This window comes from Limanda limanda, chromosome 2 (genome assembly GCF_963576545.1).
Source record: "Limanda limanda chromosome 2, fLimLim1.1, whole genome shotgun sequence".
Taxonomy (NCBI): domain Eukaryota; kingdom Metazoa; phylum Chordata; class Actinopteri; order Pleuronectiformes; family Pleuronectidae; genus Limanda; species Limanda limanda.
Window position 1 is genome coordinate 17,990,873 of NC_083637.1, and position 143,270 is coordinate 18,134,142.

Sequence of the window (143,270 nt, forward strand, 5' to 3'; positions counted from 1 at the left end):
TTCAGTATCATGATTGAGAGAAGGACACTACCTGCTGTAATTCCCATTTGAAAGTTTTTTTGTTTTCTTTCAATTATAACATTGATGTTCCTCAATATAAAATCTGGATAAGTTCAGAATGTTATGAGCCTATGTTCTGGCCATCAGTTTTAATTGTTTCATCTTCTTTACTGAGAAATCCCTACACTTGACCACAATACCCAGTGTTTAAACTTTCTTTCAAGCTGCTTCTATATCAAACCGTCTGTCTGTACATTACAGGTGACGCGATGCCTCAGATTGATGTGAACGTCGAGGGTAGAAGAGGAAGAACGCGTCACAACACCTGGAAAGCAAACGGTCTGGTCAATGGTTATGCCCCAGGCACAAGTATTGTTAATGGAACCGCTTCTCGTAATGGCTGCCCAGCTTCTGCCTCTAAGAACAGTGAGAGCACACCAGCTGGCATCCTGAATGGTACCAAACCACAACACATGGTTAATGGTTATATGAACCACTGGCACAGAGGCAAGTGTACTAAAGCAGCGCCCCCGGGGACGCTCAGGAAACCAGGAGGTGCTACTTCAGCTGTGACTGATGCCTCCGCCGGGGTCGGCAGCAGAGACATTTCAAATGGTGTCTCGGTCAATGGAGCCAGCAGTCTAGACATCGTAGCTTTGCTTGTTAAATGTGAGCAAACGGCACCAGGGCCCAGCCTGTTGGCCTCAGGCGCAGCAGTGAAGGACCAGAGGAGAAGGAAGAAGTTCAGACGTAAGAAAAGGTGAGTCCCCGACCTGATGGTTGGTTTTTGATACAGCCAAAATGCTTGTTAAGCCATTATTATTCATTGTTTCTCCCCAATATAAGTTCAACCTGAGACTTTATGACGACATATTGACTGGGTGTGGCATAGATTTAAAAAATACATGATTGTCTCCTCCCCTTTGATGGACCTGCTAACTTGGGTGCAGTTTTAATTTGGGCCTTACAACTCTCATAAGAGTCAGAGATGTTCCGATGTCATTTTTCTCGCCCGCTAAATCTCTGTTACCTGGACTTTGCAAATTGGCCCATATCGAGTTCTCGTCAGATATTAGTGCATACAAAAAATATATATATTAAATGGTATTTTTCCTGCAGGCTTCGAACCCTGTATGGAAGTGATGATTGCTATCATATTTGAATGGTGTGGCTCAGGTTAAACAAATACATCCAAATTGCCTACAAACTACCACGTCTCCACCTTCAATAATGATATGGGTTAAGACTTGCCAATTGTATAAAACATGCCAATTGCAAAGATGAAGTTTGTCTCATGGTAACTTTAATAAACCGATAAGTCAACTTTTACAGAGCCCCTGAAGTCGCCTCTGTGCCGCCACAAGAGGAGGAAGACTGGGAGAGCGAGATCCGAGACGTCACAGCCACTGGATGGGAGGAGATGTGCTTCGGGTGCATCCCCTATGGTAAAATGTCTCCCTTCACAACTTATGTCACAATATATTATTGTGATTGTGACAATTTATTTTATTTTTTTCTATAAGAGAAGTATTAGGTAGTACAGATGTTTGACTGGCGTTTCGTGCCTCCTCCAGGTCCAGAGGATGTGCTTCATTTTGGTTTGCGGGATCTGACACTAAAGCAAGAAGACCAAGTCGACCTGCATCCGAAGGCCAGGTACAGCCCGGCCGAACACCACCTACTTCCTCTCAAGAGGTCCTTGTGCTCCACTCTCCCTGAGCCAGGCCAGTTTGAAGACGCTGACGAGTAAGCCAGATATTTTCTGTCAAGTTAGCGGAGTGCGTAAGTGCTCACTTGAAAAATTTACTGTTGGCCTATTTAGTTAGCTCCTAATGGCACTCGGAGCGCCCATCCCAAGAATGTTTGTTCAGTCGTTATCTTTCTTGTTTCCTCTAATCTTAAACGTTTGTGGAAGATATTCAATTTAAAACTTTAGGTTAGCATCTATGCAAAATCCAATTGTTAAATGCTATTGGAGGATGGAGTCTGGGTTGAAATCAAGTTGTTTTTTATCGTTATTTCTATTTTATATTCAGATTTTATATTTCTTTTAAATCACTAGATTAATGTCTGTTAGGCTTCTGTGATCTTAAGGAATGATTTTAGTTAATGTCACACTTCGGTGACTGTTGTCAGGAATGCATTTGCTGTTGAATTTCATAGCTCCATCATTTTGCTCGACTTTTAAAGAACTAAAATATTAGTTTCAATCTTTTAAGTTTTTGTGTTTGAACGCACCTGAATCGGAAACACTGTTTTCGTCATTAGTTAAGCGGTTATGCATTCAATTGTATTGTTTATTTATTTGTTCACGACAAACGCATGAAGAAGAAGAATCTTAATTTGGGACAGTCGACCTTACAAAGAAATTATGGATTGATTGTGTAACAGCGACAAATCATTATCTGTATGTTTAGATCTTCATTTTCATTACAAGAATAAATCAATTGTGATTTCTAACTTGTGCTCAACCCTTTGCATGTATATTTCCACACCTGCAGCAGGGCGAATTGGCCCACCTCTGATTTTCATCTATTCATCCCATTTAGCTACATAAATAATAATGATAAAACATTTAGTTTTAACGGTGGTCAAAGGCACTTTACAGTATTACAAAAAAAACTGAACGCAATAATAGATTAAGATAGATTTATTAACTATTAATATATAATACACATCATAATCACACATTGAAATACAACCTACTCGTCTAAATCATTAAAAGCAACACATAGATTTGCGTATCTGGTTTGAATAGAACTGACTTGTTTTGAAAGGAAGCTTTTTAGACGTAATGACATTACTTGGCCACTAGATGGAGGAATCGGTGTAAGCTTGGGTTGTCTCTGCCTTCAGTCCACACACCTTGGGGAGTTCATTGGGTTCATTCCCAAGGACTTGGGAGACACAAGCACTTACTTGCATGCTGCTCAGTCCTCATTTCTCTCCGGGGTTTCATTCAGACCGCCAACAAAAAAGCTGAAGGAGTTGCAGGCAACTGTTACCAAACTGATTAGAGTCATCTAATAATGCTGAATCATTCATGTTCAAAGACACCGTTTCAATAATAGATCGAGGTCATAATCTCCGGTGAAATCCACAGCCTGATGGGACTCTGTAGTTGAATTTCAAGCAAAGCTCGGAGGGCCTTTTTCTTTTCTCTCTCAAGCAAAAGTATGCAACAGATCCGTAGCTATCAAAGAGATGAAGTCACTTTTGATGTTCCCCAGCCCTTTGCGAGGATTTCATTGTTGATGTTGAGTGCAAATGTGACTGCAGGAGCAATGGGGGAAAGATGAAGACATTGTGCTTTTTCCTGCTGTTTGAAGTGATTGAACGGTCACTGAAATGTCAAAAGTAAGTTTACCATAACACCGTAAAGGTAATCCTGTCGGGGGGGGGGGGGGGCAATGTTTATGTGCCTTTTGTGTCTGTGTAGGTTTGCTGTTGGTCGTCCCACCACCACCACCACCAGACAAAAGACATACAGGTTAGAGCTGAGTGAACTTTAATGCTTTTCTTTGCCTGTACTCGATGGTCTTGTGTTAGAGTGACGACCTGTCAAGAGTATACCCTGCCTCCCCCCCCCCCCCCCCGTGCATGCTGGGATAGTTTCCAGGATGTTCAGCCCTGAACAGAATACGCCAAAAATGTATGGATTAACTTTCATCTGTGTTTGTCTTCATGTGTTTGAAGCATTTTTTTCCAGGAAGCTGACCCATACCGAGTGTCATTGTTCATTTACTGCACCGATGATCATTCTTTGCAAACTTGGCTTCGCCCTACAGCGAAAATCCGCTCCAAAGCAGAATACCCATATGCTATTTATTTGATATTTTAGACAGTTTAATAAATATTTGTGAGCACGAACAACTCTTCCAAGTCCAGAAACTAGAAAAGTCTTGTCGTGAGATGGACGCCTTTTAGCTGCTTCTTCGACAGGAAGTGATGCATCATCACAATCTCCACGGCAATGTGACCCGTTTTGTTTGAAAGTATTAAGAAAAGTATTTGTTATTTTCACAAATATGCCTGTTTTAAAAGTCCTGTTCAACACCCTCGGCCTCCTCTCGAAGCCCATCTGTTATTCATTGTCACTGGAGCGGCTCACATACTGGTGCACTCTCACTTTTCCCTCTGTAAGCCTCGGCTGCTCCACATTGTCAAATCCTGACTAAACCAGCATTCAGGATCATAAAATGGAGCATTGGCGTTTGCATTCAAGGGATTTCCCTTTATTGCTGCAGTAGCTGTTATAGTCTAGCATTAAAGCATTTTGTGTGGTTGGAATAATAGAAATAGCAATAATACATCTCATACATGTTGTAACCTTGGTGATTTATTAATGGTCTTATATGACCCAGTGAATCCTCTCGCCACATCCTGTGCTGTGGATAAATAAGCAGATATAACGCAGGTCTGAGCTGATCAGTCAAACTGCTGCTATGGACTTTATTGCCCAAAATGTAGAAAAGTCTTCAGCTCTAGAGAAAAACAAGGACATAGATTACAAATAAAACCAATAATAAAAAAGCTGTAATTCTGGAGAGCCAGTACAGCAGACCCATTACAAGAATTGCATGAATACTGTAACCTATATTTCATATTTTAACAATTTAATTGCACTTGGGAGAAAATATGTCTTGTGTCCAGGTAATATAAGTCTATTAACGGCCAGACCTTGATCGTTACAACGGTTTCTCATGCTGAGATGACTTTGGGATATCCGCTCCAGGCCTGTAGCGCCACATTTCTCACATGTGAATCACCACCAGTTCATCTGGTTCCAGTGTGACTAGTCATTTAGCATTCAGCCTCGTTATTGATCTGACAACATAATGGTTTGTTAGCCTGGCACAAGAAGAGACCCAGGAGGAGACAGGAAGAAGGACTGTGGTCAGCTCAACCTCCTGCAGCTAAACCGAGGCAAACACGCTGCGGTAGTGGATAGACATTTGTCATGAAAATCACCATCACCCTGACTGTGCGGTCCTATACTGATGTTTCTGCTTGTTGAACACGTAAATGCTGCAGCCAGATGTCCATACATACAAGTGATACTCTCCCGTATATTCATCTTAATGTAAACAAATCCAATGTAAAGACTTAAACCAAAGATAATTCAATATATAAAAAAAGTAATGTCTGAATTGATTTCTTGATAGTGAGAGTAGGTGGAGATGCATCATCCACCTTTATATACAGGCTACAGGCTAATATAGAATATTATTAGTAGTAGTATTAATGGCTTCCTGTGGTGTTCTGGGATATATGTTAATGTACTGTATCACTTGTTGGCATATTTTGTGCTGTTACGTCAATGATGCAAAAGTATTCGTTGCATATATCTCAGATTTCATTTCAGCTAACATAAGCTTAACCCTTCATGAAATTCAGTTATTTTAAAGACACTAATATGTAAGTAACTGCAGAATACAGTCAACAAAGGTGCAGTTATTATAACCCCATACTAAAGAACCTCACCCTGATCATAAAAGTTTTCCTGTAATATTAGTCGAAGTAATTCAAGCTAAGCTATGATGCTGAACCATCATGTAACAAAGTACTGTAGTTAAAGTATTAGGTTATTAGTAGTAGTTCACCATGAGGATGAATAAGTTCCCTCACATCCTTCCACACAAACAGCATGTAATACAGTATGTGCTGTATCAATAGGATCCTGTAAATGACCTCCCACAGCGTGTGATAAATCCTCCAACCGGTTCAGACAGGCAGCCCTCTTCATTCTCTTCTGTGACTCACCTCCAGTCGAGGCTTTTTCATCTCTCCTCAGCGTGTCCGGTCATTTCCTGCGCCTTCTCTTGATTGATCTTATAATGGCATGTTGGCAAGTACAGGAGGATGCCTGTGGGCAGCTAACCACAGCCAGAGCTAACCAGTACAAAAACATAAATAAATTGGCTGTTTTGGGGAGCTGAGATTCCAGTAAATTAGAACAATTATCTGCAGTCCACTCGTGAAAATTGGTAAAAGATGGAAACTACAAGGCCCTTTGGAAAATCTGCCTCAGTCGGGCTAGATCCATGCCAGTGTTATTTCATTGGAGATTTTATTTTTTTCCCCTTCTTTTGGCAACATTAAATTTAATGGCTCCTTGGCATTTTAGATTCTCTCCACTTCCTGGAAATGGTGAATAGTGTTTAATGGCTTGTTTTAGGCTGTGAGGTTGTGAGCACGTTGATTTCTCTAAGATTCTGTATTGCTCCCAAAGAAGAAGGTTCATGGTTTCCTGTCATTGTGACTTGACCCAGTAGGAAGACAGCCAGAGTATAAAAGATGTGGGTGATGGACCACTGAGGGGAAAAAAAACATTTTGCCTGTGGAAAGAGTTGGCAGTCGGCCACTGTAAAGGTTACAATAGCCTGATGACCGCGTTCACTGTTTCCAAACTTTGTGATGAGAGGAAAAGGTCTTGCAATGCTTCAACAGTCTCATCTATCTTAGCTTGTCGCATACTAAATCAACTCACTGCCTTAACATCCAACAACATTAATGCTTTTTATATTTTTCAAATCCTGTGGCGCTGTAATCAAGATTTAACATATTATATATATGTTTTGTTGTAAGCTGTTCTGAGAGAAGCCATTGCCACATCTGGTGAACAGAAGAAGGGCAACGCATTTCGCTGAGTCAGAGTGATTGGAATTGGAGGCGTTTGCCTGGAGTCAAATCTTCACCATATGGTGAAACTGGAGCGCTGCAACCCTGGCTCTGGTAAACCTGCTTCCTGTGTGTCACTCTTCTGCTATTCTAGGACATCCTTGTTGTAGCACAATGTTTTTTATTAGGGTACAGTAGAGGAAATACATGCAGTATGTTTTAACACAAATTCCCTCCTGAATTGAATTATAGCAACATATCTCTGCTTTGCTGCAGCCACAGTCAGGCTGGTATAGAGAAACTGTCTCAACTGTGTCTAATTTTAGGAATTGAATCATGATATTAAAAAGCACAGTATGTCTGGATAATTCCTCAGGGTTATGGGTCCATTGAAAGCTGAAGAGAATAATATTTAAGAGTTTGTGTGGATGTTTTTTTCTCCCTTTGCAAACAAAGTGGGCTTGGTTTGAACAGCCTGAGGTTAGTTTTGCTCTGGTTTAGACTTGCATGTGCTCTTGTCGTGCCCTCCTCTGCAGCATACAAGTAACAATCTCTTTTCCAACTGTAAAATGCAGCTCTTCTTCAACATCTTACGAGGCCAGTTGATAAATTCTTAAAAAATGTTGAAAAACTGGACAGTTTTTGAGATTAAAGGAACATTTTAAATGCTTTCTTTTTTGTGCAATTACCCCTTTAAGCAAATCTATCAAGTAGGAGATGACTAATAATTAATCACAAACATTATATCACACATTAATTCTGCTATTGTAGAAGAACAAGCTGCAACATGGAGACCTTTGGCATTTTTAGTTGAAGACCAAAAAAAATGTCATTATCCAAATTAGTGAAGTTGAAATTGTTTGAAAATTTCAGCTGAGAGCTAAAACTGTCTCAGCCTTATTGAATTCTTTCAGTGTTCTTATTATCTTAAGCCAGGTTTTCAGTTGAGACTTCTTCTGGACGGAGCACCCAGTAATTTAAGGGTTATTAGTTGCCATGCAGGCATCATTTACAGCCTGCAGTACAGTGCCAGGCACAGACAGAGGCAGTGTTTATCAGCCATGCAATTACTGACCCTCTGGCCTGTTGGGATGCTGGGCTCGTAGCTCGGCTGGCTGCTGTGCACCGGCCTGTGACGACCTGCATGTCTGGCTGCTCTGCCTACCTGTCTGGCTCCTACTTGCCTGCCCTCATCTGTCTTCCTAGCCTCTGACTGAGTGCCTCTTTCTCTGCTACTCAGACCACTTGCCTGGCTGCGTCTCTGGACGCCTGCCATCCAGTTGCATTTCTCCTGCCTGTCAGTCATGCAGCAGTAGCTGGCGGCTGTCACTCTCAGCTCAATCTCTGGGCGTCTTCTGTCTGCACCCCTATCCGCTCGCCTGTCTGACTTCCTAGTCGAGGGGCGGCTGGATGGGTGCTGGATAACACGCACCCCGCAGACCCACCGCTCACATACAAGAACGGAGACGTGGAGGGTGAGAGAGAAGAAGGAGGAGGGCGCTGTGACAGATGAAAGGAGAGATAAATGGAGAAAAGAGACAGACAGAGGAGAGGTATAGGGAGGGAGCACACACAGCCAGAGAAGGTGTGGAGAGATGGTGAGAGGAGGGGATGGAAGGAAGATGTGGAGATAGAGGAACAGAGAGAGACGATGAAGGGAGGATGAAGCAGAAGGTGGAAAAGCAGATGGGGAGACAGAGGGGTGTACTGCTTATTAAGAGGCTTACTCTCCAATGCTTTATCTTTATTGAATTAATACACATACATACAGTCAGTCTGAGGAGCAGCACTGGGACTAAGGGACATTACATGCACAAAAACCATCAGACAACAAAATCCACTCACACCTTGTACACATGCAGACTCACACAGGCAGTGGTCTATAGTGCCAGGCCCCCGGGTCTCTCTGTGCACAATCACTGTGATGAGACCTGGATCTGAATTACAGATGAGACTGTCTAGTGTAAAGTGCTGTAGTCAGGAGTCACACATCTTATTTACAACTTACTTGTATAATACATGACTTTGTTTGGAGTTAATCTCATCAAGGCAACCATGGCCTGGAGTATCTCCTTCTCTGCTTTGACCTCATTTAGAATGATTATCCTACAATAAGTGGGTATGGAATTAAGCTATTTTTTTAGCTTATCAATAAAATAATGCATCCTGGGATAGGTTGATAAAGGCAATCAATACTCATTTTGTTCATCAGAAGAAAAAACAGCTATTTTTATTTGGGATTTGCGATATTAAATTCTTGTCAATATCCAATATACAGATTCTTTCCAACCCGTTTTGACTGTTTGTCGATAACATATGTGCACATATGCAGTTACAGAGCGCATTCAGTCTCCTATAGCGAAATTCACAAAATTTGTATTCCTTCTACTGTTGTGTTGACCCACTGACAGACATGCAATTCCTTTCAAAATACAAAGGGACTGGGCAAAGTAATAAAATGATTTTGTCGGGGATTCTATATTAACTCATTTGCCTGACAAAAAGGCAGAATTATTCATATCTGGCCGATATTTCATTTTAAAGCCTTTATCTGCCAATACTGATGATTTGCTGATATTATTTTTTCTAATTTTTACATTTCTTAAATCCATACATTTTTTTTCATTTTCATTTCATATCATTGAAATTGTCAGGCAAAAATATATAATTTTCCACATTTCTAGATCTAAACAAGTACTTGATAAAAATGTATCTTGAGGACAAAAATAATAGTGCAGCTAACCCTAACCGTTAAATTATTCTAAATTAGTCAATTTTTTAAATTTATTTGGCTAAAAGTTTTATTCAGAAATTTATAAAATTATATAGTTTAATTTCATGATTTGCTAGTTTCTGCGTTGTGATGATTTGAAAATATGTCAGTTTGGCTCAAAAACAAGTTGAAATTGTCAACTTTGAATTCAGAGTCAAGGGCTTTTTCGGTCTTCTGAGTAGAGCTGGAATTGTTGAGATTGCATTCCTATTGTTTTGTGAGTAATTTATTTGATGCTTTTTTATTTTAATATCATTGTAAACTAAATATATTTGTGTTTTTCAATGCTAATTGACCAAAAAAAACACCAATTTGAAAAATAACTTTGGGCTCAAAGAATAGTAATGGACTTTTTCCACATTTCTAGATCTAAGTTATTGATTAAAACAGATCTATAGATTAATTGATGGTCAAAATAGGTGTGAGTTTATTTTCATGTCTAGTTCAATGTGTGAGATGCAGCAAAGAGAGTATTTTATATACGTCCATCAGTTCAATCATCATACTGTTTTTTTCAGTGTGGAGTGATTGCTAGTGGCATTAGCCTCCATGCTGTTTGCTGAGCTTGTAATTATGTCTTTGTGTGTGTGTGTGTGTGTGCGTGTGCGTGTGCGCGTGTGCGTGTGTGTGTGTGTGTGTGACATAGTTGAAAAGGAAGACGGGAGGGGGGGGTTGTTCTATCAGCCTCTGTGTATGTCTTTGATCAGCAGGGCTGAACCCAGAATCCTCATTCTCCACATTACTCTGTGGAGCGATAAGAGGAGTAGTAGTTCGCCAATGTACACCTCCCACACCTATTTCTACAATTCACAAAAACACACGCACACACACACACTCAGTCCTGAACACCATACATCACTGAGGAATCTGCCCTTTTAAAGATGAATTACATTCACTTCCCCTGTCTCCGTCTGCCTCTCCCTATTTTCTCCTGCCCTCCTTCCTCCCTCTTCTCTCCCGGCGCATGTGTTGTCTTTCCATGCCTTTTGTAGCTGTGGTCAGCGGAGCCATCTTTGCAGCTGTATCCACAGTCATAACTAACTTTCCGAAAGGGGAAAGCCCGTCCAACAGCACATAACAAAGGAATGTGACCTGACTGTCACAGCTGATAGAGATATCGGCAGGCTTGCGTCTTAATTTGCTCTCGAGCAATAGCTGCTGGTGGAGCTCAGCTGTTTCCTCCTTTATTACATGATCTGATAATTGCCTTGTTAGACAAGCCTGTAATTAAACAATGTTTAGTTTTTATCTGCCATGGAAAACACGTCTTGACTCGTGCTCCTCGGGCTTCCAATCGGCTAACTTGGTCAGACCAAATGACATAATTTCTGCCTTTAGCCCTTAGAAAGCGTTTCAAGCACTTATCACAATTTTCATTTTATAAAGCAAACGATTAAGATGATAAATTAAAAATATTCTCCTGTATTAATGAATAGTAAAAATGGTCAATGGAGTTTTTAAGGTTCCAAAATAATAATCAATTAGACAATTAGGACAATAATTGAAAGACTGATCAGAAGTGAAAAGAAATTGCTAATTGAATTATTTCTGATTAATATTTTCTCCTCCTTTTTAGTCGAGACAGGATTTCCTTGGTGGTGGCCCTTAGCTGATGCTCAACATTCATGTCTCTTTATTCACATAAAAACTGGGTCTCATACATTCTCAGCATTTGGTGAATGAATCACTTTGCTATACATCACCAGATAAAGAGAAAAGCGGTCTCCCTGATTACTAATTAACCCGGCCATGTTTTGTCGTGATCCCTGTCTAAGACCTCTCTTAGCGCGAGGAATTGACATAGAACAGAGCTGTCTGCCATTGATTTCCTTTTTTTTTGGCACAGCATGGGCAGAAAAGTGGGCATCTGGTGGAATGGCACCTCTGTGCTCGTGGTGGTGTAACCTGGCACCGGCTGCAGAGAGATGGCAGCATCGCAGGCAGACAAACAGAGGGAGCGGGCAATGTATCCAGGACAAGCAAGGTCGGCGGCAGGTTGATTGAGTGCTCGTAGGTGTGGGTGACCTCCTTCGCTTCCCGTCAGTGGCAGAACGGAGAGGAGAGGTTGTATCGCTGCTGTCTGTCCCACTTTCTCTCTCCTGTCTCTCTGTGTCCATCTCTGTTCCTGTGGTTACACTCACAGACACCTTCTCTGCTCCCGTACACTCATGTATTTACACAGTGCTGTACAACATGTACACTATATATGACTATATAACTTCCATACAAACTTATCAGGGCACGGTTCAATTCTCTCTCCTTCTGACTACATTCCTGCATGCAGTGTACATATTAAGTATACATTGGTGGGACCACACACCACATATAAACACCTTGGACTTTGACCGTCACCACTATATAGCATCGAAGCAACGCCCTTTAATGTCAAGCCTGTGTTAATTGAGCTGTTTGTCTGTCACCTAATTCATCTCAGCCAGCTCCATCTTTTTGTACAGGCCAAAAATATTATTGTATATTAGCACAGCCATGATTGTCGCAGAGCATTGATCACACTTAATCCCTGTGCCAGAAGAGCAGGTTGTTGAGTCAGCTGGCGTATGTGTCCTTGTGTGTCGAACGGCTCCGCCACTGAAATGTAACAGACAGGTTTAAAACCTGGCCGTCATGTGCAAATGTGAAAAGCATAGCACGGAAGATCTGCGAAGGACAGAGAACGAATGCAAGGTGATAATTTAACAGAATAGTGCGGGAGAAGACTTATTTGCCTTCGTGCCGAGAGTAAGACGAGAAGGTTGCGATAACTCTTATGTCTGTATATTAGATATCAAGGTCCAGCAGGCAGTAAACTTAGCTTAGCGTAATGGTTCTCTACCTGGGGGGGGTTCTCCCTCGAGGGGGGATTGATGACACGGGGGTCATGGATGACCAGGGGAAAAATATTCAAGTCAAATTTAAGTTGACTGAATTTGATTCATGTCGGGAACATAAATAAACAGCAGTTTGCTGATTCTATTGTGCTGCATTTACCTCTCTAAAAGTAAACTTGGATGCAATTTTATTATTTTTTAATGACAATGATAAATGTCTACATGATAAGAATGATTCAAAAAATGCAGGGTTGGGGGGAGTAACTCCGCACCTCAGCCATAGGCCAGAGGCTTTATGTCATAGGTTTGTCCACTGGCATAAAAAAAAACTTGGACTTAAACTGGTTTGATTTTGGTGGTTGAAGGTCAAAGGTTAACTGTGACCTTATAAGACTGTTTTGTTGTCTTGTGTAAGTTTGGAAGCCAGGGGCAACTATTAATAATCAACATATTCCATCTTGTTACTTTGAAAAAGACACAACAAGGTTTTACCGGGAAGGTGGGGGGGTAGATGGACCAACTTTTTTTGCTAGACACTGTTACTTCAGGAGTCGCTTCTTATGAATATTCTCCACCTGTTGCCACTCTTTATGCTACGCTAAGCTAATTGGCTACTGGCCATATCTTCATATTTCGCCTACAGACATGAAAGCCATGTGATCTTATCATCAAACCCTTTGCAACTAAGTTTTCTCAATGCTGCCACTAATTAAGTTGTTGTTTTTTTACCATGTTTTTAGACCGGTACCTCATTAGGCCTTTCATTTCTTCATCCTCTGTTTTTGTTCTTCAACCTTTCAGTTCTGTTTCTGTCGTGTCTCCCAGATCTTGCTCATCCTTCCTCCAGCCTTCAGGCCCTTGAACGAGCCTTTAAAACTCCCACGCATACACCTTCCTTCTCTTTTGCTGTACACGTTTGTTTTGCTTGTTTCATCTCCTCAAGTTGAACCTCACAATGAAATTTAGTGACCAAAACGGTGTGTGTGTTCATCATCGTCAGCTGGATGTGCGGTACATTTCTTGCTCCTTCTCCGCTGTCACACACCTAGTGCCTACCTTCAGGCTGGGGTTTTGAGTGCTACGATAGAGGTCCATGCTTTGGAATCTAGTGGTCCGGATGTTTCTAACAGGTGACCTTAAACACCATGTATCTATGTCTGCTGAGACATGTGCCTGGGATGATGTGTGTCCATGTGGGTGTGTGTTTGTGTGCGTGTTGGCAGTGTGTGCTGCATCCTCTGGGGGGTCGTTTGGGGCTCACTGTAAACAGATCTTCGTGGGCATCAGCAAATCCCCCTGGCTGGACCATGTGCTCTTTACCATTCTATCATTTTCTCCTTCTCACACACACAAACGCACACTCAGGCAGGCACATAAACACTCCCACTCATGCATTCACACATATTCCTTATCTGTTGACCAGAGCTTTCAGTCTCTCCCTCTCTCTCTCCTTCTCTGCACACTCTTGCACGGTCTCTCTCTACCCTTCTCCCTGACAGTGGGGCCTCCCGCTTGCTTTACCGTTTCCAGGAAGCGGGTAAAACCAGTCTTGAGTTTCCCTCCCCTCCGCTGCGAGCTTCCAGGTGGAGAAAATAGACTCCACTGTCACCCTTGTCCAAATCGGTCCCCACATTGGAGTGGAAAACAAACAGTGGAGCTGCCTGACGGGTCCAGGGGGACATGAGAACCTGCAGGAGTGTTTGAACTAATCTCATGATGAGAAAATAATAGTTGTTCCTCAACGCTGCCCTGCTGCGTTTTACCTGCTTCCCTCTATCCTGTCCTTTTTATTAATTTGTCATTTCTTCCACCTTCTACCTTTTGCCCAATTAATTATGCCACCAGAAGTGTGTTAAAAGGTTATAGATATGAGATTTTGAAAAATAATATGGCAGCCAACTCCTGTTTTCCTTGTAAAGATATAGCGGCTGGCGCCTCTCAAAAAAATGAAAGTCACACATCCTCCGCGTGTGCTGTGAACAGAGCTTCTTCTTCTGTTAGGGTATGTGTGTCCGTCCCAGTAAAGCAGTTGCTCCTCCCTATGTTTGCAAAAAATTCATTAAAAAAGATTGATAGCCAGCTCCACTCTGCAGTGATGTAAACATGACATGACACATGGGTGGCACAAATGCAGTAAACAAACCTGTCACCTGCCCGACATGCTGCTCCTAAACCAGACACACTGCGGCTGCACCTTATTTTTACACAGCGATGCTAACGATGCTTTCCATGCCAACTAGGTGTCAACTGCAAGAGTGACAAAAAGACATGCATTTATATCACAAATAGTGACGCACACGCTTTGGATGGTTTGGTCCAAGTGTTCTTTTTGACTTAATAGTGTCTGCTAAAACAATATAAACTCTTATGTTGAAAACTATATTAAGATTCAATGATTCCCAGAAGGAAGGCGATGGTCCTGCTTTGCTTCTTAGAAACAACAATTAATCATGGTCCATAGAGCCACAACCTGTGCTCCCACTACAGAGGGAAGCTGGGTGGCTGCCAGCAATTACAAGCAGGACTTACATTAGCACTGTTATAAAGTGGTCTGAAGAGGCAAAGGACATAATATTACCACAAGTCCTTTAAATGAGCCATGTGTTTACATACAAGTATATATTTTTTTGCATTGATAATTGTAGGTGATCAGACACACACACACACACACACACACATAGTCAACTCCATAAATGCTACACTTAGGCTACACAATGATTACCTGTAAGTAGAAAAGGACAGATCTTATTCCTATACTTCAATGAAATTGCAAAGCAAGGCAGGTTTATTTATTTGCACAATTCAGTCTCAGGGTAGTCTAATAATAATCTGACATTAGAGACATCCAAAATAATAAAGACAAACATTATGACTAAGACAAAATGTTAAACTTATATTTAAAATAAAATAAAAACAATCCAATCAAACTTCTTAACACCGACAGAATAATTGAAAAAATTGAAATTTAATCAATAAGAAGTGACAAAAATAATAGCACATAAAATTAAATCATATAGTTGTTTTTAAAGACAGTGAAATCACAAGATAAACTAAACAAGTGTCATTCTTTATGACTTAAAGTGGTTGTTTTGATATTTTATTATTTAAATGAACTGACAGTTCACCTGGCTCCACAGGCTGATATCGTCGAAGGTAAAAGCTGCTTCACCGTTTTTATTCTGGGAACATTGAGTAAACCTGACCCAGATGACCTGAGGGGTCTGATGCTTCATATCGTACAAGTTAATCAGAGATACATTTAGGACAGAGACCATTTAATCCTTTATAGACTCGTAATATCATTTAGAAATCAGTCCTTTTAACCGGTGGTGATCTGAGGAACGCTATTACTCAAGAGGGCTTTGGCTGTCTGGATGACTTTTTTTTTCTTACACCATAAAGACACTTAAAATACTTAAACATGCCAAAGATAAACACATAAGCTAGTTTTTTTGGTGTCTTGTTAAGACAGAAATCATTTCATTCTTGCTGTGGTTTTAAGGAGCTAATAGGCTGATTCTGTAATGGCCTTTATGTTGCTGTGTAGGTTTGAGTCTGTTTAAAAACTTTCTTCCACTTTTTTTATTTGTTCAATGCACTTAATCAGTTAATGTAAGAACTGTAGTCACCATATAGAGGTGGGTGTCATCTGCATAATTATCTGCGATACCCATTTATCGACTATTAATCATTGACCAACAATATTAAATTTTCTATAAAGGATGGACACTTGTCTGTGAGACATTCAAAAAAGCCAATACAACATGTTTTATAAGAGGTTTATTTTTAGATGTGCAGAAAGCAGAATCATCAATAGAATATAAGGATTCACAGAACATCACTCACCTGCAGCTGCTGTAAAACAAAAGAAAACAGCACCACAGTGTGGTTTTCACACTCATAATTACAAATAGACAAAGAATATATATCTTGTAAACATGACTTGAACGGATGGAGCACAAAAAGCCCCCCCCCCCACACACACACACACACAGACGCACACTTTGTCAGTATCAAATGGACAACTGTATGCATAAAAAAGGTTGGATACAAGCCTAAAGTTGTTTCTTGCTGAAGTAGAGTAGATTTGAAAAAAAAGAAGAAGAATCTGTAGTAGATTTGCGTTCTTGCACCTTTTAAAGGAGCTTTTAGGCAGAGTAGCACGGGAGAAGGTAAGAGGCCTGAGGTGTCAAACAATTTCTGTCAAGGATGCATCACCTATTCTAGGGGTTGAAAATGTGTCAAATTATTGTGTGGAGGCACTGACAACGTGGACAAGCCCTTGTCTTAATCTACAAATCTGTAAGAAAGACTGGATAACAGTTCAGAAGGGATGGAGGAGTGAGGTGTGCAGTAATGATCAGAAGGTGGCAACATCACTGCAGCCTCAGAAATGTGTTGTCTTTTGGAAATAGGTCTAACATATGTTGAATATGAGCTACAAAGAATTGTAGACCACTTGTTCTCATTGATTTTTTTTTTTTTTTTTAGACTTTATTGAAAGTGTTCTTGTCAGGCTGCCAGGCAAAGAAAACAACAGATTATATGAAAGTCCCTCTAAACTTTTCACACAACAGCTTTCTGCCGTTTTGGCAGGTCTCTCAGTGAGCAGCGCTCTGGCACGTCTCCCTCATTTGTGTGTGATAGTTGTTTGCTGAGTTTCAGGAAGGCTCACATTGCCAGCAGGCCTGAAACAATAGAGCATGGTTTTCTCAGCCTGTTACTGCTCGGTGTAGCGAGAGGGAAACTCTGGACTTGCCACCTCCTGCTCCTCCTCCTCCTCCTCCTCCTCCCCTCCCTTCCTCTTCTCCACCTCCTTCTCTTTCTACTCCTCCTCCTCCTCCTCCTCCCTCTCGCTCCCCTCTCTGATGACTCAGAGAAATGTGCTTGGCTTGACTCCCGATGCCAAAGCGCAAACCAAAAGTCTGATGAAAACGGGGTGAAATTAACAGAAGAGTCCTTTATGAGAATTTGGCTGGATTAAGGCCGTAAACTTTCTCAGATGCACCGGGTTAATAGATGCAATAAAAGAGAAAGATTTGTTGAAGATGGACCAAATGGGTTCATGATCGGTAACTTATTCATGCATGTTTATGTGCTGGTTGTTGGAGCCGGTTGAAGACAGCCAGTTGCTGCCAAGCTCAGTTGCAAACATCGATGCCCTGCTGTTGAGTTCTTGACACAGAAATCTGCTGATAAGACATAAGTGTTTAGCGCTTAGTCATTACGACTGTTTTCAATAAGACGGATATAAATTTAGTGCCTTGCTGATACTGCGATGTTTGTATTTTCAAGGATCTATTTTCCTCAACCTTAGCTTTAAAAAGATACCAAAGAAAGATGTTTTATATATTTTATCTCAAAGTTCCTCTTGTTTTTTTTTCTCCTTATTTGTTGTATATCTGTATTCCATTTTGTAAGTTAATTTAATCAGTTATCAAAGAGTTGACTGGAGTTTGAACTAATGTAACTTAATTTCTCTCATATTACAAATTTTATTATGTGTCAATAAAGACTGGTGCAGCAACTAAATAACATAATACGTTACAAACAAGTTAGTAATGTCAATAAAGACACAAATGGCCCAACAATAGAAATTAGAAGTTAAAACTGTTTCAGCAGAATAATTTTAAACCTAGAAACTTATAAATCATGCAATCCAGTCTGTGGAGCAGATTTTTTTAATTCATTTTCTCCAGTTAAATATTTTACTTATATGTAAATCTCCCTCAGGATCAATAAGGTACCTATTAATTAAAAAGAGTATTAAATGTATGAAATTAATTATGTTGGATAAAACATTTAAATCGAATTAGTCCAAAAGTTGTGCATAACAGTCATGTAAATCAAATTGAGCCCAACAGTACATTTTCTGTGTCTAGAAATTTTAGATTTTTCACTGGTAAAATTGTTGAGTTTAATTAATAATTTCTTCCCAACGTTGAATAAGATATATGCTGTATCGTATTACTGTTTGGACAATATTAGTAATTTCTTTTCATAGATCTTAATCTGCTTTGATTGTCACCACCAGTTCAACATGTACAGACATCCAAACCAAAGCTGGGATAGAAACTTGACTCGTCACTGTTCTCTCATGTCTCCATGAGAAGGATGCCACCTACTGAAAATAATCCATCACTAAGTTGAGGAAATATTATTTCTTTTTATTCTTCATAATGTTTTATGGCAGCAAGATGATTAAAACAGGTACATATGTATTCCATATTTTTGGATCCAATAATATTAGAATTTAAAATTACCCAAAGTAATCAAACAATTTTATTTTTAGTTTAAATTATTGTTGTAAGCTAAACAAAATTGAATAAGTTTAATATTGAAGGATGAGTAAATCAGGATTTTAAGTGTAGAAACGTATTAAAAAAACATTTACACATGCATTATACATTGTCCTTAATTAAATAACATAATAAATAATATATGTATGGCAATTCTAGTGCAACGTTGGCAAATATTTAAGAAAACTAAAGAGCCTGGAGATCTTTCACTGGGACCTGGAGTGGTCTTGCAGAATCACTTACAAAGCGTTTTCTCGATGACTTGTCATTCGTGTTGTTTCTTGTCTGACCACTTGGCTTTTTCATTCAGGTTTTATGTGTCACCGTGGCTAATCTGCAGCTCGGGCACACTGAAATTATAGCCGTGGTATGTCTGTCCAGTTGTCCTCGCAGACTTTCCCCGGCCAAGTCGCTCCGGGACAGTGTGCCGTCGCTGTGTGTGGTGGTAAACTGTATGTAGCACATCTCCATGGTATAATATACTTTTAGCTGTCAATGAAAGGTATTGTGTCAACTTAACAGACTTCCACTTTTCTCTTCTTCACGTCTCTTCTTTCCTGCTCCTCCTCACTTTTCAAATCATCTTTCTCTCTCCGTGTCCTCCAAACGTTGTTCCTCTAAAAATTCAGCACACACGTTTTTTTTTTCTTCGTCTCTGGGAAGAACAAATAGTACTTAACGACTGATCTTGTATGATCTTGCATTTGTCATCTCTGTTTATCTTTCCATTCTTGGTCTACTTTTTCTTTCCTTTTATTCATCATCGCCCACCTCCGTAAGCAGGAGAGTTCACACAGCCCAACGAAATGGCCCCGATAGTTTCTGTCAGAAATATGAACTCCTTGTCACGCCCCCCTCTCCTTCAGCAGGTCATCAATTCATCATCTCTGTAAATAAGATATTTGACAAAACCTCCAAAAATATAAAATTAGAACACACTGACACAGATGGTTAAATGTGTCGATAATAGCACAGCAGATTTTCTTGGCAGCTCTTTACAGTGTATTAAGTTTAACTGTTGCCTGTAATATGTTTGGCCAACTACAATAACTGCTCTAAAGCGAGCATTTATCGATGGGCCCCCCAGGGCTTGAATGCCAGCCTTGCACAGTTCCTACCATGTGAAAACGTCTGCTTTGTTCTCTGCTCTGAAGTATCATCCTTCAGATCACACATCTACCCTCTGTAGTGATCTTAATAGCGAGAGCCTGTGGCCGTCTGATTTACACAGATAAACGGCCAAAGAGACATTATCACAAGTCCTCTTTACACAGAGATACCGCTATATTCCTGTTAAGAATACCCCTCTTTATAATCCATTTGGTTTTGCACACTAAATCAAATGAGGCAGCATATTGTCGCCCCAGTGTTTGATTTTTAGATAGCGTGCCGACTTTCCAGAGTCTGGAACGTCACTGTCTTGTCCTGCTGTGCGTCTGTCTCTTTCACACTCCGTGACGATCCCCGCTGCCGGCACAAAGACGGTAAAACCATCCCCCCCCTATTTAATTATCATACATTACATACAGACCGGAAAGACAAAATGTGGTGCATCTTTCCTGCCTTAAACAGGCAATGTAAAAGGGGATACTGTTAGTCTCTTCTACAAAGGGAAAGCACCCAAACACACACACACACACACACACACACACACACACACACAGTCTTGCTGACCAAATGGCTTGTGCAACACTGATGATGAATCTGTTAAAGGAAAGAGCATGATTGCCAAGCTACTTTGGGCGCTGTTTAAATGTGTGGATGTGAGAAAGAGACTATACTTGCCTCTGTATCTGTTTACTTAGCACCACTGTGTGTGTGTGTGTGTGTGTGTGTGTGTGTGTGTGTGTGTGTGTGTGTGTGTGTGTGTGTGTGTGTGTGTGTGTGTGTGTGTGTGTGTGTGTGTGTGTGTGTGTGTGTGTGTGTGTGTGTGTGTGTGTGTGTGTGTGTGTGTGTGTGTGTGTGTGTGTGTGTGTGTGTGTGTGTGTGTGTGACAGAAGTAATTTTTTGTATGTGTGCGCCTTAATGGACATGATTTATATCTAATGCAGCTGCTGGACATGCAGATAAATTTGTGTGTTTGTGTGTGCGGGTTTGTTAGGTGATGTTTAAAATGGTTGGCTCTGCTGCTGGTAAAACTCCCCTGGTAAGGGGGGGAGGTGTGTGTGTCCAACACACACTATAATTCTTATTTCCTCCTCATTTGGAATTGTAAATGGAATAATCTCTCTCTTTCCATTTTCTCTACATCCACTGATCAACTTCAAACTTAGTGGGGGGGGGGGGTGTTGCTGAGAACCCAAGGTAGTACGGGAATCGACTGCAATGTTTTTTGAATGAGTGGTTTTCGATAAAGCTTCAAACATTGCCTCTCTAAATGTCACTTAACGTGAGGGGAAAAGACCCAGACAATTTACAACACGTACATGCCAGGGTTTTAAGAAAGGTGTAATTTAGCTACAGCATCACTTTCTAGACCGTTACCCAAACACAATCCGAGTGGAGCGGAGCAGCCAGCTCCAGCAGAAACAAACATGCAGTGGGAAGTTGTTTGGATAATGCTCTCAAGAAAGCGGCAAGCTGGATGGACTCCAGCCAAGCATTCAGCCCTGGTTGTATTGCTCTGCCAATCAGGGTGCTGTTTACATTCATGTCTGTTAAGACTTGTATAACATAGGTATCACACTGCTCATTGGCTTGTTGTTGGCTCCATATGGAATCCTCTGAGGTCAGATTATATCATGTCCACAAAAGAAAAGAAAACAGTCAGTGGATTAAGACCAAATAACTACTATTACGGAATAATTGTAGACATAAATATTTTGTGTTGTTAGTTGTTCTTTGACAAAGAAACTCCATAATCAAAGAGAATCAAGTGAAGACGGATTTATACATATTTAGATGATTGCTCATGTCAGTTATGGCTTGTCTTTAACGGAGCTGGAATTTGTAGGGCTCGGTGCACATGACCTAGATCACTTGATGCCGCTCATCTCCACAAAGAAGCTGAGAGTGAAAAAGACTTTCTGTGGTTAAAATGTGTCAGGGAAATTCCTTTGTGACTCACACTAATCTGGTGTCGGCTTGTTCTGAATCAGGGTTTTGTTGAGTCCACCAGCTTCTGGCCTCCTGCTTCCACCTCACCCTGTCTGTGTGAGTGTCTGGAGATGGTCGGGCGTAAGACCAGATAGTGGGCGTACCAAGACGCAGTCTGTGTCATGACACTGACTCATCCCTTACTTTCTAAAATCTCTTGATTTTTCTTAAATATTCTCCATCATGACTCCTGTTCTCACCACACCCCATCCTGCCAGTGTTACACACACTGTACAGACTACTGTAGCTCTACGCTTGCCCCCACAGGCGTTTTTCTTTCTTTTTCTTTTTTTTTGTTGTAAATCTGGGTCAAGACCCAGTTGAGAGTTAAGGGAATATTAAAAATGTGCCTCTCAAATATTCTGAGAAAATTGGCATTTAAAACAATTGCATTTGCTTTATCTAACAGATACTTCCTGTATCCATGGAGGGATGTAATCTGCTGTGGCCTGTATATGTGTCATTTTTCAATCCAAGCTTGACATTGGGAAAGAGGCCTGGTGCACCCTGGACAGGTCCCCAGCGTATCACAGGGCCAACATAAAGAGATGAACAAGCATTCTGGAGTACTGGGAGAGAACCCACGCAAACACTGGTAGAACATGCAAACTCCACACAGAAGGACCCCTGGCTGAACCGGAAACCTTCTTGCCAACCACCACGCCGCCCTGAATGCAGCACTGTGCTTCCATTATACTGTGCATAGATGTGTATACTTCTGTTGTACTAACTTGTACAACAGAAGTATAACCTCTACTGCAACTTACTGTTTGTTCATTCACGTCACAGAGACAAAGAACTGTGTTGTCCTGGTGAGGATGTTTGCCGGCTAAAGTTAGCATTTAGCTTAAAGCTCCACTGCATTTAAGCACAGTTTCACAGAGAGACTGCTTGCAGGGCTGTAGATGTTCAGTCTCCTTAGACACAGAAACTTGTTGTCTGTGTTACATAAGAATATACGCTCGCGGCACATACATGTCAATTCCTGGAACACATTCAATGTGATGACGAACATCCCATGCACAACATTCACTTTTAAGAAATACCTGCGAAGAGCCGCCCCAGGGAAAAAAACCTCATGAGATAGATCTACAGATATGCCATTTATATCAATAAGAGTATAACCTAAATCATGATTGTAAGGCTGTGCATACACAGGGAATTAATATAAATGTCCATCTGCCTTTGCTGCCTCAGTTTCTGTACGTGAGAGAAATATCTCTAGGGAAATAGTATATCACTAATGGATGTAATGGGACTTTGATCTGCAAACTTTTTATGACTATACTTTAATAGGGAATATGCAAATCCTGAGATTCTTGACTTAGTTGAAATGCTCTTTCCTGATTTTTATAAAAGAGTAGATGTTTACAGATGCATTTATTGGGTTTGTAGTGACTATAAACAGCATGGTGCAAGTTAACGGTAGAAGCTTTCTGTGTAATTGTGTAATATGTCACAGGTAGACAGTTTCCCCTGGGGATCACTCCTGCACCCCGACCCTCATCTTTGCGCTGTCAAAGCAAACATGCTGAATAATCTACTTCTGACTGGGAACTTGGCAACAATGCCTAGAGAGAACAATGAGAGGACAACCATGCACAGAAAACAAGCGTTTTCCTGGCAAATGAGCTCAACTGTCAGGACAGAAGGTTTTTCTTTACGATTCCTCGTGTAATTTTTATGGGGGCTGTCACTCGAGGGGATGGATGTTTTTATCATCTCCCATTTGTCAGGCTTCCTGCCTGAAGACAAAAGTTTTGTCAAAATCTTTGCCCCATAAAATAAGTCAAGAACTAAACAGTCATGTGACCAAAAGGCCATGAAGCACACTGTGAACTTATTATTACAGTCTATACATGGCACACACACGCACCAGTGTGTGACTCAAACCCTGTGACCCACACAGAGATTCCTCCCACATAGACTGCTGGTGTGAATACTGGCACAGTGCCTAGAGGGAAAACATGTTTTACAATGGCATGAAAAAGTTTGGGCACCCCTGGTCAACATTTGTGTTCCATCCAACACTAAGCAAACTGGCTCTTTTACAGTTTAATCATAACAAAACAGGAACTTAACTAAAGTTTAGGCACCCTGCATGGTGACACCCCCTTAGCAAGTGTCAGCTTGTAAACAGATACTAGTTCAGTGAGAGTTTTGGGGCCGACCTGCTTGCACTGGCTTTTTGAGCTCTACCCACAGATGTAGGTTGAGGTTAAGGTTTGGGAAATCTGCGGGTCAGCTTGCACCTTTTGAGGTCGTCCATTGTTGATCTTGAGGCATGTTTAAGATGATTCTCCCACTGTACAAGCAATTCCCCCTTTATCTTCACCATATACAGTACAGTTTATAGTGTTTTCTCCCAGAATTTGAAACCATTCTTCTCTTAACCAGTTGAATTGTTCCTTGTACTTCAACACTTGATGAAATCCTTTTTGGCTGCCCTGGCCCCAGTCCAGGTTTACATCCCGGAGTCTCCATGAGTGAGTGACTTAGAGAGTGATCAAGTTACACCATTGGTCGGCCGAGCCCATGTAACATACCCACCTAGCTGCTAATTTGGCTTGAATTGGTTTGGCAGAACCGATAGTTACCGTAGCTACAATGATGTTTACAATTAATCATGAAGCAGGATTGTTTCAACACCAAGCAGGTGACCAGCTGCAAAAAATTGGACCAGTTTACCAATCAGAGCTCTAAACTGGGATTCTGGGGAGGCGTGCCAAGTTCTAAAACATATTCATGTTTTATGTATATGTACGTTATGAGACATAAATGCATAAGACCATAAGACCTTTTCTAGTAAACCCCTAAATTTAATTTATTAACCTTGAAATGGCTCTAAATTCTAATAAACCACACCGTTAGTTTTATTTTGAATTCTGCTTTTAAGATAAAAGTTGATGATTCAATAGTAGATTCAATATCATTGATGGGGAAAATGTCCACCCTCAATATTTTGTGCAAACATTTATTCAGACATTTATCAGAAATGAATATGGGGCTTGAGCTATCCAACATACACAAATGATGTTGAATATCCTCCAAAGTCTTTTTAGAACAAATTTCACTTCTCACTGTCAAACAAAAAGAGGGAAGTTTATACTAAAAGGAACTTTGGAAGATATTCCCTTGTTTTGTCTACTTCAGTCTGCTGCAGCCTAATAGTTAGTGGCCAGTATGAACAGGAGGAAGGATTAAAGCAAAAAAAAAACTAGTGTTCCCATGGACTCTTGATGTTTATTTTAAGAAAGAAAAAACTTAAACTTATCGCTTCATATAATAATATAATAAGTTAAACATCTATCTAGCCGTATGTGGCTCGCCTAGCTCGAGCACAATTCAGGCCACAATTCAGGCCAAAGCAACAGCCCATTCCAAACAGGCATCTTTAGAAAGGGCACTTCACTAATATTATCAAATGGACCATTTTGCATAATTAATACTTTGACTTTTAAGTAACTGTAACTCTTATGTAACTGATATTACTAATAATATGTTTATCTTGGTGAAGATTCTGACTTTTAATGAAACAAAGAGGTTAGTTTAGAATTACACACTATGGGTTTCTAAAGTAATATTGTCAACGGCAGAAAATTAAGAAGTTAATAAAAACTCATGACTGTTAAGCCCTTTTCTAGGTAAGTTCAATGTATTGCAGTTACTTGATTAATTATGTCTCAACCTTGTGAGAAGAAGCCCAGAAACTGAACAAATCACCCTTGACCAGAGCACAGGCCTGTGAAAAGGCCAGCGAGTGATCATGTTGGTGTGTCATGTGGGACGACAAAAAAGGCAGCTGAGGCCTTGTTTGAGGAAGGAAGTCAGAACTTCAAAATAGATTTGGTTTGCTCTTATGGTTTTTATCTTTTAATCCTGGTGTCTTTTTTTTTGCTTCTGTCACACACACACACACACACACACACACACACACACACACACACACACATACGAACACTCAGGCTGTGTGATGTGGTGGGACGACCTCTGAAGGTTTGGCTCTTTCTGGTTTCTGGGAGCTGCACCAGCGTGCATGGTTACTTGATCCTTGATCCACGCTCAACAACTGGATTGGCTTGATCTGGTCTCTCTGCAGCCATGGGGATCTGGTTCTGCCTAGAGATTGAGAGGGCGTCAGTGGTGGTGGTGTGTGTGTGTGGGGGGGAGGGGGGGTTATTACTGAAGAAGAGAGGGACTTTCTATTAGGAGGCGTTCTGGCTAGAGTTGATCAGGAGTTTGTGCATGTGTGAGTGTGTGTGTTTATGTGTGCGTTTTGAATGGAGCTTTTTGTTCCAACGTGACTCACCGTGTTCTATCCACGGTTAGTGCCTGAAGGGACAGATGGAGGGAGGGTGAATGGTGCAGAAGAGAAGGAGTTGATGTGGTTAAGTCATTAGGAGGCTGGATGTTCAGTTGCCATGTCGAGCTTGGGACCACTTCTCTGACGAATCAATACGTCAAACGCCTGCCTGTGGAAGAGACACAAAGTGTAAGGGATCCATCCTCTGGTTTGCCGATAGCTCTGGAGCCTTTTATCTTGTTGCAAACTCCTCTCCAGATTGCGAATGTGCAGCATGGCTAAAAGTAATTTCAGCACAACATCAGTCAAACCAGATGGTGCATGTGATTGCTCACCACTGCCTATAAATTGATCAGCAAGTTTTCTCGAGTTGACACTGATAAACACTTTTGTCATGGTTTTGATTAGTCTGTGAAAACACAAATGAATGCAACAAGAAATATGTCTTGGTTATGTTTCTTAGAAACCACTGTTGGCCTGTTTGTTTGGATGTGTTGGCGCATAACAGTTTTGTACGTCGCAGGATACTGTTAGCCCACATTCTTCCTTAAAATGTTTGTGGCAATATCCATTTGTTAGCTTTTCATTCCAAGTTGTTGTACAACAAGAAGTAGTCCCTAGCTCCAATTGTGTATCAACTTAAAAGTCCTGCACAACTAAGGATCATTTACACATAGTTGTGATAAAATCATAGAGCTTTAGTGAAGCCATAACTCTGGGTTGGGTTCAAGAAATTGAAAAAAATTCAAAATTCCATTGACATTTGTAATTCAACTAATAACTTTAAATACTTTGGAACAGAGCCTTAATCAACATCGTACTCAATGGTGGCTCTTTTCATGTTTTAAAGGATAGTAATTAAATAAAGTCCATGATCTAATATCATTGATTGTCAAATATTTGCCTTTAGCAGCGAACACCTTTTCACATCAGCCCCACACAGCTCCACAAAAGGGGGGGTTTTGATTAGCTCAGACAAGTCGGCAAACAGCAGCAGGACTGAGGAGTGAACTTTGTAGCACTTTCCAGAAGGAGGAGGACCCAAGAAAAAAAAAGAAAAAAAAACTTCAGTTGAGAAACTACAGATGGAAGACGTGACAGCTTCCCAAAAGTGAAGCCCTGGCATCTTGATTACCCCCTGATGGTTGGCAGCAGTATAGGTCATAAACCTCATCTCCTCCATGTTAGCAGTCAGATGGGACATGGACCAAACTCAAAAGTCAAGAGGTGAAACCTCGATACTGCTCCTCATCAAATCAGCTACTGTGAGTCAGCGTGGCTATCCAGGATATCTTTGCTTCATTTCTGGATAGTGGAATGAAATAGAGACGTGTTGTCCATCTTTACAGTCTGTGGCAGGTGCCCAGGCTGCCGTGCTGCTAAATACAAGTCGGAGCTTAAGTTTGGGTTTTTAGTTTGCTCACATATTAACTGTTGAGGCTAGAAGGGTTGATGAAATATGTTTGATAAGAGTAACAAAAGTTACATGACCTCATCTCTCTCAACTCAACTGTTACAATGACAATCAAATGACCACCACCTGCTTCTTTCAAACACTCACACGCCACAGATTTTTCTAGAGCTGTTTTCAAACATGATCTCTGGATGAACTCCTGAGAATTGGGTCCGGACATCCTCCAGAGGTCTCCTTGGATTTTATACTAGGGGGCCAGATGCAGAAATTTCTGCAGAAGCAACCGATGCTCTCATGTGGACATTTGCGTTTACACATAAGTCCCCTGCAGAGTCAGAGTCAGCAGGATCTCTGGAGTTCAGTGAGTGTCTGAAAGCAGCTTTAGATACCCCTACTCTGTTCCCCAGCACTCATTGACACCCTAGTGTGAAAGAATACTCCCCTTGAGGCCCACCCATGACAACCTCTTCGAAGCTCTCCAGGAGGTGGTCACGCGCTCGTTGACCCCATCAGCCCTCCACTCCAGCACCGTTTGCCATGGATGTTTCAAAACCATCTGACCTGGCTGTGCTAACGGGTTGCTATTTTAGGAGAGGGATGGCAAAACCGTCTGCTACTCGCAATGGCCATCGGAAAAAAAGGGATTGCTAGGAGGGAGTGCTCACCGGGTGAGTTGGGGAAAAGTGAGTGGGAGGTCCTCCTGTGTATGTGTCCATGGGTTTGAGTATGTGTGTTCACAGCCAACCATACCAGCAACCAAGTGCAGTGTCGGGGTCCTGTGTCGCTGTAGGCCATAGGGATTGCTGTTGAAATTGGAGATTTCATACTCTTGCAAAAGTCAGGCAGTTGCTGAAGTTCATTCTCTGGCAACTGCTTGTCGTCAGTTTAGCCTTTCACCCACATCATTATCAACATCTTGATTTTATAAAGGGGAAAAAATGGCATGTTTTGCTCGGGGAAGATCAACCCTTCTCACTTTAAAGTGATATCAGTGTGCGTGCATGATTTGCACAGACCTGCTCATGAGGTTGGTGCATGTTTGATGGTACAAATATGCCCGGCTTACAGAATTAACATTTTTAATTCATTCATTCAGCTTGGGGCAGTCGGCAGACATCACCACCTGCGCTTGTTGCGCTTTTGACAGAAACAGCCCTGAGTGAAATATGCATTCAGGTCCTTTGGGGAAAAGCCTGATCAACAGGTTGAGCAGTGGAACACGCCAGCAAGTGAGGTTGGCCTCTCTCTCTCTCTCTCTCTCTCTCTCTCTCTCTCTCTCTCTCTCTCTCTCTCTCTCTCTCTCTCTCTCTCTCTCTCTCTCTCTCTCTCTCTCTCTCTCTCTCTCTCTCTCTCTCGCTCTCTCTCGCTCTCTCTCTCTCGCTGCATCTGAAACATCATCTACCTCCTTGGGACTTGAATAAATCGAGTAAGAAAACTTGCGATGGTCAATGGCGCAAGTCATCATCCTTGACGCTTTAAAGTTGATGCAGCAAGTTGAAACATAAGTGGCCTGATTCTGAGAGATTGCACATGAACTGACCAGTAAGACATTTCCTGCAGAGCTTTCAAGCTCTTGATTAATGTTCTTGAAAAGTCTTAATCTACTTCTAAATATCATATATCAAACAATGAGGACATTTAACATTGAACACACACACACACATACACACACACATAGGGACTGCTCTGTAGTGTGAGTGGGCCAGTTCCTCCTACTATTTCTCTTAATGTGTCCCTTGTGCTGGAGGTGTGGAGCTGCCAGCATTGTTCGCTTGCTACACTGGACCCTAACAGCTGTGTGTATTTACCAATGATAAACACACAAGTGGCTGTGTACATTCTCGCCTTGAAACTGTGTTTAGTTGCTGTTAACAGGGGGGCTTTTTGAATATAGGATCTGAGGAGCTGTGTGTGAAGTTCGGAGGTGTGAGGGTTCACGTGGTTTTGTGCCTTCGCTGTTTTATCAGCAAACGCCTGGGTCTGTTCAGTATCTGGCAGAAATGCGGCGCAGATAAGGCGTGTCTGCATGTTTGCAAATCCTCGACTGGTCCCACTGGACCATGAAAGCAGTTCCTCCGATGCAGCTCCAGGGTGTGGATCGCAGGCTGTAGGAGCGGGGCTCCTGATGCAGCTCCTGGCTCTGGCTCGTAGACATAGGCTTTTCCAGTCTTTGGCAGAAACACTTTACAAAAGAATTTGGATAAGTAGGATAGTTGGCTGCTAAATATCATTTTCCCACTTTTTTTCTGAATCCATTGGATAGGTTCTTTGCCACAGTTCAGATCGGACATGAGGTTTCATTCGAGCGAGTGAGAAGTTCTTCTCAAAATAACTAGCCATGGTCCTTACCATTTTAAATAGGAAACATGATTAATCAAAAGTCAGATTCTGTCAAGATTCTGCTTGTGTCCATCCTTTTTTTATTTCATTCAAACCAGACGTCATGTGACATTTCTAAGCAGTTTTGAAAATTCTCTTTGTTCCGAGCAGTGAAGGAATTTTTGTGGTTTGTCAAGCTGTGCCTTGAGCAAAAAAAACTCACACAAACACTCGCCACAGAATCTTCAGACATGAATAAAAGTGATATCAATAAAACAGATAAGGTTCTGAAAACAACGGTAAAATCATTAGCACATCTTTTAAAGTTACTCCGAAACCAGTAAATCAGTTTGTTTTGTGACTGAAAGTGTTTCACTGGAATACGGCATCATGTAACATTGTAACATTTAGAATCTCTACGATGGTGACCTGCGTATTTTCAATTAATGTATTATCTTACTCATTATCGTGTGTGTGTGTTCAGCGAGGCTTAGCTTAACAAGGTTGGTTAGATCATTCACACGTCTCCTCTCCCCACGGACTTCAGTGCGCTGTCTCCTGTCTCTCAGCTGTCACTTTGCATAGTGAATAGAGGCCTAACTTCTCCACTTTACATGGCAGTTGAAGACTGATAACGTGCTTCTTCCTTTTCAAGAACTGAATAAGCCTTCCGCCTCTTCCTCATATGTACTTGCGCAAGGTTGTGTGCACGTTTGTGTGTGTGTGTGTGTGTGTGTGTGTGTGTGTGTGTGTGTGTGTGTGTGTGTGTGTGTGTGTGTGTGTGTGTGTGTGTGTGTGTGTGTGTGTGTGTGTGTGTGTGTGTGTGTGTGTGTGTGTGTGTGAGATATGCTGGAAATGAATGATTTGTTCCATCAGTGTTTTTAACCCCATTCTGTGACTATTTATTACAAATGGAATATGTGAAGCTTCATGTGACCTGCATTTAAGCAAATGAATCATACTGGTTATTGTACTTTATCAACTAGGAACGTGGTACACACATTTTGCCTGTGGTAGCTCTTCATCAGTCCCCCGGCTCACCAACTTACCAACCTACCTAAATCTGGTAATATTCTACAAGTTTCTGAATCCTATTAAAAGAACATAACAGTCCCTTAAAATGCAATCAAGCTGCACCGAATTACACAAACTCATATCACTTCCATAAATATGAGTGATTTGTTTTCATCAAGATCCATGAATTATTCCTTGAGACATCTGTGAAATGTCAAATACACGATCTTGCAATGTTAAAGAAAGTGGGGGAAAAAAATCCTGGATCTCCACCAAATTTTAATGGGACCCATCCCACACCCTTCCCATTTTCCATTTTCCAAAATTAACAAACAAATGGACAAGGGTGAAAACATAACCTCCATGGCAGAGTGAAGTAAAGTGTGTTTGGCTAACATCTGACTGATGTGTCTCCCTGTGCCAGAGACGTCCATTATTGTGCAAAAACTATTATGAACACACCACATGTTGGGACAGTGTGACACATTCCTTCATCACGCGGAACTTAGGCACTATAGTTGCTCACACATTCAACATCTCCTATAAATGCACTGAATGTTATTACAGTTTGATAATTATTCCTCAAGAAATGCACCATAGTGTCTGTTAAAAACTACAATGCCCAGCTGGGTAAGGAAACCAATAACAAAAAGAAAGCAACAACTTATGCACTGAAACCCACAAACTCCAGCCTAAGTCGACGGACTAACATATAATTAATTTGTGGTATTTGTTGATAATTAGAAAAATATAACACCAACCTTAATTATTAACCATCCACACATGGGTATTAAATATAATGTATAAAAGGAGCTAATCCTGTTAAGTAAAAATACAAATGTATAACATGACACAGAGACAACTCGGCTAGTATTTGAACCAACTCTTTATTTAACATATTCCACAGAATGAATACATACAATCCAAACCTGACATTTTTTCAGCCATCACTCTAGGGGACAGTCGTCTTTGCAGCCATCTATCTTTGCATCTGCCTTTGCGTCCCTCGATCCGTCCTTTCGTTCTTTGATTCGTTCCACAATTCGCCATGGTTACATACAGGCCTGTGATTCAAAGCATCTTCGCTTGTTTTTCATGCAGCCATCAGCACTGCTGCAGACAATTGGCTCTTTTCATACAGTATCTGCACAGTGGGCGAACCCGCTAACCTTGTGTTAGTGAACACTACTTTAATTTAAAGTGCCCTGGGTAGGCTGCGGCCAGCTGCCTGGGGGCTCTGCCTCTCAATGAAGATACCTTGTGATGGGACGAGTGGCTTTTTCACTGACACACACACACACACACACCCACACACACACATTTCTTTATTTATGCTCAATTTGATTTCGCCCTTTCAGTTACACTTTGCAAGACGTTATCAGTTATCGACCATATCAAAGAGGGGATGTTCAGTAATAAATAAATAAATAAAAGTCACATCCTTTTCTTCTCCCCTGGCCTCCATCTTCACTCATTTCTACACAGCACCTTCTCACTGCCGGTGGAATAGTTTGCTTTAAAAGGGTTTGTAACACTTGCAGAAGCATTTTAACTGCCTGCCTATGAAACCTAGCATGCACCATAAAAATATAGTGAGTATTTATTAGGGTGAAAAAGTGTTGCAGAGGTAAGGATGCATCATTAATCCTGGCTAGGTAGTCCTGTCACTGAGACTGAGATAAGGTGAGGCATGACTTGTTTGGTTTACAGAAGATCTCAGTAAACCAGATGTCACGATGACTTCTTGCACTAACTCCTTTAGATATTATCATTATTGTGACAATAAATGATTTGAATGATCAGCGAGGCAATAAAAAAAAGGATCAAACAAAATATAACTTCTGTCATTAAAATATTTGCCTTTAACTTTCCATGACTGCAGAGTGTGCAGAGGATTCAGGGTTAAAGCAGGAAATACAAACCAACTATTGTCACTGAGAGACATCAGGCCCCTCTATATGAGATATTTATAGGACTCAACCAAAGGAATTCAAAGGCAATATGCTTTAAAAAGAGGTATTTTGCATTGCCTCTCCTCCGGTTAATGCCACTCTCCTCAGGCTAAAGTAGCTGATTTATTGACCCCTCGCTGCCGTGCCTGGATGTTTTAAACAGCGAGGGGATTTTTTTCAGCTCAAACATTTTATGGGCTTTGAACCACGAGACACGGCATGGCGAACGGGATGGAGACCTCATGACTGCCGACAGACGGGACAGGCGGGGAGGCACAGCCTCCCCCCGTCAGTTCTCTCTGTGGGACGCTTTTGTCTGATAACAGGTCATGCACCACACCCGATTTAAGTCATGTGCTCCTCGTTGCATGACGAACAACACAAGACAACAAGGATGTGTTTCAGTTGTGTGTGCGTTTTGTTTTAGGCGAGGAGCGGTCGCGTTGACATTTGTGGCTCGGGTACATTTTGTGCTCATCCTCGTATATAAGCGAGACATATGTTTGTTATTTAAGTCCATATCCTTTTCTTGTCCTGCTGGTGTCTGTGTTTGTGGGTGTGTCTGCGTGCATGTTTCCTTGCAGCATAGCCAAAGTATGAAAGCATGTGCTGGGCAGGAGGAGAGGTGCTCTGTCCCTGCGAGTGGGTGTGCAGGGTCTGGGTCAAGGCTTTTTATTACTTTAAGACCTTAACCCTGCTCCGGGGGGATTCTTACCCCACTCCTTGTTCTCTTACATCACTATTACATCACATTAACATTCCTGGGATTAATGTAGACCCAAGTCTTATAGCTACTCATGTGCACACAGTATATCATGTCTGTGAGATGCATTTGTGGAGCCTGCGCTAAAATCCGTTTGCGAGTGCTAAATATGGTGATGTCCATATGTAGCTCAGTTAAGAGATTGACAACTATGTTCTATAATCAGACATTACATGAAATAATTCACATAGCTGCAACCGCGTCCCAAATTAAAAAAACTAATTCCAATTGATTTGTGAGGTGTATATATAAGAACCATGCTGGCTTTGTCATCAGCTTTGAATGTTCCTAAAAGCTTCAGAGTGATTGTCATAAAAGGTTGTCGTAAAACTGACGTCTCAGTGAAACATCTTTCCCAAAGGCCCCGATGAACTCCAGAACGGACACACACATGTGAACTGTGTCATACTTTTGTTTTTTTATATATAATATTTTTATTGACTTTCGATATTACACACATGGAAATAGACAATAACAATCCAATGAAACCACAAAACATGCAGCCATAACTTTCACAATCAAAGAAAGAGAAACATGTTTAACACACTTCACACATCCAACAAAGAGACATAATAATGAATCAAACAGGAAAGGAGAAAAAACACATGCACAATCAAAAACATTCAAATAGCAACTAAATTGATTCTTAAATCGCAGAAACTCCTAAGAAGGTTTCAGTTCTGATTCAACAATCAATGATATGAAACAGAGAACCTCTACTAATGCAAGTCCAGCACTATAATGTAATGTAATATAAATTCTTCTTAACCATTTGTATTGGTAAATTAAAGTTTTGGGCTTTAAATATCTCTTTTCCAAATCAGCTTCTACTCCAGCACAGGCCACTCTTTTCAGGAGCTGACCTGACCACTACTTCTGTAGGCAAACCTTATTGGTTGATGAACAGGTTCCAGACTTATAAATTTGGCCACTATGTTCATCTATGAGTAAAATGACATTGCAAAATACGACCATAGGGACCCTCAAAAAAACTGACTCAAGAATAAACCATAATAGTACATGCAATAAAAGGCTGGACACCTGACAATTAGGATACACTTTTTAAAAAGACAACGAATCAGCTCAAATGTTCAAACGATTAACTTCATATTCAGAAAAATCAAAAAACTTCACACACACACACACATTCCCTGAAACTCAACAAGTCTCAGTCAACACATTTGCCTGACCTTTTCATTTAATAGGGGCCTTTCTCTTTTTTATTCTCTCCATCTCCGGTCCACCTACTTTCCTTCTGATCACTGTGTCTAAAAATGTTATTGGCAGAAAAACAGATGGCTGCTGTATGCGTCACAGAGAAACACGGTCATCTTTGTCACGGCAGTAAGAGAAATTCATTCCTGATGACTACATTATCACATTGACTTCTCAGAGCGGATCCTCAGGCCTCTGGGAAATGTCCCGACCCTCCGCCACTGACATCACATCAAAGATATATTGAATACAGACATCTGACTCCCCCCCTTAACATTGAGAAGTGTGAGTTTGTACATGCTTATGTTTGATAGTATGAAATATTTCATTCCCGAATATACATACAACAAAAATATTTATATAATGGCTTCAACTTTAGCTTAAAAGTGATTAACCAATTTACCATTGCATTCCTAAAACATTGCCAGACTGAAAATAGTCAGATTGACAACAGAACCTGAGGTATGCATATATAAGCACTGGCTAGCGTAGCCTTTAGCTTATCACAGAGGTAATAATCACAAGTCTGAACCTTCTGTAGTTTTCACACGCAACAAAATGACATCACTTGGGGCTGTTTATCCGATTTCAGGCTGCTATAACTATTTATTTTATTTATTTTGAATACAATCTCCCCTTTCAACCAAAAGTTGGCAGTGCAAGTAAAATAAAATAAAACACTGAGGTCTGATCAATAATTTCGGTCAGGTTGATAGTGATGTTCTCAAACTCAGCCGTGCCTTTCCAGAGAATTGTTGGCATACGCTTCAGTGCTGTTTGTCTGTGTACAACAGTGTGTTCTCCTTAGTAGTCAGGACCAAACACTGGCTCTGTTGCTGCAGCCACACAGGCCTTTTACCTCATACTTTGTGTGAGCTGAGAAAAAAACAGCCCATGATGCCCAGACAGAAATTCATGTTTAAATAAAATAAATGTGTACGGTGTTGGCATAATGGCTCTTGTTTGAAGATTTGAGTTTACAGGGTAGAGACACATACGTTGCATCTTCAAACAATTTATTTGCTCAATGCATTGTTTTCAGTAAAGAAACATGGACACTGAACAAGGAGCTTGTGGGATCGATTCTCTTCAGCAAACACAGACTCCATGATTCACCTCAGGACGTGAGAGATTCTCCCCGAGCCACTATTGAGGAGATTTATTCTAGAAGCTCGTACTGACACACCTATGTGCAGCTGATACACATTTACTCCCTTCTACACAATATACTCTGTATACAGCCATGTATTGATGCTTCTACTCTCACGCGCTCTCACACATACACGCACACACACGTCCGTCCTCTGCTGAGCCCTAAATCACAGGCATGCTCGTTTTCACGTATGTTTACCCAGACCGATCAATCCAGCTGAATCAGCAGCTGCCGGACCTTGACCTCACACCCACCCTGAAAGATAGAGCTCCTGCAGGAGGACACACTCACTTTATTGCATCTGTGCAACATGGCACTCACATTTATTTGGTTTACATATGCAGCGTTGGTCTATGTGGGGGTATGTGCGAGTTCCGGAGGTCACTGTGAGGCGCTAACTTGAATAAAAGGGTTAGGGACTTAAGAAGCTGCACTCAGGGGTCTGGCTCACGTGTGAACTGATCCCATGAGGCTACGTTTTGTGTCATCACAGCATCATCATGTACAAGTACAAATTCATACACTTAACTATGAGTTCCGTCTATGCATGTGCTTACATGCATATATAATGTACAAGTTAAAGCTATCTGTATGAGTAATTCCGTATTAACATGTGTGTGTTTTAGAAACACGGGTTGTAACTCACTCTGACTGCGAGCCGAAGCCCCTGGCAGGAAAGCTCAGTGGGTCTGGCAGGTCTCGGCAGGGCTCTAAAGCAGCTCTGGAGCTCAGCTCGGCTCCGCTGGTGGCTGCGGGCCCTTCTCCATGTCACACTGAAGAGTTATACAAGAGAACTCCTCACCGGGAGGCCTTGGGCATGAAAACAGGACAATGTCACCGTGTCTTATTGTTGGCAGCCATGTTAGGAGGAGATGTGCGGAGCCATCGAGCTCAAAAGATGCACCGACATTTATACCAGTTGATTTGTACAGTGTTTGCCATTTGCTCATGATGAATAGTTCCAGGAGCACTGTCAGTCGCTGTAGACCTGCCAGGTCTGCCTCAGAGAGTAGGATAAAACCTTATTTAATCTGTGTTTAAATTTAGCCTTTCTTACCACAATATCCGCAAGCACCAGGAAGCAGCTAGCCTAGCTCCATCAAAGACACGCAGCAACTCCAAAAATGCAAGGATAATGTTTTGTGACAAACAATGGCTGCATGTAATATCAGAGTCATCTGCAAAGAATTGGAACGGAATTTTTGGACATACTGGTTTCGGAGTTGCTATAACAAGAGGCAAACTCTTCCCCTCAACATGTCCTGGACCAGTCTCTACTTTTCAGTCCTATCAAGCATATTACCAAAATCACAATACAGAATATGGCCCACTAACCAACTCTGGATTTTTTTTTGTCTTGACAATCATATAATTGAAGTATGTGACTTTTAAGTTTGCTGTAAGAATTACAGGAACAGCTGCGCCTGCTTTTCTTAAATATTGTACAGCAGTACTGAATAGGCTTATTGTACGACTCATAACTCTCAGTCATCTGGCTGCCACTGGACCTGAATATGAATCATATGGCTGTTCCTTAAACCCGCCTCGAATGCTTTTAATTCCTCATGGGAGAAGAGTTAAAAAAAAAAAAAAATCAACCATTGTTTTCTCAATTACTCCAAAATCTCAATATGATATTTTTAGATTCTTACTATGTCTTTAAATGCAATGTTGATCTTCATCTCATTAATTTACAGTGAGGCTAATAAGATATTTATCCCCGAGATGCTGCATGTGAAACTCTACCCAGGCAGACGGCAAAAGCTGCTGCGTCTGTGGCCCGGCAAATGACCAGGACGACACATGGAGCGACAGAAAGAGTGGATGAAATAAGGGCATGTAGACATATAAAGTGGGTGAGGAGGTAAAGTTGGGAGGAGAGAGTGAAAAGACAGAGTGGGAATGGATGAAGGAGAAAAGGGGTTGAGGAAAAGGGCGAGTGGAGCACTGGTGAGTGAGTGAGAGAGACAGAGGTTACGGCCTGGACTCTGACCCAGATTTTAAATATGGTCTCTGTCAACCTGATCTGACCATGCTGCTGTGTGGTCTTCCTTTCTTTCCATTCGCCACGGATGCAAGACGACCACACGCCTCCTCTCTGCACTCTGAGCAGTCACTTGACGAGCTCAGACCATCACTAGATTCTCTTTAATAAAAAAACACATTGTTCCTTTCACAGCGAGTGTGTGCACTCATCAAGCAGGTATGACATCTCAGGCCTGTATGGACGCTGCCAGCCTAATGTAATGTAGTAATTACATTCTGCAGCATGTAGCTGCTTTTACAACAGACTTTTCTCATTCTGAAGTGTTATGAATAAAAGCAGATTTAACACAGCCAGGAAAATTGCGTAAGAAATAGAAAGAAATGGGCAGAAAAAATGTACCAGGCAGAGAACACTGGGTGCGAGCTGAAGTCCTTGGCAGAGGTTGTTGGCATTTGTGTTTTGCTTTTTTGGGTTAGCTGGCAATGCCTGGGCCTGTTCGGTTATTTTATGGCAAAGCAGGAGCTACAACTAAGCCACTTCCTTCAGAAGAAAAAATCAAGATTTTCAGTGTTCAGTGATTTTCATAGCCAGTATTAATAATTCATAATAAAATCATATCAAATAAAGACTATCACTGAAGTTTGTAGTAAAGCTGCAATTCTAATTATTATTTTTTATTTGCCAAGTAAAAATGAAGCACGTATCAGCCTTTCTAGGCTCACTAGGATGGCAAAGTGTCGGTGTGCATTTCTTGAATTTATAGCCTGCCTGCGTGGATAAACATGAGCGCAAGCACACACACTCACACTCACACAGACACACACACACACACACACAAATGCCTCCAGTGCTGTGTGTTGAGATCATTGGGAGTTAGGTGACAGATACTGAGAATGCTTCGACCTAAATTAAGCCCACTCCTTCATCAAAAACATCCTTCCTGCGTGGTCTAAGAGTGTGGTGGCTTTCCATGAGGAAGAAGGATTTGGGATTCAGCATGGGACCATCGGAGTTGTCTTCAAATCTATTGCCAATGAAAATCTACCTGACACGACGCAAATCATGTTCACGTTACGCAGCAAACAACGAGGAATAATCATGTACCAATATGAGTGACTAATACAAACTGTGGATGGAAAAAACAGCTGACTGTCTAACATTGTCCTTCATTATACATCGTTGGCCCCAGAAGTTCTAGCAAAGAGGATATGATGCGATTAATAGGCGACATAATGAAATATCTTATTACCTAGAATAAAGTTGAGGATTTCTGGGTTTGAACAATTTTGGAAACATTTTGGATAACGTAAGAAAACAAGTCAACAAAATATACAACATAGGTCGAGTAATTTTAAGTCATTTTAATGAGGAATTGTGACATATTAAATCTCTAAGTTACAATATCTCTCTAACTGGTGCTATATTTCATTTTATTGAAGGAAGGAACTGCACCACACGAGTTCCTCAAACAAAGTGCTCTGTATAGATTCTGTACTGTAAACGATTACACAAGGTTCAGGCTATTCATGCATCAACACATACATGCACACAGATAACATACATGAAAAGAGCAGAAGTGGAGTATAACAGAAGAGTTCTATTTTCTCAATTGCCTACAATGCAGACATTGTATGAACTTTCCAATGCTATCACAAGTCTGTAATGTACAGAAAGGGGTTTTAAAACATACCAGTTCATAAAAAACATGGTGCAGCTTATGAATCCAGTCACACATGAACACTGTATGTAGCTGAAGGACATATGACAACAGAAGAACTTCTTATGGGATTAGGAATACATATGTTTTAGCTCAGAACAGGCACTTTTTTTCTTTTTACAAACAAGTACATTTAGTTGTGGACTTTCAATGGAGCGTTGTTCCACTCTGTCGCTAATTTTCCTTTAAAGTAAAGGATTTGAGTCCTGCTTTCCATATGCTCATTGGAAAAATGAACTTATTCACCTGCATGTATACACAAACGAAGTACGGCCCATATACAGTAACTGGAAGTCTAAAGAAATGGGCGGGCGTAGGGAGCAGGGGAGGTGAAGGAAGCCGTGAGGGAGGAGGAGAGCTCTGCACCACTCTGCTCCAGCTCCACTTCCACTGGTGACCCCGTGGTTGTAAATCTGAGCGTAGAAGACCATTCCTGACTACTTCTCCTTGTTTTTTTTCCTCCCTTTTTACTTTCCGTACACTGTATATATCTCTGACAAGGAGTGACTGTCAGTATTTAATGTGGACTCATTATATCCTTTTGGCAGGTTACAGTCAGATGTTAATCTGTTTGACAAGCAAGTTCAGAAGGTGAAATCTCAGGGTTTGGCTGCAGATGTTTTGGACTTTTTTCACGGAAAGTATGATATTAAACAGATACGGCCTGGCGGACACAACAGCAAATGCCACTTCTCATTTCTCCGTCAAACTTAATTAAGCCTTCATATTCACTTCAGTGAGCAGAGCTGAATGGCCAAAATAGTATTTTTACTCATTAAGCATGCACATCCTCTTATTTAAACCCACTCCAAAGCGTTCTGTGAGACAGTTGTCAGTAAGGGGGAAATAAACGAAAGAGAAGAGGTGAAAATAGAGAAGATTTTCGCTAATCCAGGAAACCGAGCCTGTGACCAGTTAATTATCTTGATGCCTGCAACACACCACATCCCCCTGATCCTGAGTCAGCCAGAACACACCAAGAATAAGACGCTTTACCAGCTAAGGAGACCACCAGTGAAATTTTTTTGTCGAGGCCAGCCAGAGTCCCCTCTTGGCTTAGTGGATGGCTTCCAATGTGAACCTAAACATATGTGTATGTATAAGGCCTCATAATGTAAAATACTGAATAGTGAAGTTGTGTGTAACAACACTCAACTTCAATTGAGCCATAGATCACCGTGCAACAATCAAAGAGTAGACCACAAGTTGTCAGTATTCAAAGTTTTTAAATGTTCAATTTACTGACAAAGACCATGCCTATAGCTAAGTATAAAAACCGTGCTATATGCGTCACTGCTAACAGACACCAGTTGGACTCAGTCATGCTCACAGAAACACCTTAACTGAAAGCATCACATGGAAGGTTTCCCCAGCTCCAAAATAAAATATTGAAAAGATTATTCTCTTCAGCTTTTTCTTTTTTCTGTCCCACAAAGATCACATGTAATATATGCAGCCAAAAGGGATTTAATACGTGACTGCTCTCCTCAGAAACACTGATGCATTTTATGACCTTTTTAAATTGTTACCATAAATAAAGAGAATGTTTGAAAATGGCTTAAAGGTTTTAGAAAAGACAAAAAAGGAATGTTATTGGTAAAACCTGCCACGATCTTCAGAGGTTTCACATGGATAGATTCCTATAAGTATTCCTAAAAAGATAGACATCAAATATATGTTACAATCACAAACAGAGACATGTTTAAAGTGTTAAAATTGCACTTGTAAACTATAATCATTGCAGCATTGTGTTGGGACAAGTAGTCAATTGGAGAGTGGGCTGAGGCCAGTGTCCGTACTTGGCAGTGATTTTGCAAGTATTCAGGAATCAAACACTATCAGCCCATTAAGAACCAAACCGAGCAAAGGTGAGGACCAAAAATTAGCTTCAGGCGCGACGGTTACTAGTATTATCACTCTTATTTTGCAATAGTGGTAATCAACCGACACAGTATCTGGGAACCACTCGCAACATCCCTGCAAATAGACTGGTGCGTCAGAATTTTCTGGCCTCCTCTCACCTACTTTGACAACATGACACATGTGACATATGTTCTGCAATGTTAAATATATAAAATAAAGTGCACAATCAGATATAATTGTGGAAGAACATCCTGCGTGCCAAGTGCAACTTGCAATCAGCTCCATAAATCAAATGGCCACTATGAGGTTTTTAAGAAGTTGGTGGTTAAGTGTAGGTTTCAGGTTACAAATAGTTTGCTTATATTTCAACCGGTCGAGCTTATTGAGATTGATGCACAGCCTGGACGCTAAGCAGTGCTTAAGACGCCAACTTCATTGGGTTAGAATCCCATGGGACATTAATGTCTTTCCATTTACGTTTGTTGAGTCCTGGGTTGGGTTTAATTTGAACGATGCGTGTAGTGGTGTTGGATCATTTTATCTTATGTGAGAACATAAGAAGCTGGTAAAATCTGCAAGCATTCTTCAGACTAAAATAATACGAGGTTTAATATGATGGTTAAATTTGTATGGTAAAAAAAGGTGTGTATTCAAGCTTTTGAATAATAAAACGAATCCACCCAGGTTCTTGAATAGCTTGAATACTGTGTTGGCTCTGCAGACAGCATTACAGCAGGTTCATATGGATGGGTGGAGGTGGGGTCGGCTGAGGAGAATGCACCTCCTCATACAGCCATGGAAACACGGGTAATATTTATTCTACTATGTACATGTGCGTTTAAAACACAGTTTATTTATGAAACTCTAGCTGTTGCTAAGGCTGCACTGGCGGAATAAGGACTCGATGCCTGTTGCATTAATTTTAGCCTCTATGTCCTCAGCTGATGTTGCCTTGAGATGTCTTGTTTACTTTCCACTTTGCTTAAAACAGCCCGAGGCTGTTTGACAATTAAGCGCAGAGAGAGTTTGAAATGTCCCCAGACATGAGTAAACACAGAGAGAATGAGAGATCTGATGGAGGTATTCATCACCATATCAATTTTTCTGAATCTGAACAGTCTCACTGTGTTGTTGTTCCACCCAAAGACATCAGTATGCCTCAAGGGAAGATCCACAGTGTATGAAACCATCAACACGCATTTCAGACTTAATATTCAGGACCGGGGTTGCATCTGACAACCTTACAGAACTGACAATCCAGCAACCTGCAGTGAATGGCCAGGTGTGCAGAGGTAAGACTAAGGTTCTTAAGTTGTCACTGAAGCTGTTTTCAGACATGACTGATACATTTTGTTGTAGACAGAGCAGTGTTTTGTTACCTCTTTTACACCCTGAGATATATCAAGTGTCTGTTATGTGTTAGAAACGCCGTCAACACAACCAATTGCCCAGCTGCCTAATGTTGTATTCTCACATCGACTCACGCTGACATTTTACTAGTGGACTGGCTGGAAAGGTTCTGGAAAATGTCCGGAGTAATTGACCCGTACATTTGCATTCTTGCTTAAAGCCCCTCTGGAAAATTTCAAGAAGATGCCTCTACTGCATGTCTGACAGTCTCTTTTTATGTGTACAGCCTGGTGCAACAGCATAAATGCCTTTGACTGTGTGCAACGTATCCCCATTGGATGATTCATTGTGTCTCGACCTTCTCTATGACTGCAGGCTTTTCACCCTGAATTCAAGTGCAGCCGTCCACAACAGGCATAAACACTTTTCAGATGTGTCCAGACCAACTCGTTTGTCAGAAGCATAATGAACCCTTTTGGCAATGGTGCCTTTTTCAAGATGTATGTTTATTCAATCTTTTGCAAAGAGTGGATGAGAATATTGGTGCCACTCTCGGCGTCCATACAGTAAATGTAGCAGTAGCATGTGAGCACTAGCTGGAGCCAGCCACCTGTTAGCTTCGTTTTGCAATAAGACTGGAAACAGGGAAACGTCTAGCATGGCTCGGTCCAAAGATCACAAATTATATCTTGATTCTGTAGTTGGTACCAAAATCCAAGCGTAATAAAGTGACATGTTGTGGTTTTCCAGGGATTAAGTGTGTGACTATGTCCTGGCTGGGTTCTGATTGCCTGACAACCTCACCGTGACAACCAGGAAATGAATGTGCTCAACCAAGACATGGAACATAAGCCACTTTGAAACCATAAAATTTAGTTTTTACACTTCTGTGTTAGTACAGATTACACATCTGAAATATAACATATTAATCTGCCTGCCTTGACATTGGTTTAGAGGTGTTCACATCTGATGGCGTTGGCTGGATGCGCAGTAGCTCGTTGTTTAACTGACAAATATGGGCACCATTTTGAGCTTCTCATCGAAAACTCGGAAGACAGCAATCAAGCATATTTTCCAAAAATGTCCAACTAATGATTTTCGCGGAGTTAGTCACAAGTAATGACAAGGAGAGCTAGTCACCAACAATCTGGTATAAGACTTTGCATATACTGCTCTTGCATGTAGTCATACTGTATGTGGTGCAGTTTTTTTCTGTTCCCACATCCTTACCACCCAAAATAACTCGTGCAGTATGCAGAGGAGATGAGTCAATACAAAAACAGCCAAGTATGACAAGAAAAACACAAGAGGCATGAAGGAAGAAAAATAAAACACTGTCAACCCAAATAAGAGCGTCAAAAAGGCACATCTGAATATTTGGGATGCAGATGTAACAGATATTTCCCAAACTGTTGGTTTTGGATTGAGACCACCGCTCCCATGCCCAAGGAATTAGAATGAAGTTCCAAGAAGTCACATTGCTCTGGGTTTAAAGTCGCCTTAGGCCTGACTTGTCAAATTGTGGCTCCCCTCACTCTTCTGGCAACACAAAGCATCTCTTCATTCAACACTTAAAAAATATATATACTCCTTACGCACTTAAGCAGTGTTCTCACGTCCCAGAGCTTACATTGACAAAACCGACGTAGATGCTGATATAACACAGACCTGTCAGCTGCACATGCGCTCTGCAGATCAACAGCTCTCGCATAGAACACCACAGAGTGTCAAGGATAGAAAAACACATGCACTCGCACACAATTTCCCTTTCTTTTGCAAACCAACTGTGGAAGGATCCTGCCGCCCTTGTGACTGAGGATTTTGCCAACATAAAGACAGAAAAAAGCTGATATTTCGATAAAGCAGAAAACCTCCTCTCTGTAATGGAAGAAGGTTTTTTTGGGGGGGAGATGGCTTTTCCCTTTTTGTAATGTCCTCGGACCCGTCTTTGGCACTGAGGTCCTCTGGACTGGAGGATGTTGGCTCTGGCCAGACAATGGGCCTTCAAATGAGCTACGGCCAGTATAAGAAACCATCAGAGTGACCATGAGGCTCTTTCATGCCACTGATTAGCTGACATATGTTAACTTCGTCCCCTCGTTCACTTCAAACGTTGCAGAGGGGGAAACAGCGTCTTACCTCCACTGCTGTCTGTTTTTTATTTTAAACAACACCACAGCCGACCATTAGCCCCCTTAGCTCACTGAAGGGCTGTGAAGCGCTGGGAGCAGGAAGCAAAATGTCCACCTTCCCATTGTGCCGACTGAAGAGGTTGGTGAGATAAAACGCAGCGCAGGTGTGTTTGGTAAGATTTGGCTGAGGAGCGGCTTCTTTGGCAATTGCTCTCTGTGCCAAAACAAACACCCTTTTTTTATTCCTCAGCCCTTATACACATATACACGTCAACACACACATTCACTCGCTGACTCCACATGACTGTTTCTTCAATTTCAAACAGACATCTGCCAATCGCCCTGCGGAGCTCCTTGTTTCTCAACACGGGGCAAACAAACGCTGAGCCGAGTTCAGCTTCCAACAGATTTTGTCATGCAAAGAGAAAAGTACCAAGGAGGTGTGCCAATGTGTACGCCGTAGATCCACCGACAGCCAAGAAACAATAGGGAACCAGAATGCCCCGGGTGGTGGTGGGCAAGAGCGAGGGGGGGAAATATTTTGCCTGTACCTGTAGCACCACTCAACTATATGTTCTCCTGAGACTATAAGGGATTCACAAAATACAATCATCAGCCGGCTAATATATGGAAAGGCCCTCTGCTTATGTGTTTGCAAACATAATCACAAAGACAAACAGCGGCTACCAGCCTAGTGCGGAAAAGTTCAAATCCTTTGAAACAGTTTGACATTCCATATGAAGAGTAAACTGTGAATAAAGCCGGGGTCAGAGTTTGAGGGTTAATGTGTCTGGTTGTGTGCACTTGTGTGTGAACGTTTCACTGGGTACACATCTGTGTGTACAGAGATCTTAGTCCTGAGTCCGAGAACTCGTTTCCATATGTGTGTGTGACAGAAAGAGACACGCTCTGCTGAAACCTGGCAGTTATGTGCAGTCCTTATTTTAACCTTTCACCTTTCTATCACCTAAACGTCCTGCAGTGCACTGCACAGCCCACTTATTCTATTTGTTTACAATTCCAGCATACATCTGCCAGATCTTTTGAAAGGGTGCAACTGGAATTTATTTACTCCATAGTCTATCTGCTGATGCTGGAATCCATAATTGGATCTCTCCTATCAAGCAGTTGGTGAAAGGCCTGGAACTCCATCACAGCAACGTTCTTCCCAACTTTTTATTAACTGGAAGTCTCTAACAAAATAGAGACCTACCAAATTGGATTACACCATTAAAACTTGAAAGATATCTTCGCTATTAGAGACTTCAGATCAAAGTCACTGTAGCATCACAGGCTCTAGCATTACAACCAAAATATAACCGTTTTAGGGGGAGTCAAAGGACATATTAAACTTAACTGCCAATACTTTGGAAATATTGGTATCATTTAGTTTTATGTGCATGCATATATGGAGAGTTCATGGTGTCCATGTAGTTTAAATAAAAGGGAAATAGATCATGTTATCCTGGCTCAAGTTATTTGATCATTTACATTATTTATACTCAGGAGGCATTTCAACCACATCTGTCTTGCACCTTTAGTAGAACAGATGTGCTCCTAATTTAATCAAACCAGCTTTCCACACAGGCCGCTTAACAATGTGTTCAATCTATTTTCTTCAGTTTTACACACATTCACTTTTTGTGTTGGGATTAGTTTACCTGTTACACATGGCAGCTACTGGCAGCTTGAATATGTGATGCAACCTATTTTACATTAGCAATGCCAATGCTCTAACTTAATAAACTGATTATTACAACTAGGCCTCCAGTTTGAAGGATCCACAAAGGCAGCAGACAGCAACAACTGCATCCCATTAATATGGGTGATTAGGAAGAGGGGGGAATAACCATTGCAGATATGTGATAGCAGATTACACTCCTCTCTGTTTACTCTACTCATACCAGAGCCAGGTTTCACAGGCTGATTGGCTCAGAGCAGGTCAGGGGGGTTCGTTTTCATTTTTTTTAAAGAGCGGTGCTGGAGGGATTCACGCAGGGAAGGTCTGCTCCGGTTTTTCTTGCCCTCGCCCTTTTGTCTGTGGTGTTTGTTCTGGATTTAAGTATTTCTCGCGTTGTGCAGTTAGGGCGCCGTCAGTCCACACCTTAATGGCAGCCTCTTTGAGCGAGAGAGATCTGGGACTGTGCCGCCACTGGTGAGGATGGGGTGGGGTGGGGGCTAAACTAGTCTTAAGGGTGTGCCGCTTTCACCTGTTGAGTCATGCCACCACGATTTAATAATCATCGTTTTTGGCTGCATGTGCATTTAAAAGTTCAAAATAGGTTGGAGCACATCAGAAGTCAATGTGACAGGTGCACAGGATATAAGTAGCATAGATACATGCATTCATCCAGCATGAAGCTGACCTGGGTACATTTGTTCAAAGTCACAAAAAACGTTCTGCTGACTCCTAGGCTCTGTGTCATGGATTTACCTGTTAATGCTTAATTCCCCGATACCACCACACCTTCAGCTGAGGTTTGTACAGATGAACAGAGGCTGTGACGCCCTTTCACCCATTTCCATTCTATGACTTGTCATCACTCGGTGTGACATTGTCAATTCATCACGGTGAAGTTGCTTTGTAAGTCGATCTACGGAGAGAGAAGAATAAGCTGCTGGGCTGAAAATGTCAACCTCTGTTGACTGTGGATTCATAAAGTACGGTGGCCCTGAGAGCTCAAAACACAGCAACTTAAGAAAACACATGCAAATAGACACAACACAACCAAATAGCACAGCACAACTGAAAACTCACAACACATTGAAAGTGTTTCCAGAAGACACTTAAAAGCGATGGACATGGCTGGGACCCACTTTTTGCCATGACTTGTGAATCATGCATAGTAGTCGAAGTGGCTATCCCTCAGTGTTGTTGAAAAATAAAGTCATGCTCATAACTTTTTAGTGTCCCCTGGAAACACTTGTTGTGATTATCTGGTTGTGCTGTGAGTATGTGGTTGTGTTTTCTATTTGCCATGTATGTGTGGTCAAATTGAGGTTTTCTCCATTTGCATGTGTATCAATTGTGTTTTCTTAAATTGTAGTGTGTTGAGCTCTCAGGGCCACAAATAAATAAAGCCATTTTCTCTTCTCTCTTTGAAAAGTGTATTGCCTTATTTGGAGCATTAACAGAGTTGCCTTCACTGATAACCAAATGGACTGAAGCGACTGTTTCTGCTCGGAATGACTCAATATTTACATCAATAATACTTCTCATTTCTGATCATACCCAAGACTCCGGAACTCAAGTGTTTCTCGAAACAGCTGCTACTCAAAGCAAAACTCAAGCTTGGTTTCCTTGAGGCTGAATTAAAGCTGGTCGGGGGGGGGGGGGTCAGATGATGGCACAGAGTTTTCAACATGCACTCATCAGTCACACAGAGGCTGCACAGAGCCAGCTGACCAAGAATGGAGACATTTAGTTGGAGGTTGAGGGGAATGTTGTGTGACTCGCATCTGCTGGTATGGAGTCCACTTTGCTCAGAGAGTTAAAAACTCATTCATTGTCATTTGTCCCTCATGACGCCCTGAGGTGGCCAGTCTACAGGAGGCGCATTAAGAAAAAGGGGGACGGGGGCATAGAAAAAAGAAAACCTTCTGGTGTCAATCTGACCTGCGGTTCACCCTCTCTCTCCCCTCTGTTCTCGGCTGGTGAGGACGAGGCTGGTTGGCGTTCAGCTGGCGCTTGGGGGAGAGATGGTGGCTGAGTAGCAGCCATGGGGGAAGCACACTGTCAGTCCTGTGATAGCCGTATGAGATTCCACATGCTCTGATGAGTAATTCCCCCCCCCCTCTCCATCACCATGTGCTTCATGGCCCTGAGTCATCGTCCACACTTTCCCTTACTCCCTCTCCCCTTTTCAGTCCGCCTCTCTCTCTCTCTCTCTCTTTCCCCTCGATGCAGAGAGGAATCTTACTTCCTTCCTTCAGCAGCAGCCGTCCCACAGGGAAGCTCAACAGAAGAAGCCTCCCTCCGATGACTCATTCACCAACATCCAGAGCTCCGCTCCACACCATTCGTTCTCTCCAACCACGACAGCCCACCACACCCCACCCGGGCCTTGGATCCCAGTCCTCTACGGCCCGCTTCTCTGGATGTCTCTATTTCTATTTATCTGTTTTCCTGTATCCCTCGGTGTCCTCTTGCCTGTCTGCCTGGTTGCCATTTTCTGTCTGTCCGTACGGCCGCTGTCTGGTCAAGATTTATCATTGTTTACGTCTCTTCACACTCCTTTCTGCTTGCCCGTATTTCCACCAGCCCATACTGTATATCTTCATACCCTCTGAATTTGTTTTGTTCTGACAGCGTGACTTATTTGTCAGTCTACCTGTCTGCCTGTCTGTCTTTGTCTTTAAGTCAGTCTGTCCCCTGGCACACAGTTGCAAAGTCAAACTAGTGAAGAACGCAAAGCCCTGTCTGCATTTTAAACTACAACTAGGCACGTGCAGAGAAATAAAAACCGTGCAAGTCATACACATTCAGCAAAAGTAAACATTGGTATTGTTAGTAAAGACAAACTTTTCATTCGACCTGTGCAGTTTGCAGATAAAGTTGTTAACATTTCCATATTGTTGATAATCTGGAACCGTAAACACGTTAGGAAACTTTCAACAAAGGTTACTCTTTGCTTTCAGCAGCTCCCTTGATGCTGTCTGCTTCCAACCATGTGTTATGCAATTCACCCAGTTCTGTGACTTCTACCATTGGTTTAAAAACCTCTGAATATATATACATATATATAACTCATGCATATTTGCTGACTCGCACTCTGGCCCTGCAGTGCAACAGGTTGTTGATAGTGAATCCCTACACACCGCTCAGAGATCCTCATGTTGCAATCGGGGATTTGTTGACCATTGCAAGAGCAATAAGGATTTTTAGGGGCATTATGACTGGGTTAATGAAACACAGCTGCCCCTAAAAGTCCCTCACTTTTCTTGCTGCCTTTTTTTTCTCCCTCCCTCCCTCCATGGCTTAATCTTTGGATGTCTCATTACAAACTTTTGAGATCAAACTACAACGTTTGCAGGCTCCATGAGTGCTTAGCTTTGGTGTCCGTTCAAGTCATGGCTGGAGAATTGTAACAACCTGGAGTGACTACAGCGTCTGAAGTTTGACCTTTTCCACGGAGCTGGGTCACGCAGGATATTTCGTTAAAAAAAAGCAAGCAAGCGTTCCAGTATTTATGAATTGTATATTTATAAAGGCAGAGTTTTATTGGGATTTGCTGTGACGTTTTTAAAGCGGGTTGAATGAGTTCAGGGCACAATTTCCAAGAAGGGGAGCTCCGTGTGTTCATTACAAGTTCAGCTTTCACAGGAAACGTAAACACAATCTGAAGCTTTTACTATAGCGGAATGGTCTATATGATGCTCACAATAATGTACACATGCGCGCGCTTGTGACTGTCAATTTGAGAACTAAGCGAACCCCGTGACCCAGAGCGCAGGAGCCACCTGGAGAAATGCGAGGAAAAATCTATTTAAAGCGAGTCTACAACTCTGCTAACAAATGGTGTGAGGAGAGAATATGAGACAGGCATGGTGGGGGGGAAAAAAACCAAGATGTAAGCAACACTGTGCAGCAAGTGGTGAGATGAGTCCAATTGGGCCTTTTAAAAACAATGGTACTAAATGCCACTGCGAGAGGCTTGGCAGGCAGCTGCAGCCAGCACTGTTTAATATCACAACTTTAATCAGCACACTTGGTGACTATCCCAGAGCTCCCCGTGGCCACGCTGCTTATTCAAACCAGGCTCATTCCACCAAGCCTCCCTTACTAGGCCCTCCGCTCTCTCTCTCTCTCGCACGGCCTCGCACGCTCCTGCAGCATATATGGACTTTCTGCCTGGAGTGGGTTTATCTGCTCTCTGCGATGTGCCATTGCGTTTTAGTGGGCTTCTCCCGAGGCACTCAGCGACGCTAGCTGACTGCATCCCGACCCATCTGAGGTGGGCTAGAGACGCATCCGCTACATTTGATTTTATATGTATTGTAGGATAACCATGTGACCACAAGGATGTTAAGGGTGATTGAAATATGTCCTACATGTAAATTTCTCAATTAGCGTGAGGATGTTTTCTATAGCCAAAAAGAAAGAAAGTCTAACCTTCTCTTGTCCGAAGGGAACGTATTCCTGACAGAACAAGAAATTGGCAGGCGTTTAAAAATGAATGACCTGCAACTAATGTGTAATACACAACCTGCAAATAGCTCAGGTACTAATTTTACAGTAAATAATGCTGACAGAGAGATGGATTTTAACGTCTCCCCACCTGCTGGCACGTGCTGCGCTGGCAGGGCTGTTTTGAGTGTGTTTGAAACATGGCGGAGGTCTCGTGTGTTTTTAAAATAAAATATCCCATGCTTCAGCGAATGTCTCACCTACGTGTCACTTGCGGCACAGAGATGGCACCACGGGCCCTCCACTCTATTAATTACATAGAGAATCTAGTGTCAGGATGCTAAATTCATTAGTGAGGTATGTACGGCACGCTGGGGTCAGGACAGATATAGACACGGGCCTCCAACACAACTTCTTCCCCATTTGACACAATCGTTCAACGTAATAGACTTTGGCACTTTGTGATTTTTTTTAAATTATTTTTGAAAACTCTGCCTCTTAGCTGGTTTTTTTTATTCAGGAATGTTTTTGTAGAGCTTATGCCCAAAAAATTAAACATTTCTTTTAATTAAATTTCTATCTAAATTCAAGGAGGGAGGGAGGAATTTGCTTGTGACTGTACTAATTCAAGATTTGATCATGTGCGGTCTTTGAAGGGAGATTAATGAAATAACATTAACTGATTCTCATGGGAAGTTTAACTTTATTCTTTTTTTTTTTTTTCATTTGCCCTATTTTTGCTGGAGCGATGGAAAAAAAGCTTGGAATATATTTGATTTTTATTGAAAAAGTATTAATCCAAAACTGCTCAGCAGAATGGGGCCGGCTAAGGAAATGCAGAGCCACTTTTTTTGACTTGGCATGTGAGAGTTGTTCCTCACTGTAGTGAGAGGACAGCCGCTGCTCTGGGTTTTCTGTGACACTGATGAGAAACACGCTTCTCTTTTAGCTTTGGCAAAGGATTTTCAGCAAAATTACTTTGAAGTGACATTCAGGGTTTGAGCCTTTGAGCTATGAATTATTGAATTTGACATACCCTCACATGCATGGTTCTCTTTTGACTGAGCAGTGTTTCTAATATATTGTAATGTTTTACATTACTTGTGGTTTACATAAGTCTATATGGTGTTTCATAGTGACTTAATAATGACCCTATCGTCCATAGAAGTGTCTTTGTACTTAGGCTTGAAAGTTCCCTTGTAAAGTTTTATAATATATATATATATATATATATATATATTATTGATAAGGCTATAATGGTCGTAAATTACGTTTTTACATGGGTGCTTAACAGTGAGACTTTCTCCTCTAACATATAACTGTATTTGAGTGATTTCCCGTTTGTCCTTTCCATCAAAACCTTATGTCCTGTCGCTTAAAGGATTCGTGTGCAGCTCAAGTCTATAGTCTGATCTGGGGGGTCACATGAGCCAGAAACTGGGACTTTGTAGGCCAGTTGAATTAACTGAGGACTCACCTTGCCCGCAAAGACCCAGCCTCTGACGCACAACATCACCATGCACGCTGAGGACCACCTCCCGGGGTTTACCTGTGGCTTCTACACACGACTTGTTTCTACCACAGTATTTCAACTTCCACACCAGGTACAGGAGGGAACGTGAAGGGTTTACGCGCCGATACATACCCACAAATCTGCTGCCTGGAGAAGGTAGGTGATGCCCGGTCGGTGTGTCCTGCGCGCCGGGCAGGTGTCAGCATCCCGTAGCCATATGGTGTGAGTGTTGGAGGGGGGGGGGGGGGGACAAGCTTGTCTGGCTGCATGGAGGAGATCGTCTGCAGGCGAAGTTGAAGTTCACCCAGCACTGGCACCACTGGCGCCCCAGTCCCATCTGATCACTGGGTGCTCCACGCATCCCGGACTGAGCAGGACTGTCCCTCTGTGGGTGGGAGGACCAATTGTCTTTGGGAATAAGTCGGACAGTCCCTGGCCTATCTCTCCTCTGCCCAGGGAGGAAAAAACTGTCGAGCCTTGTACCAGTCTCCCCCCTATCTCTCTCTCTCTCTCTCTCTCTCTCTCTCTCTCTCTCTCTCTCTCTCTCTCTCTCTCTCTCTCTCTCGCTCTCCCTCCCTTTAAAGAAACGCTTCCCCACCGAGAGATCCCCGCGGCGCCCCCAGCACCCAGCCAGCCCCCCCAGTATCCATTCTGGGAAGAGACAGCCGGGACGACAGGGAGAGGAATGGAGAGAGCAGTCTGCTGCTGCCATGCTGCTGCTGCTCCTCGGCACAGTGAGCAGGATCTTCCCAAACAGCTGGAAGGAGCTGATATATGCTGCTGCGCCCTCGTGCTGGGCCCTCCCCAAAATGGACCGGTGCTAAGTGGGAACCCGGTTATTTTCAGCGCGTCATTGGCTCGTCTCCAATTATAGGTTTCCGAGGAGGGGGGGGGGGGGCGGCGCAGCAGCAGCGTGGCACCGTATTTCCAATTATGATGGACTTTGAGAAGCACGGCGGAGGGCACTCACGTGGAGTCACGTCCGAGCGTGTGTGAGTGTGTGTGTGTGTGTTGCCTGGAGCTGCTCCTCGCTCCTCTCTCGTCTCTCCTCTCTCCTCTCTCCTCTCTCCTCTCTCCTCGATCCTGCGGTGCGTCGGGCTCCCTCCGGCCCCGGGTCCGGCTGCTCCTCTGCCGTGCAGCTCAAGGTGTCCCCCTCTTTTATTGGCTGCTGCTCAGGGGACTGTACGCATCCCAGGTTCATCACACACCTCCCCCCCCACCCCCACCCCCCACCCTCGTTACCTCCCAGACCAGCAACATGTGAGCGTGCTGCGCCTCCTGGTGGCGAGGGCGAGCCGTGGCACACACCACTGCGCGCGGGTATGTGTGGCGAACACGAGCTGTGTTGTCCTGTGCAAATGAGTGAGGGGGGGGAGCTGGAGCCCGCTGGAAGGATTAAATCAGTGGCTTTATATCTGATTTGTATGAAGTAAGCTTAGTTTACGTATATGTATTATATGGCAATGTTGGCACCCCAGGCGAGATTTCAAATTGACGCCCCCCAACATACACACGCAAACTGTCATGCATCCGCAATAACTTTTGGATTGTATACAGATGCACACACAGGCAGACAAAATTGTAAGCCATAAAAAACAATAAAAATATATAACAAAAAATATAAAGAGTCTGAAATCAGCTGTACTGATAGCATATCATGTCATGTCGACAAAAATAAACAATGATGTCCACAATCGGGGTGATTCTTACTTCTATATTGTTCTTTCTTCTCCTCCTCTACTTTGCGGTGCTTTCTGAATTGTGAACCTGATAATTTAATCTTTTTTTTATTAATCTTTGACTCTAACCTCAGTCTGTCACCACAGCGTGTCTGTTCACACAGGGAGCCCATCAGGAGGGTGTTTGAGATGCAGGCTTGCCTGTCCACGGAGCCATGGATGGTGACATCAGCAAATGTCCCTACTATGCTGCCAAAATGAGTAGGTTTTTATACTTCTCTTTGTATGCATCATGCTGCATAGAATGACACGGACACACACACACACACGATCATTTGTCCATCTTCTTAGGGTGCTTAGTTCCTCACTGGAGTCAACAGGCGGTTTGGCCTAGTGGGTAGAGAATCTTTCTTATCTTCGTGCCGGCAATATACTGAACTCTTAAAATTGGCAGGATTTCAACCACCTATTAATTGCAAAATATATTACACTATGTAAATTTAAATTAATTAAATATAGAAAAAGAAACATTTAATTAAATTAAATTAAAAAAATTTAAAACCTGCACGCAATTCCTGCACAATGGACTTCTGCGCAGGATGTGCCGCGCAGTTGTTTTTTTTAATTTTTTTAATTTAATTTAATTTTTTAATTTAATTTAATTTAATTTTTTTGTATATATTTCATTTGAAATGGTTATGGTTCATTATTGTTTTTAAATTAACATATTATTAGATATTGGGCAATGAACAGGTGGTTGAAGTCCTGCCAACACGACAGCCTGCCAAACTTACCCATGAGTTCGGACCCAGCTCCTGTGTCCACTGGTGTCCTGGTTCCACTCATGGCAGCGTAGTGGCGTGGGGCTGGCTCATCCCTGCGGCCCAGGGAGCGCATTTCTCCGCGTGATAATTCAGTCTCTTGTGCCGCCCTCTCGGGCATTTTTCACCCTAGGCAACCGCCTATGTCGCCTGTACCAGGAGCCGCCCTTGCTATATTCTATAATCTGTTTGTTCTCTGTGTCCTTTTGCATTTATCCTAATCTTTTATTTAACCTTAGGTACAGATATTCTGTTGTTCTAGCCTGATTTTTTTCTTATTTCCTAGTAGTCTTTTTTAAATGATGTTCTAATCTGTATTTGTTTGCATGCTCCTGTTTTATTCAGATATTTTGCATTCTGTTGTAACCCACTGTTATACTTGCTTAATATTCTGTTCAGTTGGGTTCAGTGTGCTTTGTTGGCATTGGTGTCAGGTGAGTGATACTTGAACACCAAGGATTCAGTCCAGTTCCATAGTGAAATATGAGATGAGAATGATGGCAAACATGTGTTGTGTGTGTGTGTGTGTGTGTGTGTGTGTGTGTGTGTCTTACAGTCACATACTTTGCAGCTTAGTTTAAGAGTTTAAAAGTCTTTATTGTCATAAGTACCATACAATGACATTTACTTTAGTTACCCTCTTCTAATGGATTCTGTTGATATTAATCAAGCTCTGTAAACTTATTCCATTCCATTAAGTATTCCACTTGAAAAATATTATATGTTTCACATTTTAAAAGATAGTTCATCTCCCTCTCACCCCAGGCTCTTCTCTCCATTGGTTGCTGTTGATTTTCATTTTCATTAATTTCTATTCTACTCTATCATACAACAACTGCATCTACTACATCCTGTGGATGTACATTACAAAACTTCCCATGAAGTATTTTTGCACTCTTAATCCATTTTTGCATTATTCCAAACTTATCTTATCCATTGCATGCCTTAGGACTGCATACCATGTTGTACTGTGTATATGTTTTGAGTACTTAATATGTTATGTACTTATATGTTCTGTTTTTGTGTACTTATATGTTCTGTCTACTTATATCTTTACACCAGGAATCAGAGAGAAACACCATTTCACTCCCTTCTATGGCCTGTACATATGGCAGAATTTACAATAAAGTTGCCTTTGACTTGACTCAATTTTATTCTATTCTATTATAATATTTATACCCCATTCTATTGATATGTTTCTTTCTATCCTATTGTCGTTATTAACACTCCATTGATGATCAATTCTCTTACAACTATTGTGAATATTAATATATTTTATTATAATTTAATCCGATTGTATTGATAGTTGAATTTTCTATTATTAAAGTTGCACTCTTTTAGCTATTGTAAAAAATGATCTTCTATTCTGTAGCCTAAGTTATGCTCTACTTCAGTGCCTGCAGTGATGCTCTCTCTCATTTGGCAGTCAGCTGCTTCAGTGTGGAAAAGATGTCCAAAGTAATCCGGGAAGTTGTTTTATTTTTATCAAAATAAAATCAAAATTTGAAAAAAACTATTGTATTCTTTATTTGAATTTAAATTCCGTATTTTTTTGGTGTTGAAAAAATATTAAAGTCACACCATATCATCTGTACACAGTTGGAACATATCTGTCACCCTAAACTGGTGCCATAAGAGGCGGTTTTATTTTGTAGGACGTGACCGGAAATGACTTGTGTGATTTTCACTGACTTGGCAGCCAATAGCAATGTCCGACCAGCAGGTCTGTGACAGGAACAACAAGACTCCTTCGAAACAAGATCATCGACCAAACCATCTACAGCAGGACGGATGTTCTTCATCATCCTCACCCTCCTCTTCCACTCAGTAAAATCTGACAGAGGGAGGTGAGTTCTGATTATGTCACTCTTCGTCTTAGTGCGTGTGTGTGTGTGTGTGTGTGAGAGAGAGAGTGAGGGAGAGAAACAAACAAACACTCTTTCACTGTTGCTCTGCAGAGTTTTGAGTTTTCATTCCGAGCAGCTCAAACGTCAAATCACGTGAATCCACTGAGTTCATGTATTTATACTGCAATGACGTCAGCAGTAGAGAAAGGGGGGCAGGAATGAGGAATGTGAAGACCCAGTGTGTGTGTGTGTGTGTGTGTGCGTGCGTGTGAAACTGACCACTGTACCCTAACACCGGCACCTCTCACACAACCCTAACCCTTCTCACCCATAATCTCCTGTTCCAATGAGTAACAGTTCACCTGTCACCTTCAAACTATATCTCTCTCACCAGTGTATTCAGTAGGTGACGTGCATGCTGACTGCTTCAGGTCACATGAGCTTCAATGATGAGTGTCTTAATTCTAAAGGCCTGGTGGAGCTGAAAGGCCTCCTCAGGGAAATATGGTTTTGTTGGCGACTAAGAATGAGAGAACCCCAGAGAACAACTGTAGGTGGAATGAAGGGTAATGGTTTGAGCATCACTAAGTCACCGCTCAGACCAGTTGTCAACATCCATCCTGAGTGATCCAATCACAAGTGGTCGATGCTACGATTCAGATCTGAATGCATCATGAGATCTGTCACTGAAACAACATTTGGAGGTGGTCTAGGATGCATTAGGCTTCTTTTTTTTTAAACGAAAATGTATCCACATAATGATTTCTATTTTTCGATTGGAAAAATCTCAAAGATCTCTCTCTCTCTCTCTCTCTCTCTCTCTCTCTCTCTCTCTCTCTCTCTCTCTCTCTCTCTCTCTCTCTCTCTCTCTCTCTCCTCTCCCTCTCTCCCTCTCCCTCTCCCTCTCCCTTCTCCCTCTCTGGGATTCTGTCACTTTCAAACTAGAGGAGCCAGGGATCAAACCCCCAACCCTCCCAGTCTACCTCCTGAACCACAACAGAACACAGAACAACTGTTGTGCAGTCAAACTCTGTATTTTACAACGATACAACTATTGCTAATTAGTGAAACATGTATTAAAGTAGAAAAGCACCAATACAGAAATTAATACTAGTTCAGTCCACTTTCGTTCGGAAGAAGCTAGTGAAGCTGTGGCTGCAGCGGGGACGTCTACAGCCTCGTCAGGACACCAGGAGACGCTGTCCATGGAGCCAGTGTAACCACCGTGTGGGGCAGCACAGTGGAGCCAGTCCTCAGCTGGGCAGACCCTCATTGCAGTTTGGGAGTTGGTCAGACTAAATCAGTCAGTGTGAATTAATTAAAACCATCAGTCCATCCAACTTAAGGTGTTTGAGTTTCAGTATGGGACAACATGTGGTCACTCACTAGTCTCTGCTGTGGACGTCCCCTCTCAGGTGGCTCATGGAAATGAAGGGGTGCTGCAGAGCTTGACGAGGAGAGATCCTCACACGCCCGTCTAGATGCAGCATACCTTCTAAGAGGGACACAAAGGCCAGGCGGTCTTCAAACTCAGCGGCCCCCAATTTTGGATGGATCTGGATTTGAAAACAGGTTTCAGGTCAGATGGTCCAGCTCCCAAATGACAGATAACTGGTACAGATCCAGTCTTTACTTCTACAACACATCCGAGAGTACTCACATGGACCAGGTCGTTCAAAGAGCTCGGATGCTTGATAAACCTGTTGGATGTGTTTGTTCTCATCTTATTTGCAACAATACATTCTTCTGCAGTCTGAAGGAATAAAAGGGAAAAAAAGATGAGAAGACGGCAGTATGATTTAAAAATTCCCCAACAAAATTCTCAAAGAAAGAAGAAAGTGGTTACTCTACCTTCAGTCTCCATGATGAGCCACCTTCGGCCTCCTCTTCAATGAAGAAGGACTGGGTGCACCTGCCAGCACGGAGCAGGTGGTCCTCCGGCTGGCCCAGCACTGCAACCATGCTCTTCATCTGCAGATAGAATACACATTATGAGAATCCCATCAGCTTGCATTCTCTTTGAATATGAAAGATAAATAAAAATCCATTTGGCTAGATCAGGGGTGTCCAAACTTTTTGTCCCGAGGGCCACCTACAGAAAAAAATACCAAGGACTGGGCCACTCGCGCCGCCACGGCCCCCTGCCCTGGAGTGGACTGTTGACAGTCGCGTCGCTCAGGGCGGGGGGGGCGTGGCGTTCTGAGGGACAGCTAGCAAATCAGCAAAGCAATTCACCGCCAGACCACTAGGTGGAGTAACGTTTTTTGTCGAAGACAACCTAAGAGACACCTTCTTTGTGTGTGGCAGTCTTTGTCGATCTGATCTTTCTACACAGCTTTGTACACTCGTCGACCTGCAAACCGGCGTTAGCCGAGATCTCCTTCCAGGAATTGCAAGTCATCTGCGTGTCCTTGTATTTAGTCAGTGATGGGTTATACAAGTGCTCATACTTTCAGATCTCTTCTGCCAAGTGCTCTTCTATTTGGTCCATAACCGTTCTTCTAAATCTTCCTTGGTTTCTGCCGGTATTATGGGGCATGAAACCGGAAATATGACTCTGGAAAGGATGTAGTTAGTGGACCAATCACAGCCTTGCGGGCTGCGTGAGGCTTGCGTAGCTTTGTCGTATAGTTACAAAAATTGGTGAATGCACGCAAGCACGAAAGAAGGGGCACGCAAGCACGCAAGGGCTCTTGCGTGCTTGCGTGCCCCTTCTTGCGTGTCTCTGAAAACACAGAAGCATGCACCGGCCTCTACCCTGTCGAAGAAGCCTGGCCCCATAAAGCAAAACAAAGTGCTTTAAGTAAGTGCTATTTGAGCGCTACTAAATTTTGAGTTTCATAAAAAAATTTTTAAAAATTATTATTATTATTTTTTATTATAAATTATATTTTTAGACATTGATGCGGGCCAATTAAAAATGGATGGCGGGCCGCAGTTGGCCCGCGGGCCATAGTTTGGACACCCCTGGGCTAGATGATATATACCATTTGATACTCGCAGCCTACATGGAACAGGTTTTGAGCCAGGTACAGGAAGGCCAGTATGCACCCGACCCCCCACACATCTATAGCCTCGGTGAATGGAAGGCCAAGTGAAATTTCTGGAGCCCTGCGAAGGAAAGACATCAACCAAAGATGAAAAATCTTTTGGAACATTTTCAGGGCAGAGAAAATAATGTTGCCAACCAGAGACTCTTCAGGATGAACTCACCTAAACCCATACGGCTGGAGATCCATCCCCAGCTCGAGTTGGGATCCCATCAGAGCGCAACCAAAGTCAATTAGCTTCACCCTGACCGGCCTGACTTTAATGTTAACTATCATAACGTTTTCCGGTTTGATGTCCGTATGCAGGACGCCAAGATCTTTCAGGGCATCCAAGGCCACCAAGAGCTGCAGAAGGAATAAATGACATGTAGCATTTCTTTATCCATGTGGTTTTGTTGGGTGTTCGGTTTAGGTTTTGTTTCATGCTTCATTGATCGCGGCTACATACCTGCTTTGCAACTGAGCGGATCTTACATAGTGGAAGGGGCTTCCACTTTTGCTGCTCTAGCAGGTCAAAGAGACTCATGTCCAGCCTCTCAAACACCAAGCAGGTCTGTTCCATGTGTTCAAATTGTTCATAGAACTTGACAATGTTTGTGCGATCTGAACCCAGCTCACTGATGACTTTCAACATGGCTACCTGGAGAGAAGAAAGGAGGAACGATAAGACAAGACAATCAACTGTTTGTGATCAGCTACATTTTCTGATGGAGCAGACAACACCTGAGCACAGGAATTTGTATTCACAGACTTCAGTCATCTACCTCAGCCTCAGCGTTCTTGTTCGACTCTGCGTTCTTCCACAGGATTTTCACAGCCACCTTCTCTTTGGTCCTGAGGTTCATGGACTCGACGATTGTGGCAAAGCCGCCTTGCCCTATAAAGTCCAGGACCAAATATGAGGAAGAGCTGCTGTGAAGCGTTTCTCCGACCTTAACTTTACATTCTGTAACAGTGGAGAGAGATGGTGGAGAAAAATATGTCATTGTGAGAGATTCGTTCAGTCAACACAATATGAAAAAACGCACAACCTGAACTAAGAGTCTTTGTATTTCTGCTGATGTCATTTTAAGACCAAGTGAAGACTAGAAACATTGTTTTGATTTCCTGATGACTGAAATTATTTATGTTTTCAGTGAACAGATCAGACAAGATAATGTTCATGTGTGATAAAACAGCAAAAACATCATAGGCCTCAAGTAACATACAGTGAGTTATTCTTTCTTTGACATGAAGCTAGTGCAAAAGGTGACACACACTCTGTTGTGTGTTACTGTCCATTTAAAGGGATAGTTCAGTCAAAAATGAAAATTAACTCATTATCTACTCACCACTCTGCAGAAGTGTTCGAATTCACAAAACAATTTAGGATTTTCAGGCGTAAACAGCGTTGCAGCCAAATCCAGAACAATTAAAGTAACTGGTGATCAATTCTTAAAACTAGAAAAAAACAAGAGAAAAAACACACACACACACTGGAACAGTATGGAGGCCCTCTATGCTTCTGTTGTTCTTTAACGTTGGAAGAATTGATCACCATTGACTTTGATTGTATTGGATTCTGCTCTAACACTGTTTACCCCTGAGACTCCAGAAGTGTTTTCTGGACTCAAACACTTCACCCACCCCTCCATTGGCATAGTGGTGAGTATTTTCCCTTTAAAGATCTGTTTTACACACATTTGTGTGTGTTTTCACAGTAGATACATTCAGCTTCATCTGATTTTCTCAGGGTTTTACTTGAGGCAGCAGAGGAATCCGACAATGACATCCTGTTAAGTCAACTATTTTCAGTTCAATAATGAGGCTGAGAATCAATCTGAAATCCTGAATCTTCCTGATCTTGCTCGTGAGATTCTCTCCGACTGCATATGGTGGAATTGACACTGTCCATGAAAGCTCTACCTTTATACCCCAGAACAAAGGACACCATGATGTATCCTTTGAAGTGAAGTGACGTGAAGAGAAGTGTTACAATCAAAAACTAACAAAGAATCATCAATCAAAATAATAGAACAGCAAAAAACTTTAAATGTATCATATTGTCTACAATAGTAACATTGTAACAACAGTTTGTGTGTGTGTGTGTGTGTGTGTGTGTGTGTGTGTGTGTGTGTGTGTGTGTGTGTGTCTTTCTATAGTTATGAGGGCCAATATTGGTTCAATACCATCGTTGGTATATAAGTACATTATGGAATTGAAATGCAGTTTAAAAGATAAATAAATAACTAGATCCACATATTAAATGAAGAATTGAGATTGAGTTATCTCAATACTAAACTGCTATCCAATGCTATCAGCAAAATGCACTTAAAAAATCAAAAGGTAAAAGCAGCCAGAATAACAGTTTCAGACAGATTATCAATGATTATTAATGAAGCAATGATATGACTACTAATGGTGTAGTTTCATCGAAAGGTGGTTGTTACATTTATTAAATTTATTAGACAAATAAAAGAATGATCACCACTTCCAAAGTAAAGGTGTAAAACAAAAAAGCATACAATATCAAATCATGTCATGGTTCCAGAGTAAATGTGGGAGTTTGAGGTTTTTCCTTGTTGTAGTATGGTATGTTTATAAATCCCCCAAGTTTGATATCTAGAATAACAAAACAACACTTTGATAACATTCAATCAGGTAAAAGGAGATTATAATGCTCATTATAACTGAGCAATGTCATTTCAGTTTTCTGGTGTTTTATCAACCAAGCACTAAATCAATTAATTGTCAAAATAATTTGAAGATTAATCAATGATGATTATTGTGATTTGAGGGAAAATCAGTCAAAAGCAATAATGTAGTAGTTACTATATTCAAAATCCAATCACATGAGTTTTATGCAAAACAATAATTGACTTCTGTGCCATCAGAAGTTTCTAACAGACAGTTTTAGCTTTATTCACAATCAATCGTGGTTCTTGGTCGTACACACTTCTCTGTGGTTGACGTGTTTTAGAGGCCGACACATTGCCCACACATGACTCTCCCTCCTCACTGCTCTGTGTGTCACCCTCTTCTGTCAGCAGCGGGTGCGTCCTGCGCCCGGCTGCAGGCGGCCCTCTCGATGGTCTCTCCTACCATAAAAGCGGTGGTGGATGCTGTGTGGGCGGTGTGGAGCATCGGGGCCTCCATCTATGACTACATCCACACCAACGCCATGGAGGAGCGCATCCACGCCCTGGAAAACGTCATTACCATCCACCAGTGTGTGATCGGGCTGCTGTCTGCCGGCGTATTGACGCTCTTCACTTACATCCTCTTAAAGAAGCTCTGAGGAGGTGTGAAGGGGCCTGCTGGGGCTGACGTGTGAGAGGTGGAATGACCAGAATCAGACACTGACATTGAATGTGGTAAAACAAACACTGATCAGACAGATAAAGGGGAAAGTTACACTTTGAGTACTTAAGACTCGCTCATAACAACTGGAAGGTACGTGCAGTTTTCAAGGGAGCGGACACATAATATTAAGTTGAATTTATTTTTAAAAGCTACTTTTTTAAAACCTCATTGCAGTGTTTGCATCTGTTTTGGGGGAAACACTGATGTTGATGTTGTCTGTGTAGCAGCTTGTGGAGGAGGTGAGCATGTAGGGCTACAGGGTCCACCTACTTTTTAAATGCCAGTTTAAACCGTTTTTGTCGTAAAAACGACAGATTTTATGCCCCAGTATTAAGGATCTTTACAGTTTCATTTTAAATTTTAATTTAATACGTCATTTGAATGGCTTAAGCTCAAAAAAATGATTCATTGTTCACCCTGATTAAGTTATAACCTATTTTACCATAAACTAAACCATTTTCATAATCACAGGATATTGTGACTCAGCAGTTCAGTGCAGGTTTAACAGACTGGATTAAATGAAAATGATTAAAGGACTTGAATATGTAAATATATAAAAACGTACCTAGTGCCAGTAATTAGAGAAAATAAGTGAACACTCCAGATTTGTCTTAAATAAGCATCTCTATATCTATGACAGATGTTTCACTCCAAAGTGTCACTAGTTTAAGAAATAGGGAGAAAAACGAATTTGACACAGAACTGCAACATATTGAATAGTTGAAGTGGCTCAAAACAGTAAACCAGTAAATATACCAACCTTATTAGTTACCCCTACTCAAAATATCATAACTGTGTTTCTAAATAATATTAAAAAAAAATGTCTTTACAGAAGCCTTCAGCTGTGTTCGGTGTGTGTGCGTGTGCATGTGTGTGTGTCCGTGTGTGTGTGCGTGTCCAGTGTTCCATCAACTTAGTTCGCTAACTTGCTAAAGGAATCCTAGATAATTTTTTTATTTGCCAAGTCAACCGCCTTAAATCACATTCTTTTCTCTCTTCTTGTTTTCATGTTGGCAATAATTTCTCTTGAAGACTCAATAAAAAATTACAGACCATAATTCCATTGAAACTAGAGTCTGGAGAGCGCAGCTGTGTCTCATATTCCCTAAAAAGGCGATTGATGAATCAATTTAAACACCTTGTCTGTTACTATAAGTACATTCTGTTTAGTCTTGGGAGTGTTTGATAAAACACCTCATATAATCCCTTATTATACAATATGATTGGTTTACTTGTGCATCATCTTCATTTTCAGTGCAACATTAGGATTAATCTATACAGTCAATTTCTGTTAATCCCCATTGCTGTTGGTGCGAGTGCAGTATAAAATAAAACATTAAGTGCCCTTAAAAATTGTAAATATATTTAAATGTTCACAAGCAGTTTTTTTTCAGCTTTCCTACATGTGCAATTACCCTGTAGTATTACTGCTGCTTAATATTTTATAAGGGAACATTTTGTACCATGTATCGCCATGTTTAAATGAGATAATAGGTATCGACTGGATCAATGTGTCATGTGAAATGAGAAGTTTCTTTTGCAGGATAAGAGGTTTTTGTAAGTTTAACTTTAATCTGCTTCTCTCACCTGCTGAGTGATCAGTCATTGGAGACTGCAGCTAATAAGAGCCCTGATTGATTATAGAGAAATTATTGTGTGTATTTTTGTCTAAATGTGTTACTGTCCAAAAAGGTACACAAGACAACGTGCAAGGATGAAACTGTTTTATTTTCATTTTAACAGTCTTCTCAAAATGTCAAATAAACATGGAATTCAATGCAATTAAACTGCACCTCTCTTACACAATGCAAGTTTCCAACATCAGGCCAACGCAGTGTTGTGTACAAAAATGAAAAGCTAAAGTGTATAACACTTCTGATTGATGTTGTGACCACAAAAAGCTTTTCTATCACATCTTTGAACATTTCTTCAAACAATCTACTAAAACCACTGAGGAAGCATTGACTACAAACTTCAGAAACTGCGCCACTGGGTTGGAAATCACAAGCAGACATGACACCAGTTGTCCACAGATAAGAAAAGAGGAGCAACCCCTGTCTGGAAATACGTGCTGCTTCTTCAGCTGACAAAGTTCTACACATGAGTTGTTGGAATCTGAACTCAAAGGCCCTGATCTCGACTAATGGACCTTAACATATGTGGCTACAAGTGTCCAGTCTGCAGGAGAGTGTGTTTGGAAGTGAATCTCTCCACACTTTCGCCCTCCAGGAACTTCATGGCTCTCCAGTGGATCTTGCCGCAGTTCTCTGGCTGCCCGCCGGGTCCCAGCTCCACCTGGATGTACTGCAGCCACAGGTCTTGAATGAAGAAAACAGAAAAAGATTTGAGCTGAAGATGCACAAGGAAGTTCTGATTCAATATTAATGCTTGACAAAAGGGTCTTCAACTTGCCATTTTCCAACTTCTCCCTGGCCTACATACCAGACTAAAACCTTTGTGTTTGTCGCTGTTAAAGAACAACTTGAGTATTTGTCATTGAGATGTATTTATATCTTGAAATCAGATATTTAAATTTTTTTGGGTGCAGTTTTGTTATAAATGGAAAGATTTGTCCTTCATACTTGAATAACAAGATATTGTGAATAAATTGTTTTGACTAACACTACTTCTCCTCTTCGTCTCGTGTTCTTTTAAGACATTGAAACTTCGCTCACCGTCATCTGTTGTGCCGAACTCCTGCAGGGCCCTCTCGTAGCAGTCCCTCAGGCTGTTCATTTTAGGATTCTCCTGCAAGAACAAACAATATTATTGGCTCATCAATCCTAATCATTCAGTCACTGTGTCCTTATAATCAATCATACTTTCGGTGAAATTAATAGAAACCATAAGTCAGTGGCAGGTAAAAGTAAAATAACGAATATTGTTCCAACTCATCATTGTGAATCCGTTAAATTTCTAGAACCTAAAGTTTTTAGAATGAGGGGGAATTTGCATGTTTTCACATGTGGCAACGTTTGATGTACGTACTTGTTCCATCTCGATCTCAATCATCCTCGTGAAAAAAGTCTTGGACAAGGGACGGATTTCCTGTAAGCTACAGAAGAAGAAAAAGGTTTTTAAAATGTGTGTTTCTTTTGTGATAGATATCACTTAAATTAAGGGCAGTAAGAGCAGCAGATGTGGTTCGTGTTTACCTTGTAAAGGTCTTCCTCGCTTTCTTGTAGCCACCAGTGGAGAAGGACCAATCAAGGTAGGAATCCTTCATCTCCATGGCAACAGCTGCCACTACAGACACAAGACCTCTCTGGGAAAAGTCAAGAAAACAAACACTCTCAGTTCGGAAGCCTGAACACTGAGCAGCTAGACCCTGGTCAGGTCTGGCATTAACATCCATCCTGAGAGGTCAGTGATTACAAATACATTACACTGAAGACGCTGTCAAAACATACGAGTTGTAAGGAGAGAGTTCTGAGAGTCAGTGTCAACTTGACAGGGAAGGACTTGGGTGGGCTACCTTAAAGACGGCCTCGGTTTCCTCAGGACTCTTGTTGGCTGTGCTCCACTGAACCAACAGCTGCCACAGTGGTAAACTCTCCTGTCAGAGCAGAAAAGAGAAGATAGAGCTATTAGCCGATTTCTAAACACTATCTTGCTCAGCTGGAGTACAACTGTACTCACTGGAGATTTTTGTTGTCAATGCATTCTCCATTACCTTCAAAGAGTCTTTGTTATTAGAAAGTGCATGAATAAAACCCTTAAGATTAAATTGGACACGTTTTATTTTCTTCATTTAATTATCTCTAATTATCGTGCAACATGGTATCATTTTATTGTCCGACACACAGGACACAAATTAACTCCTTGAGGTTTATACTGTTTCCCAACACTTGAACAGAGTGTTGATCTTGAGAGTAATGTGTGTAATGAGCAACGAGTCGTAATCCTCCTCACACAGCTACTTCTCACAGTCTTATGAAACCCCCACCACGAGCAGCTCGAACCAGCTACTCTGCTCACTACTGCAGAGGCTCTGGGAGCAGAACAAGACAGTTGTAATCACAATCACACAGTATAACACTTGTCAGTTACTGTCCAGCACTGTTAGAGGGAAAGGTTACATTGGTGAACATTTTTTAAATCAGCTTTATTGATGACGACCCTCCAGTACTTTTATGAAATTGTGAAAGAACAATTCAGTCTGGCTTTATATATACAAATAAGGATTCTCTGGGTTTATGTTGGCTGACGGCTGCTTAAGTGCCTGAATAGAGACAAATTGGGCCAAGTAGATGGCCCACTTAACAGTTCTGTGTGTGTGTGTGTGAGTGTGTGTGTGTGTGTGTGTGTGTGTGTTCCAAGGATTATTCTGGAATATAATAAGAGCGTAACTGACGTGTATATGTTATACAATATACACATAAGCAAAGAAACCAATCAAACATGATGTGATTTTGTACAAATTATGTCAAATCAAAGTGAGTGCATGTGCCTGTGTGTGTGGGTGAACTGAGTACCTTGGGATTTACGCGAGTGAGAGCATCCTGGAATAGCCTCGCCATGTCTCCGCTCCCAAGCTGTATGAGCGTCTGCAGACTCAGGCTCCACGTTAACACCGACTGGCTGTAGCGCTCCGTGGCTGCCATGGCAACGCTGGCTGCTTCCTCAGCATCGCCAGATGAGAGCAAGATCTGCAGCTGGTCACATGGGGGGAAAATGAGCGTTTGTTACAACCTTTGGACATCATCATGAAACTTCCAACTTGTCTGTGCTGTCACTATGCTTGGGTCTAGTAACTCTAGCTTGAGATGTCATCACTCTCCTCCTCTTACTAATAACACCCTTTGTTTGAGTGTAGTAAAGTTACGTTGCCTTATGAACTTCAAACAGCTGGACGTCTGTAATAAAACATGTTGACAAGTAGTCTTCAAATGGAGGAAAGACCAAACCCTGCCTAGGTTCTAGTTAAATGAAGAAGTTATCTTACCCAGTTCTTATAGTAAACCTCCTTCAGCAGTGAGGAGTCGTGGGCCCGCTGCAGAACTCCCAGCAGCCTCTCCTGCCTCTGTGAAACAAAACACACAAACAAATATCAGTATTTACACTTTTGATCATCAGACTCCAGAAACACTGACACTTTCCTGCTGTACATTTGCACTTTTTAACTTCAGGAGCAGTCGTATTGACATTGTGAGAATGAAGCAGATTCATTTACCTGCTATGAAAGTAAATGATGTGTAGTATATTATAAAACAATGCAAATACTGTTCAGAGCCAAATCAAAGACTCACCTTTTCCTTCAGCTCTTGGACGTTGGTCTTTCGTTTCTGCCTTTCCAAGCAGAATATTGCGTAGCAAGTCCACATGGGCTCTAGAGCACAAAGCACAGCAGTCGTCTGTTAGACTGACACAACCTGGTGTCAGTGAATACATCAGCAGTGATTTAATAGAGGGCACCTACAGGCATCAGAAAGTCCAACCTAAGATGTTTTAGAACATTTTACACAAAGGAAACGACAGCAGCACAAAACTGAGGGAAGGAAGTTTAGTCCAATTGAGCTCAGGGATTTAGATACTTTCATACAAAAAGGTTTTTTTAAGTAATCCTCTTCTCATTATAACTGTAATCAAGACTTGTTCCTGATTATGGGTAGGGATGGGTATCGTTTGGTTTTTATCCGATACCGGTTCCTAACCGATACTTTTAAAACGATACCGGTGCCTAAACGGTGCCTGAACCGATACTTTTTTCAAAAAAGTGCACAAAACGATGCTTGACTAAGAAAGGCTTTTTTTTTTGCCAAATATATTAACTGTTTAAAGTAGATTATAAATATAAATAAATACAAAACCCTTTTTAACTTAAAACTATGAATAACATAAGAACTCTTAACAAAAGTTTACACTATACTTAAATAAATAAAAATAAATACAAAACACACACACTCTGACTCGTGACTCTGACTTCGGTGCCTGAGCCAAATGAAGACTGAGGGTCGCTTTTCCATCACTCAGAGACCCCCGTGTCTCCGCGGCTGGGGCTGTCGCAGGCAGGCTTCGGCCCGCCTTCGTCCCCTTAAAATGCGGTCGCTTTTATGAAAAATTTCTCGGCGTGGTCTTCGCTCCTCCCGCCCCGAGCCTTTCCAAGCCGACCCGGAGCCGGCCGCGGCGCACTGCCACGGAGAAAATGCGCCCGGCGGAGGGCAGCCAGCGCCGGGGAGAGGTGTCGTGAGGAGATCCCCCCCCCCCCATCACCACCTGCACGGAAGCCCTGACGCACGGGCAGCGCGGAGACATGAGTCTGTCCACCGGCGGCCGTGGTTGCGGGGGCCCGGCGGGAGCCGCCGCTTCCCGTGAAGGAAGGAGCGATACTGTGAGGAGGCGGGACGAGCGGAGACCTCAGTCTTCAATTGGCTCAGGCACCGAAATGAGGCACCGAAATCTTCGTTGCATTTCGGTCCGGGTAGGTACCGGTTGTATTGGAACCGGTTCCATATTGGAACCGGTTCTCGGTACCCAACCCTACTTATGGGTAATTTTCATACTAAGAAACCAGAGTTCCCTGTAGTAAAATTAAAAAGTTTCTAGTCTGTTTGGAAAATGAGCCATAATAACCATTTGCATTTGTTCTCTGTGTGTGTTCGTATGAGTGCTGTTCCTACCAGTGTTAAGGCTCTTGACGCCCTCCTCATAGACCTGGCAGCAGCGCTCCTCTCTGCGGTTGATATCTGATGCTCGGCCTTTGGCAGACGTCAGCTCCTCCCCTGCCCCAGGAGCCTCCAGCTCCCTCTTGGCCATGAAATCCCATGTCAGGCTATCCTCTGTGTAGTTTGTCTGTAAGCTGGAAACAAGGGGAAGGAAGATGGTGTGTTAATCCTTGATGCTGAAGATATATTGGAGTTCAAGAGTGCAGATGTATGTGTGTGGGACAGGGGAGAAAAAGCAGCTATTTTGTAAGTTTAGAAAACTTACTCTTGCAGGATGGAGTCCTGAAGCTCTTTGGTGAAGTCAAAGATGGCTGCGATGGTCAGAAGTGAGATGACAAACTCTGCCTCTGTGGGAGGAAATCATCAGCAACACAAAGATAAGATGAACAGATCCAGGAAAAGGTGTTGCATAAGGACTAGTTTGAGATTTTTGGGAAAAGGAGAAGATTAATGGCACCCTGATGTCTGTATTAAATGCTTAAATCTCAAGCTCCAGCAGCCAGTTATCTTAGAAATAGCAGCAGTAGAGCAATTTGCCAGGTTCAATCCTAATCACCCTACCCGCCACTTAACTTCTCCAGTAAATCAGTGTATTTGAGAATAAAAATAAAGAATCTTCTGGTAAATCAGTAAAAAAAATATATCATCTAATATGTAAACCAGACAGAACATCTGACCCAAGCATTAAATCTGTCCCTCTTTGGTACTTTGGTTTTCAATACTTGGCCCGATGTAACATCTTTCTATCTGTCTGTCTCACAAATATTTTACGAAAGGAACTTTAAACAAGGTTATATTTTTTTTCACTAATAAAACTTTCTGAGCATGTAACTTTTTGCAAAGAATCATAAACCACTTTTAAAAAGCCCACCTTGGATTTTTCCTGTAGCACCTTTGTACACGACCTCAGCCAGTTTTCCGCTCAGGATTTCCGGAGAAAACTCATATTCACCCTAAAGGGAGTGACAGAGCAGATACTCAGGCACTGGATTGTAATATATAATAGAGCGAAAGATTCTGAGTATACATGTTTTTTGAATTTCACACGGTCATGACGCACTCACCAGGTCCATCTCGGCTATCTCCAGCTCTTTCTTCTGCCTCCTCAGTTTCTCACAGTGCAGCAGCTCCATGCGGAAGTACTAGCAAAGAGTTGAAGGAGAAAATTTAAAGGATTTATTTGAAAAATATCAACAATCATCAGTTCGTTTTACAGCTTCTTCATTCAAGAAAACGAGTGGACCACATTTTTACAACAGATTTTCTCATTTAAACTACAAGAGACTGAATCACTTTCAATGTAAAACATGAAAAGTTTTCTTCTTCTACCTCCTTGTAAACCTTCTTGTTGTTTGGGTGGAAGCGCAGGGCCCTCAGAAACAGGTGTCTGGCGCTTTCAGAAGAATTTCTATCCTCCAACTCACTCTTGGCGGCCATGATCCACAGAGCTAAGGAGATCAAATTAGAAACATGAACACTACTTAGGTATACTTTTAGAAGACACTATTATCCAATCTTGTTTTGTAGTATTTTTCCTGAATCACCAAAGATGACAATATACTACATTTAAAAACAATAACCAGCAGTGGAGCCATAAATGTGAGTTAAACAGTTCTTGATTACCTGGTTTGTCCGAGTGGATGGCGAGCATGGACGAGAACACTTTGCTGATCTGGCCCTTAGTGGCCTGAGGGGCGAAACCCAGAAGAGATCCAGATTAGAACCAGGGAATGAGTATGCCATCATGTTTCGGACAACCGTTGAATTGGATGGTGTGCTTTCTACTCCTGTGCTCTAGTTTTTGCGCTGCCATTTTGATTATGTGCTCCATTTTCAACTTATCAATTCCATTATCGCAAAGTTAAAATTTGGAGCAAGGTGAAGAATAAAACATGTAGCTTTGTAAGGTCATGAAAGGACACCACTTATGAATTAAAACTTAAGAGAGAGAGGGAGACCAGTTTGCCATCACATATGACCTCTGGCAGACTGGTTGTTATAATGAAAGTAATAATAATAATAAATATGACCTCTGGCAGACTGGTTGTTATAATGAAAGTAATAATAATTATTATATCAAGGGTTATATAAACAGCTATGTCCCCAGTTTGACTCAAGTTGCAGACATTTGCTGCATGTCACCCCTCCTCTCAACGTATTTTCTATCAGTCTCAACTGTCAAAGTAAAGGTGTACAGATCCAATTAGACATTGAAAATTCCTTCAGAATACGTAAATTTTCACCACTTTCTAACTTTCTGCAAATTTTGGTAAGAAATTGAGCATGTTAAAGCCCTCAAAAAGCCAATTCATTTGCCTGAATAATAATAATAATAATAATAATAAAAATTTTAGGGCTGCAAAGCAGCACTGGGTGGGCCCGAGCACATCCATTTTGAAGCGTTGCATGCTTTTTGTCTGAAAAAACAAAAATAACCAGTTCTGAGAGAGAGAGAGACGTAACCTTTGCAAGACATAAAGTTTCCTTTGATCTAGGAAGACTGAAATCAAAGGATTCATGGTCCATGTATGTCCGCGTTACAGAACATCGTGTTTTAATGGCGTGTAATCAAACTTTGACACCACGCCACGGTCACACCGTGTGATTAAAAAAAAATCTGTCAGTCAGTTTTTATCTCCATCTTGTTGTGATGACACTCATCTCAATTTGAAGTTGATCCGATGAAAACCCTGGTACAAGTGTATCAAAGAAAAAATGTGGAATATGGCCAAAATGGCCACTAAATGCAAAATAGCAGGGTTCCTGTTGTGTTTTTCCAATTGCACCAAGAGACTTTCTGTTTGTCTGGTCATGATACACCTGTATATCGATTTTTGTGAAGATAGGTCAATGGGAACACCTTCCGGGGGTCTCGGGCTGTCTCGGGGGGCACCGTTGAGCCATTTTGCGACGCCCATTGAAAATTCCTTCAGAATATGTAAATTTTCACCACTTTCTAACTTTCTGCAAATTTTGGTAAGAAGTTGAGCATGTTAAAGCCCTCAAAAAGCCAATTCATTTGCCTGAATAATAATAATAATAATAATAATAATAATAATAATAATCCTTACAATTTCAAAAGGGTCTCACCAGACACCTTTGATGTCTGTGCTCGGGCCCTAATGAGAGGTCACAGTGTTTGAGGAGAACCAGTAAATGATGAAGTACTCACCCATTTCTTGCAGAAAGCAACATGTGAGAACCAAAGCTGCACATCGTCCTGTGGGAAACAAAACACGTTACAACTCACTTGGTTGATGATACCTTCATTTATTAACTCGGTAAGAGCAAATATTAAACTTTACATAAAGTAAAATTTCATTGAATCTGTATGTTTTCCCTTGAGAAGGCAAAACACTGGTATAAATTTAAAAAATTAACTTCAGTGCAGCATTAAAAAGTACTTGGTAAATAATGATCCTCAAATGCATTTCAAAACTATGACCTGGGTTTGAAGAGAATAAGTTTGACTAAAACTTAAAGCCAAAGCAGTTAGATTTAGAGGAATTTATTTTATTGTCTTACTTGATTCTCCATCAATTAGCAGAGCAACATGGTAACTGGTTACTTTGTGTGTACTAGGGGTGCAACGATTAGTCGACGTCGTCGACAAAAATCGATGACAGGAATAGTCGCCGACGAATTTACTCATCGATGATTCGTATGTTACGTAATAGCACGTGTTTTTCGTGCCGTGCAGTTGAACTAAACGTCGTTTTACCGGAGGTGCTGATGAAAGCAGCTGAGGAGTGAGCCATCTCGCTTCCTTCCTATCTCTGAAAGTCGCGCATGTGCAATAGCGTCAAAACACGGTCCAATGGCGGCCTCCACTGCAGCAGAATCGCGCACCAGAAAGTAAAAAGTTCGGGAGAACTTCACCCGTAACAGCCCGAAAAAAACTACCTGCAGTATCTGTACAGAGGACCTGCTCTCCATGGAAGCAGGACACGTGCATGTGAGGAGGAGTCACGTGTGACTTCGTAACGGAGACGATGCGGACTCGCCTCGGTCAGATGTTATATATATATATACGTTTATACCTGCGCGCAGGATTCTAGCATCCATTACAAAAATATGGTTTAAACTTTTTATTGACGAGTTTAAAAGCGTTATGTTATCCTATTGCCTGACAAACGTCTTTTTTTAATCAGAATTATTTAGTCAGAAGAAGACTGTAGTTTCGTTTGTTGATGTTTTTATTGCTGTTACTTTCCCTGTCATTTTTGTTAACAGGAAAAATGAATACTTGATTTTTAATTTATTTGTTTTATTAGCACTTTGCCTGTCCTTGCTTTTAAATGGACAAAAATTTGATTTGTCTTTGCTTTTGTGTCAACAGTACCTTTATATGCAACAAAGTTTATTAAAAGAAATTTTTTTTGAATGAAGTATCAATTTTTATTGCCTTTATTTTCAGTCATCATATGCCTCGAACAACCTCAAGCTAAATTTAAAAGCTGTTTGCTAAATAAGAGCAATTGAGAAATTGTGTCATTCATAATCCGATTAGTCGATTAATCGTTTCAATAATCGGTGACTAATTAAGTTAGTTGCAGCCCTAGTGTGTACTGTACCTTCCACTTATTGGTTGCCCTTCTGAAGATGCTGTTTATCCTGTGGATGATGGGGAACTCAATCTCTTCTCTTTTGAACTGGTATCGGATGTGCTGCAAATGAAAGGTAAAGTTAAACAATGAAAGCACCAATGAAAAGGCTACTAGTGCCTGCTGTGCTGTTATGTGCACGTAATAGCACAAGGGCAGTTTACTCGAATATAGTAAATATGAATACTGTACTTTACTTGAATCTAATACACAGTCACTATGAAGTGGAGATAAAGGGATACAATGGTCCCATTTCCACTGTCGCTGAAGCTCACTTACCAGTCTTCTCTTCTTCACCAGCTCCAAAATGTTGATTTCATACTGTAATAAAAAAAGATGTGTAAATAAATATTTTACCATCTAAATTTATCTGATTCAAATCCTGGATGAACAACTTGCAGGCTAGCGCTGCTGTACCTGAATGTAAGCGATAAAGTCTTCTTTCTTTATGATCAACCTGTGGAGCTTGTATTCCATGGCCGTCACTCTCTTGATTATGGATCTAGAAAAATAAACAGAAACATGGTGATCAACTTTGCATCACATACGTCATGGGAACAGATCTAAGGTGAAAGAAACACACTGGAGAGACTGAACTGCATATCCAACTAAGAATATTGGTCCAAGTAATAAGAAGACTTATTTGGGCATGTTCAATACAGAATATTTAGATTGTACAGAATTTATATTAGCCTTTTTTTATTAAGGGCTATTAAAACCTAACGTGGAAAACATGCTGCTGCACTTTTTAAGTATCTACAAATACAGACACAGATGGAGAGCTGGGATTTAAGACTTGAGGCAGAAAATCATCGTGAATTTCTGACGCCATAAAGTCTACAAGTTATTTTATATAAGTTGTCAGATGAAATTTATAGTTGTGGAGATTTTCATTTGAAGATATTTAACATATTGGTATCTCTTCTTTTTAAGTTATTTATTTATATATCTGTTTTAATTAAGACAATTATATCCGCTGTATAGTGATCATATTGTATTTTGATCCTAAATTCAGATCTGGAACTATATAATGTGACAGACCTTCCATATAACACACATTCATAATTAAAACATGTATCCATCGATGTGAAACTGTCTTGTTGGAGGTGGATGTGTTTGTTAGATGTGTGTCAGTGTTGTGTTAGTGGCCTGTGTGTGAAGCCCCCGTTGGATGGTGTGTTACCTGACTTCCTTCTGGGTGAAGAGTCCCACTCTCTCCAGCTGCTCGAGCTCCGGGATCCGCTCCTCGATCCGCTGCTGAACCACCTCCGCCATCTTGTCACGGTTTCAGCTTTGACACGTTACTTCACGATGTTGAAAACGTGTCGGGATCTGCAACTTTACTCTGGGACAGAAGATCTGACGCGACCAGGCTGCTCCTCGGCTGCACACATGGGTGGAAGTTGTTGTCTGAGGAATTTCCGGTTCCGTCTGCTAATGGTTACCGTCGGGAAACACGAGCCGAGTGCGAGTCTCACTCTGGTTGTGCGGACACATTTAGGAACCATCTGTCAGTTTAAAGATATTTTGACTGGTTCTCATAATTTTAAATGTTTTTTTTAGGGTTTAGATTAGGTTTTAGAATAAGGGTTGAAATTAGTTTTAGATGAGAATGAGGTTTGAGGTTTGGGTTTAGTGTAAGGATTGTAATATGACTATGAATGTCCTCACAACTATGCAAATAATTAAAGTCTCTAGGAAGTTCATGTTCCTGCTCTGTTTGTAAAAACCTGTTAGACAAACTAGTTGGCTGTTGACACTGTAAATATATTCTGTTTATAGTATTACTATCTGTTATTTTTCTTGTGTTCAAGCCATTTTTCATTTTTATAACTTTATTCATTTTCTAACGGTTACTATGAACCTTTGCTATAATAACACTGCAAATTTCCCTGCATTAGGATTATAAATGATTATATTTAATGAAAATATTATTGGTTTTTGTATCTCTTACATAGTTACTTAGTTTTCTAATTTAACTAAATTCCCAGTTATGGGAAATAACTTCACTGCTGTGGAAATATATTTGAAGAATTTATAGGGCCAGATTGATTTCGTCTTGAGTTAAAAACTACATTTTTATAAAGTTTTTCCATTAGCAGGTCCCATACTGATGTACACTGCAATATGTTCATGTCAGAGGTGGAAAGTACTTCACCTCAGTAGTTTCGAAAATTAACTTTAATTGAGAATTTACATTTTACTCTTCTTCATTTTTCTAGTCCACTATACATTTCAGACTGACTTTCTTTCACTGTACTACATTTATACAACCGTAGTTACTTTCCAGATAATTATTTTTGCATGAGTAGATCATAAACTATGATACACTATTAAAGATACAAACTACAAACTATGTAAAGTTGCTCAAATAGATTAAGAAATTGCATCGTTTCAACCACTTCACATAAATAAAAAGTGAGGTAAGGTAACGAACAATTCATTTAAATGATATGCTTTAGCTGAACATATTGAATTAAGTATAAGTATGATATAAAGAATAGGACAACAAAATATTATTATATGATTTATTTGTACAGCATTCTATCTTAACAAAGTCACAAAGTGCTTCATAAGAGGATACAGCAAGAACCAAGTTAGATATAAATTAAATAAAAAATTGTTATATTATATGAATATATAAAGTCTAAAGATGACACAATTGCTTAATGCTTTCTAAAAATCACTGGGTCACAGAGAGAGAATAACACATACTTCTCAGCTCTTTACTTTGTGTGTCTTTACTGTATTTAGTGGTGATCACATAGATGTAAAGGTCCATCTTCATCAGATAGACTGTGATGAAGATGAGAGTCACATGGATTGTGTTCACAGCACGAGTGTGGCTGTGAGAATTCCTCTGCTCTGCAGACTCCTCTCGATGTGGACACTGATCAACTCGATTTCCCGCAAAATCGCAGAAAGCAAGAGCGGGTTGTGTGTCATCTCCGGAGCTGAGGGGCCAATCACAGCACAGCATTCTCTAAGCGCGTCTCCCATTGGTCGACAGCAGACTACAGCTCTGTTGTTCAGTACAAATTGAAGAGAACCACTTCGACAATAAATTACAGATAAAGAATCCACAAATTGATCCAAAGAGACTCCCAGCCCCGCTGACATCAGGCGGTGTCCGGGACAGCTGCTTGCGAGGGGGCCTCGGGCGCACGGAGGTTTGTTTTCGGGTGCACCATGCTAGCTGTGCTAGCTGTGCTAGCTCACTGAGCAGCGTCTCCTCCTTCATCTCCATGGGTCTGTGCTGGTGAGGCTGCCAGGCTTGTGCTGGAGGCAGCGAGGCTGACAAATTAATGCCATCAGCCAGGGTGCGTTTCCTTTATTTGTGTCCCACATTTACTACATGTCATCTTTAAAAAGTTTTACAATCATTTGTTAAATTTAACAAATGGATACTAAGCTATAACACCATGGTCGCTAGCATGTTAGCATTGTGCTTCTAGCTGAGCGAGCTAGCCCGACAGCTAACGCGAGTGTTTGCTAAGCTAACTTGTTGTGTTGTGTTGTGTTCCCTGTGTGTGATCGTGTGTTGTGTCGCACGCAGAGCTCAGGTCCTACTATGAGTGGGGCGAGTTGCAAAGCTAACGGCGCCGTGTACCCCGCCTCGTCAGCGATGATGAATGCTGTGAAGAAGCCGAAGATGGAGCAGATCCAGGCCGACCGGGAGCTCTTCCTACAGGCCTTTGAAAGTGAGAGTTCACCCCAATACTTTGTTACGTAACTTTTCTGTTTTGGTAACGTGAGACACGCTTCTCCGGGCTGTCACTGAACATTTGGACACTCGCTGAACTTTCCTATCACTTATTTTGTTTTCAATATCTGGTTTTGGAAGAGAGGCCTCTCCAGTTTCTGTTATGACGACAGGTCCATCACGTAACTGTATTTATATAAACGTGATCAGACTAAAGGGCCCAATGGAGAGACAAGTGCTGTAAATTACCTGCTTAGATTGTCAGGTTTAGTGTTTGTTTTGACACCTGTTAACAGGCCTTGTGTTGTCATGTGCTTTAAATCATTTGGCTTAATTTCTCAGATGAAATAAAGGAGTTATTATTATTTTGATAGTGTTATTTATTTCTTGTGATAGTATTCACATGTTATTGTACAGTATCGTATTTTATCCCAGTAGTTTGCTCTTTGTCTCTGATAAATTGCATGAAGAGAGATTTGGATGGACAGTTGTGTTTTTGTGTTTTAAATTTAAATGTCATAACACCTGTTTTCTATTTTCAGAACCCACACAGATATACAGATTTCTTCGCACAAGGAACTTGATTGCAGTAAGTCATATATTCAAATATCTATTTTCAGTGTCAATTTACCAACCAACCTCCTGACTTTAAAGTATTAATTTAATTGTTTCTCTTTCACCCCTTTTAGCCCATATTTTTGCACAGGACGCTCACCTTCATGTCTCACAGAAACGGTCGAACAAATGCCAAGAGGTGTGTTTTTAGCTGACCTATATGGATAGGAATCATTGTGTTCCACCAACCAACTTTTGAATTATTGACTCATTTGGAACCTGCGTCCTTTTTTTTCTTCTAATCCTTCCATCCAGGAAAACATTCAAAGTGGATGATATGTTGCAAATAGTGGAGAAGATGAAGGGAGAGCAGGATTCTCCAAGGTAACAGATCTGCAAAAGTAGATGTTATGCCATTTTATTACTGGATAGCTTTTACAATAAAAAATACCAGTGAAACTATTTATTTCTCTTAAATGCATGTTTGGAGTATAAGTGCTGTTCAGATTTTTTTATTCAACACTTGATTTATATTTGTTTTATAAATCCCAATTTCACCTGTGTACTTTCCTTTTGGCTCCTTTAGCTTGTCTTCACATTTACAGTTAACCTTCACTGGGTTCTTCCATAAGGATGGTAAGCAGAGTTCACTCCTCTTTAGGTGCTTGTGTTGAGTAGATCTTTGAAAAGAGAAACGAATGCATAGAAAACCAGCTGACATTATTTTTCCGATAGTCATATTTTGGCATTCCTCATCAGGTATTAATGCAATAATCAGTTATTGAGAGTAATCACTTGCATGCTAAACATTTGTGTAGAGACAGGCCTTTCTTTCCTCAGCAGCAATGTTGACAAAATGATTGATGCCAACCTCTTCTTTCCAACACAGAAAAGCCATCTCAGGTTTCAGAAAATGAACAGAATTCTGTGTCCTTAGAGGTGCTACTTGTCAAAGTCTGCCATAAAAAACGCAAGGTATAGTAAAATGTCAGTTACCCATTCTAGTAGAAATTAATTTAATCGTCTGTTACTTACTTCTGGTTATGCTTGTTTTCTTTTCAGGATGTCAGCTGTCCAATAAAACAAGTGCCTACAGGTAAAAAGCAGGTGCCTTTGAATCCTGACAGTAACCAAACCAAGCCTGGCTCCTACCCGTCCTTGCTGGTCTCCAGCAACGAGTTTGAGCCCAGTAATAGCCACATGGTGAAGTCCTATTCACTCCTGTTCAGGGTGTCGTGCACGGGGAGGAGGGAGACTAATGGTCTGGTCAATGGAGAAGCCAACGAAAACATTGGTATGAAGTCCACATCAAAGTCTTCAGTGTTATTGTTTTTGACCAAGTAGCCTTTGAACTGGTGGGAGCAAATGGGATGCACCAAAAGATAGACAATTAAGAAGCAGAACTATGCCACTAAATGCTGCTGGTTGCTGGTCTTTCTCAGGGAGTGTCATCTAAAATGATATGTTCGATGTGTCTGAAATGATGGCTAGTAGAATAATGCATTTTCTTACTGTGTTTTTACTATACTTAATAAGCTTGATTTCTGTGCACAGATGTAACGGATACTCCTAGTAGAAAGAAAAGAACTTCATCTCATAGAGAAGATGGAGAGACCACAGAGACATATGTTGCACAGATGACTGTCTTTGATAAGAATAGGTAAGGCTTTGTGATTTTAAATGTAGTTTTTTCTGCTGTTCCTTTGACTATATCTCTTATCAATGGACTGTGGTTTGTCCTCTGCAGGAGATTGCAGCTGCTGGATGGGGAGTATGAGGTGTCGATGCAGGGGATGGAGGACAGCCCTGTGAGCAAAAAGCAGGCCACATGGGAAACCATTCTTGATGGCAAGGTAAGACAAATGTGTCTACAAGGACTTTGTGTCCTCATTTGTTATGTTCTTATTTTTCATAACCTCTTTTCACTGACCGTTCCACTGTATCACTGTCCCACAGAGACTGCCACCATTTGAGACATTTTCTCAGGGACCCACATTGCAGTTCACACTGCGTTGGACAGGGGATGCCAGTGGAAAGTCCACTGCCCCTGTCGCAAAACCCCTCGCCACCCGCAACTCGGACAGCTCCACCCCCATGGAGACCCGGACCAGCAATCACCGAGCTGCACTCATGAGTAAGTAAAGAATAATAAACGCCATAGAATATTCAAAATATTCTTTCTAAACCTAACCCTTTTTTGAGAAATCCGCAGTTTTTTGGAGGATTTCTATCAAATATCGTGAGAGGGACTTTTCTTTTTTACAAAATCCTTTTAGTTAAATTTAATTTATGAACAGGAGGCAGAAAACCTGATTTTAAATGATAGTTAATGTGGAGAGGGCATAACAAGTTTACCATTCCACTTTCTGCCTTTATTAAATTTACTTTAAAACTTTTTAAAGTGAACACTAAACAACAGAAACAAAGATTTAGGTAATGCCGGATTTGAGGTAAACTGAATGACTTGTGTTTTTTTGCCCACTCTGATAATTGTGTGGGGCAGTCTATTTGTGACTGAATATGAAAATGTACTCTGAGTCATAACTGAATTCCCCTCAGACATGTGCTTCACTTCATAAATGTGCTTGCAACTTCAAATGTAAATGTCATGTTAGAAAAAAGATTCCTCTCCTTTGTATACTTTTCTATGACTATTTATGAATTTCCAGCAAAAGGCTGCATACAGCATGTTACCACCATAACACATTGTTATTTGTTTTAACTCTATCCAGGCTGTATGAGTTGCCCAGCAGAATTTTATGTCTAATAAATGTGAGAGTCAAGCTTTTCTTCAGCTCCCATGATGGTCCTTAATGAACACTTTCAAATAGGGGTGTAACGATTCATTTTAACTTCGATTCGAATCACGATTCATGGTTGCCTTATCGATTCAAGGACGATCTTGCTTAATTTAGAACTATTCAGTGACTTGAAATCGATTCAGTAACTTTACTGGACAGTGCAGGCAAAGTTTCCAAGATCCCTGTTGTTTCTTGTAAGGAAATCAGGTTTAAATTATGGATAGTATAAACAAGCAAACAACAATTAATGGGAAATGTATTAACCTTTTATTTGAATCAAGTGCAACCATTTTCAATGTAAACATTACACAATAAAGTGCAACCACTTGCTACTTCTGCTGTTTTCAACATAAAAATAATACAGTATCAAAAATAAAGTGCAACCAACATTTCTTAAGTTTGAATTAACAGTAGGTTTACCTGCTACTTCTGCTGTTGTTTTCAACATAAAAAGAGTACAATAGTAATACCAAAAATAAAGTGCAACCAACATTCTTCAGGTTGAATTAACAGTGGGTTTACCTGCTACTTCTGCTGTTGCAGAGGTTTTCAACATAAAGAGTACAATAATAAAGTGCAACCAACTTCTTTTCAGGTTAAATGAGCAGTGGTTGAACCTGCTACTACTCTAATTTTAATAAACAAACAGCAGTGCACTAATATTTAACAAAAGATGTATGGATCGCAGGAATATAAATCGATTAATCGATTTTAGTGGATGAATCGTTACACCCCTACTTTTAAACTATTTAACTACAAAACAAGATTAAAAATTCATCACTGAGGCAATGTTGTCATCATATTGCAGCAAAAAATAGCACATCAGCAGAAGTGTTATTGTGGTGGGAATGAAACAAGGTTTTCATGCTCCCCTTAAAGAGACAATACACTTGTATACTAAATTTTCCATAAGGGTTTGATAACATGTTGTAACACCTTTTTAGAATTGCCCTCCGTGGGCGAATAAAGTTGATTTGAACAGCTGACTGATATGTTTGTATTGGATATCTAATACTTCCTAATCCCAGTATTGACAACGGCCCCCTGAAATTGCATGTCTTTTTTCCATTTGCCAAATAATGCGCTATCATTGCAACCCTATTTAAAATGTTCTGTTATGTGTGAACAGAGCTTTTATTGCACATTTACATATCCTGTTCATGACCTACACTCTGTTTTAATGCAAAAAAAACCTCATCAATGTAACAGGTAAATGAAGCCAGCATGTGATCGATTCTACGTCTGAAAAGTACTTGATGTTATTGGAAAACAACGCAATACAATTTCATAACTGTTGAATGCATTAAATCCAAAGATTATTTGTTATTTTGTGAATCTTCAATGATTAACTTCTGTCATCTGTTTCCATCAGCAGTGAAAGAGTCAGTCAGCACAGACATTCAGACGAGGAAAGAGCAGGTCCAGTGTGATCCGCGGCAGAAGCTACGGATATTTTATCAGGTAAACCACACAATAGTGAGGGATAAATGATGGGACTGGGACACTGGTTTACAACAAGCCTTTGGTGAGGGGGCGGTGTTTTTTTTTATGCTGGAGTTACTGTTGCAGATGAATTTTAACTGCTTTTAAATTTCTTTCATTAAGACTTTGATATAGTAAATAAATCCTAGCTTACATTATGAACAGTTTTGACTGTCAGGGTTTAGTTTCCAGATGTGACAGTAATTTGAATACTATGTAGCACTGTCAGAATCACCCATTCATTCACAGACTGTAGGTTATTGCACAGTTACTAAGGTAGTTACTAATGTGATCTGTTCTCGCTCAGTTCCTGTACAACAACAACACACGGCAGCAGACTGAGGCGAGGGACGATCTGCACTGTCCCTGGTGTACGCTCAACTGCAGCAAGCTCTACAGCCTGCTCAAACACCTCAAACTCTCCCACTCCCGCTTCATCTTCAACTACGTGGTAAGGGACACTGTGTGTATCTGTGGTTTCGTAGCAGAGCTTGAAGAGCGTTTGGAATTTGTACACGAAACTTCAAAATCACTGTTTTTTTTTTCTTGTAGTGAAGTGGTGCCTTTTGGATATTTTACTCGGGAAATGCTGTATGTTGTCCTTGTGACTCTTTTAAGTGCATTTTGTACGTCTTTGTTAAGGGAAATATTATTGTCTCAACTTGCTATTATACCTTACTCTGTATAACATGACTCTATTCAGGACTGGAACGTTTGTTTTATCGGGGCCTTGCCAGTTGATTGGGAGTTTTTTTTGGGGGGACAGGGATGGTTGTTGTGGTTGTTGAGGGTTTTCTGTGGATAACGGGATGATTGAAGTACAAGTGTCATTTCCTCTGCTCCCTGTACAGACCATCTACAGTTTAATGGGGTTCACTGGGTGGAGCTCCTTGGTCAACTAACTTTTTACGTAAAAATTGTGGTGACGGAAATTGCAATTGACGCAAGAATGTCAAAGCAAATTAATGGTAATATGTTTGAAGAGTTTGTAAAAACTTCTGAAGTAGAAGGTAGTAAATAATATGATTTCCTTTAAACCTTTAGATACAAATTGAAATGCTTACACTGTCACTAGATCTTTTTAAATTTTAAAGTGAGCCGAGTGAGGGCCTTGCTTGGGAAAAAAGGTTTTTGAACTTGTGTCAGGCCTTTTGGGCAGAGCTGCAGTGTGGTCATGTTTTGTTGCACACTGCGAAGAGAAGAGGTTGACGAGTTCAAACTTTTTATGGGATGCAGCTAAAATAATCTGTCAAACCGAAAAGGGCAAGTTATGTTTTAGGTCTTGGAAATGTTGTCTTTTCCCTCCTATTTTGTAAGACACCGTCAGTTCGCTGTTAATCTCCTTCCCTCCCTCGCCCTTTGACAGCATCCAGGGAGCACCTCTTACTCCTCTGTCTGAACAAACACTTAAATTCAAAGAATGTCATCGCTTTCCCTCTGAGAAATCTCACATTTAACGTTGACACCCAGTGCCATGTTGAGCAGAAGCAGGCCCTCTTTGTTTCAGCTGAATCTAATACCCTGTAAAATTGTATTTATCTTTTTTCCCTCCGCAGCCTGACCCCAAAGGAGCAAGGATAGACGTGTCTATCAATGAGTGCTATGACGGCTCATATGTTGGCAACCCTCAGGACATCCACAGCCAGCCAGGCTTTGCTTTCAGCCGCAACGGCCCGGTCAAGAGGACTGCTGTCACTCACATACTGGTCTGCAGGTAAACATGGTTCCTCTGTACAACAGCAGTGTTCATGTTCAAAGATGCTGCCTGTCAGAAAATGTAATTACCTTTTTAATAGGCTTTTCATTCAGTTTTGTGTGGTGATTAATTGTTTATCAGCTGAATTAACTTTTAAGAAGTGTTCGGGGACCCCGAATAGATTGGCTCTTTTCATCTCTTATCAAAGAAGCTTCTTCAGTTCCGTTCAACAGATCTTGTTAGTAAAGAGAAGCTTCATATCTCCTGCCCCTGAGTTATCTCGAGCCTGATTATGAAAAGGTATCCGGGGTATGTTGAGATCGCTTCGTAGTACAGGCCACAGGGGCTGCCACACTGAATGCCCTGTCACCACGGGTCCTCAGGCTGGTTCAAGGGATGAAGACCAGAACTGTATCTGATGATTGTAGGTTGATGGAGTGTAGGGCAGTCGTATGTAATATTTATTAAAAAAATGTCAAAATATAATGATTTGAATTCCACTGAAGTGTGTGTGTGTGTGTGTAATAATATGTAGGATTTGTTTTCTCCCCTTCCTCTAGGCCCAAGAGGACCAAACCAAGTCTGTCAGAGTTCCTGGAAACCGAGGACGGAGAGTTGGAGCAGCAGAGGACCTACGTCAGCGGACACAACCGCCTCTACTTCCACAGTGACAGCTGCATGCCCCTGCGGCCCCAGGAGATGGAGGTGGACAGCGAGGATGAGAGAGATCCAGAGTGGCTCAGGGAGAAGACTGCCACAGTGAGAAGCCATTACCTAACTCATTGTGGCTGGTTTCAGTGTTGAATCGAAATGGAGAAAAAAAAGCACAATTCATGGAATCTCCCTCACAGGTCTAGAAAGTTGCCAAAGAGGACATCTCTGTATCAATGCTGCAGCAGTTGATGGAGTTACTAAAGAGACAAGTGGTGATATCTGACAGGGAAATGGTGGTTTGAATTTTAAATGATCAGTGGATGATTAATTAGACATACTAAATATTTTTGTGTGCAACTGGTTCTGAAGATCCTATAGAAAAAATGTAAGAGTAGCGGGAAAAAATAAAGCTTTGTTGTTCGGATCCCCCTGGCAAAAAAAGAGTCAAAACATTTGGGTCACTCCGGTTCCTCATAAATCAATAACTTCAGATGCTGGAAGCAAAAACTGTTGCCAACACTGAACTCTACCTCAGCTTTCTCCTACACCCTTACATAACATTTTTGGATCAGGAAAAAAACTGAAAATGCTTCTTTAGTTCTGTGTTGCTACACTGGCTGAGATCATATTGTATCAAGCAGTTAAATATTTAATATAAAGGTCTTTTTTGTCTTCTCTTTTTTTACAGCAACTGGATGAGTTCACGGATGTGAACGAGGGAGAGAAGGAGGTGATGAAGCTGTGGAACCTTCATGTCATGAAGCACGGGTACGTGGTTTCAAAGTCAGTCAAAGTTTTTTATTTCACCAAAAATAATAATTGTGTTTATGTATTATGCTTGTACTTAAATGATGAAGAGAATTTGTTGAACTGTTATCAATTATTTATTTAAAGTGCTGTAATTCTTGGTCATTTACATGTTAACAAAACTCGATTCAATGTTAAAAATATGCATTATTTGTATTACTCTGTGCTGTAGTACCTTATTAAGTCAAGAACATTTACAAATTGTCTCAAAGTGAATTAAGTCAAATATACAAAATTGGTACTGTCCCCTTACTTCCCTTGCAGTTTCATAGCAGACAACCAGATGAACCAGGCGATCAAGGCCTTTGTGGAAAACCGCGGTGCTCACATCATTCGCCGCAACCTCTGCCGCAACTTCCTCCTGCATCTAGTCAGCATGCATGACTTCAACCTGGTGAGCACCGCCACTATCGACCGTGCCATGGCCCAACTGCGGCAGATCCAGGAAGAGCTGCCCGACACGGCGGAGGAGGAGGCGGACCTGACTCTGGTATCAGCAGGAGCCTGCAACGGTATAGCTGTCACCTCCAGTGGGGGGAAGCAGGGCAAGAGGACAAAAAGCGCGCTAACGGACTGATGCAGGCTGGATGGATGGAACAATGATTGTCACATTTTTTTATTTCTTTTCTTCTTCAATGAACATTACCAACCCTATGGTGCTTAGATAGGTGGGCGAACTGGTCAGTGGAGGATCTGACCTAAAGCATACCAGTATACAAGGTAAACAAGTTTTTGGAACTTGAACTGAACCAAATATGAACAATATGAAAGTGAATCACCGACCCCTACACAAGCAGGAGTGTGAGGACTGGATGGTGCAAGTTGAACCTACTTAATATGCATTTTGTAGGAGCCACTGAAGTTTCTGTGTTTGGATGAGAGAGAACAAACTGAGAATCCTCTCTGACGCGTGAGACGGCCTTTGGTATGTCCGTGTTGTAGACAACTGTATCATGCGTACAGTTAAAACTGTACCGGTAACATTGTCTGGATTATTTGTACACATACACAATAACCTTGTTGAAAACGTATCCTTTTAGCTGATTATTTTAGCACTTGGTGTTTGTATTTAGAAAGCTTACATTGAAATTGTCTTTTTTTTTTTCTCTTTTTTTTTTTAAATCATGCTGCGCCAAATGTTGAATGCAGCATTTCCACTGTCAAGAGTGGAGAACAGTTAGTGGATTTGATTTCACTATTGTGAATGACGTTTTTAAAGGTTATACGGTTAAAGAGAACATAACGGTAACTTGGCTTCATTTCTAGGGTATATAAAGTCTGTAAAGCTCGTGTTAGGACCCCCAGATGCATTGTGGGTTTTGCTGGTAGGCTGCCATGACAATAGTGTTATACCGTGAGCTTGGATTCTGGACAACAGAATAAATTCAGATTCTGTGTCCAGGCTAAACTCCCACTTTATAACCCCAAAGCCGTTTTGGCCTGCATTGATAATAGCTCAAGGAAAGCCAGGGAAATTAACTTTTCTAAAACTTTCTTTTTTCCTAAGACTTACTGAAACAACCAGCAGCACCATAACCACACGTATGGTGGAGTGTGCATATCACTGAAGGTATAAAAGTCAACAGTTTTCTGATTAAGTCGCCACCTGTAGTTTCTTTTTACATTGAGGTTTTTAAACTTCACAGAATCAGTAGCTGATTGACAGGCATGTATTCAGGATATAACATCAAATGTTCAGCTGTGTCCTGTTCTGAGTTCGATAATTCTCACATTGCAATTTCTTCTCTCAAAGCAATATGCTGTTTATTGGATGAGTGGTCTTCAGGTCCACATCACTTGTCTGTTAGTTCCAGTTGATGCCAAAGGGGAAAATGTTAACCAGTTTTAGTTCTGTGTATTTTATTTAGTATTTTCCTTTTTGTTCATTTCAAAACCAGTTTGTCAAAAGAAAGCAGCAGTTGTGTCTTGTAGTGTGCACATAAACCGGCCATCATCGTCATCATGCATTTTTTCATCAGACTTCCCTCATGGACAACCAAATCAACTATTTTCTTTTTCCTCCCTCCACTACTAGTAGAGGGTTTTTGTGATCATCTGGAAAAGGGAGACATATTCACCATTATTATCAAACACCCTGTTTTAAAATTGTGAACTGTACACTCTGGCTAAAGGGGTTTTTATATTTAAAGAAATAAAATACATTTGACCTTATTTGTGATTGATTTCTGGACATGAGCCATCACTACAATCTTTCAGTTCTGTCTCCTCTACCTTGTTATTTCTGTCTGAATAACAGGTCCCTCAGGGCTAAAAAAAAAACAACCTCAGGATATGGCTTTACCTAAGCACTTTATACAAGAAATTATCTATATCAGATTTAAAATTAAATCTTTTCTTACAGGCTTACTGTCACAACCTCAAGAACAAGAGAGTAAGCGACCTTTTGAGTTGATTATATTTGTGTCAACTGCTTCTTACGAGGTAAAGAATAACTTGGCATGTTCCAGGTAGATTATTCTCTAGTTTGATTATAATGCTGAGATAAAAAGATTTTCACCTTTTCGGATTAAGAGCAATAAAAGAAGTCGGTCAAACTTTGTAACTAAAACAACCCTGTGATGTGTCTCATACACAACCTGAAAAAAGTATATGATGACATTCCATAGGATATCTAAATGACTACTGTTATTCCCCAAAGCCCAGAAGTCAAAAAATATAACAGGAAACTAGCAAATAAATAAAATGATGTTATAAAGAGGACAAACAATAAGTTCTGATACTGGAAATGTTTTTTTTTGTTTTTCAATGTTTGTTTTAGAGTATTGATTTCTGTGAGCATTGATCAGTTCACTCTCAAGCTAAGAGCATCTGTCTGCACATAGACGATCTTTGGCTTTTTACAAGAACTTGGCGCATGTTTGTGAGGTCACTACAAATCACTTCAGATTTTATTCGGATTTATAAGTTACCGTTCAATGTTGCGCTGGGTTTCGTATTTATCCGTCGCGTTAGACTTGTTCCTACGTGGGAACATGGGGAGCTCACAGAGCTAGTTAGCTGGGACAGTGTAAAAGTTCCTTAAAAGTCATCTTAGCTTCGTAGTTTCGCGTCGCACAAATTGACGTCACGGGTCCATCATGCACGACAGCCAAGCGCGAACGTTCAAACTCCTCCGGAAAGACTTCGAGTTTCTTAACGATGCGAAACAAGCTGAAACGAAACAGAACGTGCAGAGAACCAGCGAGGGAACGCCGCACCGAGGTGATCACGTTAGCATTAGCATTAGCAGTGTCCAGCTGCTCCGACGAGGGAGATTCCACAACTCCAGAGAGAAAGGTCCAACCGGGTCAGAGACAGAGGAAGACCTGCTCCGTGCAAGATGTTAGAATCGCCCCCATTTTCCTACGCACACCGCTGCATAGCAAGAGGAAAGAGAGCAGTGATGCTAACCTGTGTCAGCCTGAAAAGAAGCTGCAGACACCAGTGCTTCCTCCTCCTCTTCCTCCTCGGTTGTCTCCAGTAGTTCCCCTCTTGGAGGAGGATGAGGATCTTGTGTCTACCCGGAGACGACATGTCTCACCCTCATCTCTGCGCAGCCGCCTGGAAGAAATCAAAACATCCAACCCAGCATTTCCAGTTCAAACAGTGTTCAGCACTTTGCAGAAGAAAACCAGTCTGCAGGGATTCGGCTCCACAGGTGAGATTCAGCAAAATCATATTTAAGCCTCCATCAGGGTTAGCATTAAAAAAATGGTTGTTTCATCCGTGGTGGTTGTATGATCAGTAAAGAAGTGAAGCAGTCACATGATCACTGTTGATCACACACTCAGGTAGCACCATGAGTTTATTGTTTTTGTTATCTTATAAACAGTTTTACCTGTCAATACATGCAATTCAAGCAGAATGCCCCTCTACTCTAAACCAAAACAGACAACTCGCTGCATCCAAGCTCCCCACAGAAGAGGAGACGAGGAGGTGAAAGCTCAGAGAGAGAGTCCAAGCGTCTGAGGTGTGGTGACGCTGCAGAGGGGGTTGTCGGTTTGGATCCCTGGTCAGGACAGGGCCTCCTCGCTGTGAGGAAGCCGCCCAGCAACAGCAAGCTGAGCCGCTCTCGAAAACTCAATCAGAGGAGTGGGAGTCTAACAGTCTCAGTGAATAACCCTGAGCGGAACTCTGACTGGATAAATCACTCAGAATCTGACGGTCAGTCACCCGTAATCCATGATGTCCTCCACAGAGGTAAACCTTCTCCTGCACGGATGGATCTGTATTCCCAAGCCATGTGCTTCAGCCTTTAACTAACAGAAAATGAACTTTTTATCCATTTGTCCAGGAGCCAGCTATGAGGATGTTCTCTGGACAGACAAGTACAGTCCTCAGCATTCAAGTGAGGTCATCGGCAACTGTGGCTCAGTGAATAAATTACAGAGGTGAGTTTGGTTTATCAGCCTCCGAACACAAAGCACTGGAAATCAGTGTAAACACAACTTTTTCTTTCTTTCTGGAATTTAGTTGGTTGAAGAAATGGAAGTTAAGAGCTGACTGTGATGAGAGGAGAAAGGTGGAGGAAAGGAGAGATGAAGATAACAGTACAGGTATTCATCATGTTCCTTTTGTACTTATTTAATGGTCAGATTTGTTTATGTGTCTTCTAATGAGCCATAAACAAATATTTGTTAATTTTTCATGACTAGTATTTGATTGTGATGACAGGATTTCCATTTGTGGGAACAGTTTTTGGGGTTGGAAAAGTAAAGTAATCGCTGTCCTTCGCAGACTCGTGGGACTGTGGAGACTTCCAAGGCGAGGCTGTGGCAGAAGCCCACAGAGCGGATCCTCTGTGTAACACCATGCTGCTCACAGGGCCTCCGGGTGTGGGGAAGACTGCCTCAGTGTACGCCTGCGCTCAGGAGCTCGGCTTCAAGGTCCGAATTTATAAAAAGCTCCAATATCTTTCAAAACATAAGTCAAAGTATGATGAGTGCATCCATATTCATATCTTTAAGTTTTCACCACGCTAAGAGAAAACATTGAACTCTGAATCTCGGTTAGAGGAAAAGTCAGATTATTTATTCAGTCACCACTTAGAACAATGAAGAAATAAAAGCATTGACTATATTATCCCAGATAAACAGTTTGTTGTTGGATGTACAAACTTTAACACTTGCACTTCACATCTAAGGTGCCAGAATTTAATCCCAAACGAAAGTTGACAAAAAACATAACCTACAATAATGGAAAAACTACTTAAAAAAGCTCTAACAAATATATTCATGGATATAACATTTATTTTCTTCATTCTGACATAAATATGTTACTCACAGATGAGCAGCTTACTCATACTGTATCTACTTTTGTATTTATGCTCTAGTAGCTCATTGAATTTATGCCTCATTGACTTTTGTCTGATTAGTTTGCCTCAGAGGAGACTGAGAATTTCAGATCACTCCTGTGCTTGTTCTAAATTAAGTCACGTCAGAGGCAAGTCAACATTTCAAATTGAATTGCTTCAGCTAACATTGTGACTCTCGCTTGGACCAAATCACGCTCACCATTTTCTAGTCTTTCATGACAAGTTATCACCTGAGTATTATACTCATTTAATGTTGGTTTTACCTTTTTAAAATCAAAGGTGTTCGAGGTGAACTGCTCCTCACAGCGCAGCGGCCGTCATGTTCTCTCCCAGCTGAAGGAGGCCACCCAGTCCTACTTGGTGGAGACATCGGGTAAAGACCCACTGAAACCAGCTTATCTCAACAACTACAGCACCAACACTCCTAAAGCTGACACCTTACCTGGTGAGAGATGGCTGAGGGAGACGGGGTCTTTCTTACAGTTTTAATACTCTAACAAAATGTCTTACTTAGAAAAGCTTGCAACAATGACTGTGTTGTGAAAGTTAAAAACCTCATGGTGTCAGGTTTGTGGATGGTTTAAATATAGATCAGTAAAGTTATTGTATTGTTTATATAAACATATTTTAATAGATATTTTCATACATTTAGCAGGAAGACCGGTGCCTCCTAAAAATGTCACCTCTACCTCAAAAAAGAAGAACGTTGGCCGCTCTGGCCTCAAAGGAAAATCCAATCCAGCCGCACTCACTTTGACCAACTACTTCAAGATGAAGGCAAAAGCAGATCACCTACATTTTGGTGGCCCAACACCGCTTGAGAAACATGTCGGCAAGAAGTTCACATCACCAGGCAGCGATCAAACGGTGACACGGAGCAAAAAGAAGGCCATATCACTCATTCTGTTTGAAGAGGTAAAGCAACCAGACACTAACGGATATAATACTGCAGGAAACCCATGTTTGTTCTGGTTTGATTCACTTATCTGGTCCCGCAGGTCGATGTTATATTTGACGACGATGTTGGTTTCCTCGGAGCCATCAAGTCCTTCATGGCAACGACTAAAAGACCAGTCATTCTGACCACCAATGGTAAAAGCAAACATTGTTCAACTATGAATACATTTGACCTGAAGACCTTGTTATGAAAACTAAATGTCCCCATCAGATCCTTTGTTCAGAGAGAGATTCAGCTGCAGCTTGGAGGAAATCCTTTTCAAAACTCCATCAGTTGTAAGTCAATCTCTATTCTCTACAGTCTTGTGCAACATCAGCGTAAAACACGACTACACACTTTGTGTTTGTGTTATGAAAACTGTTCACTGTCCAATCTTCAGAGCTGAAATTACCCAATTTTTGATAAGCATACTCCATCTGTCCCGAGGTGAGCGTGTGTAGCTACCTGCAGCTGGTGTGTTTGTCTGAGAATGTGCCACTGGAGTTGGACGATGTCAGGAGCCTCCTCAGACAAACAAGTGGAGACGTCAGACGCTGCCTGCTGCAGCTGCAGCTCTGGGCGCTCAGTGGTGGAGGACAGGCAGCTCAGAGTGGAGGCTGTAAGGAGCCTATTTGTCTGCAGTGTAAGTTACTCTAGATCATTCACAATCTGCCCACCTTATATACGTGGATTTTGATACCACAAACTATCAATACCAGTACATATTTGGCTGAATTTTCTCATATTTCCCAATCTAGACTCGTATGCTGCTGAAGATGGAGATCATTTAGATTCTGGTCTTCATCCACGGGACACAAGCTGCACAGCCTCCATGCTAGGTCTCCAACCTGTCACCCCAAAGAAACTGCTGAACCTTCTAAAGGCAAGTATTCATGTCTCTACTTACACTTAACAAGGTTTATTTCCAAAATAAAATCATTTTCTCAATCCTTTGCCTCTGACTCTTCAGTGTCGGCGCTGGTCTGAAACAGACATGAACACGCTGCTGTGGCTCTTATCTGAGAGCTGGAGAGGAGGTGAGCCTCTTCTATACAACAACCTGGAGCTCCTTCTACCCAACAGAACGTCGGGACAGCACCTGGAGAAGATGACTTGTTCTGGGCTACAGAGGGAGCTGACCCCCCCTCACAGTGATCCTCGTGTCCTGCGGCTCAAAGGAGATCTCAGTCCAAAGGCGTCAGCGACCGACAGGAAGCCTTTCAGGAATATCTCCAGACTTAGTAGAAGGAAATATACTGCAACCGTGTTTGAGGCAACATCCACTTTAAAACAAACACCTCAAAGAACCTCATTATTACAAGGGGTTCATTCCTCAATCCCTAGTTCAAGTGACAAGACTGAACAAATATCAGACGCCTGTTTAGGCGGCCTGACCGACTTCTTTGACCTCATGTCGTACCTTGATATCTCGCTTCCAGCTGCAGCGCCACTCTACTCAGGCTCATGCAGCCCTGAGGCGTTTGTCTGGACGGGAGCAGAGATAAAGGACGGCTTGTTGGATGAGAGCAACGAGGAGGAGGAGGAGTGGGGTGGCAGCTGGAGCCACGAGAGGCTGCTGGATATTAAGGCTGCTGCTGAGGGCTTGGGCTCTCACAGATGCTGGTGGCAAGTGTCTCAGGCGTGGACCGAAGCCCAAAAACAAAGACATGAGCTGGGGGGCGAAATGTGGGAGAGGCTGGTGGAGAGAGTGGCCTTCCCAGCATCTTCCAAAAGACAGAACCTCAGGTTTAGTTTTCAACCTCTGTGTGGCACTAGGTAAGTCTCTCTTCCATCTCAAGTCCCTGAATACTTATTCAGATTGTTTCCTGACTGGCATTTCAGTTTGTAACAGAACGGCTATATGTTTTGTGCCCTGTTTAACACTAGTTCATAAGTCATTTGGATGTCAGATTTAAGGAGATCCATGTGGATGCATTTCATCAAATATGTGACCAGGTTATTCCTAACCATGTATTTATTCACAAAAACATGAATCGCTGACCTTATTTTTCCAGAATCTAGAACAGCCCAAACTAAAATATTTTGTTTTCCACCATAACACACTTCCCCTCTCGTTCCAGTGTGTCCCACAGGAGGTATGATTTGAGCAGGAAGGTGCTCAGCAGTGAATCCTTCAGCCTGCTGGGGAACAGTCGAGCCGTCTGTGTGGACTACATGCCAGTCCTCCGCTCCATCTGTCGCTATCACAGAGCACAGCAGCAGGAAGAGGAGCCAAACAGGTAAACCACACACCACACAGCTCTACAATTCTTCAATTCAAATAGTGCCATTTCCCTTTTGATAGCCTTTAATATACATAAATACAATCGTATTGGATTTCCATACTAGTGGGACCACAGACTGTATATAGAGGTTCCACTTCCTCCCACTATCCAGAAATAAAGCCATATGGAGCCGTGAGGTCTTGCTGATACACACTCAGACAATCAGGACTCAGTCTCAGCTGTAAATCATGATGTAATCTGTTTTTATAACATCAAACTACTAATCCAACCAGGCCAGCCACCAGGGGGCGATTGAGCTGCTTTGGCTTCATTATTTATAGGGATTTTGACAGTGGAAGGCAAATGACACGAGTACCTCAGGACCTGCTGTATCCTTACATAACTAAATCTGTGGGCATTTTTTATTTTCTTATGTCCAAGCAAACTATTGTCAATTCCAGTAGTCCATTGTAATTATTGCTGAATTACATGTTGGATAAATGTATCATAACTTAATTAGACTGGTGGATGGGACATTATACCTACTAAATCAAATGTTTTGTTCCCAGCAGTACGTGTGTGAACTACCTCAGGAACAAACACTTGGATCTGTCAAAGTCGACCCTTCAACTCCTGGCAGAAGATTTCTCTTAAAGAAGAATATGGAAAGTCTACTTTATATACCTGTCAATATTTATTTACCTGTGAACCAAATACACTTTTACTCAATTGATAAGTGAAACAATGTTTTATTTACATGTCAGTGAAACCACGAAGAGTAAATAAATATTTTTTTAAATAAATTCTATCTTGTAAAAAATATTTTTAGGCGTCACCCTTTTAAAGAATAAAAAAGTATTTATGCAGACATGGATATTTTTCTTTTTTAATAGAAAAAAATTGAAAGTCCTTAAGACACTAGAAGGTAACATCACAGAAAGTAGTTTGAGCAGGTGAACAAGAAGGACAGCGACCATCAGGCTCAACATCCTGAAACCAGTACTGCAGCACTGTCTGTGACCAGTACAATATTCAATATTTTAAAAAACCATCAACCACCAGCATATATCCGTCCAGGAGGCGGCTAACTGGAAGATTCACTGAGCAGCTCGAAAAACGCTAGAGCCTGAAGGAGAGCGTCGCAGAGCTCCTCTCCTCCTCTTCTGCTCCCAATCTGGAAGTGGTTCCTGTACTTGAGGAGCAGCTCTGGGGGAAAGTTTATCCTGGGAAGCTTCTGCGTAACAGACTCAGTCATTAGCTGACGCACTGCCTGGGCGCCGCTGGTCCGAGACTCGCCCACCATGAGACCAAAGTGGCGTCCCACAGCGGTTCGCATCATGTTCAACACTCTGCACAGGAAGAAGGGAAATAAAGGAGGGAATTCTGTTGTCAGCGACTAAGATAAGTGACTTTGCTTAAGTTTAAGTAAAGCATGTTTGATATTGTATGCTCTATTTGGTGTATTTTTAATTTAAAGAGTCATGATTGACATGAAATCACTTTTTCTCACCTGGGAGGAATGTTAGTCTCTGGCTCCGAGTGCTTAGGCTCCAGCAGAGCAAACAGGATGGCCTCCACTGTCCTCATGTGAGCCATGATGGGGAACAGAGCCGTATTCTGCACTGAGATGGAGGATTTCTCTATAATGTAAAAGTCAGCCGACGGGAGGAGCGACACAACTGTAGAAACCTGTTGGCAGGAAGTGGGATTAGAGTCTGTACTGTGAGTTTCACCCAAACATGAATAAACCAAGCCTCACCACAAAACTTCTGCATCATTCAACCAACCAGTGTGAAAGGACAATACCATGGACTCTATACTCACATCATTCAAGTAAGAAGAAGCCATGTAAGTCCCCCTCAAGAAATTGGGACATTCCAGTTGTTGCCAATCCTGTACGATCATCCCACGGTCCACATGTGCCCAGGCGATTTTATTAGTCCCGCATATTATTGATACTATGGAGCTGGCATCCTGTATAAACAAATACAGAGTTATGACAGGTGGTGGTATAATCTGCAGCTTTCTCTATTCACGTTCAACATTTAGTTTGACAAATTAAACGAGATGAAACCTGAAACTAACACGATCATGCTGACACACACAAGAGTCGCACAACGAGCAGGAACAGATTCCCTTGTGTTAGACATGTATCTCGGGGAGAAACCAATGTATGGAGCGTCTTCAGTGCTCCTTGTTATGGATTCTACAAAGTCTCTGGAACTCCACTAGATCCATTTTTAAAGAAAATATACTCTCATTTCCTCTAACCAAGGTGGTAACGGTTTCGCCCCTGTCAGCAGGATTACGCAAAAATTACTTTTTTGAAAGGATAGGAATTTGGCCAAGAAAGAACTGTGCAATACAATGGTTCATGTGCAATCCATTCACTGAACATATCCTCACACAGTACATATATTTTCTGTACTGTCCCCTGTTCTGTGCCCATGTTGGGACTAATCAAGGATTGTGTTGGATAATATTGTTCAACACACGACTCCTGTTGTTGTCTGAGCAAAGATGTAGTGACTGGGAATTATTATTATTATTATGGCTTTACATCAGATTTGGAGGTCCATATCATTATACAAATAAAATAATTAATCATCCCATATTATAGCACCACTTAAATGTCATGCTCATCAAATTAAGTCAGCATTTGCATTCAATGTCTGTAGATGTCAACATGTGAACAGACTGTAGCAGCAGTGTTTGGTTTGTAGGGTTCCCAGTAGACACCAGTATGAACAGGGGGATGTGAGCCTGCCCAGTCGACCCACAGTAACAGGAGCTCACCTCCAGCCAGGACCTGTCCACCTCCGGCCTGATGAACTTGGCCAGCTGGATCCTCACTTTCCTCTCCTTCTTGACCGGGTTGAGGATGGAGTTGAAGACGGTGACGGCGCTCTTGTGCTTCAGCAGCGGCACCTTCACCAAACTCTCCAGGGTTCGGAAGGGCCCGTGTGTGGTCCTGTACTCCACGATGTTGAGCGACTTGCGGCCCCTGAGGAGCTTGACGCTGGCCAGCTCCGACAGGGAGGCGTTGTTGAGCAGCTGGAGGATGGCGTCCCGCTGCTCGGAGGTGTAGAAGGCGTCCAGGGGCCTGCTGGATTCCTCCTTGCAGGGGTCCTCCTTGCAGGGCTCGGCGGAGATGATGGTGTTCAGGGTCTCGAAGCCGGCCACGGGGACCCGGCTCCTCCAGCAGCATGTGCACTGCAGGTACCGCAGCTCCAGCTCGGGGAGGGAGCCGTGCTTCGGGCGGCGGAACAGACCCGACGGACCCGTGTACCGACCTGTGGAGGACATGGAGGACATGGTTCGGATTGTTTAGACTGAATAAAACCTTTAGAAGACGGGACTCTACACCAGTGAGGACAGGGGCTTCCTGTAAGACACTGCGAACTTGAACTTGTCAAACACATGTTTCCAAACCAACGACTCAAAAGAGACATAAAACTATGGACATATCACTGTTAATAAAATATTATTGTAAAGGTTTAAATTAGAATTTGCAGCTAGCACAGTCCAAATTAGCTTAACGTTGTCGGACTGTAGATTGAGATTAATGTAAACAATGAGTAAAACTATTTTTAACATTTGTGAAAAACAAAACAAAAACGTACTTCTCTGAGCGACCGATGACAGAAGCCGTCTCGCCACCCACATCGTCGTAAATTCAATAAACAATCGCTCGTTTCAGCTACAACATTGTACCGGTTGGACACATTAGCCCATAGTATGCATTTGCCCTCCGGTTGTTGTCCGGCGCGTTATAAAAGACCGGTGGAAACAACACTGCTGCGATCGGTTCCGGGTGCTGCTACTTTGTCTTCTGTTGTGTAAACTGCATAACGCCATCTACTGTATAGGAGTCTGTAGTGTAATTGCATTCAGATAGTGAAGTATAATTCATCTGCAGTACTTCGCGTTGTGTAAAGGTTTTTCTATTATTTTTCTGAATACATTGTACGATATAATTTGCTGTAATGTATTGGGCCCGAGCACTGATTGGTACTGACAGACAGTGAGGCAGTATTGAAATTGAAAGGATTATGAGTATTATTTGTAAGGCAAATAGATTGGCTTTTTGAGGGCTTTAACATGCTCAAATTCCTACCAAATTTTCAGAAAATAAGGAAGTGGTGCAAATGTACTCAAATATTTTAAGAAGAAGTCTAAAATCACACATAACAAGTATCTACATACCAGATTTGTAGGAACTGTACAACATCCCATCCATAAACGGGTTTAAAATCAAGATTTTTACAGTTTACAAATTAAGTAGTAATGCTTTTACAGTCTTCAATAATAAATGTTGTTAATATGCGTAATATGTATAAGCTGCAAATGTGCTTTAACAAACAACTTTATTCAAAGAAGTTCTATATTTGCAGTAGAATCAACATCTCTCAACATGTAGATACCTTTTCTACGAACTATTCATCCATACTTCATCAGCCTGATACTGGAAGTCGATCGCCCTGTTTCACTTCCTTTCTGTGTTATTTCTGGGGCTCTGCGTTTGTGTGCAGAACAATAAACTGCATGATGCTGTGCTTTTAAGAGGAAATGCTGGCAGTGAGAAGAAAGTCAGTTATTTTTTCCGACTGGCCACAGAAGAGAGCCACTCTGCACCCTGAACTGTGTACAATCAACATGAAGTTAATACGTAGCAGATTTGGTGGGACTCTACTTTAACAGAAGAGAAACTAGATATAGCGGTACCTATGGCATCTCTGGAGAGAAACAACAAAATCCTGCTGGAGTTGGTGCAACAGCCGGGGAACAAGGTGTGTGCTGACTGCGGAGCTCCTGGTGAGTACACTGAACAATATTCATAGCCAAAATCTGTACATCGCCATTGTTGTTTAATGTTAGATTTTTGTTTTCTTTTTGAGCGATACATCTTTTTATATATAAATTACATGTGAAAAAATGGTAAACAACTTGAACCACAGAGCCACGTGATGTTGTTTGTTAAAGTATGTCCAAAATAATTTCTTTTACCAAGTCACTTGTTATTAAAAACCTCGGTGAGGGGAAGTGGAGTTGCTGTATTTTCTATGGTATGACCTCATTGTTCCTCCTGTCACTCACATCACATTTCACCATTAAAACCAACAACAGCTGAAACATTGTCTGTGTTTATGTCTATGAAAGAAAGAGAGACATAAAATGTGTATTTGGAAGACCAAAATAAATCTTAACGACCTGGATCTATTTCAGATCTTCTCCAGTTTATTAACATATTTGTGCTTTAGAGTCCACATTTGAGACAATAGTATGTCACTGTGGGCTGTAATTATGGCTCCCACTGTATTTGAAGTTCCCTCTAACAAAGTGAATATTGTGCCTACAGAGCCGGACTGGGCCTCGTACACTCTTGGTATCTTTGTGTGTTTGAACTGCTCTGGGTTGCATCGTAATTTACCCGCCGTCAGCAGAGTCAAATCCATACGCCTGGATCTCTGGGAAGAATCCCTTGTAGAGGTGGTTTGTATAGTTTGAATTCATCTTTTAGTGGCTATTTACAGCTTTAACAGGTATTTGTTAATCCCTCAGCCAAGCTGTCACTCCTGTTTGTTGGCTGGTTTGTTTGTGAGCAGGATTACCCAAAAACTACTGCACAGATTATCACCACAACTTGCTGGAAGGATGTGGAATGGGTCAGGGAAGAACCCAATCAAAATTTGGTGATGGTCCAATTAGGGGCTTGATCCAGGATTTAGTTTTTCATTCTCTTTAACATTTAGAGATAAGGTATTTTTCAAAATTTGTCTTAATTTCTCAGAGAATCATTCATGGACAAATCAGGCATAATAAAGGAAATGTTATTTATTGGTGTAATGAGTGAGGGGACTGTTGTTGTCTTGGAGGAGGTTTGATCAACTATTAGCCTTTCTGGTTTATTCTATACATTAGTTTGTATATTGCACATTTTGCCATTTGTAGGCATATTAGACATGTTCATAGTTATTGTTTTTTTCCAATTGTTTTCATGTTTATTCTTTTTCTATACACTAGCATTGCCTCAGGGGTAGATCACTCTGACTTTCACACATGAATGAGCATGTAACAAGTAAAACCTTTGAGTTTTTAAAATCAACAATACACAGCTGAGCTCTGGTTTTCAGATTGTTTCTAATCTCACGAGTTTCATCTTGCAAAAGCAGAGCAGGAAATCCCAAATTAGCTGCCCAGCCTGAATATTACTTGACTCGTTCTGACCTTTTTTTCTCTGGTTTCAGTTCATGCGGGAGAAGGGGAACTCTGCTGCAAAAGCTACTTTCGAGAAGTGTGTCCCTGCCTTTTTCTACCGGCCGCAGCAAAAAGACTGCATGTGAGTAACCGCGGACTCCAACCGCTCACCTCATTAGCTTTGTGGAAGTAAAAGGTTGAGACTCAACAAATACTATGAACGGCAGTGGAGCACTCAGGTTTCACACAGAAAGAGGAACAACCAGCTAGAGTTGGGTGCTGTGGTGAAGATCCTCTACCATAGACAGTATGCGTTCTATTCATTCATCAAACAGGTTTTCAGTGGGTTGTGTTTCATCCATGATGAAACATTGATGTGTGTTTTTGCTGCTCTTAGAGTTCTCAAGGATCAATGGATCCGTGCAAAGTATGAAAGAAGAGAATTTACCGGAGAAAATAGCTACTTTCAACAAGTTTATTGCTCAGGTAATAATCCTTCCATTATACAAACAGGAAGATATGCCTGTTTTCCATACCAATCATATTCATTTGATGTTTCCGATCCAGATCTGTTTGAGTCAACACTAATGAAGAAAGGCAAAGACAACAAACAGTTTCTTAAGAGGATATTTCATTTGTCCCGGAAAGACTTCACCCTCAGATACTTCATAAAAGAGGACGTGAGTAGTTCAGTTGCCGTATCGTTGTCTACATTTCTGTCTGATGAGCATAAGAACTGGTTAATTTTAATCGTTAACCCCTCCCTCAACTTTCTCCTTAAAAAAAAGTCCAAGGTTCCCAAAGCGGTCATCAGCATGAAGGATCTGAACGCAGTTTTCCAGCCGGAGAAGATCGGCAATGCTCACGGCCTGCAGATCTCCTACCTGCAGGACGAACGCATGAGGAATCTGTTTGTCTACCATGAGAGCGGGCAGGTGAGCTCAGCTGCTGGAGCCCAGTGTGGTTTCACCTCCACATGTGAGTGACAGATAGATGACGTGTGTCGGCGCATGTGTAGACCCGCCTACCTTTTAACACCATTTAGCTGACCCTCTCAAACTGACCCCTTAAAACGACTGAAGCTGTCCAGACAATGCATGGTCGCAGGTCACGTACAGTACAATACTTTGTCATTCATTGCCCTTTGTCTGATGCCTTATACTACAGGTCATTGTATCCCTATTCAATGCTATCCGGGCAACACGCTTGGCTTACCTCCAGAAGAAACATCCCACCCTTCAAGGCAGTGACGTGAGAACATTTTCCATCAGGATTCGACTCAGATAGACTGTTGTTTACATCTTGATCTGCAACTTTTGTCCCCTTAACTATACGACCTGTGTTTCTTTACACAGTTTATACCTCAGTTGACAAATCGCTGCCTGAAGGAGGGATACATGGAGAAAACCGGCCCAACGGTCCGTCACATATATTAATACAAAAATAAATTGGATTTGTTTACCTTTGGTACTTCTGAAAAACAAATTTCTTTCTTTATTCTATCTATCTGAATTTCTTTCTATGTCTTCCTGCTTATCTTTCTTTCCACCTGTGGTTGTGTGTGTTTTCAGCAACGAGAGCCGTTCAAGAAAAGGTGGTTCACGCTGTGCTCGATGAACAGAAAACTTCTGTATTTTAAAACTCCACTGGTAAAGAACAAAGAACACAAAATATGTCTGAAAGTCTACATTTTATGACCAAAGTGATTCAAAAAATACATTAAAAAAACAAAACAATCAGTTGTAAAGGAGTTTGGATTCAAACAAATTCATTTTGGAGGAAGACAAAGTTTCTAGGTAAATGTTCTGTTTTAATCATTTGCAGATATTAGCCTGATATTGTGTTGTATGTAATTGATGACATGAAAGACCTGGGTTGAGCTGCACCTTTAAAAACTGTCCTTGGCTTATTATCTGGTGCAAAGGTGAAAAAGGCTAAATGTGCAAACGTTTCAACCCATGTTGGACTAATTTATTACACCCATGATGTTTTTATTATGCTTTTATTATGTTTTATAATGCTCGTCCCACGTTTGTCCAGGATGCTATAGAGCGCGGCGCCGTTTTCATCGGCACCGAGAGCCACAGCTACTCGGTCTCAGAGAGCAGTGGCAAGAGCACGAGGGGGGGCCGGTGGCGCTGTGGCATCACCCTGCAGACTCCAGGCCGACAGTTTGTGTTCCAGTGTGACCAGGAGCAGGAGCAGAGGGAGTGGGTGGACGCACTGAGACGGGTCATCGCTCAGCCCATGACCCCAGAGGACTATGCTAGTAAGATTTAACACCTGATACAATGCAACTAATGTCTTCCCTCGTACAACAGAGGGCATAAACCACAGACTAATAGTGAATTGGATTCTGCCTCACTCTCTATTTCCTATCTTTAATACAGATGAAGCCAACCTGACTAGGGGGAAATGAGCAGAGCACTTTTTTCCTGAGTTTGTTTGGAACATAACAGACTGATCGCCTCACTTCCAATCCTGCCAGTGAGGATAGAGAGAAGTTCAACCAAAGTCTCTTTCATACCAGCAGGACTCTTCATCTCCACTGACAATAAACTCAACCCCAACACTTTGCACAGGCTACAGCCTCTGTGCTTACTGTGTTACACTCTGGAGAAGTTCCTGCCCTGAGATCATTGCATTTGCCACCATGACGACTGAGGAAAGCCTTCTCGTGTGGCACACCATGCATGAATACACTGGAGCCAAATGTTGTATTTATTAAAAACAGGGTCTGTAGATTTTCACACACTATTTCATATTTCTTTTTTTGTAGTAATTTTGCACATTTTTTGAAATTAAATCTCTCTCACACTCAGTTGCATTTTGGTTGTGTGTAGTTGAAACTGAAAGCCCTTCATAAGTTGAATACATAGGATGCTCAACTGATTCCTGCTCGTCACATTTAAGGGGGATATACATGCGCACATGCTTTTTCAGAAATGTAGATATAACAAACTGATAAACCTTAAAGGCTTTATCTGGGAAATTATTTGAGGTCATATAATTTTTTTCATATTATAAAGTACCTAACTCAAATAACAGATAGGACATTAAGATAATACCTTTGATACTCAACAGTGAATGGTGTTCTCATACAACCTGTACCCTGATAGTAGTGGAGTATTTGAGTGTATTTGATCTGAAACTTACTGAGAGTATTCCTAGAGTACATCCCTCTTTACCTCTGGCTGCTGCAGTTACTTTTCTTGGCTGTAGATGGCGGCACATATTGAAAGGTGCTGCCGAGCTGTGACAAAATATAGGACGTCTCACTCTGCGCCTTTTTCCAGGTCCCACAAATGTCGTCGAGCAATCTAACACATCATCGAACACATTCAGATGAGTAAAACTTTATTGATCCACACATCAGCAGGCAATTGGTTTTTAAAGCAGCAGGAGGGTCAGAATGAGGTCAAATTAAAACATTAAATACCCTTAACACAAAATAAAATAAATTATATTAGGATGATTTAACGAGCAAGTAGAAAAACAGTGTGTACATAACTATAGGGTTAGGGTAAGGGTGATACTAAAAAGTTAGTTTCCGTTAGAAATAGTGCAAATATTTATTCCAAAACACAAATTAGGTTCTCGGCGTAAATACAAAGTTAACCATTACAGTAGAGGGATGGCGCAGTACAAACGAGGACAGGGAATGACTCTGTAGTCAATACACGATCTTTGCTCGGTCAGCTGAGTCGGAGGGGCGTGGCGAAGGACACACGCTAACGCTAACGCTGCTGTCACAGTCAAGTGAGGTTAGCTAGCTGAACGCAAGCAGAGCCTGCTCCTTGTGGACTGTGTCCCCGGGAAGAAAAGACAGATTTACACCAGACAATATAAACCCAGGACTCATCTAATGGCTGGTGTCGGTCCGCTGAGAGAACCGGAGCTGGACAGGTGAAGGTAGCCGCGAGCAGAGCGAGTCAGGCCCGCAGAGCTGGGAGTGAGTCTCCCTCTTCATCCTCTCTGGAGCGGAGCATACATGGTTCACATACACGGACACCATGCGGAAAGACGTGAGGATCTTATTAGTGGGAGAGTGTAAGTAAAGCCGACGGTGTGAGAGAAAGTGTGTGTGTGTTGTGTGTGTTGTGTGTTTGAGAGATTGTGTGAGGCTACCAGCTGCACATGTGATGCTGTCAGACCCCTGATGACGTGTGGACCATTCAAACCCCCACTTGGTAGTTAACGTAAAGAACAATAACATATATTAAACGTGCAGCAGATCATTCTTCTCTCTTAACCCAGCATCTGGGTCATTTTACTTCAAATGATTTCGTTCAGTATGTGTTGTATTTCATTGAGCATCCTCCCAATGGCCTGGGAACCTAGAAATATCTTTGAAGGACCAATTTGAAAACATATTTAGCGTTTCAATTTTAACTGTTGTAATCATTGAAGACGTGGGTATCCTACTGGGTCGAGCTTTAAAATTATATGAGAGCCATTTCTCTGTGACCTGAGTTTATAGTGCACAAATATCTCCAGAGCTGTCAAGTGACATCTTCCCTTTTGCAAGTTTCCTCTGCTCACTTAATAATTATAATATCTGTGAATAAAGGTAAGTGTCCTCAAAATAAACCGTTTTATTATCTAGACTTGTCACTCATTTGATATTTAGTTCTTGAAACAGAATTGAATAAGCAGATCAGATCCAGGATGGACCCTGTATCTCTTAGATCACCCACCAGCCAAACAAAATGACAATGTTGCTTTGTAATGTTCATAACATGAAATCTGTGTCTCCTCGTGATAGTAATAGTTTATTACTATTCTCTATTGCTAAATACAGAAATGTAGTCCCAACAAGAAACACATTAACATATCTTATCATGATTTATTGATGGTTTGTTGAATGGGCTGGGAGATAAACAATATCAACAACTACTGCATTATCATTTGCATCTATAGCAGTATAACAAAGGCTCAGTATATGTCAATATAATGCTCCTGATTTGTTCAAAAACAGTTCGGAGGTTTCACTAAATGTGTTCCTGTTTATCAAGTATTTTTATCAAGTCATTCTCTGCTCATAAAGAAACGTTTAAAACCACAACCTTCACCCAGGAGCAAAAATCAGTGTGTACATTTCAAATATATAATCATGTGACTTTAATCCTGATAATTATGGAGATTGACTGATTTTAACATTTGTATCTTTAAATAATTTGGGACCATATCATTAAGTCACAATTCAAGGAATGCTAAATTACCCCCGGTTCTCCCTCTCTCCACAGCCAAGGTGGGGAAGACGTCTCTCATCATGTCCCTGGTCAGCGAGGAGTTCCCACATGTGGTACAGAGAAACCTATTATGTCAGATATTGACACACTTCACATCAGGATTAATGAAGTCAGTTATACCATAGTCTAACACTTGTGTTGTTCCTAGGTGCCCTACCGAGCTGAGGAAATCACCATACCTGCCGATGTCACACCAGAGAGAGTTCCCACTCACATCGTGGACTATTCAGGTAGTTTAAGGCCATGACTGTTTCCTCTTTTCCCCTCTGAAGTAAAAATGCTACTATCTGATGGTGCTTTATCTACTGTTGTCCATTTTGGTAACGTCTTGGTTAATCATAAATCTTTCAAATCATATATCTTCACCCTATTTCCTGCCTGGGTAGTTGAGAAAAAAAAACAGTTTCTAGATTTTAACAATCGTACGTTTGTCCTTTTCGCGACAGAGGCCGAGCAGACGGACGAGCAGCTGTTTCAGGAGATCTCTAAGGTGAGGCATTGCATTTTTGTGGCAGAGAGAGAAGAGATGTGTTCAGGTCAAAGCTTATAAACTTGTGTCTGCCTCTCTCATAGGCAAATGTCATTTGCATTGTCTACGCTGTCAACAACAAGAAGTCCATAGAAAAGGTGAGTTACCTGTGCTGCTGCTCGCATTTCCATAAATTGTTTGTATTACAGTTAAACTTTATAAATGTGACTCATAAATTAGGAGTAGTGTCTCAGAAGTTTGATCTTGTCTACCTTTGTGTCGGTCTGTGTAGGTGACCAGCCACTGGATCCCTCTCATTATTGAGAACACGGACAAGGACAGCAGGTGTGAACTTGTTTTAAAAATATTCCAGAGTTGTGTTTTTCATGTCGGGTTCAGAAAAATGAAATAGGGAGACAGAGGACGCCTGTTTCTCTGTCTCTGACCGTTAGCACAGATAGCTACTACTGCACAATCGACCCAATGGAAAGTTTTCGAAAAGATCCTTTTTTGCATGAGCCACTGCTGTTATTGTAGGAAAAATACAGAAACGTGTCCAAAGAAATTACATATTTTTGTCTTAATATTCAATGTTGTGGTTGTGTTGTCCAGGGTTCCTCTGATCCTGGTGGGGAACAAGTCGGACTTGGTGGAACACAGCAGCATGGAGACCATACTTCCCATAATGAACCAGTACAGTGAGATAGAGACCTGTGTTGAGGTGAGTCACGGAACTCTTTGTTTACTGTTGCTCTAGTTCCTCACTAGTGAAACAATACGTTTCAGTGTGGGACAATGCATTGCTATCAACGATAGGAAACAATTCAAAGCCAACTGAAGATCACACAACATGTTCATATTTCCGATGTTCACTTTCAACCAAACAGTTTCTCCCATAATATTTGTCATTATTAGGTGTGTGATTTTTGTGAACTGCTCGACTGGGGAAGCCTCACAACAGATTTGCTCTATTATCCTCGCTGTTGTGTCATCTCCTCTGTAGAAGCTATATTGTGCCAGTGTCCAACATGCAGTGTTCACAATGAGGAAGCACAGCAACTGTAAATGTGCTGAATTTCAGTTTTAGAGTAATGAGTGACAGTAGTATGTTCAGTGCAAGTGGATTTGATACTTGACAGCAGCTCTAAGATGAACTCAAACCCACGTCATGATGAACTGTACTGTGACTCCTTATCCGTGGAACACAATCCCACTGATCATGTTCACATCTTTCATTAACACCCGTCCTGCTCACTTCATCGCTCTTTATGCAAATTATCCCAAATGTTATTTGTGATCGCTAGGACCAAATAATGTTGTTTTTACCCAGTCAGTCAGAATCAATGAGCTGTGGGCAGATATGAATACAGCTTTATCCCCTTTGAGTTTCTGTTACATTCATTATGAGGTCACCAGTGTCAACAAGTCAATGAATGGTTGGTAAGAGGTTCTTCGATTGTGGCAAAGGTTGCATATTCATTCACACAGAGAAAATAATGTGGCCACATGAATTCCAGACCATCTCCCAGTGAGTTGTGAGTGATCTGATCTCAGGACACATATGGGTGAGTTGTACTTAGCGCTGACTGCTTGTGATCGGATCACTCAGGAGAGATGTTAATTCCAGGTCTGAGCGGGGTCACTGACTCTTAACCTCCTCCTGTGTCAGTCTTTAACACCTAACTACTGGCTCCTAATAGGGATTCACTGGTGTTTTTTTCTGATGCTCAGACAGATCCTATGTGTAAACCCTGTCTGGCCCTGACTTACCTTTCACACACATACACATAACCGAATATACTGTAAATACACACACATATATACGTGCACACACACATACACACACACACACACAGGGACATTTAGATAAACAGCCGTTGTCTTGCTTCTCCAGGAAAAAGTTGATATAACAGACATTTGTTCACATTAAGCTGCAGCACAGTGAGATTTTCAAAGGTGTTAAGATGTTTATATGCATCAAGGCTCTTGAGGTCATTATAATGCTGCACTGCAGTATTGAAAATACATTTTCATCCATTTGTTATCCGCAATCCTTTCTTCCTCTTTTGTTATGTGAATAGTGTTCTGCAAAAAACCTGAAGAACATCTCAGAGCTGTTTTACTACGCCCAAAAAGCCGTTCTGCACCCCACCGGCCCCCTCTACTGTCCGGAGAGGAAAGACGTAAGAGCATAAATACAACAATGCAAAGTCAGCACCACTGTTCACATTGCGGTTGTGACCGAGTGCATTGTTTTGCATCAAGGCTTGCATTAGAAAATCCCTCTAAATTTACATTTAACAGAATTTCACAGTATATTTAAATTTCTTTAATCTGAACCCAAAAGTCTGTGGGACTTAAATCCCTAAAAGCAAAATGTTTCTTTTGTATATAAAAGTGTGAAATATCTTAAATGTAGTAACTTCCTTTTATCACCTTTATTTCCAGATGAAGCTGCTTTGTGTGAAAGCTCTGACTCGAATCTTCAAAGTGTCTGATCTAGACAATGATGGGATTCTTAATGATATTGAGCTCAACTTCTTCCAGGTAAATCAACCGATGAATATGTAAAACTACATTTAGCAACTCAGCTTTTTGAAATAATCCCATATTACTATTGCTAGTGTTGAAGACAAGTACAATAATGTCTCTGTCTGATTGTTCATAGCGGACATGTTTCAACACCCCACTCGAGCCTCAGGCGTTAGAGGATGTAAAAAATGTAGTGAGGAAGAATTTAAGTGATGGACTCTGTGATAACGGACTCAGTCTGAAAGGTAGGAACAAACGGATCGACCACCTTTTCTTTAACCATACAATAACTAAACTGCTTTTTTCATTACTTTATAACTGTTTTGTATTTATGTGTCTTTCCACTCTAGGCTTCCTGTTCCTGCACACCCTGTTCATTCAGCGAGGCCGTCATGAAACGACCTGGACGGTGCTGAGGAGGTTCGGATATGACGATGACCTGGAGTTAAATCAGGACTACCTCTTCCCACCGTGAGTCCAGAACCTTTTTATGGTTTCCATCAGTATATATGAAGGTTGCATCGTGTAGCCCAGGCTAAAACTGTATTTTCTCAAATAAAATGTTCTCCTTTTTGTTTTAGTTGACACAAACATGATATTATTCTATCGTCTGTCTGTTTGAAGGAGAGAAAATGATCCCCAGTTGTGCCTTTGGTCAAACTTTCAATGTTGTTAATTTGTTACTAGATTCCTGGCCCAATTTCCGGGCATTTTCTGAGGTTCATGTCGGAAAACAGCTTAATTGATGTAACACCATAATTTTTAGCAAAGAAGGATCAATAGTTGACTTAACATGTACATTCTCATCACATCTGCTAATATGCCAACCTAAATCCCCACTGCCACGTTTTATAATTGAACTGAAACATTGTCTTTTATTTGTGTAGTAATGTTCATTGTGTTCATCTTGTGTCTGTGTCATATTTAATTCTCTCCAGGTTGAAAGTCCCAATAGACTGCACCACGGAGCTCAACCACAATGCCTACCTCTTCCTCCAGAGCGTCTTTGACAAACATGATAAGGTACGATCCTGTAAGTCTGCTTCTTTATTTACATTAGCCTCTGCCTCGGAGAGAAGCTGCTCAGTACCCAGCACCGTGCGGAAACAAATTCCTCACCCAGAGCCAACCCTGTCCACCTGGCCAGGCGTGATTTAACCCCTCACCGCTGAGCATGGATTGACAGGAGCATTAGGCTCGGTCAAGGAGTGAAAGCGGTGGCCTGTGTCAAGATCGGCTTTCTATTATACTAATCAGTGTCCAACTGAGAGCGTGTGCTTTGGTCCATCATGTGTTTTTTGTCCTGTAGAGATTTACAAGTGGTAAACAAAGTGAATTACACTGAGTTACATACTGTTATCTACGGAGCAAGTGTACTTCAATCAGTTAATATTCACACTTAGAATCACACCTGAAATATTTCCTACCTTTAGCATCGTTTTCCATATTTCGGTCCAGATTCCCTCACCCACAATCTTTGTGTCAAACAGGATCGAGACTGTGCCTTGTCACCAGATGAGCTGAAGGACCTGTTTGAGGTTTTTCCCTACATGCCCTGGGGAGCTGATGTCAGTAACACAGTTTCCACTAATGACAACGGCTGGATCACCTACCAGGGATATCTCTCCCAGTGGACGTAAGGGGGACAATTTAGTATAATTTTAGGAGAAACAATGTGGGTTATACCTTGAATAAATAAAAAAAAAAAAAAAAATTAAATGTCACTTACTTATAGCACTTTGTAGTTTTGCTTTATTTTTGAAGAAATTGTACTTTCTTGATTCTTGTTGTTCTTGGTTTGTACCCCTCGGGGTTGAATGCACTTATTGTAAGTCGCTTTGGATAGAAGCGTCAATAAATTAAAATGTAATGTAATATAATGGAGTAAAAAAAAGGTCTGACTTTGGCTACTTCTGGTGGTCAAATCCAAAAGATGCTGTTGGTTAGATGCCAGATTTCTATATTAATGGATCCACTACTTAGTTTGTTTTCCTCCATCTTTCTCACGTTCAGGCTGACGACATATCTGGACGTCCAGCGATGCCTGGAGTATTTGGGTTATCTTGGTTACTCTATAGTTGCTGAGCAGGAGTCACAGGCATCAGGGATTACAGGTTTGTGACATTTGTAGTTTACATTTTAGCTATTATAAACCTATATAATGAAATGTAGGTCCTGATTGTGTTGATTTTTATTTATCAAGAATGCGAGAGAGAAGCAATGCACTGCAATGTTTCAAGGAAAAAATTAAGTTTTATTAATACTTTATTAGTACTTCATCACACAGTTAGTTAGTAAACAGCACATTGATCTGACTGTTGCTGCTGACTGGCTGCAGGCATGTGTTGAGTACAGCAGCAGTCTGAACTGATCCTCTGACGCCTGTGTGTGGGTTTTGCCCTCTGCAGTGACCAGAGATAAGAAGATCGACCTGCAGAAGAAGCAGACCCAGCGCGGCGTCTTCCGCTGTAACGTCTTTGGAGACATTGGCAGCGGCAAGAGCGGTTTCCTCCAGGCTTTCCTTGGTAGAAACCTCATGGTAAAACAAACATAGTTGTAAATATAAATGGTCCGTATTTTTATAGTTATAGACATAAAAATGTAAATGCATATTTTGCTATCAAAGATAACTCACTGTGTCCTGTAGTGAATAAAACTGTGTTTCAACACTTCAACACTGACACTACAAAACGTTAATATTCCATCACATTATCACGTATGGGAAGTATTCCATTTAAATATTTCATGTCATGTAGCTGTGTTTTTTTAAAGTATTAATATATAGTATATATTGACTGATTTATGTGACCCTTTTCCCTCTTAGCGCCAAAAGACCATTCGAGAGGAACACAGATCCTACTACGCTATCAGCACAACATATGTTTACGGTCAGGAGAAATACCTTCTGGTGAGTATCAGAAACCCCTCATATTTAAATATGATTTGAATTTATATACATTTCTGTAATTGTAGTGTCTAATTAAAGCTTTTCCAGGGATTAAACAAAAATAAGGATAGTAATAGTAAAGTACTAATATTTAATAATAAATTATGTATTTCATTTCATCATATAACAAAACAATTAAGTACCATATGTTAAAGTAATATAAATTGTGTGCACAATTGTCAACTGTGAACCATCAAGACCAACCCAGCAGGAGGTTGGCTGTACTTATCTGGCTGTATGTATAAGCCATAAAAAAACAGATTGATAGACAGTTTTGTCTCTAGATGAAAGAGGAGGGCACCGTTGCTCAGTAAAAGAAGGAGCCTCTCTTTCCTCATGTCCTCTCCTGTCGTCTTCCCTCCAGCTTCATGAAGTGTTCCCTGACTTCGACTATTTGTCCGACGCTGATATGGCCTGTGACATAGTCTGCCTGGTGTATGATGTCAGTAACCCTTACTCCTTTGAATACTGCGCCAAAGTCTTCAAGGTAAAACCAAGCTGTTTTACCAAGACAACTGTTGACTCGTTTAATATCTTAAACACAACCGTTCCTCACCCTCTCTCCTCCTCCCTCAGCAATACTACATGGACAGTAAGACTCCGTGTATGATGATCGCAACCAAGTCTGACCTGCCTGAGATCAAACAGATCTATGGCTGCACTCCCCTGGAGTTCTGCAGGAAGCACAAGATGCCGCCTCCCCAGTCCTTCACCTGCAGCACAGCAGCAGCACCCAGCAAAGACATCTACACCAAACTAACCACCATGGCCATGTACCCGTACGTATTCAAACACTAGATCTAGAGTCTTTATACCTCCACCAGGTATTTTACACATTAGCCAGCAGATTTAGCTGACTGAAGAACTTAATTATAAGAAGCCATTTTTAATTGGTAAATGTGTATTTAGTCCATCCAGCTCTTTAGTGTTACAGTTACTGTAACTTTATTGTTGCAGCTTTGTTATACATTATAGACTAAAGTGGCATATTTTATTTGACATGATTACAATATCATACAAATTATATTTACTTAGTTAGTTGTTTAAATACGTGTTTATAAACATGAGGCTCAGCCTTCTTGTATATAATGTTTCAGAGTCATAACAGAACTTTTAAAGTGAAATGCTTTTATTATGACTTTTCTTATGTAAAACCTCCCAGCTAATGAGGTACCATGATTTAGGACATGTAAGGAGTCCAACAAAAAAGTAGTGTAATTTTCCATGTGCTTGACGGTACTTTTCACTAACTGCTGTTCCCCAGTCAGTTACGATGATGATGTCACTGCAGATAAGTAATGATATCTCAGCACCGACTCAATAACCAAACATTCTCTGGAGGTCTTGATGACATTATAAACTAACTTTGGTTAAGAATGTGACCAATGTCACAAGCAAATTTTACTTCAACTAATACAATCCCTCACATTTTCTCTGTGACCTATATTAAGGGAGATTGGACCAGTCAGAGTCAGTCTCCCATCACTGTGATGGTGCAGCCCTAATGTGTGATGATTTCATATGGACTTAACCACATTGGTTACATGTTGGTAGAAACTCTCGGCTACAAGAAGATTGCTTTCTCTTTTATAAAATGGAAATTCAGTTTGGTAACTGTTGCTACAACCTGACTGTGTTTTATAATTATCTGCAAGCTGATTCTACCGGGAGATATTTTTTAAAGACAATCTGTAGTTTGTTTAAACATTCCCATATGTCTGTGGAAAACCACACCAGACCACTAGTTTTGTAAATCCACAGCTACAGATCATCTAAGAATTAATTTATGTGAGCAAGTGTGGTGGTTGGGATGTTTTTTTATTAGGAATCATCTAGACACATTTTATAGTTTAAATACAAAGCTATAGCCTACTAGCTATAATTTCTGCTGCTTCATTCCCTCACTCAGAGTAAACATATTCCCTGTGGGCACGTTCCCGCTCTCTGCACATCACAGTTTCTGACATAATGCTCCTCATTCTATGTTTCACTGCCCTGTGGGCATGTAGCTTTCAGTCTGATGCAGTGTTTGGCTCTGCAGTTAAACGAATGTTGATCTCTCCCAGCGGCTCAAACAAACATTTCCTCTGAGAAATTGTTTATCGTTTTTCCACACACCAATTAAATAATGTTACCGAACTGAAAGATGGGTTTTTGTTTCAACATTTTTTTGTTGAAAGTTTTGGTAAATTCAGAATAGATTACTGTGTTTCTGTTGCCATTTAGATGCATCAGTGTTTTCTCAATTACTTTCCCTTTATTGTTGAAGTAACATTCAGTGATTGTTGTACTGTGTTAACACATTCCCCTGAATGGGTCTCACAGCTGAACAATTTCTACTTCTCTTTATGGGCTTGGCTCTTGTGATGAGACACTTTGGACCCTTGTATTGTTGGAGTCGTCTTTAAACTCTTAACTTTCTTCCCTTCCCCTTGGCTGTCTCTGTGTGTTTGCCGGGTTTGCTTCGGTATGTGTTTAATACCCACTGTGTGTGGTTTCTGTGTTTCTGTGTGGCTGTCTCTCCTCAGCCACGCCCGGCTGCGCTGCATGTGCACTTGTAACCGGTGCACCTTCTGCCTGTGTCAGAACTTCCTCAACTCTGAGCTGCTCCAGACGGTCAGGGCCAAACTCTACGCTGTCGTACTGAGAAGGTCCTCTTTACCTTTCTGACACGTTTCCATCTGTGCTCTCTCCCATCAGTCATTTCTTCTTTTTCATTCTATGGTTGAAGTTGTTTGGTTTTGAGGCATTAGACTGATGCTTCAGCGACAGGTTCAGAAAGAAGATGATGCAAATTATAACCAATGGAAGTGAATCCAATATTAAACTATCACTGCCATCACTTGTACAATTTGCAGTATTATACAAAGGCAAAGTAAAATATCAGATTATAGAGAGTAAATTAAAATTGGTGACTTTAAATGTGTTGTAAAATTATAACAAAAAGCCATTTAAATCCTTTCTTATGTAAATATTGCCTCTGCTTTCAATTGTGAAAACACTGACATGAGTTTTTGATGTAGATACAGATAATAATGCACAAATGTAATAAGTGACTATCGTTTGGAGGCTGTCTTCACCTCCAACTTCTTTTTACTTTCCTTTATGAAGAATCTTCCATCAGCTTTTCGTTCTTGTTTCATACAGTATATATATGCATGTATTTTTTTTTACTTCGTTCTCTCTAGTAAATTTGTTTAGTTTAATTTCAAGATTATTTCTCAAGGGAAATGTGCTTATAAAAACACTCCAGGGGCCCGAAAGGCAGGAAATAAGTAAATTTTTAGTTAAACATGTTACTTTGGCAACAGTGTATCCCATGAAAACCCATCTACAAAATAGGTACTGAATCAGGCAGTCTGAGACTCATTTGCAGAAACACATAAAAAACACATATTGTAGTTCATGCACGTAAGCACAAACACAACAGCAAACCGGGAACATTCAATAATGATTCGGTTAACTGTTATCTTAAGACAAGTTAGATAAAAGAGAAGAATAATCATGGATAAGGACAAGAAACTTTATCCACAATACGTACATACTAAAGGCCCAGATTGGACCATCTTATGTAAACAAGCCATATGGAAAATTGGTCAGTTAGAAGGTCGCTTAGAACATTATTAACCAGTCACTAGTCCTCTGTTCTGTTCCCTTCAAGTTGTCTTTTTAAAAGCTTTCTTCATATTGACATTTTCTAGCAAGCTCTTTTTACGAGGGTTTTAATCAGCGTTTCCATGTTGATTTGAATCCTTTAATTCAGGGTGTGTCAATTTCCAAGTTCTTTTCATTGCTCAGTCACTCGCTCTCAGCCGTCTGAGACGTCTCGTCTTGTTGTCTCATGTCACAACTATAAACCTGCATGTCCCTCGTCTGTGTGATTTGCTTCTGCTTCATTAAGAGCATGCCTTTCCTTTCCTCACTTCATTCATATTTTCCCTATATGTTCATTTTTGCATCATCTTTCACAGAAACACCTCTGATTACTTTGCCTTGCATTTGTCACTTGTGATTCAAAATTGAGTCATTAGTGAAAGAGGAAAAAGTAGGAGCTGTAAATCGTGCAGAGATGTGATCAGTCAGCTCCGACCCAGTTATGATTAATAGATGAGGTCTCACTCGAACTAGGCTCTTTCATCTTTCTCCTTGTCATCTCTTTTTTCATCTTGACGTCTTCACTCTAAACTGTTCCTCCCTTCACTTGGTCTCTGTATTTATCTCCTTTATCACCCTCTCTGTTTTTTACAGACATGTCACTCAAGCAGACCTGAAGAGCTCCACCTTCTGGCTCAGGGCGAGCGTCGGGGCCACGGTGTTTGCGGTGCTGGGCTTAACCATGTACAGAGTGCTGCTCAAATCCCGATGATCCTCCCACACTCTGGTCCAGTCATCTTTACCCATGACACATGGCTTCATACACAATAGTTAGACCAGTCACAACCTTAGCGTTTCCTGTGTCCATGGAAAGCCTGTCATTGTTTCATACTTTAAAAGAACAAAGTCATTTGTTTTTGCTGAAAAAAAAACAATGTGCAGAATGACCTTAGCGAACACTTTTCCCCCCCATTTTCATTCCACTGTTATTTTCCCTTCTTGAAGATCTTTGAAAATTTGTACAAAAAGTGTTCATTTGCTCAATCTGTTAGTCTGCAATTAAATGCATTTGCAAAGTAAAGTAATGATTTATATTTATATTTAAACAAAATACCGTAGGCTGCTGATGAGCCGTAGTGAGATAACGTATAGCTATTTTTTGGGTTGCTTGCTAATTTGGAATGATGAACTTCTTGGTGTCACTTGAATTGGGGATGAAGGTGTGTGAGGTGTGCAAAGGGCAATGCTTTTATTAGACTGAACAAGATGTAAATAATGTATATGACATAGTATATTGTACATTTGCTTGTCCAAAACGGCCACGTGTGACTCCCACCAACAGCCAGGTCATTGACTTGCACAAACGTTAGCAGCTATCACTTATTTCTACAGAACATTGGTTTGTGTTTCATGGCCACGCGCTCGGAGGCACATTCTTCATTTCCTGTGTTTGTACATCTGAGCATGTCAGTTTGTCATTAGTGGATGAGTGTGTGGAATGAAAGCTCTCTCTCTCGCTCTCTCTCTCTCCCTCTCTCTCTTTCTCTCTCTCTCTCTCTCTCTCTCTTTCTCTCTCTCTCTCTCTCTCTCTCGCTCTGTCTCTCTCTCTTCCTCTCTTCCTCCTCTTTCCTTCACGTGTTGATCACTCCAACAGCTTGTGCGAGTGCATTTACTCTGCAGCCAACCTGTACATTTTTCTGTTTGCATGCAATTTCCGACCATATTCAAGTGTTTTTAAGATTTCTTTTACAAGAAATGGCCATGCCAACTTCTCTTTATTGCTTGCCGAATACTCCAGGGTTGTATGTGTGTTTACTGACAGGAGGACAGTCGAGTCTTGGTGTGATTCCTGATTCCATCTCTCCTGGTCACAGAAGATGCAATAATGTGGCATGACACAAGGTTCAGTTTGATGTATTTACTCTGCCCTGCCTTTCCAAAAGTTTACAATCAATAAATGTCTGTTACATCTTGTTCGATGGAATCTTTTCTTTTTACCAACATTTTGCCATCACTACTTGATTATTTGGGTATTTCTGAACAGCACTCATCTATACAGACGACTTGAAGGCAATGGTAAATCGTGTATTGCCTTTAATGAACAAGTTGCAGATTGTGGCCTGTATTTGAATTATTGAAAAGGAACTTTGTCCATTTTTTTGTTCACAGTTACAACTTTTGGATCTGATGTCCTACCAAAGTTGTCTTGTCAAGACTTACTGAGACACAAGAGGGCAGCATTGCCTTGAAATCAGAATTATTGGCCAATTAGAAACCATATGTTATTTGCTATGTATGAGTATATTTCAGTGTATAAGTATACACTAGCACTAAGTATATTCAGTGTATGTTTGTGTATTCTGTTAGTGATAACTAACAAACTCAATATGCAGAATCGAAAAATTGTGTTGAATGGAGCTGTTCCCTTTTTCCACACAAGTATCGCCTCCTTATTCAACTGTGGGAACCTGAAATATGAGCAAACCAGAAGAAGAAAGTTGAAGGTGTTCTCTTAAGGTTATGGGTAAATGGTTGCCATGATAGTGATGGATAACAGTTGAAATGCCTAATGCCTAAAATATCACATATTTGAAATGAATTGTTGATATTGCTAGCTCAAAGTGGTGCATAGCTGAAATACTTTTAAGATTGAATAATTAACCAGCTAAAAGTAATGATGGATAAGCCTTATTGGTTGGAAAAGATTCCTAAATTTAAATGATATATACTTCAAATATCCAGCATCTGCAGCTCAACTTGCAAACTTGACCCAACTGATGTAAACGCTGTAGTTTTATTTAATGTTTTCTGTCTGTTTAGAATCATTTGAAACGGCCGAGGGTTTCAGTGGAGTTGGTGGTAAACAGTGAATGAGTTCATCGGTGGGGTTAAGTCACACAGGAAAACAGTTGGTGCCAGCAAACAGCTCCAAGAGAGACTCCTGTCGCTGGCTGTTAATTTATACACAGCATATACATAATTTATACACGAGCTGACTTCTCCCACAGAAGCAGGTGTTCAGTATCCGTCCTGTTCACACTCTCTTCCCTCGTTGCCCCCCCCCCCCCCCATCATCATCATCATCATCATCATCATCATCTCCCTCAGCCTCAAGTTACAGCTCCTCAGCTGATGTTAGCGCTCGATTTGCGAAAGCAAGACACATCAAAGCTTATTGCGTCCAATTAGCTGCTTTTAATGGAAAGTCTCATGGTGCATGTAACTAATGACACAATAGCTCCCTCCACTCTTCTAACAATGTTTATTTATTAAATAAATTATTTACCTAATAGTTATTTTTTTCATTATGGGGCATTTTATTCAAAATGTTGCAGCTGTTGCAAGGGGTAAAACCTCCAGGACTTTGAGTTATTTCTAATTATCACCTTACACTGCTAGTGCAGTTACATCCTGTTCATTTCTGGATGTCTTGGAACAGTGGAAAAAGAAATATGTTATTTGTGAAGATAATAGATTCCCATTTAATCTATGCACATAAGACATTGCTGCAAATCAGTCACTTAATTCTGCGTTGGAGTCTGAAGCACTTTATTTATATTTGACAATAATCAATATGTGTGATGTTTAAAAGTGAATTATTTTGATGCTGTTCAAGTCTGTATTGAGAGTGATGAGTCAACAAAATTTGACCTCGGATTTCTGACCTCTGACCCCTGATGGAGACTTGCTCCGGGGTCTTTTTTTTTTCACAACACAACAGACTGCAACTTTAACCCAACTCTGCTGTGTAGGAGTCAGGAAAAGACCCCCAGGGTTACAAATATCAACTGGCCTTATTGTTTCCATGGTGATGCTAGCACATAGCTTACTGTGCCATGGAGGGAGTTTCACTGGAGGGATCCTGATCAACCGTTACACTGCAGACCACATTGACATAATTGCTCCTCTTAAGTGGCTTCCGCCCAACTATTAGGACCTCTCTGATGTCTCCTAAGGTAAGAGGTGGGTGTTTGTCTAAAATGGAGCCCCGTCATTTGGGTCGTTGTAGCACTATACGACCTGGAGGGGGCTGTTTAAATTCACTCAAATATCCTGGAATTTACAAGCCTGCCTGAGCCACTCCCTCCTCTCTGAGAATTCAAAGGCGGCAGTTTCTTTAGGACATGATTCGATTGATTAGTGTTTATTACATGAGATAACCCTGATGAACCCCAGTAGCTTTACATTGAAGCCCACTGCCATTTCCCACGTGTTCATTATCTCCTCCAAGGAGGTCGTGTTTTCACCTCTGTATTTTGCTGTTGGTTGGCTTGTATGTTTGTACGCAAGATGAAACGGAAACAACTGAGTGGCTTATCATGAAACCTGGTGGAAGGATGCAGTATGGGTCAGGGGAAGAACCCACTGAATATTGGTGCACATCTGGTTCAAGGGACGGATCCATGTAGGAAGATTGGTTGTTTTTCAACAGTTTCCCAATTTTCCCGGGGAATAATTCATGGATCTTGATGAAAAAAATCTGGCACATTTACAGGACTCATATGTGTGAGTGTGTGAATTTGGTGCAGCGTGATTGAATTCAAAGGGACTGTTGGTGCTTGGCGAAGGTGATTACTTCACTGAGGGAAATGACTGAGTTAAGAAGGATATTAAACTGGATTTTTCAGTTAAGCTCAGTTTATGCATTGGATCTTGTGTTTACTTCAGTAGATGTGAACGAAGCCCACAGTGGAATCAGGCCGTTACACACTGCACATCGTGTGACAGTGCAGCCAAATATGCTGCCAACAAGGGTGTTTGATTAATTATATCCAATACTAACTGTGACCTCTATCTACAAGTGAATTGAATGATCTGTAGGAAGTAGGTCTTGAACACAGTTGCAATTCTCTTGGTGATTGATCAGTATTTGGAAAATATGCACAATCTGGAAGATACTGATCGATTGGAAGTGCTCATCTCCAGCAGAGCTATAACTGTGTGTGTGTTAAAAACTGATTCTAATCCTGCTTTAATAAAACACACCCTGGAAGAGCATGCAGGACTATTGATTGAACATTTAGACACAGAAACTACACAACAGATGAAATGTAACTGCGATAAAAAAAACAAAAAAACTCAACAGACTCAATGTGTGACTTTGCACAGAAACTATTATGACCCCTTCACTTTTTACACACTTTATTGTAGTGGAGATTACATTTTAAGTACATACAATGCCATTTTTTCCCATCAGCCTGAATCAATACTAACAACTCTCTGAAGTAACTACAATACAACCCAAAATATGATCCTGGCACAAACTTTTATCTTATGAAATTTAAGTATAGCATACTGCAGGCTATACTTACATCTTTTCCACATGATTTAAGGCAGAATTAGAGTTGGACTGTTCCAGTAAAAAGCAAATATTAACTATTTTTACCTTGGAAAAAACGAATCAATTAATCACTAGATCACTCAACTTCAGGAAAAGTTATTATATTAGATACCATATTGAATATACTATCATTATACATTATGATGTTATTAAAAATAAAACAGCATAATGGGTCACAAACCGATGCCAAATGGATTTTTCACCATCTGTCAATTCTAAACCTGATCTAATGGTTTCAAGCTGATCCATATTATTTATTAACCATTTGTGTATTCTTCCTATTGAGACAACTGCTGCATTTCACCCTCAGGCACACATGACCCCCCCACTCAGAGCCAGGGAGAGTGACAGCCAGCTGTTCAGTGCAGGGACCCGGAGTTCCTCGACCCCCCCCCCCGGAGCGAGAGAGGCTGGTGATCCCTCCTCACCACGGGGCCCAGAATCCTCCCTCTGCGTCCCTCTCTCCGCCCCCATCTATCCATCCATCCATCTATCCATCCATCCATCCATCCATCCATCCATCCATCCACTCGCTCTCCCTTCATCTCTTCCATAAGGACGCGTGCGACGTGCAGCAGCCAAACCGAGTCCCGGCTGAGTCTCCCGGAGCTGAACCAACCCTCCCCAGCGCAGGAGGAGGAGGAGGTCGGTGTGCACCTCCCTCCCTCCTGCCACCGGCTCCTGGAGCCTCTGTGCCTGCACTCGGCGGAGAGGAGCAGACGTGTGTCCCCTGCGTGCCAGGTACCATGACGCACCAAGAAAAACTGGCCACTTGCTGAGAGTTGTTTTTTTTTGGGGAGAGGGACTCCGCCATGTGTGTTGTGTGAAGCGGACTCCCCCCCCCCCCCCCTGGACGGAGGAGCCGTGTGAGACCTGTGCGTCATCCCGGTCCTGCGATCCACGTTGGTGCCAGTGTTTGATGATGTCATTATTTCTTTCAGATGGATCTGCGCTCCTCCAGCGTCGCATCCCTGTGAGCGCTCCGGCACCGTGCGCCCGCGGATCCTCGAACCGGGACCGCAGTGTGTGTGTCCGGGCTCCTCCGCAGACCTCCGTCCCCGCTGAGGGAAGGATCCATGCTCCAGAACTACATCAACTTTTACTCTGAGGAGGAAGGTTCAGGTGGAAACTTTGCCCTGTCTGTGGAAGTCCATTTGGAATCACCTTTTTCTCTATTTAGCTGTGTCTAAGACTGTGCCAAATTCCAACTCGGATGCGTAATGGTGCTCGACTCGTTGCCCTCCTAACGTGGCTGACGCATATATTTGGGAGATAGACTTATGGGATTATAAACTACAGTAATGTGGAGTCGTTCCTGAGGACCGAGTGTCTGCTGCCCTCGGAGGGGAGTGTATGGAGACGAGCAGCCCGAGGATGACGGCCGGCCCCCGGGAGGCGCAAGTGAACTGCTCCCCGGCGGTGGCGGCCAACGCGGAGGGAGAGGAGATCGAGGTTTTGGAAAGTACCGACGTCCTTCCAGTGGCTCCAGAGGACGTGAGTGTAAACGCACACACATACACACACACACACACACACACACACACACACACACACACACACACACACACACACACACACACACGCGTGCACACACACACAAACGTGGCTCCATGACTTCATAGGACATTACAATGACTAACTTTGATTTCCTGGAGAATTACTATAACCTTTACCATCATTAACCCAAATCCTAACATAAACCTAAAACATGTCGTCATCACCTTAAAATGTAATGAAACGGTGAAGTTGCTATATTTGTCCTCATAATGAAGACACATCCCCATAATGTGTCTAAACAGATTTAGGTCCTCACAACATGAGAAATACCTGGACCACAAAAATGTTGGACCAAGTGCCTGTGCCATGGAGACTTGTTCTAGCCTCAACCATAGATACTTTAAAACTAACATTGACGCTAACCTTAAAATATGTTTTCACCTAAAAACTTAACTATTTTGCATCAGATGTTCCCAACGTTCAGCCTCTGCTGTCCAAAAGGAATGTGCGAAAAACTTTTTATTGCCAACATGCACACTTAAATTGTTTTATTTTGAAATAAGCTAGTATATTTGGTGTGTTCTAACAACTAAGGCTAAAATCTGCTGTTTCTAATGTAAAATCGCGCGTGTGTGTGTGTGTTTAATTTAACAAGGCAGGATGTCATATGAACATGAGCCTAAATTAATTTGAGGTTGTTCATCCTAATGGCTTAACTCATAACTGCAGTTTTACATCGATACCTGAGGGATTTCCTTTTTTCAAAGGGAGATCACTCAAATGCACATGCACACACCTGCCAGTCTCCCTCCATTAGCAACCTCAGACTTTCCGATTGCCTCCTCACACATAATGATCCACACTTTGAGGCTCTTATTATCTTTTGCTGCGGCTCATTGAACACGATGGTCAGATAAAAACAGCATACGACTGCAGGACTGCAATTAAGCGAATGCACACAGAGAGGTAATTCTATTTGGCTGATATTCATCATTTCCAAACAGGTGCTCCTCTCTGCTTTAGCACCTGTTTCTGAGGTTTTTTTCTATCTTTTCCTCTCACTCACTCCTCTGCTTGCTCTTTTTTCTCTCCTTTCCCCTTGTCCCAGCAATGGAAGTCTCTGTTTGACAAGGTATGTATGTATTGCAACTGAAAGTGGCTTGAATCTCTATTTCTATTTGCATGTTTCACTCATTGTGGAGCAGTGTTGTGTTGAAAAAGCTTCTCGTCCGTGTGTGACCGCTGCCTGTATCTCTGTTATCAGCTCACAGTAGCACAGATGTGTTTAACAAATGAAGCACTGCAGCTTAAAGGTCATGAAACATTGGGAGGTTACTTGGAAGAACTCAGATGCAATGTTGCACCATCAGCAGTATAAAGTTCTTCTTTTCTATTGTGAAAAAAGTGCTTTGCAGATAAATTATTCTTTAATTTCTACATTTCTCCCATGTATCATGACCATGACCTTGTAATCATGCTGTTAACTGGCTTTACTCCCGGAAGTGACTTAAATCTGCACCTGGCAATTTTGCACACATGTTAGAAACATGTTGCCTAAAGTACCCAGAAATGATTTAACATGATGGTTGGCTTCACAAACCTCATTCATTCTCTTCAGACCTTCTTTGTACTCCTTAGATTATCCCCAAATATCTTACACTGGTGGATTCATTTGTTTTTTAAGAGCTCCCGCATTGCTTTTCATAGTTTGTACATCACTTATTGATTGGTTTCTTTCTCTGGGTAAATATACCAGAATTTTATTTGGCAAAATGAGGTAAATATGCAGGGTCTCAGCTGGTGCAGATGGCCCTGGCTTCTCTCCTTTCAGCCCCAGTTTGTGATTTAGGCTGATTACACAAATGTATTTTTAGATCAAAATCTTGCCGAGTGCAGCTTTGAATCCTTTGCCTGCTGGGTAACATTCACGCCATTACATGTAACTGGGCCACGCCTTTGTCAAACCAAACCCCTGTAGAGGCGAGAGCGGAGGAGTGGGATCACACTGTGGATGCTGTGGATGTGTCACCCGCTGACACTGACCCCAGTAATGCTATTAGGGTGATACAAAATCCTGGATGCATTGATCTGTCAGACTGATCTTATGAGACACACACACACACACACGCAATGTAAAGTTAAAGCCAGAAACCCCAGGAGAGGAAAAAACACAGACCGGCTATTCATGCAAACAGACGGTTGGACTGACAGACGGTAAACGGACTCCCTATCAAACACACATGCACACGCGCATGCACTTACACACGCACAGCCACTACTCTGTGGGGCTATTACAGCACCTGCCCACCCTGGGGCCCCCGGATTTCTCCTGGGAGGGATGTGTGTGTGTGTGTGTGTGTGTGTGTGCTTGTGTGAATGCAGGGGTTAGCTGCGATGTGAAGGGTTGAGTCAGAGGCTCGTGTCAGGCGCACTCTTTCAGGGGGAGACTGAGGTCCCGTGGGATTATGGGAAATGATAGCTGGGGTGTGGTGCATGTGTTTGTATTATTAATGGTGCATATTCTATGGACAGGCATTAAGTGGGCCTCTCAATCCGTTGTGTTTATGCGCAAGGCGCTGCTTTGAGTTTCCTCAAGTGGACGCCGGTCGACAAAAACATACGTGGGTTGTCCGAATGGTGAGGTCGCTGCTCAGTCTGGCAGTAACAAATGTCCTTTCACTCTTTTATTCTCCTTCTCTCCTTCGTCCTCACAAAGAGTCGGCCCATTTGTCAGGGGGCTGACCCCGGAGACCCCCAGCTTCTGTGAAGCGACTAAAGAAGAGAAATGATGGGGCACAGAAAAACAGGAGAAGATGGGTTTTGAACCAGACCGGCTGTGGGAGGGAGAGAAGATAAATGTTGCATGAAAACAAAGAGCAAGGTCCAGACTTTTATTTGCCTACAGCACAAAGACAAACACTATAAAGCGAATCTACGTATGTAAGTCCAGTGTAATGTACAGTTTGGTGTATTTGCCAACATCACAAGGGGTTTGACATGGGGTCGGAGAGGGTTGAGGTCCGTCATTGGCCAGTGAGACCAGTCTCTGCACTTGCATGCAGCCCACTCTCATGGTGAGGTCGGCCTGCCTGCTGAGGACGGCTGAACATTAAAGTGACATACCCAAACCAAGGGGGTGAACTTATGTTGTTATGCTGTGGTTGGGTCACACTTGGTGCTAACCATAGACTGTACGTAAAGTTGGATAACATGACAGGTCCCCAAAGCCGAAAGCATCTCAGTCACCACATGGTGGCTGGCTGCATTAAAGGTCACAAACCTCACCTTCTCCATATAAGTGGATGAAGCACGTAGTACACGTGAAATACATTTTTTCTCAAACAAGATTTCTGTTATTTTAGTTGCTAGTTCCTTTCATGCTGCTCATTTATTTGAAAAGTTTGGATTTAATAGGTTGTTTCAGGATTTTCTTTTCAGATATACATGACCTTATTCTTTAGCCTTCCAATGTTCTTACAGATCACACTTGACCTTCTAGCCAGTGGCTGTAAGGTATTCTTTTGAAGAGAATATTCTAGTGAGAGTAATATACTGGCTACCAAAGATGTTCATATATGAAGAGAATAACTCTCCTCTTGTAGTAATCACTTCTGGCATCTCTGCCATGTCAAATTCAGAGCCCCTAGTATTCTGTGCACACCATCAGAGATGTTTACACAGCAGAGAGAGAAGACAGGATCCTCTTCTGTTGTTCATATTTCTTTTTTTTTGGGACTATGGCTTTCCCTCTGTTTCATTAAAACCAACTTGGGCTCTGAACAAAACCTTCCTCGTCATATCATTTTTACAGGCTCCCATGTGAGCTCGGAACGTACAGCTATCAGTGTCTGGGTTCCACACTGTTGGAATCAAAGTGCTGCGTCGCTCTGTTCGCCTCCTCCTCCTCTCCTCCTCCTCCACTCCTCTCCGCTGTCCCCGGAGAGGATTTTGTTGCTTTATAAGTGCTTTCGTTCCCAGCGCGCAGGAAGTAAGAGAGCGAACCTCAGAATGCATTGATACATGTTTCCGATCGGCAGAAACAAACATGAAGCCTGAACTCAGACGGTAAAAATGATGAGGCAGAGGAGATAGCAGCTCCAGATGCTCCCTCTTATAATCAAAGTGTCCCAGCCTCCATTTGTCCTTTAGAAACAGACTCACACACGCACAATGCATTACACACAGTTTCATCCAATAGAAGAGATAGGGTCTTTTGAGTCTCTATGTTGAGCTGACTGATTATCACACACTTAAATGCCTCTTCATGTTTTTTGGAGGATTTCTGGGGATTAGAATATGGGCCATACTTTACGCTCAGGATTTACATGATTAAAACCGTATTAAACTTGTTTACGTCACAGCCTGAAATGAACTGCATCAGTGTTGTCCTCCACAGGGAAAGGCACATCAGTTGGATTTCTTCACATAACAATGACGAGAAGTTAAATGAAGCTGCTTTTATTCGTGCACCGAAGTCTGGACACCGTCCTGCCAACTAGAGAAGCTGTAAGTGTGAGTGTGAATGTCCAAGTCTGTTGCTCCAGTTTACTTTTCCTGCCAATCCCCAGGTGAAATGTCCTGAAAGTGAGAATATAGCAGGAATATGTGGAAATTCCCAGCAGGTGAGTGAACCTGTTGATGAAATTTCTAACACGCAATGGACGCAAAACTGGAAAAAGTACAAATAATACGAATACCTCAGGATTAAAAAGAGGTAACGTACTCGTAGACGACACTGTGGTAGACGCCAACGTGGAAACTTGCACTCCTCATATGTGAAAATTTAAACTCCAGAAAATTTGTGGACCCAATTATCCACACAATTCCTCATATTATAACTTCATCACTTTGCTCGAGTTCATGGGTAACAAGTAAAATCTACAAGGTGTCTGTCTTTAAGTTGCCTTGGTCTGGAGAGTGATTTTGCAGGGGGTGCATAATGAAGGGCTGCACCAACAGGGCAGATGCACTGAGTCATTATCCTGGACGACTGGGAATACCCCACTGCTTGTAAAGCCTGTCAGTGGAAGTTCCCAGGTGTGCAGTATACAAACCATAGACTGTATATCTGCAGTGCAAAGACTTTTCCGTCTTAAAGGGAATATGTATTATTTGTACAAAGGTTGCTCGTCACTCAGCCCTGCTACCGGAATTTGTGTCTATTCCACAACTATCAGTGAACAGTAGCATTTGAATACGTGTGTGTGTGAGTGTGTGTGTGTGTTTGTGTGTTTGTAAGCCATTTAAGTTTGTCCACAGTCCCCTTTGTGTTGACAGCGTGCTCCCAGTGGTATGTTGAAATGCCCCACACGCGCCCACAGGAGCTTAGTTATTAAACACTGTCACATGGCTGCATACTTTCCACGGGTCTGTGCCCCTTCATTTCTTGCTTGGTAGCTTAGAAAAACCTCTGAATGTGCAACTGAACTGCAAAAATAAAAGTCTTGTTGGAATGTCTTCTCATCAGCACCCCATCAATGGTGAACTAAAATAATGACAGTGGGGCCTCTGGTGTTAAAATAGCCCAGCTAACGATACATTTATTTTATTTTAAAACAAGCAGAAGTTCCCCGGCGGGGGAAGCCACCTGTTCCCGGTGGGACTCGTGTTTCCCAGGATTCCCGTCGTGCATTTCAATGAGCTTGTTAGTTAGGTATTCAGTGGCAATAGCCGAGAGAAAAGTAAGGTCATCACTTAAGGCCGCTCTGTCTGGCAGCGCCGTCTCGCCTCACCGTCCCGTGCACGGCACAGCTGGCATTGCCTCAGTGTTGCTGGGTTTTTTTTGTTTTAAAAGTGCACTTCTAGTGAATGGTCTACCACCCAGGTAAATGGAACTTAATGGATAAGCCCACTGGGAACCGTCAGCTGCGTGTAGCAGTGCATGTAGGGAGAGCATGCATCGCCACACTCTGTCAGGTTTACCTACTTTGAAAGCCAAATGAAACTCAGACATCGAGATCATGATGGCGGTCACTGCAATTACTGACAGAAGGAGAGATGATATGCAGCTTTCAAATTTGGCATTTTTAGGAAGGTGAGGACTCTTTTGCAACAGTTCAAACGCTGAAATGGATATGTTGCAGTTTTTATGAAACTTTAAAAGTGACCTGCAGTATTGAGCCCTGGTGAGTTAAGACTGGCTGCAGGACAAAGTCCACCGAACCTTGAAGCTGCACCGACGCTGCTGCACAAAGAGCTGTTCACCTGTTTATTCAAAGTTCAGTGAAGCTCGACTCAGTGAGCAGAACCCTCAGCTGGCGGGTCGCCTGTTAATTTGAAGTTTATTAATTTGATCGCTGCACTTTCTTGGGCCTTTTCCAATTCACTAGCCAAGTGTGAAGCTGTCATTCCTTCAGCTGTCGTCTTCTTGAGTTTCCCCTTAATTTATAATGTTCCGATTTTTTGTTCTTCTCTTTTTTCCGTATTATCGATGCTGATGTGCTTATCAGCCTAAATCCCATTGACACGTACACAGATGGTGGAGGTCACAGTCTGCTGACCTGCTTATTTAACACCACACCAGTGATTGACACCAGCTGAGTCATGGAGATAACCCACTGACACACACTTTGCGCTGATATCGAACCGTGTTGTCTCAATTCGTAAAAGTCGTTACAAGTAGCAACCCCTCCAGTCCTTCTGCTCTGTAAAGTACTAGGGCGGTGTGCAGTGATGAAATAACAGACAGAGCCCCAAATATTTTCATTGAAAGATTTAATCAGAACTCATCTTTCCCTGCTCCTCGGCCACCCCCCCGCTTGGCTCTAAATAGATTTTCTTAATGAAAGGCCCGGTTCCAGTTGGCGGAGTGTGAAAACAGTCATCCGCTTTTATGCTGAGGTAAAAATAGATGCTGTGCCCGTCTGTCTGTAAACGCGAGAAAGAGGATGTGCTGGTTTATCCAGAATTGGTCACAATGTGCAAACTCATCCCAGCGGCGGTGGATCCCAAAGTAACTCTTATGACACTTCATATGCTTTGTGTGTTCATGTGCATACGTGTGTTTGTACTCACTAGCATAGACTGTGTATAATTGCGATGGATTACATGACTGCTGCCAAAAGCATGTTTCTCTCCCCCTGGTGGCTGGCTGCAGTATAGGTCATGAATCCCGCCAAATCCTTGTTAGTGTAGGAATTGTAGGAAGTGCTTTTTCTTTTTGGTAAGTTTGTGATTTTAATTAGTTATTAGATGATAACAAAAACTGAGTGAAACCTCATGAGTGACAGCTGAGGCTGGCGATTGGTTGAGCGTATCTATGGGCGTGATCTCGCTGCCAGGTCTCCTCCCCCAGTGTTTCGCCTCTTCTGCTCTCTACACTGACTGTTTATCAGTACTCTGCTCAAATGTGATTGGTCAATCTTGTTACGGGAACCAGAAGACTTCCGGCCCTGAAATCTTGTCCCTCACTGACAAATTCTGCATATTCGCATGCAGACGCTGTTTGGCTAGCCTACTGCTAATACTTCTGCTGCACAGACTCCGGCTCCAAGTGACGTAAACGGGGCAGAGTTTGTATTCAGGATATTTTGGCTTCATTTCTGGATTTCTGAAGGAGGGGAGACACGTGGCCCATCTTCATATACAGTCACTAGACCTGAAAATGTAAATACATTATTAGAGGTCAACAGAGTGCAGCTGAAGTGACAGAACACGTCACCTGCTGAGTCAGCATGTGTGTTGGACGTTGGGTTTGCAAGCTGCCTTTTTATAGGTCCACTAGCAGTGCCACATTTAATGGGGCTCCCACACAAATTAGTCCTTATTCATCAGTACTCTATCTTCTCTTTCAGCTCCCTCTCTCTTACGTCCTCTGTCTCTCTGTCTCTCATCTTTTTGTTCTGAAGTCTGATTCCCCATCAGAGTGAAGTGGATGACACTGCAGATATGGAGAGGCTTCAATCTCAGTCTGCTCATCGATACTTTCATCTCATCCGTTTTCATTAGCTCTGTTTACAACTAACAGCATATGAAACACACCATAGTTCATCAGCTTTGTAACAACTCCACTAAAACTGGAGCAGGGGACCAGAGGGAAAACAACAAATTAGGGTTTGACCATGGAGCCGTGTTTTATTTTCTTCAACGTTTTGTGCCATGTGTCACAGCTTGCCCTGTACGTATCCTACTTTTGTTTCCGTTTCTGTCATGCAGTGATTGAGGCCTTATTGTTCTAGTTCTTGTTAAGTAGTTTTTCTTACTGTCAGGCAGCAGAACAAATACAAGGTAGTGATTTTAGTGCAGTTTATAAATGCAACGCATAAAGCAGGCAATCAGGTTTTCATGATAATAGTCATTTGGACAAAATAGGAACAGCTTAATGACAGCTATTATGAAATCGTCTATTTAAACATGTAAAAAGAGTCTTAACAGAGTTCACACAGTTCCAGGTCACAAAAAAGGTGTCTAGTTCCAGCTCTTCTGGGACACAGCCTGAGACAGCACACAATAGTCGTTCAAACAAGGGGAATACAACTGACACTTCCTCTTCACCTTTACAAACACCATGCTGTCTCTCATGCCTCCACATGCCCGGCTCATCACTGCATGAAGTGGTCAGAGTGATTGCTGGATTGTTGGTTTAATTTAGCTATGTAGGCCAGAATGTATCATTACCATGTTTGTTTTGGGTCTGCATGTGGCAGCAGGACTGCTTTTGTTCAGTGTAAGTTGTTGAACATCTTTCTTACCTTCAACTTATCTTTCAAGCAGCTTCCAGCTTCCTCCTATTTCAGTCAGTCACTCTGATCCTCCGGGGATCAAACGCGTTGCGCAGGTCCACTCAATCCTCCTGGCTGAAACTGCAATACCTTCCCACAGGTTATGGTTACAGAGGTGTTGACAGAGTGACACATCAAGCCAACGCCAGGGGGCTGTGTGTGTGTGTGTGTTTGTGTGTGTGTGTTTGTGCGTGTGTTTGTGCGTGGATGTGTGTTTTTGTGTGTGTGTGTGTGTGTGTGTGTGTGTTATGGAAGTATTGGGGACCTGTGGAACATGAAATGGAAAATGTCTGTGTTTTATCACACTGCTCATACATACCCCACAGGAATGTTCACGGTAAGAATCCAGAACCCCCCCCCACACACACACACAGAGAAAAAGAGAGAGAGAGAGAGAGAGAGAGAGAGAGAGAGAGAGAGAGAGAGAGAGAGAGAGAGAGAGAGAGAGAGAGAGAGAGAGAGAGAGAGAGAGAGAGAGAGAGAGAGAAAGAGAGAGAGAGAGAGAAAGAGAAATATTTTGGAACAGGTTCATGTGCAATGGGACAGGTCAACATTGAAGCCTGGCAGGTGCACAGGTACAATAACACTGTGTTTGCTGTGTGTGTGTGTGTGTGTGTGTGTGTGTGTGTGTGTGTGTGTGTGTGTGTGTGTGTGTGTGTGTGTGTGTGTGTGTTTTCCTCCTCAGTAAAGCACGGCCCATTGGAGAATGTTCCACACTGAGTGTACGACTCAGACGACTCTTTCATTCCCTTCTGTTCTCCCGTTAGAAGAACAGTTAAGTCTTTATTGGGACAGATGGCACGAAGACAACCGCCATTAAAGAAACGCCGACAACTACCAGCACAGATGTTTACATGCTTGTTCTCGATTTATAACGCCAGCTACACTTTCTGGGTTTAAACTCTAAATTGTGTGCTGGCTTTCAGATCGTTTTGTCTTTCTATGTGCTCAGCTGTCCGTGAAGCGCCTCACCAGCGTCTCCTTGTTTACTCCGTCTTTTCTCCTTGGAGAATTTGCAGTGAAGTGGTAACAGGCTGCGGTGTAGGCGAGATAATGCAAGAAACGCACAATTCAAAGGTGATGGCTTTTTTTGTTGCTGTTCTTCACACGCCCACGCGAAACCTCTGGGTAGAGCGTTTAGTTTGTAGTTTCTGCTTTTCTCTCGCTTCACTTCTCAGACTTTCATTTAGAAGTATATTCATAAAAGTAAGCAAAATTTAGTCTCTCATTTGTGTTATTCCCTCAGTGTTGCTTTTCCTGGTTTGTGTCCACATGGCAACTCCCCAGAAATGTTGATTTCCTTCCCACGCACGAAGCAGTTTTCCCTTATCTGACCCTCAAATAGCAATGGACTTGCTTTTGTCTCTGGAAGATGTTTCACCTCTCATCCAAATTTAGTCTTTTATTCTAACTGACTAATGAGAGATTTCAAGTATTTAACCTCTGTGGGTGGTTGTGTTAAACAGTCAGTTGATATAAAAGTATGAACATGTTCTGGGATGGTTGGTTTGTTGTCCTCATGACAACCGGTCCTGAGCCAGCCGAGTGGGCTCAGCAGATTCCTCAGGTGAGTGACAGTGCTTAGCTTTCACTCAGAACTCAGTTCCCGTCCTGTCTCGTCCGTGTCGTCTTACATCGACGCCAAAGGTTTCCAGCAGGGCCAAAGTGCTGAAGTGGCAAACTCCAACTAGGAGAAACCACATCACTCATCACACAAGAAACCACGGACTAAAAGAAAATCAAGACATTTTTGATGTTTTGTGAATTTAAGCATCCCTGTGTGTCTGTGCCGCTGTGTTGTGGCTGGTGTTTTGTCAGGAAGAGGTTAATAAGATATGATGCAGAGCACATACATCTCATTTGCAATACGCAATTATTCAGTGTGTAAAAACTTGGCCAGCTGTCACGGATATAATTCAGTGATGGAGGCTCATGCAGATGTAGGGAAATGAAATTAGGTCACAGATGGAGTTCAGTCCCACTGATTATAAAATTTATACATGACTGTGAAGTATTAAGTATCTGTAGAGGGGGGGGGGACTGCAATAACCAAATACATCTGTCTGTAAATAAGATTGAAAAGCATTTTCACGATATGGGTCCTAAACTGTGCAGTGCATCTTCACAGGTGTTGGTGCTTTAGCTCTTATTTGCTGAATTGGTTGAAATGCATGTATGTTATATGTTGGGGTTTTGATGGTTAATACTGAGAGCCATCAATCGTACCTTTTAAGTATGTATGAAATAATCCAACCTTTGCCCCCAGTACTGATTCCGACACCTCAACTCAGAGTATTCGCACATTCCAAGAACTGATGCAACGCCACTGTAGTGTGGTTTTGCATTTGCAGTTTGTCTGTGCTCTTATTTTGTTTGAAAATTAGCCAGGAAATAAATACATGTAGTTTTGTTCTTCTTAAAAGAAAAAAAATGCTGCTGAGATTTTCTCTCCAGCATTGATGTCACTGCATGAGCACATAAATCTCCTAACTCAGCCCCTTGGAGAACTGTTGTTATCATTCTGGACTGTGGGGCAGTAAAAGCTTTATGTGTTGCACCGATTCTTAAGAACATGAGCGGTTGAATTCCCACTTGCTGCACCTCTGCTGCTGCTGAACACCAACCATTTAGATGGCAGATAAGATGGGACAACAACTAAAGACGATAAGGATGTTTAGCTATATTTCTTTTTGCAGTGTGTGATTCAAACCAAATACTTTACCAAACCTAACAGGATTTGTGACTGAATCCCCGTTTTTTAGTTACAGTCACTGTGTACTTGGAATCAGATCCTCCATACATATTGTAATGCCAAAGGATTTAGGCCAATCCTACATTATGATCCTGACATTATGATGCATCTAATAGAAATCCTCTAAGTTTCAGAGGTAGTCAGAGGTATATTCTTATCTTTATCCCAGGTTTTACCTCAGCTACAGTTGAGGACACAGCAGCTCATCAGGCCTGACACTGAAGGTGTTACAGTGATAAGAATGATCTCCCTCAGGAGGAGAGTTGCCAAGGCTGTGATCATTTCAAATTCTCATGCAGGTGGAATAAGGATTTACTGTGGAGTTAATTGGATAAAGGAAACAGTCTCTGGAGATAGAATTACAGTCATGCACATTTAGGCATCGAAATGATGATCTTTAGTCAAGATCAGTGGCATTAGTTGGTGTGAGCATCGTGTGTCTGGGCGGGAACAGTTGTGGGGAATCTTTCCAGACTATTCTGGGGTAGAATGAAGCCTGAGTCCACACAGTTCATTCCATTAGTTCCAACGTCACCTCTCATCTCGTTACTCTGAGTCTCTCTTCCACACTTCTGCAGGACTAGCTGTGTTAAGATATCGACCGTGACACCCTGCTGAGATTAATCACTCGGAGAGGAAAAGGAGAAGTGGAAATCACTCTTCACGTTTCTTAGAAAGTTAAGTTTTGTTTTATTCCGGGCAAATTAAGTGATGTCAATTTCTGTGCTGGTCTATTTCATGTTGGGGGTCTTGTTACTGTGAGCTTGTCAGGCAGTGTTTTAACTCTTCTGTCTTCTCTCGCCTTATAAGGTAACTGAAGTAGTTCGTATTGAGAGAGAGCGGGGACCGTTTCTTCCTCTCTGACCTCTGGGGATTATGGAAATAGGATTTAGGTAGCGGGTGCCCAAGTGGGGCTTTTCACCACAGCTGAGGATCAGGAGACATCGGACCGACTGCCCTCCTTAAAGTAGCAGATTTATAAAAGATCCCGTGCACATAATTGCGACAAAACAGCCCAGGAAGGGAAACGTCAGTCGTGACAGAAGGTGTTAACATAACCATTTACACTCAACAACTGGGACCTGTTTGGTGAGGGGGGGTGTTCTTGTTGAAGACTGACAGACAGTGTGAAGGGTCCCACTCGACACAGATGGCAACCTTGAAAATGTTTCTGACAACCCCACTAGCTCCCCCATTCTCACCCCCCCCCCATGCCTTTCCCGCCTCCCCCTTTTTTCGTTCTTTTCTTTTCTTCCTCGAGATTTGAAGAAAATAAGTCCGGGGCCCTGGGGTTCATTTGCCAGCTATTATAGATCATAAATCTCTGTGGTGAATGGAGCTGCTGCCGTCGCTGCTGCAGGTTTTTTGATGGCGTTGTCGGGGGGGGGGGGGAGCTGACCTCAGGGCAGGCCTGCAGCAGAGGAAAGGGACTGAATGGGAAAGAAAAGACAGGCCGGGCCACGGCTCGTTAAACAAATGTTTCTCCCTTCTTTTTGTTCGCCTTCTGATTCCGTGAATAGCTGCTGAATGTGTGCAGCGGTGAGGGGATGTCTGATAGCAGGGCCAGGCCGGCCGGTAATGAGGGGTTCTCACCTTGTTGTAAATGGGAGGTTTGGGGGGAAAAGGTCACCGATCTCCGTCTTTGTCCCTGTCTGACCTGCCTGTGCCCTGTGCCTGAGTGTCACGAACACTCCATCACATCTTTGTGTGTGTGTGTGTGTGTGTGTGTGTGTGAGGATTTTGACTTCTGTGTGTCTCCTGGCAAATAGGCTCACGTTCTGTGTCTCACTGAGATTGACATTTATAAGCTTTTCCATCCTTATGTGTGCGTGTCTTAGATTTGAATCTTGTTGTGTGTATGTGTGTGTTTTTGTGTCACTGTATCTTCATACATGCCTGTCTCCAGTGTGAAAGCTTTCACTAGCAGCGACAGGGGGTAAAGTGTTTATTTGAACACATTGGAGAGGGCCTGCTGTGGGCCGCTCGGCTGTCTGCTGCAATCCCCTCTGCTTCTGGAGACACCCGGGGGGCGGTGCAGCTCGCACTCTCATTTAGTCTGTCTCTCCCGCTCTTTTTAAAGTATAACCAGTCTGTCTGGCTCCATCTTGTCTTCTGTCACACACCATCAAAGCGTGTTCTAGCGAATAATCTGGAAAAAAAAAGCATCTGTCTCTCCATTCTGCGCTCCCAGCCACTCGTAGATGTCTAACTTTAAAAGTGAAGTTTTTCTTTCTTAGATGCCGGGTGTGTCTAATGGAAAAACTTTATATATTTGTACTGTCACAAACTGTGCTGTCACTGAAAGCCAAAGTGAATGACGACAGAGAGAGACAGAGGCAACAGAACCCAGCTTATCCCGAATTCAACTACTGTCAGACGTGCTGAACTACAGATATTCTCCTGAATTTATTAGCAGGGGCTTTGTATGAGAATGCAAATGTCCGTGCAAGCCCATAAAAGAATAAGACAATGTTTCAGAAACAAGCGAGTGGGCAGATCGCTGGCGTTTCAAACATGCAAGAGACACCGAAACAAAAAACAAGAAGATTACAAATATCTCTGGATGAAAAAGTGGGGCCAGACAGATGTCAACATAGAAAGACAACAAGATTTGAGAGCTTTTGGCCAAAAGGGCCCAACGCTGGGGTTGATGTGCTCAAACATTTCTGCAGTGGAATTTATACTTTATGTCCTGGGTCCTGGGTCTTGGGTCTTGGGTCCTGGGTCCTGGGTCCTGGGTCCTGGGTCCTGGGTCCTGGGTCCTGGGTCCTGGGTCCTGGGTCCTGGGTCCTGGGTCCTGGGTCCTGGGTCCTGGGTCCTGGGTCCTGGGTCCTGCCTCCTGCTTCCTGCTTCCTGCCTCCTGCCTCCTGCCTCTTGCTTCTTGCCTCCTGCCTCTTGCCTCTTGCCTCCTGCCTCCTGCCTCCTGCCTCCTGCCTCCTGCCTCCTGCCTCCTGCCTCCTGCCTCCTGCCTCCTGCCTCTTGCCTCCTGCCTCCTGCAGGCCCTACCCTGTCACCACACCTCACTTTTGACCCGGTGAATCTCCTGCTGCATTGTTCATATGTGAAAGGCAAAACCTGGAGTTGTTGCTTGAAAACAGATTAGGTTTTTGGATGTATTAGTGGTTTAGGCATCAAAATATGTTATCAAATATGTAATGTTACTGCTAAATTTGGACTTGTTCCATTTAAACGCTTTTGATCTTACTCAGGTATCAACCATATTACAAAAATGTGGGCATGTTTTGTAAGTAGCATCTGATCTCTATTGCTGCACCGACATGAACATGTTATCCGTGCCTCACTTCACTCACCCTCCTCACTGCGACATCAAATCCATCCCAACCTTTTGATCATGGCTGTGTTCACTCTTTGCTGCCGTACCTGTTGCAGCACTGCTCACCTGAAGACTAATATGCTGCTCTTCATATCAAATTACATAAACCCTCAGTCTGCACTCCACTGTGGAAATGATTATTCTCCACTCTCCCACTCACTGCTTGAACAGATGTTTTCCTGTGGGCAGCATTTGCATTATAATCCGTGACATGCGAGTTGGATGAAATAGATATACGTTGACAGTAAGGGAAATTGGTTCTGTGTCATATGAATAAACATTAACATTTAATTTTGGATTGTTACTTTATTCCACTTGATACTGTCACATATAGTATAGACTGCAGATGGAGGCGGTGCCCTCTATGACGATAGAAGTTTTCAGGGTCACATTGCAACCCTGAGCTTTGCATTCAGGTATTAACCCAGATACAATGTATGTACTGTGGACGTAAATGTCCTAATCAGTTGAACCTGACCCAAGTACAGAGTCTGTGTAAAGTCTGATTTACTGTAGCTGTTGTGCAAATACAAAAACGGCTGAGACTGGCTGACACTAGACAGAATGCAAATATGTGTGATAATGCTGTAAATAGGTTCATCTTCCTGTGCAGATATTGATATTGCAATTTGGTTTTAAACTTTAGTAACCAATTTTGTAGAGGGGAAATAGTCTTCTTACCACAGTGTATTGGAGTGTGTGTTAATGAATGTTTGTGGTGGGAACAGAGAACAGGGACAGTGGGGGGTCCTCTCCTGAGGAGCCGGCTAATAGAAACGACTGTGGAGTGACCTGCTGTGAAATGGTGGGTATCAGTAGAGATATTGATTTGACAGAGACAGAACATGCTGCTGGTTGATTAAGCTTATTGATACTGCATCGCCTACAAACATTCAATTTGTGTTACGCTCCGAGGTTTCTGTCAATTCCTCAGGTCTTTGTGGTTGCATGGAAGACATTTGTGTACAGAGTCCCCTCAGGGTCACGGCGAGAATACTTGTACCTACTAGTACTAGTGCCTCGCAATAGTTTTGCAATACTTTTCTTCTTCTATTCCTTCTGAGCCCTGTAGTGTGGCTCAGACCACCCTTTTCTGGCTGAACCTGTCTGAGCCTGAGAGAAAACTAACCGAGCCCGACCCGAACCTGACAGTTTCCCTCTATTGCGAGGTGTTGCAACATGTATTGTGAGATAATGCAAAAGTATTGGGAGGTAACGCAACGTGTATCGTGCTGCAGTTCCCTGAAATTTGTTTAGACTTTGCTAAAGGCAGAGTATAGTTTTTTTTTTATCCAGCATTAATTAGTCAAGCAAGATGAAGAGGATGGCGATATAACTCACAGCGATGAGTGGGCTGATTGCAGGGAAACGAGAGGTTGCACATTTCACACCTTCAGCAGAAACTAGTGTTTGCAAAGATCAGCTGGACACAAGTTACAGAGCAGATCAGCTCTGCAGACACCAACCAAACCTGAAGTGGCCATGACAAAGAGAAAGGAGAAGTACACTTACACAGTCAAATAGCTGCTCGATTTCATTTCATATAGTATCATCTAAACCTATTGAGAGGATGAGGCACTGATCACCATCTCAGTGAAATTGCCTGCCATGCACAGATGGAATACAATAATGATTCGGAGATCTTCTTTTCTGATATGCAGCTGATCCAATGTTTCCTTTATAGGATCTGAAGTGGATTTTTGCACTGATGTCATTGTACTTTGAAGGATTAACTTTGCTAAAAGCAACATGCTAATTTAAGGGTTTCTTCATGCAGTAGCAAGAACATTATGAATACTTATTGGTCATAAAGGTAAATAGACAGATAGCAGTGGTTACTGACACAGCTTCTGTGTTTTAATGTGATTTGCAGCATAAACACAGACATTGTCAGGACCAGTAAACCTTATTTGGACCTAGGCCTGTTCTTATTGAGACAAAACATTATTTATGAGCTCAGGTTAAAGTTCAGATGTGGTTAGGTTAAGGTGAGGGTTAGCATGAATTGGTTAAGGTAACGGATTAGGTCTTATTGGACGTTAACAATAAATTAAAGTCAATAAAAAAATAAGGATAGCTGTGTGAGTGTGTGTACTCGCATATGAGCATGAGCGTGGACAAGTGCATGTACCCACTGAAGACATCTTCACACCGACCAACGTTGCCTGGTTACAGGCCAGTTGGCAAGGAAACGGTGGCTAATTTGCGATGGCCTCAGAAAACTGTGTGTGTGTGTGTGTGTTTGAGATGAACGAGGCCCTCTAATCTGTCAAGCAAGACAGGTGACCCAGTGCTGTGTTGATTAGCCGAGACAGACACAACATCAGTCATCCCTGCAGCCGCCATGAAACACACCTCTGTGTGATCGCAAACCAATACTGGGCCGTCTGAAATCTCTGTCACTTTTATCGACTGAATGATCCATTTAGGTGAGATACCTTTTTTAACTCAGACCAAAGTGGTATGACTATTACCTGGAGCCGCCCCTAATTCTGACAGCAATTCTTATAACAGCGCAACAGATGCAAGATCTGAATAAGGAAACATGTGTTGCATGTTCTAAGTTATCTGTTTTTCTGTTGAGGAAGATGTAGAGAAGGACTGACAGAGGTTAGAGAGACTGACTGCTTGTGAGTGGAAGCAATTTTCTGTGGCAGACTACATGCATTTGCCATCACAGAAGACATGAGAGCAGTGGAGAGAGCAGGGGATGGGAAATGAAAGAGGACAGAAGAGGGGAGAAGAAAGGACGACGAGAACGGAAATAGTGTGGCCAGTCAATCCTGTCAGTGTCTGCTGATAAGAATAATCTGACCGAGTGTCGTGCCAACAGTAATGGACTGAAATTTAAATTGTTTTGGTCTGATACTGGGAATCCAGTGATGGGTCCAGATAGGAAAAAATGCTCCTGCAGGGAGAAGTCTAGCCTCTCTGCAAAAATGGGATGGATTTGTCTTTATTCTCCCCAGTGAGAGTTCATTTTCATATGTTCATGTGGTTTCCCTCTGACCGTTTTGACTCTTAATTACCTGTGAGGGTCACCTAAAATGGATCCCTGGAAGCCCGAGGCCTCATTTAACCCCTGAACACCAGCCCTTGACTTAGGTTTGTGGTCCCCGAAATTAAAGCCTTTGCGACAGCAAGCCGGTGTGATAGTAGAGCGGTGCAGGGTGGAATTGCATGAACCCGCTTAAAGAAACCGCCTGTCCGGGACACTCAAAGAAGTAAAGCTAATGCATCCACAATTTAATTTGTCGAACACTAGACCTGCTATTCTATTGGTTGGGGAATTTTAACAGACTTGTTGCACAGAAACAATCATGCGCAGAAGCTAAGATATCAAACCACAGGGAAATCCAAGAGTAGAAGTTTCACACTGATACACACACGGTGCAATAACTCTACATACACATGCGTATTCACACACACTCCACACAGTTCAAGTTGTAACCACATTTTTGACGAATGTCCAACTGCACTTTTTTCATAGTAAGCTCTAGACAGACGAGATCACTACAAAATCTGCAATTAAAATACTTGTAGGAAGTTTCTCGTGTTTTGTGACATTTGTGGTAATTTCTAGGTTAGACATTGTGATATTGTTGCAGAGTTTTGTTGTTTTTTGTTATTTCCCCCCCAACTTCTCTGTCCCAAACATCACAACCATCACCTGTTAGTTATTAGTCCTGATCTTTTGTCTCCTTCTCTTCTTCTTCTTCCTCCTCTTCAAAGCAGAGTCGATTCAGTCTGCTCTCTGTCTCTACACAATCACATCTGCTCACAATAAGCCAGGGAAATAACAAGTTAGAGTGTTCGCTCTGTGGAGCACTTTACCCTTCAGTCTTTCACTGAAGTATCCCGTGGGGGGGAGGGGGGGGGACGGGGGACGCTACACGAGTAACAAGTGGGTGAGAAATTGCAGAGGAGCTGCTGTTAAATGAAAGTGGGTTATAATGGAGTGCTGCGCTGGGACCAGCGGGGTCCGCTCTCATGCTTGTTGATTTTGCTGATGCATGCTATGTCAAATTGTTTCTTAATTGACTGAGTTTGTGCTCAGCTAAAGGTAACCTATCGAAGGCTGTTATCTTACCTGCTGCCTGCCTGCAGTCCTCGCTTGCTTTGTGCAGACTGGTTGAAACGATCACTTGGATTCAGTGACCACTTGATTCGATTTTGATTTTTGGCCTAGTGAACTTCGGTCCTTAAGCCAAGAACAAATGCACTGATTATGACAAACATTAAACCAGCATTTATATATTCACAACAGACATGTAACTTGATTCACAGTTCAAACAGCACAATTGAGTGTGCTGTTTCTGTAATAATGATTTTATATATCTTTACCTTTGCTTGTTTCTATCACTCCTTCCTCTCCGACACTTCTTCTCTTGGAGTGAAGCATTTGCCGAAGCCTCTAAGTTCGGGTGTTATTAATTGGCTCATGCACAGGCACTGCTGTGGCATTTTAGGGGCTATTAGAAGTCTTGTAGAGGCATTAGTCATGTCTCTGAAGTGTGACATGGGTAGAGCGCTGTCTGGGGGGGGCCTGACATGCATGGCAAGCTAGTCTATATCCGGGCCAGACGGCTGACCTTTTCCTGCAGATTCCTCCACGATGGGAGAGGTGATGTCTGGGTAATTAATGGTGTGCAATGTGGCGGAGCCTCACATTCCTCCCTTCTGCATCCCACCGCTCTGCTCTGTCGCTTTGTCACTCAACTGTCAAGTGACTCCATCAGAGGGATCTGACGGGGACGAGCAGGGAGATACAGGATCTGCTCATCTCTGTTCCTCACGGGGTGAAAATTTGTTCCCAGCTGGATGCAGACAAAGTTCAATTTAAATGCTTCGATGATAATGAAATTGAAAAAGAAATGACAGTCTGAGTGACAGCCGGACTGAAGACGGTCATCTATTTTCGGGGTCACACAAGATGTTGTTTTTCCTCAGTGCAGAGAGAAGTTGTGGACAGTTATACAGAGGGAATTATTAAAATGTCCATCTTTAGTTTTTATGGGCAAATGCTGCACAATTCCTGCGTCTTTTTCTTCTCCACTGAACAGAGCTGCGTTTGTCTGGGTAACTCTGAACTCTCTCTCTGTCAGCGACTAATGAAACAACCCACTGACTGCTGACTGGAACCCCGTCAGCCTCAGTGCCTGGCCGAGCCGGGAGCTGTCAGGTCAGACGCAGACTGTGGTAGAGATTAGCCCTGCTCATGTCAGATCGACCTCTTTGAGCGTGGCACTTTATTCTTTCCAACTGTACTGGCCGCTGTGCTGGCTGATGTGTTCATTTGTGCATGTGTGTGTGTAAACGTGGCTTCAGATCTCTTTCAGAGGTAAGGTTCCTGATGAGAATTATCTGTAACATCCATGTTCATATGAGGACATGGACAGAGCAAAGTCAAGTAAATATGAAAATGATTTCCACAACCAAAAAGGCATTTTTTCTCCAAACGCTGAAATAATAAACAAAGCACTCTTTTTGTTTTTTCTCAGCAGTTTTGCTGATAGTAACTTATTAGCGTTTTTGTTTGTTTTTTTCTGTTGGTTTGCAGTATAACACAAAAACTGCTCGTCAGATTACAATGAAACTTGCTGGAAGGATGTGTTATGGGTCGGAGAAGAACCCATTAAAATCTTGTGTGGATCCAGATCAGGGACAAGGAATACATTGTACTTTCATTAACGTTGCAAGATTTTTGCAGATTTTGACTTTTTCCTAGACCTAGAGAATAAATTATGGATCAAAATGATTAAAAAAATCAGGCACGTTTAAGAAACTTACATCAATGAGTGCCCGACTGGATTGAAAGAGACTGTTGGGCCTTGGCAGAGGTGCTGGTTTATTTTTCCTGTTTCCCTCTCAATTAGTATTAAATTGTGAAACAGCAAACAGTAAATCCTGCACGACAGCATTTGTCAGATTTATCCACTGTGGAGCTTCTGGATTATATATTTTCGAGAGTAAACAAGACCAAGAGTCTACAGCCATTCAAGCGGCTTTGTGG

General features: G+C 41.8%; 7 protein-coding genes across 15 annotated transcripts in view; 5 read left to right on the forward strand and 2 right to left on the reverse strand.

The window, feature by feature from the left end:
- Nucleotides 1-64,888: 64,888 nt before the first annotated feature.
- utp6 (UTP6 small subunit processome component) lies at nt 64,889-75,836 on the reverse strand. The gene is made up of 19 exons (XM_061093509.1): nt 75,631-75,836; nt 74,865-74,949; nt 74,727-74,768; nt 74,418-74,510; nt 73,016-73,063; nt 71,467-71,530; nt 71,173-71,291; nt 70,908-70,985; nt 70,715-70,796; nt 70,109-70,190; nt 69,799-69,977; nt 68,428-68,507; nt 68,124-68,201; nt 67,654-67,833; nt 66,654-66,734; nt 66,334-66,443; nt 66,167-66,233; nt 65,854-65,926; nt 64,889-65,496 (listed from the first exon to the last, which is right to left on the reverse strand). Exons 1-19 carry the CDS (start codon nt 75,720-75,722, stop codon nt 65,342-65,344), a joined length of 1,788 nt encoding a protein of 595 aa, XP_060949492.1. The 5' UTR covers nt 75,723-75,836; the 3' UTR covers nt 64,889-65,341.
- A 1,613-nt stretch (nt 75,837-77,449) lies between these two features.
- Nucleotides 77,450-88,317, forward strand: suz12b (SUZ12 polycomb repressive complex 2 subunit b). Of its 4 annotated transcripts, none has more exons than XM_061092359.1 (17): nt 77,450-77,767; nt 78,004-78,148; nt 78,693-78,739; nt 78,840-78,904; nt 79,021-79,089; nt 79,292-79,341; nt 79,595-79,680; nt 79,768-79,999; nt 80,260-80,365; nt 80,453-80,558; nt 80,662-80,839; nt 82,879-82,967; nt 83,296-83,439; nt 84,545-84,702; nt 85,245-85,443; nt 86,027-86,121; nt 86,410-88,317. In XM_061092359.1, the coding sequence occupies exons 1-17, from the start codon at nt 77,753-77,755 to the stop codon at nt 86,720-86,722; spliced, it is 2,097 nt and encodes a 698-aa protein (XP_060948342.1). In that variant the 5' UTR covers nt 77,450-77,752; the 3' UTR covers nt 86,723-88,317. The 4 variants fall into 4 exon arrangements, with proteins under 4 accessions (XP_060948342.1, XP_060948358.1, XP_060948350.1 ...); XM_061092375.1 differs by having other exon boundaries at nt 86,027-86,106; XM_061092367.1 differs by having other exon boundaries at nt 82,882-82,967.
- Nucleotides 88,318-89,304: 987 nt separating this feature from the next.
- atad5b (ATPase family AAA domain containing 5b) lies at nt 89,305-95,275 on the forward strand. Its single transcript, XM_061084932.1, has 13 exons — nt 89,305-89,794; nt 90,440-90,536; nt 90,619-90,701; nt 90,883-91,031; nt 91,739-91,904; nt 92,115-92,374; nt 92,458-92,551; nt 92,628-92,692; nt 92,844-93,012; nt 93,155-93,291; nt 93,367-94,172; nt 94,478-94,636; nt 95,194-95,275. Exons 1-13 carry the CDS (start codon nt 89,305-89,307, stop codon nt 95,273-95,275), a joined length of 2,757 nt encoding a protein of 918 aa, XP_060940915.1.
- A 163-nt stretch (nt 95,276-95,438) lies between these two features.
- Nucleotides 95,439-98,370, reverse strand: tefm (transcription elongation factor, mitochondrial). The gene is made up of 5 exons (XM_061093949.1): nt 98,245-98,370; nt 97,418-97,914; nt 96,446-96,595; nt 96,132-96,310; nt 95,439-95,970 (listed from the first exon to the last, which is right to left on the reverse strand). Exons 1-5 carry the CDS (start codon nt 98,285-98,287, stop codon nt 95,706-95,708), a joined length of 1,134 nt encoding a protein of 377 aa, XP_060949932.1. The 5' UTR covers nt 98,288-98,370; the 3' UTR covers nt 95,439-95,705.
- Nucleotides 98,371-99,241: 871 nt separating this feature from the next.
- Nucleotides 99,242-103,640, forward strand: LOC133024455 (arf-GAP with dual PH domain-containing protein 2-like). 2 transcript variants are annotated; one of them, XM_061091578.1, is made up of 11 exons: nt 99,242-99,436; nt 99,981-100,111; nt 100,870-100,961; nt 101,217-101,305; nt 101,387-101,499; nt 101,608-101,754; nt 101,987-102,070; nt 102,175-102,237; nt 102,391-102,468; nt 102,860-103,088; nt 103,210-103,640. In XM_061091578.1, the coding sequence occupies exons 1-11, from the start codon at nt 99,349-99,351 to the stop codon at nt 103,236-103,238; spliced, it is 1,143 nt and encodes a 380-aa protein (XP_060947561.1). In that variant the 5' UTR covers nt 99,242-99,348; the 3' UTR covers nt 103,239-103,640. The 2 variants fall into 2 exon arrangements, with proteins under 2 accessions (XP_060947561.1, XP_060947553.1); XM_061091570.1 differs by having other exon boundaries at nt 101,217-101,499.
- Nucleotides 103,641-104,549: 909 nt separating this feature from the next.
- Nucleotides 104,550-117,587, forward strand: LOC133027739 (mitochondrial Rho GTPase 1-A-like). Of its 3 annotated transcripts, none has more exons than XM_061094836.1 (20): nt 104,550-104,869; nt 106,066-106,124; nt 106,220-106,301; nt 106,518-106,561; nt 106,645-106,698; nt 106,833-106,885; nt 107,153-107,261; nt 108,622-108,723; nt 108,989-109,087; nt 109,209-109,317; nt 109,423-109,543; nt 110,011-110,095; nt 110,563-110,708; nt 111,086-111,186; nt 111,481-111,611; nt 111,897-111,980; nt 112,384-112,506; nt 112,596-112,798; nt 114,548-114,670; nt 116,268-117,587. In XM_061094836.1, the coding sequence occupies exons 1-20, from the start codon at nt 104,833-104,835 to the stop codon at nt 116,383-116,385; spliced, it is 1,983 nt and encodes a 660-aa protein (XP_060950819.1). In that variant the 5' UTR covers nt 104,550-104,832; the 3' UTR covers nt 116,386-117,587. The 3 variants fall into 3 exon arrangements, with proteins under 3 accessions (XP_060950819.1, XP_060950834.1, XP_060950828.1); XM_061094845.1 differs by having other exon boundaries at nt 104,849-104,869; nt 106,071-106,124; XM_061094851.1 differs by lacking the exon at nt 114,548-114,670.
- A 4,720-nt stretch (nt 117,588-122,307) lies between these two features.
- The window catches only part of rhbdl3 (rhomboid, veinlet-like 3 (Drosophila)), a 70,446-nt gene continuing 49,483 nt past the window's right edge, over nt 122,308-143,270 (forward strand). For 2 of the 3 annotated variants that reach the window (XM_061095464.1, XM_061095449.1), the window contains exons 1-2: nt 122,308-122,448; nt 123,560-123,583. In XM_061095464.1, the coding sequence (XP_060951447.1) occupies nt 122,308-122,448; nt 123,560-123,583 (165 nt within the window). Of the gene's footprint in view, nt 122,455-123,559; nt 123,584-143,270 lie in introns of all 3 variants that reach the window. The other variant, XM_061095456.1, reaches the window with a different exon arrangement.

Bases quoted from the DNA above. Each gene is read 5' to 3' on its own strand.
- LOC133024455 (XM_061091570.1), top strand. From the start codon at position 99,349: ATGGCATCTCTGGAGAGAAACAACAAAATCCTGCTGGAGTTGGTGCAA. The intron at 101,500-101,607 runs GTGAGTAGTTCA...CTTAAAAAAAAG, and splicing joins GATACTTCATAAAAGAGGAC to TCCAAGGTTCCCAAAGCGGT. The intron at 103,089-103,209 runs GTAAGATTTAAC...TCTTTAATACAG, and splicing joins GACCCCAGAGGACTATGCTA to ATGAAGCCAACCTGACTAGG.
- LOC133027739 (XM_061094836.1), top strand. From the start codon at position 104,833: ATGCGGAAAGACGTGAGGATCTTATTAGTGGGAGAGT. The intron at 106,699-106,832 runs GTGAGTTACCTG...CGGTCTGTGTAG, and splicing joins ACAAGAAGTCCATAGAAAAG to GTGACCAGCCACTGGATCCC. The intron at 111,612-111,896 runs GTAAAACAAACA...TTTCCCTCTTAG, and splicing joins TCCTTGGTAGAAACCTCATG to CGCCAAAAGACCATTCGAGA.
- atad5b (XM_061084932.1), top strand. From the start codon at position 89,305: ATGCGAAACAAGCTGAAACGAAACAGAACGTGCAGAGAACCAGCGAGG. The intron at 90,702-90,882 runs GTATTCATCATG...TGTCCTTCGCAG, and splicing joins AGATGAAGATAACAGTACAG to ACTCGTGGGACTGTGGAGAC. The intron at 93,292-93,366 runs GTCTCTACTTAC...CTGACTCTTCAG, and splicing joins TTCTAAAGGCAAGTATTCAT to TGTCGGCGCTGGTCTGAAAC.
- utp6 (XM_061093509.1), bottom strand. From the start codon at position 75,722: ATGGCGGAGGTGGTTCAGCAGCGGATCGAGGAGCGGATCCCGGAGCTC. The intron at 70,986-71,172 runs GTAGAAGAAGAA...ACTCTTTGCTAG, and splicing joins ACAAGAAGGTTTACAAGGAG to TACTTCCGCATGGAGCTGCT. The intron at 70,797-70,907 runs GTGAGTGCGTCA...CACTCCCTTTAG, and splicing joins AGATAGCCGAGATGGACCTG to GGTGAATATGAGTTTTCTCC.
- suz12b (XM_061092359.1), top strand. The intron at 78,149-78,692 runs GTGAGAGTTCAC...TTCTATTTTCAG, and splicing joins CTTCCTACAGGCCTTTGAAA to AACCCACACAGATATACAGA. The intron at 84,703-85,244 runs GTAAACATGGTT...CCCTTCCTCTAG, and splicing joins ACTCACATACTGGTCTGCAG to GCCCAAGAGGACCAAACCAA.
- tefm (XM_061093949.1), bottom strand. From the start codon at position 98,287: ATGTGGGTGGCGAGACGGCTTCTGTCATCGGTCGCTCAGAGAA. The intron at 97,915-98,244 runs GTACGTTTTTGT...TGTCCTCCACAG, and splicing joins GTCATCGGTCGCTCAGAGAA to GTCGGTACACGGGTCCGTCG. The intron at 95,971-96,131 runs GTGAGAAAAAGT...CTTCCTGTGCAG, and splicing joins GAGACTAACATTCCTCCCAG to AGTGTTGAACATGATGCGAA.